General features: G+C 49.1%; 1 protein-coding gene across 1 annotated transcript; it reads left to right on the forward strand.

Annotated features, from left to right (window-relative positions):
* The first annotated feature begins 8,938 nt into the window (after nt 1-8,938).
* ZBTB7A (zinc finger and BTB domain containing 7A) lies at nt 8,939-115,164 on the forward strand. Its single transcript, XM_056844544.1, has 3 exons — nt 8,939-9,033; nt 98,499-99,700; nt 114,496-115,164. Exons 2-3 carry the CDS (start codon nt 98,514-98,516, stop codon nt 114,950-114,952), a joined length of 1,644 nt encoding a protein of 547 aa, XP_056700522.1. The 5' UTR covers nt 8,939-9,033; nt 98,499-98,513; the 3' UTR covers nt 114,953-115,164.
* Nucleotides 115,165-143,849: the final 28,685 nt, after the last annotated feature.

A 143,849-nucleotide genomic window follows, 5' to 3' on the forward strand; every position in this document is an offset into this window, starting at 1 on the left:
TACTGATAGTTGTAAAATGTCCATGTGAGCTTTCGTAAACGGCTTTCTCTGCTCCGATTTTCTAAATAAGTAAATAAATCTTTCCCCCCCATAAGCCAGCATGTCGCCTTGTGGCGGAGAATTCTGTAAGCTAATCCTGGTACTGTATGAAAACTGGCTTTCTTTTCCCTGCCTAAATCTACTGCTTATCAATTTAATTGGGTGCATCCAAATTCTAGTATTATGGTGTGTGTGTTGGGGGGGGGAGGGGTCCTCTCCATGCACCATGCTTAATTTTACAGCCTTCAGTCATGTCCCCCCCCCCCACCCTGTTGTAGAATCATGGAACCACAGCATTGGAAGGGGCCATACAGGCCATCTAGTCCAACCCCCTGCTTAATGCAGGATCAGCCTAGAGCATCCCTGGCAAGTGTTTGTCCAGCCTCTGCTTAAAGAGTGCCAGTGAGGGGGAGCTCACTACCTCCCTAGGAAGCTGATTCCACTGTCGAACAACTCTTACTGTAAACATTTTTTCCTAATATCCAGCCAGTACCTTTCCTCCCGCAATTTAAACCCATTATTGCGACTCCTGTCTTCTGCTGCGAACAGGAACAGCTCCCTGCCCTCCTCTACGTGGCAGCCCTTCAAATACTTCAAGAGAGCAATCATGTCCCCCCTCAACCTCCTCTTCTTCAGACTGAACATTCCCAGGTCCCTCAGCCTTTCCTCGTAGGGCTTGGTCTCCAGGCCCCGACCATCTTCATTGCTCTGCTCCGTTCTGTAAACATCTTTTTTGAAGTGAAACCTCCAGAATAGCACACAGTACGCCAGATGCGGCCTGACCAACGCAGTGTACAGCAGAACTATGATATCTTGCGATTTGGATGTTATGCTTCTGTTGATGCACTACAAGATCGCTTTATCCTTTTTTGTCGCTGCATCACACATTTTGTTGCTGTCTTTTTTCCCTAAACGTAAAAAAACCAGCTTGCTGGGGGTAAAGGGAAGATGACTGGGGAAGGCACTGGCAAACCACCCCGTAAACAAAGTCTGCCTAGGAAATGTCGGGATGTGACGTCATCCCATGGGTCAGGAATGACCCGGTGCTTGCACAGGGGACCTTTACTTAAAAAACCCAAACTCCTTAGCTTTTCCTGACTGGACGTTATTCCAATTCCTTGATCATCTTGGCTGTCCTTTTCTGAAGTTCTCCAGTATTCTTTTTGAGGTAGGGTTGTCCGGAACCATGCAAAGTATCACCAATTAACTGATAAAGACAGGCAAGGTATGGAAACAAGGAGATACACAAAAGGGAAGAGATTAGAGGAGATGCAGGCTACAGTAGAAAGGCCTTCAGAGTGGGTAAGAATTATATGCATTTTTATTTTTTATAACAATACTGGAAACAACACTGCTGTCAATATCACAAGGGAGATCTTTCCAAAGGAAGGGAGTTGGGAGACAGGGTCAGAAAGAGGGAATGAAAGAGGTTTTCACTTTTTGCAACGGCAAAGGATCCACAGGATGGAACAGAAGGTAAAAGAAGAAAGATCAAGGTGGAGGTAGGGTTGCCAGGTCCCTCTTTGCCATCTGCGGGAGGTTTTTGGGGCAGAGCCCAAGGAGGGCGGGGTTTGGGGAGGGGAGGGACTTCAATGCCATAGAGTCCAATTGCCAAAGCAGCTATTTTCTCCAGGTGAACTGATCTCTATCGGCTGGAGATCAGTTGTAATAGCAGGAGATCTCCAGCTGGTACCTGGAGGTTGGCAACCCTAACAAGGAGTGATAGGATGCAAACACTTGCATATTCAAAGGAGGAGCCTAAAATTGGCACATTGTAGAAAAGGAAGCCATTGGGTGAGGCAAAAAGAAGAGATGCAATGGGGATGAAAAAGGAACAGCAGAATGTACAAGGCGAGCAGCGGAGTGGAGGGAAAGAAACGGGTGGAAGAGAGGAAATGGAGCAGAACAAAAAAGCATTAAGAGGAAGGTCAGAATAAAAATTAAATAGGAACTTGTGCTTCCAGATTGATAGCTAGGGTGCCAACTCCAGGCTGGGAAATACCTGAAGATTTTTGGGGCAGAGCCTGAGGAGGGTGGGGTTTGGGGAGGGGAGGGACTTCAATGCCATAGAGTCCAATTTTTTCCAGGTAAACTGATCTCTATTGGCTGGAGATCAGTTGTAATAGCGGGAGATCTCCAGCTAGTACCTGGAGGTTGGCAACCCATGGGCACCATGTTTGGGAATCTGTTAATTGGAAATACCTCATTCAATCTCTCTAGCTCTCTCTCTGCATCCTATATCGATCTCCTTGTATGTGGAATTGCCCTGTTTTAGCCTTTTGATGAACCTGTGACAAAGTTTAGGCTGAGAAATGCTAACCATTGACCATCATGGCTAGGGTTGCCAGGTCCTTTTTCGCCATTGGCAGGGGCGGAGCATGAGGAGGGACTTCAATGCCATAGACAAACAGACAGCAAGCTGAAGAAGGAACAGATTTGATACTTGCGCAAGATCGACCCCACGTCCTTGCTTCCTTACACCATTATCTCACGAGCCACTCAGGATTTTCCTGGTTTATACTTATATGGGAACTTTTGGGCGTTTGCAAATAGTGGCTTGTTACATTACACAACGCAGATCACTGCGTTAGAACTTCATTACGCTTGGAACTTTGTGCATCTTTTTTGTGCATCTTCTACTGAATAGCATACACTCCTTTGTTTAGGATTGCTTCCTTGTTTAGTTTTTTTGTTTAGGTTTTGTGTTGTTTCCAATTAGGAATTATAGTTTATTGGCATGAATGTAATGCGAACTTATATATATTAAAAATAAGCTATTCTAAATAAGCTAACATTTTTATGATATTGTTTACTATAATAGAGCCTCGTGCTGTGTGTTCTCTATGTGTGTGTGTGTGTGTGTGTGTTAAGTGCCGTCAAGCCGCTTCCGACTCATGGCGACCCTAAGTCCTCCAAAATGTCCTATCTTTGACAGCCCTGCTCAGATCCTGCAAACTGAAGGCCGTGGCTTCCTTTATTGAGTCAATCCATCTTTTATTGGGTCTTCCTCTTTTCCTGCTGCCCTCAACTTTTCCTAGCATGACTGTCTTTTCCAGGGACTCTTGTCTTCTTCTGGATGCACACCTTAACGTGGTGGTGTTCTCTATAGCCTTTACTAGTTCAGCATAGGTATCCTTGTTTATTAGTACCTGGAAGTTGGCAACCCTAATCATGGCCAAAGACTTGAATCCACGCCTTTCTGGAACTCATCCAAACCTCGAAGCAAGTTATGGTTCAGTCCCAGAAAAACTAAACGAATTAGTTGTGATTAACTGAAAAAAGGGAACTAAGAGTTCAGAGCCTTTGAAACCAGCAAGTTTAAACACCCCTAACTCCATGGAGTTTCTCATGAGTAACGTCAGCTCGAATGAGTGTCAACCCTCCATCCACCCCAATACAAAGGCTCTCTGAATATACAGAGTTGATTAATATACAGTCAATTAAAAGGTAGACGATTAACCAATTAAAAATTCTTGGTGAGTGACAGCCTTTCTCCTTTATAGGTGTTTGGGCTTCTTTTTAAACTGATGAATTGAGGGCGCTCCATTTGCTACATTCACAGAGGGCATGAAAACCAACACAGCCGTAAACAGATAAATGAACGGGAATAACAACAGATGAATGAACATAAAAACGAATTGTGAATCTCTGTTACTTATGCTATAGAAATGAAGATACAGCAGTGAGGGAATAAATACATTGCTTTTTTAATAGAGTGGGCCAAGAGATACTTCTTCCTATTCCTCGGAGGGAGGGGTATTTAATATATCTGGAAGTTCCCAGTTCAAATCCCGCTTCTGCCATAAACTAGCAGACTGGCCTTAGATGGAATAAAATGGCCATCGTCTCCCCAATTTGCATTACTTGGAGGATGACTTGCCTTCATTTTTTTCATTTGTTTATTTGGAACATTAAAAAAAAATTATTTACTTCTTTACGTCTTTTCTCATCCACCTTTCTCATTGAAATTCAAGGCAGATTATGGAGTTGTTGTTTTTTTTTTAAATGCCAAATACAGTGTAATGCAATGAGTGAACCCTGCCTGTAAAACCGGAGTACGCAAACTAAAAAATAATTTCCATTTTAATATTTTCACATTTGAATTGTTTTACCTTGATGAGTTAATCCATCAAATTTTAATCAATGCCACTGTGATTATCTTGCTTACATTTTTTTAAAACCCCACTTCCTCCCAAGGAGCTTAGGGTTCTTCCTTTTTTCATTTGATCCTCACAACAACCCTTTGAGGTAGGTAGGGCTGAGAGATTAAATGAATCGTTAGCCCAGGGTCACCCACTGAGCTTCATGGCTGTGTGGGGGGGGGTAAGAGCCTATGTGTAGGGTAGCTAGGGTTGCCAACCTCCAGGTGGTGGCTGGAGATCTCTGCTATTACAACAGAGATTGGTTCCCCTGGAGAAAATGGCCGCTATGGTGGACTCTATGGCATTATACCCCGTTGAAGTTCCTCCCCTCCCCAAATGCCGCCCTCCTCAGGCTCCACCCCCTCCCAAATTTCCAGGTATTTCCCAGCCTAGAACTGGTAGCCCTAAGGGTAGCCAAATCTGGCTTGGGAAATTCCTGGAGATTTGCAGACAATACCTGGGAAGGATGGAGTTTGAGGAGGGCAGAAAATAGGGTTGCCAACCTCTAGGTAGTAGCTGGAAATCTCCTGCTATTACAACTGATCTCCAGCCAATAGAGATCAGTTCCCCTGGAAAAAATGGCTGCTTGGGCCATTGGACTCTATAGCATTGAAGTCCCTCCCCCAAACCCTGCCCTCCTCAGGCTCCGCCCCAAAAACCTCCCACCGGTGGTGAAGAGGGACCTGGCAACCCTAGCCAAGAACACAGGAGGGATGGGATGTCATAGAGTCCGCACTCCAAAACTGCCAATTCTTCCAGACAATAATCTCTATAGTTTAGGGATCAGCTGGAATTCTGGGAGAACTTCAGGAATCAGACCCTCACCTTGAGGCAGGTAAAAACCCCACCCAGGTGTCATTTGTAAAATTTCAGATGTCAACTTTCTAGAAATTTTGGCAATCCTACTGGAACTGGAGGGGGAAATTATTATTTTTAAAAATTGAGCTATATGCAATAGTTTCTGATCTACCATAAACTTATATTACTGTTTTCTCAGAAAAAAATGCATAATTTTTAACTTGGCATATAAAATTTTTCTGTTTGGATATTTATGAAATTGAGATGTATAAATGCCTTTGTTTTCTATAAGCAAAACTGAACATATCAAATACGCATGGGAGAGACCCTGTGCTATCTTAGCACACTTATCTTAGCTTTTCCCATCCAAGAGGTAGGAAAAAATAAAAGTTGAAAACAGGCACAAAACAAAAGTAAGCATGTTACTAGACCAGAAACTCTCTCATGCAGTCACAACTGGACTAGCAACATATTTGGATATCAAAATAAACTTTATAAGACTGAAAACATTTATACACAATATAGCATATTAATTGTCACCAACATTAATTATATTTAAAAAATAGACCTCTCTTTGAAAATGTTGTTTAGGTCTGCAGTATATACAAAAATGATCACTGTCTAACGCTTACACAAAAATCTTCATGCTACACATTTTAATAATTCCTTATCTTAAAAACATCCCACTTATTCCAAAAGATAAATGTGTGTTTTTTTACAGAGCTCCCCCCAAATTTTTAATTTTACTGTTGGAAGAATTGGGTAAGGGAATCTAGAGGTGGGGAGTGTATAATTTTCCATTTTTCTCTTTACATTTCTGCATTGGCTCTCGTTTTGATACTCTAACCATTATGCAAACACTAGCTGTTGAAATATTGGTCATTTTTGGTAGCTTGTTTTTGCAAAAACAAATTACGCCAAAGCCACCTCTTGAATTTTTTAATTCTTTTAGAACAATTACTAAAATGCCGCCAGTCAAACACAGATAAAACTGTAACCCACAGGGGAGATTAAAACCACAGTTTTAAATGCCTGTGAAAATTTTAGACGTTTTAGCCTGGTGCCAAAAAGTTTGATAGATTTTGCACTCGCCAAAGAGGCATTCCGCAGTTGAGGTGCCACCACACAAACCACACGGACATGAAGCTGACCTCCAAAGGGAGAGGGGACTTGAAACACGACCTGAGGGAAAGATCTGGAGTCTTGGGCAGCCTTGTATTGTACCAGGCAGTCCTTTAGGTTGTCCAGTCCCAGTAGGGTTGCCAATCTCCAGGTGGTAGCTGGAGATCACCAGCTATTACAACTGATCTCTAGGTGACAGGAATCAGGTCCCCTGGAGAAAACAGCTGCTTTGGAAGGTGTACTCTATGGCATGATACCGCATTGAAATTCCTCCCCTCCACAAACCCCAGCCTCCTCAGGCTCCACCACCCCCAAATCTCCAGGTATTTCCCAACCCCAGGCTGACAACCCTAAGTTCCATGCTACGTCACAGTATTGTTACAAGGACTGCAACAAGATAACCGCTGTATAATTGCCGACAGTTGTTTCTGTACAGTGCCTTGCATTAAAACCATTAAAAGTCCACACGCACACTTATAGCTACACCAGAATAAAAAGCAAAAGTAACCAGACTTAACCCAGCAATAACAGCCGATCATTAAACCATAACTGCAGGAGCATCATTCAGTTTTTCACCTGTAATCAGAGCCACCCCAGAAGGGCTCAGGGGTCACTAGGGGTGTGGGGGGAGGTAGTTGTGAATTTCCTGCATTGTGCAGGGGTTGGACTAGATGACCCTGGTGGTCCCTTCCAACTCTATGATTCTATGATTCTAGGAAGAAAACAATTTTGGCTTAACTAGGAAGAGCTTCCCCATTTATTATTCAGGTGAGCTGGTTTTGTGTAACTATAAAGAATAAAGATCTCACATTCAAAGGCTTGCCATGTCTCAATCGTCGTCGTTCCCCACCCCCTTTATGGAGATAATAATACTGGCCTACCTTACAGTGCTGTCTTGAAGATAACAGAGAGCTGATGTAAATGGTGAAGAGTCTGAGCTACGAATCGCAGACACCTGAGTTCATCATCATCATCATTCCTTTATTGGCATAAAAGCATAATACAAAAAGGGTACAAAAGGAATGGAGATCTTTAAAAGTTAAAAAACAGTTACATCAAATAACGCTGTTTGTTGATACTGCCATCTAATTAACTGTTTGGCGGGCTTTTAAAACAAACTTTAAAAACAGTGTCACCGTCTCCAATATATGGGGCAAACGATTGTTCAATAAATAGGAAACGTTAAAAGAATCTGAGACTTTCTGTCTATTAACCAACAGGGGACCCCGAGTTCAAATCCTGCCACGGCCACATACTCTTAGCCTCAATATTGCTCCCTCACCCGGCAATGTGGGAATTAATAATACTAATAATATAGTAGTCAAGTCAAGTTTATTAATACGGTCTATTTGACCAGCCAGAAGTTAGTTTATCATATTGTCCAACTTGATAAAACTGTAAAAACTGTTACAAATTATAAAAATCGATTAAAAAAAATTGGTATTAATAAGATATACAAAATTAGTGCATGACACAAAAGGGGCATGCCAATTTAAGATTACTAAAAGTATAAAAGTATAAAAGAGCTTAACAGTTTTTTTCCACCCTATTTTTGCGTATTTTAATTGCAATGGCGCAGAATTTAGCAGTGGGGAGCAAAAGATGAGGAATCTCCCCCGTCAGAAGCTTCTTAGACAGGAACTCAGCCCACTTATCTGGGAATCCACCATTCAGGAGATCAATAGTAATAATATAGTAAAGGTAACAACCAAAATAAGAAGAGGCTAGATGGCCATCTGTCAGCAATGCTGATTCTATAACCTTAGGCAGATGATGAGAGGGAGGGCTCTTGGCCATCTTCTGGGCATGTAGTAGGGGTCACTGGGGGTTTGGGGGGGAGGTATTTGTGAATTTCCTGCAATGTGCAGGGAGTTGGACTAGATGACCCTGGTGGTCCCTTCCAACTTTGATTCTAATGCGATGTGGAGAGATCTCTGAGCACTCAAAAAGGCCACATAGAAATCAAAAGTGTCTGTTTGCAATCTAACCATGAAAGGCATACAGCTGAGGACCGAAATTGCTTTCTCTTTGCTCTGGCGAAGTTGTTCTGTAACTTCCTTAATTTGCTAAATAATCTGAATTTCTGCTTCCTCCCCCCACCCCCCTCATCAAGTTTCTAAAAGCTTGGGATCCACCTGCGATCCTCTCTCTTTTCTGTTTCCTCTACCCCATGTGGCCGGGCTGCTTCGATTTCCTTCGCCTCGCGTGTGAGCGCCTGTGTGTTTTAGTTGGAAACCATAATCAAGGAACAGCTCCGTGCTGATCTGCGTGTTCTGGGTTAGATAACATGGACCGCAGCCATGGCTTGGGGAGGGCCAGGAGGCCGCCTGGGAGCAGGGTCCCTTCTTGCCGAGGTGGGGTCAGGGAGGGGGGGAGGCCAGGCAGGGCTTTGCAAAAAAAGAAGAAAATGTAATCAAGCGTGCCCTTGCAACAGTCAAGGCGAAGGGTGAAACGTGGCAGGGGAGGTGGAGAGGGGGGGTCGCCTTGATTTGCTGTCAGTCCGTTCCCCCCTCTCTTCCCCCTCCCTCTTCCCCCTCCCTCTTCCTTTGCAAAAAAAAAATAGTTATAAAAATCCGCCCCGACAACAGGACTTGCCAAGCCAGTTTGCAAAGGCTTGGAGCGGCGAGCAGCCCCGTGTCAATTTCCCTTGTCAATTGCAGGTTTTCCCCGGAGAGATGCTGCGGCTGCACCTTTAAGAGAAGGGAGGGGAAGCCCATTATAGCCTTAGAAAAACCAGGAAGGGAGTTTACACAGCATCATACGGGGCTTTGCATCTACTGTTACAGTAGGGGCAGGAACAGCAGAGAGAGAGAGAGGAGAGAGGGAGGGAGGACTTGGAAGAGCAGCTCAGGAATTGACTCCAAACTCCAGGCGGCCCCCCTCCTCCTCTTCCTCCTCCTCCTCCTGGCCCCACACCCTCAGGACCAACAAGGTAAGAACTCTGGATAAGGGGGATCTTTCTTTCGGGGGGTGCTTATCAAGAGATCTGCCCCTTCTGTTAGGGGGGAAAAAAAAGGGAAAGTCTTTTCCTTGATCTCTTTCTCCCCCTTCTCCCCCAAATCATCTTTCCCACCCTGTTCCTGTGACTTTAATCATAACTTTTTGTAAAAATATAGCAATCTGGGGGATTCCGGGTTGCATGGGTGATTGGGGCACAGATAGGTGCGCGGGGGGGTTAGAGAAGGTTGACGTTTGGGTTTATATGAGGGGTGGGGGCAGAGTGAAGGTGAAAGTGGTTGAGTTAGAAGGTGTGGGGGGTTGTTTGCAATGCAGACTGTGAAATGCAAAAAGGGGGGGATAGCAATTAATCTGGCGGCCTGTCCTTTTGCATTAGGGAGCTCCGCGGCTGGTGCATGGGGTAGGGGGCTGTAATTAAGTTGGGGGTGGGGGAGAAGCTGGAAATAACTTTCCTCCCCCTCCCCCTCCTTCCTGCCCAGCCTTTCTGTGCTGCGTGCATACGTTGTACTTGCTGAGGCTGGGGCTTTCAGGGAGGGTAAGGAGGGGGGCAGGATATGTTTTTTTAAGGGAGGGGGCTTGAAAGCCAAGGGGGGGGAAAGAAAAAAAGTTGCCGGGGTTCCCGGGAGTTGTAGTCTTCCCACCCTACCCTTGCCTGCAGGTGCAATGGGCACCGGCACTACGTCTCCCCAAATGCACTGCGGTGGAGCCGGAGCCGTTCTTCCGCGGGAGGCGTGTTGACAGGCGGCCGCGGCGGCCAATGGGAAGTCAGCCTGCGTCGTCGTTCCCCTCTGGCCTCCGCCTTGGCCAATGGCGGACCGAGGGGAGCTTTGGTGTGTGTGGGGGAGGGGAGAGCGTCCAAGTGCTCGAGCGGGGCCAGCCTCAACCCCTCCCCGAGGAAGAGGTGGGGTCCTTGGGCACGGCGGCTAGGAAAGGCCGGGGATGCAAGGCCTAGTATAAGGCCCGGGCGGGGCTCAGCCCCACTTCATCTTTCTTCCAGGCTGCACTGTTGGGTGCTGTGAGGGACGGCTGCTGAGGAAGGGGGTTCTCCTCGCCTTCCTGGGGGGGAAATTGTGAGGGCAAGCTGCTTCAGTAAGGGAGAATCTGAAGTTTGGCAATGGGGACATTAAGGGGAAGCCCTGAAGGGGGGGTAATATGTTTAGAGGGCTAGGGAAGGGATAGTTAATAGGCGGTGGGGCTTGGAATGGGGGACAGGTGAGGGGCAGAGGAGGAGGAGATTTGAGAGCTGCTTATGGTCCCAGTAAACAGCTGTGAGCAAGGAGGGTCCTGGATTCAAAACCTGCTTTTGCCACCAATAGGGTTGCCAACCTCCAGGTACTAGCTGGAGATCTCCTGCTATTACAGCTGATCTCCAGCCGATAAGAGATCGGTTCCCCTGGAGAAGAGGGCCGCTTTGGCAATTGGACTCTATGGCATTGGAGTCCCTCCCCAAACCCCACCCTCCTCAGGCTGCACCCCCAAAACCTCCCACCGATGGTAAAGAGGGACCTGGCAACCCTAGCCGGCAACTTTTTAATTGAGCCGACGATCCCTGGCAGGTCTCTTTCACACAGCCCAAATAATCCACTTTCAATGCGTTTTGAAGGTGGGTTTTACTGTGCGAACTGGCAAAATCCACTTGCAAACGATCGTCGAGGTGCGCTGAAAGTGCATTATTTGGGCTCTGTGAAAGTGCAAAAGTCAGCTCTTGTCTGTTTGTTTCCAAGCTGTCACGAATGAATGACCTGTAGTGACAGGTGGACTGGCTTAAATGAGGAGGGAAAAAATTAATGTGAGCTAGTAACTTTTAAGTGACTCATGGCTGAGGCCCCGGTTCAAGTCTTTTCCTCTGCTGTGAATTGGCTTTGGCGTGCCAGTGAACTGTTGGGAAGGAATCCAAAAAGCCGCAGTAGCATAGTGCTTTTCTTTGGAATAGCTTTAAAAAAAAAAATCCCAAAGAAGTGAACAAACTTTTGTCTGGCAAAACTTTGTCAGTATGGCTGTTAAGTTTTGCTCTAGTGAGTGTGGTTGCAATCATTAAGTTGCAACAAATTCCATTTTGTAAAAGATAGAAATTTCAGAAGTTGCTAATCCCCAAGTCCGCGGTGTACATAGCTGAACTTACCTCCAAGTCTTGACTTCTCTGGGGATTGTAGTTTTCTTTCATTTCGACCATGACTGACATGGCGGTGCGTGGGCCGACGAGCCAGTAACTTTGGGCGTTGTTTGCAAGGCCTGCATAGGTTATCGCTGGCTGACCAGAGAACATGTGAGTTTGTGGTCTAAATTTCACCTTGGTTATGACCTCGCAAGGTGTCCTCAGGCCAGACGTGCTCTTTCACAATCAGCCCCCCCCCCCAATCTGCACTATGCCATGCGCAGTTGCTTTAAGCAGTAGTGAGCTGCTCTTTCACACTCAGCCCCCGGATCTGCACTGTGCCATGCGCAGTTGCTTTAAGCAGTAGTGAGCTGGTTGATGGGAATAGCTCCGCACACTCGAACGATTCTGGTTAAATTGCTGTAATGTGGGGCGAAGGAAAAGGGGGGGCTGAGTTGGGAGAGGCATGTGGAAGTGGACTGTAGAGGTTGTGGAACTGGCTAGTATGCGGGGCCCTAAAGAGAAGGGAATTGGGGTTAATGGGTTCAGGGTAAGCGGTGGTGCAAAGGTGATTGGAAAATGGAAGGTCCTCTTTACCTAGGTTGTTGAAAGATGGGATGGAGAGGATTTGGCATAAAGCTGCTGAGGGTGTGAAGCAAATTGAGGCAACTATCGTAAGGGAAAAGGGGCCATCTCGAAAACAAGAATGGCAGGGCAGTGATGAAGGCTCAAGAAAGCTGCTGTGGAATTAGATTAAATTAGATTGGCAAGAAGCTGCTCCCTTCTTGTCTGCGATGAGGATGAATCCCCTCTTGGTAGGGACCTTCTGGAAACGGGGCTGTCAGTGTACCAGCAGTGTTTAAAGCGCTGTAGGGTAGTTAGTTTTTGCAGGCTAACCTAGGCGATCTTATGGTCTCTTGCTTTCAGCGCAGTGCTAAGAGACCAGATGTACTCTGGGTCTGGTGCCCAAGCTTGTTTTCCCATCTTAGTTTGAGAAACACGCCTTCCTGACAATGTGGGGAGCTACTATTGGTTACAGTAGAACCTTTTGCCAAGTGGTAGCTTCCTAATGCTGCAGTGACAGCTCTAAATGGGTGTAGAATTGTTGGCCTGTTGATTTGGGGTGGGTGGGTAATAATATATGCTGATCACTCACAGCAAGGGACAGTTAGATGTCCCTCCTTGAACTCTGGGGGTTGATCTTGAAAGGTGTCCGCAAAAATAAACGGCCATAAATGTTGATGCGGGCCGTTGATCAGAGGAGGTACAAGTCATACGCTGCGTGGTATAGTGGTTAAGAGCGGTGGTTTGGAGCAGTGGACTCAGATCTGGAGAACCGGGTTTGATTCCCCGCTCCTCCACATGAATGGCAGAGGCTAATCTGGTGAACTGGATTTGTTTCCCAAATCTTGCACACAAAGCCAGCTGGGTGACCTTGGACTAGTCACAGCTCTCTCAGTCCCACCTACCTCACAGGGTGTCTCTTTTGGGGAAGGGAAGGTGATTGTAAGCTGGTGTGAGTCTCCCTTAAGTGGTAGAGGAAGTCGGCATATAAAAACCTACTCTTCTTCTCCTTCATTGTTTTCCTTTTATATAACAAATAAAGACATTTTGGGAGAGCTACGTGGAAACAGGGCGCATGGAGGAGACTTACGGGGGAACCTGAGCGGGGCAAACGATGCCCTCGTTGCCGCATGTAGAGAAAGCGGCAGCTCAGGTAAAAAGGGGCAGGTGAGCCGAGGAGAGCTTGAGATGTGCCGGGTCTTGTTTTTTTGCCTTTTGCGAGGGAAGGGACTTGGGCGGGGTCCTATTTCACATTAAGCCCTGGAGAACTGGGAGATTGAGAAAGACGGCACAGGTTGCCCACTTTGTGGATTTAACAAAACAGCAACTCTGGCAGAGAGTGAGGGTGGGGAGCATGCAAATTTGTACTGGCTCGGCCTCCCCTCCCTGCTTTTCTTTGGCACCGAGGCCAGGCGTGGAGGAGGCTTCTCAAAGACTGATTGTTAATACTCCCCCAACCTCCACCCTCCCATTTTTCGTGTGTCTACCATCTATGCTGAACCCGTAGGACTGAATCACAAGAGTTGGTTGCTGGGGCCTGTTTGGGGGCCCGCGGAGCCAGGTCACTTGGGAAGAGGGCGTTGGGAGTCTCCACCGACGGTTTTCTTCCTAATTGGGCTCAAACTGGGAAGTCGGGATCTTGAGGGCTGGAATGCTGTCGTCTCTGGCCTCCGCCATCTACTTCGACCGGAAACTCGAGAATCCAGCCCTTGGCCTCTCTGTAAATAGTGCAGTCGGCCGGTGTAGCGGCGAGTCCGCTGTCTGCTTCCCATGAACACATGAAGCTGCCTTCTACTGAATCAGACCCTTGGTCCATCAAAGTCAGTATTGTCTGAGTAGACCAGCAGTGGCTCTCCAGGGTCTCAGGCAGAGGTCTTTCATATGACCTACTTGCCTAGTCCCTTTAACTGGAGATGCTGGGGGTTGAACCTGGGACCTTCTGCATGCAAAGCAGAGGCTCTACCACTGAGCCACAGCCCCTCCCCACCCCTTGAACCTTGAGAGCAATGGCTGGTCACACGTTGGCCACTTGATAGGTGGGCTTGTGTGGCAAGTGGGGGATCTGGGTTCTAGAGAAGAAGAGGCTCTATGAACAGCACGCGTCAACCGAGTCAAATGGGGCTGGCTCTTGTAAGCGGTCGTGGCCTTGCAAAAGTAAACTAAGAATAGTTAGAGCTGGGTGTTGCAGTGTTTAGGAGTGTTGGACTCTATCTGGAGATCCGGGTTTGATTCCCCCACTCCTCCACATGAGTGGCGGCTCTAATGTGGTGAACCTGATTGGTTTCCCCACTCCTCCACATGAAGCCTGCTGGGTGACCTTGGGAACTCTCTCAGCCCCACCTACCTTAGGGAAGGGCCGTAGCTCAGTGGTATAGCATCTGCTTGGTATGCAGAAAGTCCCAGGCTCAATCCCCGGCATCTCCAGTTAAAGGGACTAGGCAAGTAGGTGATGGGAAAGACCCCTGCCTGAGACCCTGGAGAGCCACTGCCGGTCTGAGTAGACAATACTGACTTTGATGGACCTTGATGGTCTGATTCAGTATAAGGCAGCTTCATGTGTGTTCATGTGAGAGCCATACATCTCGCAGTTCATTATATGGAGGGGCCATGGCTCAGTGGTAGAGCAAATGTTGGCATGCAGAAGGTCCCAGGTTCAATCCCCTCCATCTCCAGATAAAGGGACTAGGCAAGTATGTGATGGAAAGACCCCTACCTGAGACCCTGGAGAGCCGCTGCCGGTCTGAGAAGAGAATACTGACTTTGATGGACCAAGGGTCTGATTCAGTATAAGGCAGCTTCATGTGTTCATGTGTACCTCACAAGGTGTCTGTTGTGGGGAGAGAAAGCCGGTTTGAGTCTCCTTAAAAAGGCAGAGAAAATTGAGGTATAAAAACCAACTCTTCTTCTTCTGTGTGTGGTGTGAACAGAGGGAGAGGTGGAAGTCCATACCAAATCCACCTTGTAGAATTGAGATTCCTGAGGTCAGGGGTGAACTGGCCATTTATTTTACAGGGAAATTTCCCGGTGGGCCATTGGCGGCCATGACTGAGCTGCGCCAAGCAGCCTCTGGTGTTTGCTGTGCTCCGACCCAGGGTATGGCAACAACGGCAATCAGTGTCGGACTGTCCAGATCTTAGCTGAGCGGCCATCACTGCAGAAGCCACTTAACCTCAACCTGCTCTGGTGTGCTGTTCAAACGTCCCATTCCATTCCCGCTGAGAACCTGGTATATCTAGTCTGCCCTTTCTCTGAGTTCAAGGTGACACACATGGTTTCCCCCTCCGTTCATCCTCTCGACATCCTTGTGAGCCAGCGTGGTGTATTGGTTATGTGCGGTGGACACTAATCTGGAGAACCAGGTTTGATTCCCCCCTCCTCCGTATGAGCGGCTAGTCGCAGCTCTTTTAGAGCTCTCTCAGCCCCATCTACCTCACAGGGTGTCTGTTGAGGGGAAAGGAAGGTGATTGTAAGCCAGTTTGATTCTTTAAGTGGTAGAGAAAGTCGGCATATAAAAACCAACTCTTCCTCTTCTTCCCCACTCCTACACATGAGTGGCAGACTCTAAACTGATGAACCGGCTTGGTTTCCCCTCTCCTCCACATGAAGCCAGTTGGGTGACCTTGGGCTAGTCACAGTTCTCTCCAAACATGGCCCCACCTACCTCACAGGGTGTCTGCTGTGGGGAAGGGAAGGATATTGTTAAGCCAGTTCGATTCTCCTTAAAAGGTAGAGAAAGTTGGCATATAAAAACCAACTCTTCTTTTTCTTGTGAAGTCGTTGGGGCTGGGAGGGCAGAACTGGCCAAAGCTCACCCAATGAGCTTCATCGCAGAACAGGAATTAGAACCTGGGTCTCTCTGTTCCCAACCAGAGACCCTAACCACTACACCACATGAGCTGTGTCTTAAAGAAACAAGCTGGAAGGTCACATCTGAAAGTCTGAGAAGCTGTTTTTTTGCTGGCTGGCTATGCGCCCCACTCAGCATCAAATTCTATAGTTCCTTGCCTGCTTCGGGGTTGGTCTGTGCACAGAAAAGTCATAAACTGGGCCACAGTTTGTTGTGGCTTAGACAGGCGGTGTGAGTTTACACTATAACTTTTGTGTACATGGTATACATAGCATGGGACGGTGGTGCTGGAAGACTTAATGCATGGGGCCGTCAACGATGACCTAAGTCAGAAGGCCCTTCCCCAAACAGTGTGGATGCCTGGTGAAGCTACTCGGTAGAAATCGTCAACCTTGTGGAAGCAGATGGCGGTGGTGGTCATTTCCTAACACAGGAGCTAGGAGACGTCCTGCGAAGCTAGCAAGGGGAAAGGTGTCAACGTAAGAGAGAGTGCTGCTTCAACATAGATCGGTCTGCGGCGTCTGTCGGGGAATTTTGTACAGTTGCCCACTGAGCCATCAAAGGAGAAGACATCCATGCAGGCTAAGGCGCAAGTTAATAGCTAAGGAAATTGGTTTCAGGCCTTGCCTCGACCTTGGAAAACAAATGTTTAATCATGAGGGAGTTGGTTGGTCGGAGCTGTCTTTTCTTCATCTGTTCTGTAGTGAAGAGTTGGGCTGGCCATTGTTGATGATTATAAGGAGAGGAGATGTAGTTTATTGGTGGAGCAAGTGCTCTGCAGGCAGAAGGTCCCAGGTACAGTCCCTGCCATCTCCAGTTGAAAGATCTCAGAGAGCAGAAGAAGAAGAGTTGGTTTTTATATGCCAACTTTCTCTACCACTTAAGGGAGAATCAAACCGGCATACAATCGCCTTCCCCTCCCCACAACAGACACCCTGTGAGGTAGATGGGGCTCAGAGAGTTCTAAGAGCTTTGACTAGCCCAAGGTCACCCAGCTGCCTTCGTGTGGAGGAGTGGGGAATCAAACCCAGTTCTCCAGATTAGCGTCCGCCGCTCATGTGGAGGAGTGGGAAATCAAACCCGGTTCTCAAGATTAAAGTCCACCGCTCTTAACCACTACACCACGCTGGCTCTCGTGGTGTTGGACTAGGCCACCTTCTCTTCCAGAGACCGTACTAAGCTTGACGGACCATTGATCTGGGCCGGGGTAAAGCAGCTTCACGTGTCCATAAGATACGGTGGTGGTGGTAAGTGCCATTTACGGCGACCCCATAGTGTTTTCAAGGCAAGAGTCGTTTGGGGGTGGTTCGCCATCACCTGCCTCTGCGTGGGCTGAGAGAGTTCGGAGAGAACTGGCCTTAAAGTGTTCTGCAGGGCCTGCAAAACAGAGCTGTTCCACCAGGCTCCATCCCCTAAATATCCAGGAGTTACCCAACCTTGATCTTCCAACCCTACCCCCTCACTCTCCCATGGCGACGTTGAGCCAGTCTTTGTCTTGTGCACATGAAGCTGCCTTATACTGAATCAGACCCTTGGTCCATCAGTCAGTATTGTGTACTCAGACTGGCGGCAGCTCTCCAGGGTCTCAGGCTGAGGTCTTCCACACCACCTAGTCCCTTTAACCGGAGATGCCGGGGATTGAACCTGGGACCTTCTGCATGCCAAGTAGATGCTCTACAAACTGAGCCACAGCTCTTCCCCTATAGTTCGGGAAGCCATATTAATTGCGCTGGCTTAGAGAAGGCGACATTTTCCAGCCTCCCAAATCAAGCTTCTCCGCCAGACCTCTTCCGTCGAAACCTGTCTAAGGATGGCACCCTTGATCTTGCGCATGGCTGTATTTCTGGAAGGTGGAATAGTGCAGCGCTGTATGTGGCTTTTTTTGTGCCAGTCGCACCTATGTTGGGTGTGGCTTTAAACAATCCACATGGCTCCTCTGAGCCGCTGTTCTTGTTGTTATAACCAAAGCTGTGCCAGAGAGGAACTGAAGTCAAGACCTGCTGACAACAGCCAGGTGTGGAGATGTGAACGGTGGTGGAGGTATGTGTAAAAGCTAGAAGTGGCGAGCCAGCGTGGTGTAGTGTTTAAGACCGTGTTTAGAGCGGTGGGCTCTAATCTGGAGAACCGGGTTTGTTTCCCCACTCCTCCACATGAAGCCAGCTGGGTGACCTTGGGCTCTCTCAGCCTCACCTACCTCACAGGGTGTCTGTTGTGGGGAGGGGAAGAGAAGGCGATTGTAAGCCGGTTTGATTCTCCCTTAAGTGGTAGAGAAAGTCGGCATATAAAAACCAACTCTTATCCCGGGAGAGCTGGTTTGTGACCAAATCAGTTGCTTAGCTCCTGTTCTGAATCTATCAAGCTGCCTTCTACTGAAACAACCCACTGGTTTGTGTATCTCAGTGTTGTCTGTTTTTGATGGGCTTTCGAGAGAGAAAGAGAGACAGAGGTCTTTATTGACTTCTGCCACCTGAAACGGTTTAATGCGAAGCCGGGGACTGAACTAGAAGGGTTCTGTATGCGAAGCCGTGCCCTCCGTGGCTGCCCCTTCCATCAATGGTGTGCCATGAAGTCACAACTCTTAGCTCCTTCCATTCCTCCCCCCCCTCAAAGCACACTCGAGGAAAACGTTTTAGCTAGCTCATCCTCTGAAATGTGCCCAGATGCTACCTAAAGATCCGCATGTCCCACCACTGTCTAAATTTATGCTTTTTAAGCTCCAGCATCTCAAACTCGCAGGAAAACCCACCTGTTCCTCGTATCAGCAGTCCCTTCCAGAATCTAGATGGTTCTTGCACTAGAAAAAAATAATACCAGTGATCTCTCTAGATTTGGTTGGTCTGTATTTGTGCAGGCTCTACAACTAATAGTTCCTGTCCCAATGTCACTCTTGCCGGTTACCAGAGTATGTCCCAGTGACGATAGTACCTGGCACTGCTTAGATTCACCACAGATCTTTCTGTAGCATTTTAATGATTTCATCAGGGATGCCATGTGAGTGAAGCCCTATCACAGTAGGTTGAGTTCCTGGGTCAGGCCCAGTCCACCCATTGGTCAGGTTCAGATGTAAGAAAAACTCATTGTTTGTTGCTTAGGGAACAAAATGTTGAAAGCCCTCATGCTTGCACCTTAAGAACACAAGAAAGGGCATGCTGGATCAGACCAAGGCCCATCAGGTCCAGCAGTCTGTTCACACGGTGGTCAACCAGGTGCCTCTAGGAAGCCCGCTAACAAGACTGCAGCAGCATTCTCCTGCCTGTGTTCCAAAGCACCTAATATAATAGGCCTGCTCTTCTGAACCTGGAGAGAACAGATATGCATCATGACCACTATCCATTTTGACTAGTAGCCATGGATAGCCCTCTCCTCCATGAACATGTCCACTCCCCTCTTAAAGCCTTCCAAGTTGGCAGCCATCACCACATCCTGGGGCTGGCAGTTCCACAGTTTAACTATGTGTAGTGTGAAGAAATACTTCCTTTTATCTGTTTTGAATCCCTCATCCTCCAGCTTCAGCAGATGACCCCGCGTTCTCGTATTATGAGAGAGAGAGAGGAGGTGAAGATTCTGGGAGCACCTTTTCTTTGGTGGTTCTTGAAGCCTTTTGAGATGAAAAGCAACTGTTGTGACCGGGTGCACTATGGGATGTTCGAACCGTGCTGCTTGGAATGGGAACAAAATCAGAGCATTTGGGAAGGGACATGGCATGTTTGGCGGGACCGCCTGGCCACGGAGAACAAAAGAGGAGTCCCACTGGATTGAGTCCACTTAGTCCTATGTTGTGGGAAGGGCTGTGGCTCAGTGGTAGAGCATCTATTTGGCATGCAAAAGGTCCCAGGTCCAATCCCTGGCATCTCCAGTTAAAGGATCTGGTAGTAGGTGATGTGAAAGCCCTCTGCCTGGGACCCTGGAGAGCCACTGGCTGGAGGGCTGAGTAGACAGTATTAAAGAACATAAGAAAGGCCATGCTGGATCAGACCAAGGTCCATCAAGTCCAGCAGTCTGTTCACACAGTGGCCAACCAGGTGCCTCCAGGAAGCCCACAAACAAGTATTGAGTTGAATGGACTAAGGATCTGATTAAGTAGAAGGCCGCTCCACACATCTGCATTCCTGAAAGACTTGCAGGTTGTGAGGTTTGAATGGGATGAAACGACAAACTGGTTTGTTGTCTTGCTTGGCTTGGAATCCTGGTTTGTAGGCAAGAAAACTTGACGGTTGGCTGCTTCATCCAAGTTGAATGTCCCAACAAACTCCAGCTGGTTGCAAGCTGAGAAGTCTTCTTGAGTAATCTTCGGTCCCTGAGATTTGGTTTGTTCCTGTGATGACAGAGCATGTCATTATCTTTTGAATGGAGCCTGTCTCTCCAGTCGATGTGGTGGTGTGGGCCCAAAATTGGGTGAGCATTGTCAGTCCCAGGTGGATTTTATAATGTGAGCCAATATGGGGAGGGGCTGTGGATCAGCTTGTTAGAACATTTGTTTGGCATGCAGAAGGTCCCAGGTTCAATCCACAGCATCTCCAGTTAAGGGGACTAGGCAAGTAGGTGATGTGAAAGACCCCTGCCTGAGACCCTGGAGAGCCACTGCCAGTCTGAGTAGACAATACTGACTTTGATGGACCAAGGGTCTGATTCAGTATAAGGCGCTCCATGTGTTCATGTGTTCACTATGATGAAGAAGAAGAATTGGTTTTTATATACCGACTTTCTGTTAAAAGATACAAATGGGTTTGTCTCTTATAGGACTGCCCTGTATGCTCTGGCAGCAAAGAAAATAAGGGCCAATATGGCTGCTAAGGAAGTAGATTCTTCAAGTTGATTTTAATGGTCGCTAGGCCCCATTGTCCAATTGGGACACCACCACAATTTTTAGCTATTATTTTGTTGTTTTGTATGCATTGTTTTAGCAAAGTTTTATTATGTATATTTATTATTAATCCAGTATGTTATTAATCTAATATTTTATTATGTTTTTGTGGTATCCTTGATATGTTTGTAATGGCCTATGGCTGAATGCAAATAAAACCATTCATATACCGACTTTCTCTACCACTTGAGGAAGAATCAAACCGGCTTACAATCACCTTCCCTTCCCCACAACAGACACCCTGTGAGGTAGGTGGGGCTGAGAGAGAGCTAAGAGAATTGTGACTAACCCAAGGTCACCCAGCTGGCTTCATGTGTAGGAGCGGGGAAACAAATCCAGCTCACCAGATTAGCCTCCGCCCCTCATGTGCAGGAGTGGGGAATCAAACCTAGTTCTCCAGATCAGGCTCCACCGCTCCAAACCACCGCTCTTAACCATCACACCATGCTGTTGTGATTAGAGCATCCGACTGTTGATCTGGGAGACCCAGGTATGGTTCCCCTTTCTGCCATGGAAGTTTGCTGGGTGATGTTGGTATGGTCACTCACTCTCAGCTCAACCTACCACCTCACAGGATTTTTGAGGATACAATGGGGGATAGGTGAATGAAGCTTTGGGTCCCCATTGGGGAGAAAAGTGAGGTATAAATGAAGTAAATACATATAATCACAGGTGGATTTTCTGATGATCCAAGCCATCTGAGATATGCTGGTGAATGGTCATCTTTGGAGAGCCAGCGTGGTGCAGTGGTTAAGAGCAGTGGTTTGGAGCGGTGGAGTCTGATCTGGAGAACCGGGTTTGATTCCTCACTCTTCCACATGAGCGGCGGACGCTAATCTGGTGAACTGGATTTGTTTCCCTGTTCCTACACAAGAAGCCAGCTGGGTGACCTTGGGCTAGTCGCAGTTCTCTTAGAGCTTTCTGAGCCCCACCTGCCTCACAGGGTGTCTGTTGCGGGGAGGGGAAGGTGATTATAAGCCAGTTTGATTCTCCCTTAAGTGGCAGAGAAAGTCGGCATATAAAAACCAACTCATCTTCTTTGTCAGTGTACACTGGTGTATAACTGAAAAGCGGAAAAATAGATTTTTGGGGGACATTCACGAAGTTCATATGGGGCTATCAAATTCCACTGGTGAATGCCAACGTTCGCCAAGTTTTGAACTTGTACGGTAGTGTAATGCATAGTGACACTTTTGAAGAACAAGACCACTGGTGGTAGATACTTATTGATAGATCCTGTGTGGATGGATGATTTAGGGAGAGGCGGTTGGCCTCTACCTGTAGAGAACCGCTGTTAGATAAAGTGGGGTAGATAGGAACCAGCGTGGTGTAGTGGTTAGGAGCGGTGGACTGTAATCTGGAGAACCGGGTTCGATTCCCCACTCCTCCACAAAAGTGGTGGACTCTGATCTGGAGAGCCAGGTTGGTTTCTCCACTCCTCCACATGAAGCCTGCTGGGTGGCTTTGGGCTAGTCACAGTTCTCTCCCAACTCTCTCAGCCCCACCTACCTCACAAGGTGTCTGTTGTGTCTACCTTAAAAGGTAGAGTTTCTGTTGGATGATTGCAATCCAGAAGAGTCCATCAGTCATATCTCTTGAATGTATGTATGGTGGTTTGAAATGTTCCTTCTCCACTGAGGAATCATGGCTGTAAAATCAGTTTTATAGTTCTGCAGGGAGTTTCAAAATGTTATTAATGTCATTGAAATAAACTATGAGGTGACTTGGTCATTTTTTTTCACCTTAGTGGGCCATTTGATAAGGAATCAAATCAGGAAAGGATAAACTCGATGTTTGACCCTTGGGGAGAGAGTACAGGAAAGATACCTTTGCTCAGTCAGTATATTCCATTCCAGACATAAACTTAACTCAAAAGGTATGATGTTGTTGTATCTGTGCTCCAGCCAGCCCTCTACTAATCTGATTAAATCCCCAACAATTGAGCTAACCAACAATGTGGAATTTCTACCATTTTGGATTTCCTATCTGATGAAGGGAGCAATAACTCTTAAAAGCTTATACCCCAAAAAATCTTGTTGGAAGCTTGCTGGCTGACCTTGGGTCAGTCACACACTCCCAACGCTGACCCTGGTGAGGGGTCTGGAGACCAAGTCCTATGAGGAAAGGTTGAAGGAGCTGGGTATGTTTAGCCTGAAGAGGAGAAGACTGAGAGGGGATATGATAACCATCTTCAAGTACTTGAAGGGCTGTCATATGGAGGATGGTGCCGAGTTGTTTTCTGTTGCCCCAGAAGGTCGGACCAGAACTAGCGGGTTGAAATTAAATCAAAAGAGTTTCCTTCTAGACATTAGGAAGAATTTTCTAACAGTTAGAGCGGTTCCTCAGTGGAACTGGCTTCCTCGGGAGGTGGTAAGCTCTCCTTCCCTGGAGGTTTTTAAGCAGAGGCTAGATGGTCAGCAATACTGATTCTATGACCTTAAGCAGATGAAGAGAGGGAGGGCATCTTGGCCATCTTCTGGGCACGGAGTAGGGGTCACTGGGGGTGTTGGGGGGAGGTAGTTGTGGGCTTCCTGCATTGTGCAGGGGGTTGGACTAGATGACCCTGGTGGTCCCTTCCAACTGTATGATTCCATTTGGACGGGAAATCTCCAAGGAATACCAGGGGCGTGACGGGGAAGCAGGGGACGGGGAACCACCTCGCAACGCCTCTCGCCTTGAAAACCCTGCTGGGGTCTCCAGAAGTCAGCTGTGACTTGACGGCCAAAAAAGAAAGTGTTACTGGACTGGAATCTAACTGGATTCCCTATTGTTCCTGTCGTGAGTGGGTTTGCGATTGTTTCCACAACTAATTTTCTGACCGTTTTTTTTGAAAAAGCTGAGAAGGATCACTCGTGTTTTTCTCAGTGACGAATAGCCTAGAATGCAGTTTTGTCGACTTAATTTCTTGCCTTGGGGCTGCTTGAGCATCGTCAAGTTCACATAAAAGTTGCGTCCAGCTCTTTGCTTGCTGCCCCGACTACTGACCATTCTCTGAAACTGTGTACACACAGTCCGAGTACGGGGAGGGGCTGTGGCTCAGAGGTAGAGCATCTGCTTGGCATGCAGAAGGTCCCAGGTTCAATCCCTGGCCTCTCCAGTTAAATGGACTAGGCCAGGGGTCGTCAAACTCATTAGTCAAAAGAGCCAAAGATCAACAGTACAACGATTGAGATTTCTTTTGAGAGCCAGATTTCTTAAACTTAAACTATATAGGTAGGTACACTGTTTATTAACTTAATAAACTTTAAAGTTTTAAGTCTTAATTAAACTATAGGTACACTGAATAAAACTTGATATCATACTTAATAGTGATCTTATTTATTGATAAAAATTTAATTGTAAGTCCCTGCCATTTCCCCCTCCCCATCCGGAGTCCTTGTCTGGAGGCCTGGTCTACCGCCATAAAAGCCTATTGGTAGACCTGGCCTCCGGTGGAGTCCCATTGGGAGGCCAGGTCTACCCATTGGCTTTCTTGGCAGTAGACCTGGCCTGCAGAGGCCCATAGAAGCCAATTGGTAGACCTGGCCTCTGAAGGGGGACTTTTCCCCTCCTCGGAGTCCAGGTCTACCGCCAAGAAAGCCAGTGGGTAGACATGACCTCCCAGTGGGACTCAGCTGGAGGCCAGGTCTACCAAAGGAAGCCCGCCCCGGCCAACAGCTGATAGGCGGGGTCTCTCTCGCTCGCTCTCTCTCTCTCTCGCTCTCGCTCTCGCTCTCGCTCTCGCTCTCGCTCTCTCTCTCGCTCTCTCTCTCTCTCTCTCTCTCGCTCTCTCTCTCTCTCTCTCTCTCTCTCTCTCTCTCTCTCTCGTTTTGAGTCTCCACTGGAGAGAATGGTGGGGTATGTTATGTTGTGGGGAGGGGAAGGTGATTGTAAGCTGGTTTGATTCTCCCTTAAGTGGTAGAGAAAGTCGGCATAGAAAAACCCACTCTTCTTCTAGTACCTCTGATTCTTTGCTTTGATTCTTTACATATCCCACCCCAACCTCTGCAGTTTCTCTAGCAGCTTTGGAGAAGCCCCCTTTTTTGTTTCTGGGGAAGTCAGCCTAGGAGGTATCCCGGAAACAGTTTTCAAGGGGGATTTCTGCGAAGGGGGTGCATGAAGGGGCAGTGGGGCAGATTTAGATAGGCCTGTTCTCCCTCCCTGGAGCCAGCGTGGTGCTGTGGTTGAGAGTGGTGGTTTGGACTGGTGGTCTCTGATCTGGAGGATTGGGTTTTATTTCCCCACTCCACCACACGAAGCCTGCTGGGTGACCTTGGGCTAGTCACAGTTCCATTAAGAGCTCTCTCAGCCCCACCTACATCACAGGGGGTCTGTTGTGGGGAGGGGAAGGGAAGGCAATTGTAAGCCTGTTTGATTCTTTCTTAAGTGGCAGAGAAAGTCGGCATATAAAAGCCAACTCTTCTTCTTTCTGTGATTGGCCAGAGTGCTGACCCCCCTTCACAGGATGGTTTGCCAATCAAGCTGGGTACACACGTGCAGGAGGATGAGGTGGCAGAATGGACTACACCACTTCATGCTGCAGGAGGGTAGATCCCAGCTTTGCTATGTCCCTTTATATCAGGGGTGTCAAACATAAGGCCCGAGGGTTCTTATCCGGCCTGCGAGCCAGCCAAAGCAGCCACCCCCCCTTCTCAATCTGGGCTGGCGAGGCATGGCCCGGCCCGACCAAGTGACATATATGTCTTATCCGGCCCTCATAACAATTGAGTTTGACATCCCTGCTTTATATGGAAAAACCTCCATGCAATAGAAAACTAGAACTGCAAGGAGAAAGTTTTGACACCCAGATTCTTGTTGGGTTGGTTTTCTGTTAGCAGGGAGTTTTTTTTTAACAGGATCCACCCCAAAACAAGATCATCACCTGCAATCTGGAATGGTGCAGTCCATTCTATGACCTTGGATGACTGTCACCACCTCCTTCTTGCATGTGTGACCTTGACCAGGGGTCCCCAACGTAGTGCCCGTGGGTGCCATGGCGCCAAGTGACACCTTTCCTGGTGTCAAGTGTTTTTAGAAAGTGGGTGAGGCCAGGTGGACTTTTGCCCTGCAGGGTTTCTGATTGGAAATCTGTTGAAGAGTTAGAGTTATGCATGACCTTATCGCCCTGATTTTGTGTGGTTGGCTCTGCCTCCGACAGCAGCCGTTTTGTGGCTGCGCCCACCACCCTATATCGGAATTTAAAAGGTATACCGTACGAGATAGCAATGCACAATCACCATGTAATAAAGAAGCACATGTAAGTTAATTAACTTGCCAATTTAACCAGCTTTTTACTGTAAGCGATACTATCTGCAAAAGTTATCCATGTATCGTCCAAATTGCTTGTTGTGTATCCCGAAAATCCAGAGTACTGAGTACAAAGCATTGTATAATCTTTACAGTCTTATCCTGAATGTGCATAATCGTTGTGATTCTCAAAGTTCGAAATAATACGGCTTATAAATAACGCATCATAAACATATAACAATCTTGTCCTAAATACAGCTGTGTGCATATTGTTGGTATTTTACAATAACCTATCTAACAGAAAAACAGAGCTCTGTTTTTGAAACCCTTGCAAGAAATCAAATAAATGTAGATACCACTTTGAGAAATCATTAGCGAAACGAGTTACCAAAGCCGGGCGCTTCGTCACGCAGCTGTATTTAGGACAAGATTGTTATATGTATATGATGTATTATTTATAAGCCGTATTATTTCGAACTTTGAGAATCTCAACAATTATGCACATTCAGAATAAGACTGTTAAGTTTATACGATTCTTTGTGTTCTGTACTCTGGATTTTTGGGATACGCAACAATTAATTTGGATGATACGTTGATAACTTTTGCAGATAGTATCGCTTTCAGCAGTGGTTCCCAAACTTTTCGGGCCACCCCCCCCTTGGTTCCACAAACTCAACCCCAGCTCCCCCTACCCTACCCTATAAAAAGCTTTGTTCAAAAGAGGGGGTTGCATGATGCACTAAAGAAGATAATAACAATAAAATTTCAAAACTAGCAATTAATTGCACATGTATTCAGAATCAAATTAAAACCTTTCAGTTGACATTTGTTCAACAAAGCTGATGAACTTGATCCAGTGGTACCAGCTCTTCAAGGTCTGGGGGGGGGGGAATTCTGATAGTTTCCACCCAATTTGCCAGCATGGGGCCATAGCTTGATCTGTTGTAAATTAGTGAACAACACAGTTGAACAGGCCCACCTCTAGCACCCCTTGCTGCCCCCTTGCTTCCTAGTGCCCCCCTAGGTAATCCCACCGCCCCCCAGGGGGTGGTACTGCCCACTTTGGGAACCACTGGCTTACAGTAAAAAGCTTGTTAAGTTGGCAAGTTAAGTAACTGACATGTGCTTCTTTATTACACGGTGACTGTGCATTGCTGTCTCGTATGGTTTTCTCCTACCATGTAACTCTCTTTGCGTGTTACCAGAATTTAAAAGGTGCCCGCAGGCGCAAAAAGGTCAGGGACCCCCGAACTAGGCGGTTTGTAGTGCTTGTGCCTGGAGTTACGTGCTAACCTGGGAAGTACTCTCTTGTGATGCCAGCATAGGTGAGAGTGAAGTCCGGCTCTCTTCGATCTCCATGCACAGGTATCCTCGCTGCCCTTTTGGTCTGCTTCCCTTCCCCCTTCCAGGTGTTGAGAAGGGCTTACGCAAAGTAAGAATGCAGGGTGCAGAAACAAGGTCAGGCAGAAGAGCTGTCTTGGAGTTTCTCAGCATCCATCAGCGATCCTATTAAATGCATCTTCCGCAAATGCTTCATCGACCCAGAAGGATTCGGTGACATTTCTTAAGTTTGGCACAAAACTGTCCGTGGCTGTTGGGTTAAGTGCAGCCTCTGCTTTTAGCAGGAGTATACCTCTATACTTTCATGCCATAGTATTCCCTATTATTATGTATGGGTGAGAAAGCTGTCCCCACCCCCACCCCAAATATCACAGGAAGCTGCATTCAGACCACAGGTCTGTCAAGTTGAGGATGCTTCCTTCCTAACACCCTGAAAGGGTCTTGGGCTGAAAGAGGCCTTTGTTGCCACCCACGATCCTTCTCCTGGGGGTCGATCCGGGGACCATCTCCATGCAAAGCTGGTGCTATGGCCACAGAGCGCCTCCCCCACCTCTTTCCTCACACCAGATCCGCAATATGGTGGCCAGGTTGTGTATGGGGTTTTACCACAGTAAGTGCACATCTGTGGGTTTTAGATGAAATCAAGCCTGAACTGACCCTAGAAGCTAAAATGACTAATCTGAGGCTGTCATCCTTTGAGAAGACAAGAGTCACTGGAAAAGACAATCATGCTAGAAAAAGTTGAAGGCAGCAGGAAAAGAGGAAGGCTCAACAAGAGATGGATTGACTCTACAAAGGAAGCCACGGCCCTCAATTTGCAAGATCTGAGCAAAGCTGTTAAGGATAGGACACTTTGGAGGTCATTGATTCATAGGGTCGCCATGAGTTGGAAACGACTTGACAGCACTTAACACACACAACACACACAAGTGCACATCCCCTTTCGTAGATGCCCTGTTTCTGGTTTCCCTCTTTCCGAGGAAATTAAGAGTGCTGATGCTGAACCCTCAGCCGATTGTTATGATCTTGAGATAGAGGAGCATCTATATCAGAGAGAGGGCCGTTTCTGCGGCTGCGCGACGTTCCCGGGACACTTTTCTTGGTCGTCTTTGAAGTGATGGGCAAAATCTGTCTTATTGGTTCAAGCATTTGGCGATAGATTTTCTTCACTGCCCTTCCTTCTTGTCTTTTGAACTGGATGGAAAGGGCTGATGTTTTAATAATGGCTCTTGGTGCTCTTGTGGTTATATTTCATTCATTTTGTTTAGTTCTGGGTTACCAGTGTGTTGTCGCGGTTAGAGCAGGGGGTGTCAAACTCATTTGTTACAATGGTGGATATGACATAAATGTCACTTGGTCGGGCCAGGCCTCGCCATCCCAGATTGAGAGCTGGGAGGGTGGCTGCCACTGTTGGCTCGCAGGCCGTATAAGAGCTCCCAGGCCTTAATGTTTGACACCCCTGGGTTAGAATCTCGGACTAGGATCTGGAGGCCCGGGTTCAAATCCTTTCTCTGCCATGGAAGCTCACTGGGTGAACTTGGGCTTGTCTGTCATAAGAACATAAGAAAGGCCATGCTAGATCAGACCAAGGCCCATCAAGTCCAGCATTCTGTTCACACAGGGGCCAACCAGGTGCCTCTAGGAAGTCCCCAAACAAGACGACTGCAGCAGGACCATCCTGCCTGTGTTCCACAGCACCTAAAATAATAGGCCTGCTCCTCTGATACTGGAGAGAATAGGGATGCATCGTGACTAGTAGCCATTTTGACTAGTAGCTATGGATAGCCCTCTCCTCCATGAACATGCCCACTCCTGTCTTAAAGCCTTCCAAGTTGGCAGCCATCACCACATCCTGGGGCAGGGAGTTCCACAATTTAACTAGGGCACTTTCACACAGCCCAAACAGTGCACTTTCAATCCACTTTCAATGCACTTTGAAGGTGGATTTTACTGTGTGAACTGGCAAAATTCACTTGCAAACTATCGTCAAGGTGCACTGAAAGTGGATTGAAAGTGCTTTATTTGGGCTCTCATTCTCTCATACACTCAGCCTAACCTACCTTACAGGGTGGTTGTTGTAAGGGTAAAATGGAAGAGGGGAGAATGATCTTATAAGCCACTTTGGGTTCCTACTAGGGAGAAAAGGATGGTGTAAGCATCTCAATAACTGCCCATTGGCAAACAGTAGTTTCAAATTTCTTTGGCATGTGAGTGGCACAGAATCTCTCCACACGTGTGTGTTGCCCACTGCGGTGCATGTAAAGATATTTGTGGATTGGGGTATTAATGCAGCACCAGCATTAAAAGGGGGTTAGGACGGGCTGCCTAAAATTGGCCAGCTAGGGAAGGAAGTTTTTGAGAACCTCCCGTGAGTGCCATCTAAACTATCGGGCATCGCCATATCTTGTGGCAGTGACTTCCGCATGTTAATTATGCAGTATGTGTCAAAAAATACTTTGTTTCTTCCAACCTTGCTGCCGTCGAATGATGTCAAACAAAAAAACTTTTTAAATGATCAAATTGGAGAGGGATCAATGAAATCAGGAAAACAATACAAGACCATCTCTGTGTCCGCCTGGACTAGTAGGTTAGGCAAAAGTTTTCCCCTCGCAATAGAGTGATTGAAAGCTGCAAGGAATAGTATTCGGAAAGCAAGCTTAAACAATTACGAAATAATATCTTAAATGAGGATTGGTCCTTAGGACGCAAATTGTAAATGTTCACCTCTGTTCACCTCTGTTCCATCTTTTAATGGAACTTGTTCGTTGTCAGACTATTTTAGCTGGTTAGAAGTCCATAAATTTAGACAAGATTTTTATTGGCACGGTGTAATGCCTTCGACTCAGCCAAGACACAAGGGACGCAATAAAATTATTGCAGAAGAACATAAATGCCCATTTTGTCCGGATCATGTTAACTCCCTAGCCCACATTGTTTTGCATGTTCACAAATAATATTGCATGAAATAAATATCTCACTCCCTGGATAAAACAGCTGACACTTTCTGCGTAGCGGATACTGTGTTATCTGCTGTCAAGTAGATTGGTAAATTGTGTGAGAGATGTGGCAACTTTTCTCTTTATAGTGTCAAGAAGAAATGAATCTTCGTTTCCCCCTTTTTAAAAAGTGTGAAATGGCAGATGAATCGCCTAATGGCTGTTAAATCCAGGGGAAGGTTAATACAAGACCTTTGTTCTCAGATTTGGGAAGAGAGGGCAGAAGTTCCAGAAAAAACAACGGCTGTGCTTCAAGTACAGCCACATAATTAATCACTGCCACAAGATGTGGGGATATCCAGTAGTTTAGATGGCAGTCACACTCTACATCAGGGGTGTCGGACTCAATTGTTAAGAGGGTTGGACATGACATGACATAAATGTCACTTGGTCAGGCCACACCTCGCCAGCCTAGATCGAGAGTGGGGGTGTGTGCCTCGGCTGACACGTGGGCCAGATAATTGCTCTCAAGGGGCTGCATCCGGCCCGTGGGCCTTATGTTTGACACCCCTGCTCTAGAGCTTCCTTCCCTGGCTGCCTATGCCCACTGTTATAGATTACATTTTAGGCAGGATTAAACAATTGCATGGAAGATAGATTCATCAGAATCTATTAGCCATTTATTGATTAGGAGCACATATATGGGTGGGGTGACCCGATTCCTCCTCCAAAACACAATCTGTGAGGCAGTGTCCAGAACTCTTAACCGTTGCACCACACTGCTTCTCACCAGTTCATTGGCCGTGATGGCTAAAATGGAACCTCCACAGACAGAGGCAGAATACCAGGTTCTGGAATGAAGCAGGAAAGGGCGGTGGCTTGTCAGCCTTTCAAGAGACATCTGGTTGGTCGGAAATGGAATGCTGGACTAGACTTCCTCAAACAGGGCCATCTTTCAACTACTATCAGTAGGGTTGCCAACCTCCAGGTAGTGGCTGGACATCTGCTATTACTGCTGATCTCCAGGCAGCAGAGATCAGTTCACCTGGAGAAAATGGCCGCTTTGGATGGTGGACTCTATGGCATTATACCCCACTGAAGTCCCCTTCCCAACCCCTGCCCTCCTCAGGCTCCACCCCCCCAAATATCCAGATATTTCCCAACCCGGAGCTGGCAACCCTATCAGCCATGCTGGCTCGACAGAGCCTCTGTGTTCAGCGGCATTCTTCCTGTAAATGCCTGTCGCCAGCAGACTGCTGCTGAGTGGAGAGCTACTGGGAGGGGCCATGGCTCAGTGGTAGAGCATCTGCTTGGCATGCAGAAGGTCCCAGGTTCAATACCTAGCATCTCCCGTTAAAGGGACTAGGCGAGTAGGTGATGTGAAAGGCGTCAGCCTGAGACCCTGGAGAGCTGCTGCCGGTCTGAGTAGACAACACTGACTATGATGGACCAAGGGTCTGATTCAGTAGAAGGCAGCTTCATGTGTTCATGTGTACTGCCTCTGTGCCCTGCTTGTGGGTTATCTGGCTGGCATTAGGCAGATTCTGGATTTGCCCCAGCGAGGAAGTTGCAGTTCGCAGAAGGAAACGAGCGAATTTCTCACGGTGTCTTCCACTCTTCTGTTAACAAGGATCCAACCCAAAGGTCTGGAAACCGGGTTAGTCTGTTCTGCCGCCCCTGTTTCCCTGGATTGAGTCTCCTGCCCCAAAAAACAGAGAGCGAGAGAGAACACTGTGTGTTTTTTCGACTCGCCCCTCTTTGGTGAAGCTCCATTTCCTGATTGTGTCTTCCAGGAAGGGGGGGGGGGCGACAGCAGACTTTTAATAATAGGGCCGAGTTCCTAGGAATTTCCTAGGGCCTCACTCTCTCCTGGCTTACAGCTTGACGCCCCGCCTCAAGTAGGGAGTGAGTAGACACAACTCGTCCCCACTTTGTTCTAGACGCGCACTGCGAATTGCGCAGGGGTTATTTTGGCTCACTGCTCGTGTGCCAGTAGAACTCACGCTTCCTTCCTTGTTTGGGAGGGGGGGAGAGATCATCAACGAAGGAATAAGGTCGAGCAGGGCTGACGAGAAGCAGACCTCTTAAAATAAGGACGGGAGGGTGGGCCTGTCTAGATAGCTAAGCTGAACCTTCCAGTCAGAGGCAATCTACCAGATGCTAGGGCTGAAAAACCGGGGAGGGCAGCTGCTTTCCTTCCCTCCTTGTGGCCTTTCCTGGAAGAATGTGGCTGGCTGGGAAGGCAAATCCTGGACTTCAGTAGGCCTTTTTGGTCTGATCTGGCAAGATCGTATACCTTTATAACAAGATGGTTGTAATCCTATTTTATCCTCACACTCACAGTGTGAGGTAGGTAGGTTGTGAGAGGGTGACCGGCTTTTTTTGAGCTTCGCGGCAGAGAGAGGCTTCAAACCCAGATGTCTGGGGAGGGGCTGTGGCTCAACGGTGGAGCATGTGCTTGGAATGCCAGAGCTCCCAGTTTTAATCCCCAGCATCTCCAGTAAAGGACCAGGAAGCAGGTGATGTGAAAGACCTCTTCGTGAGACCCGGGAGAGCTTCTGCCAGTCTGAGTAGACAATACTGGTGCTGATGGATCGAGGGTCTGATTCAGTATGAGGCAGCTAGCTCCATGCGTTCGTGTGTCCGCAGTCCTTGTCTGACGCTCAAACCACTGCTAGAAACTAACAGATTATCCTTGCCTCAGTGGTCCCATCCGTATAATGGGGGCAAAAGTACCTGTTTCAGAGTAACTGCATGAGATGTATAAATGATCTGTTCTGCATCCAGTTTGCTTTGAAGGAACCTTGTAGGAAATGGTAGATCTGTTCCTTTTTTTTTTTTCTTTTAAAAAATCCTGTTTTCACTGTCCTTTGGCAACCACATCAGATTAGGTTTTTTTGTGTTGATGTAAAAGCAGCTTGAATGGCGTAGACTCCTTTGAAATGTGGTGTTGGAGGAGAGTGTTATGGATACCGTGGACTGCCAAAAAACCAAATCAGTGGGTTCCAGATCAAATCAAGCCTGAACTGATCCTAGAAGCTAAAATGACTAAACTGAGGATGTCGTATTTTGGTCACATTATGAGAAGGCAAGAGTCACTGGAAAAGACGATCATGCTAGGAAAAGTTGAGGGCAGCAGGAAAAGAGGAAGACCCAACAAGAGATGGATTGACTCAATAAAAGAAGCCACAGCCCTCAATTTGCAAGACCTGAGCAAGGCTGTCAAAGAGGACATTGATTCATAGGGTCGCCATGAGTAGGAAGCGACTTAACACACACACAAAAGCAACTAAATCTAATCAAGCGCTCTGCCTCCAGCGGAGGAAAGCCAGCTACTTCTAAGCTGCCAAATACAATGTGAGCTGACCTTGGTTGCAAAACCTGGGCTCGGCTTTGGTCATTTAGATGAGCCTGAGAATTGGGGCAGTGTCCTGGCTGGCGCATCAGATTATGACTGTGGGAGACCTGGGTCGAAATTCACGTTCAGCCACGATCAGCTGCCTTTATATCCCACGATTCCTCTTAGAAATGCAGGGCGGCATACAGGGATATTCCTCCTCCCAACAACCCTGTGAGGGAGGTTACACCAAAAGAGAGCAGAACAGGTACAAAGTCACCAAATGAGCTTCATGGCACTGCGGGGAAGATGAGTTGGTTTTTATATGTCAACTTTCTCCACCACTTAAGGAAGAATCAAACCGGCTTACAATCACCTTCCCTTCCCTTCAACAGACACCCGGTGGGGTAGGTGGGGCTGAGAGAACGTGACTAGCCCAAGTTCACCCAGCTGGCTTCGTGTGTAGGAGCGGGGAAACAAATCCAATTCACCAGATAAGCCTCTGCCGCTCATGTGGAGGAGTGGGGAATCAAACCCGGTTCTCCAGATCGGAGTCCACCTCTCCAAACCACCGCTCTTAACCACTACACCACTCTGGCTCTCTGGTACAAAGTTACCAAATAAGCTTCATGGCACTGGGGTGGGTGGGTGATTGAACCTAGATATTTCTATTCCAAGTCTCTAACCACTAGACCTCGCTGGCGCTTGTTGGGTAAACTTGGTGGAAAGTGCCCTTAAGTCACGGCTGACTTGTGGCGACCCCGTAGGGTTTTCAGGGCAAGAGACGTTCAGAGGTGGTTGGCCATTGCCTGTCTCCGCGTGGGCTGAGAGAGTTCAGAGAGAACCGTGACTGCCCCGAGGTCACCCAGCAGCCTTCATGGGGACGAGCAGGGAATAGAACCAAGTTCTATTTGGATAACTGTTGTCAATTAATCTATAGATTGTCCATAGATTGTCTAGAACCAACCACTCTTAACCTCACGCTGGCTCTCTGGGTAACCTTAGACCAATCTTTGTGTGTAATCGACATGGTTTTGTAGTCCTCATAATGAGCCTGCAAACACACAGAGTGGCGTGCTATGTCTAAGGTTTTGGGAGGGAGACCTGCGTTCAGATCCCACATTCACCTGCAATGGGTGATATCAGAGTTTCCCATAGCCTAAATTGGAATGCCCATCAAAAAGCAGTGTCCAACAAAATTAAACCCGGTGCTGGAGCTACTGTCAATTTTTTCCATACCAAAGGCAGCAAATATATCCCAGGGGCTATTCAGAGTTTCAAATCATTCAAAATAATTAAAAATCATTCCAATTGTACTTTTTGGTATTGCCATTTGGATAACTGTTGTCAATTAATCTATAGATTGTCCATTGCTTCAGTTTTTATGAAAACTCTTAAATGCCCTTCGATGTGTTGCTGGCGTTACCCTTCGCTCTGAGTTTGGCCAAATGTCGCTGGAAGCCAGGGCATGGTTGGCCGCCTTTAAGCTACAACTTAAGCTGCGCTTTAGCACTGAGGGGCTCCTACCTTCTCTGAAGCACTGCCCTTTTAAATCCTCATGGCAAAAAATCTTAGATGAGAAGTTGTCATTGTTGGGCTTCTCGCAGGATATGTTATTAGATCTTGGGAAAACTTAAGCTTTCACCAAAATTAAAAAGCGCATGAAAGAGCTTGATTATAACAGCACTACTTTTTGTGCTCGCCGTGTTTGTTCATCTCAGTTTTTCGGAATACCACCACCATGCGGTTTGCCCACTTATACTTACTATTTGACAACTCCTTGTCTTTCTAGAGCCTTCTGTTTAGCTAGATTGACTGCTAACCCCTCTGTGGTTATGCAGGGCAGGAATTTGAATATACCATACCCAGACAGGACCTGTCCTTGCCCTTCTGGCTCTATTGATTCATTAGCTCATGCCCTCTTGGAATGCCGCTTTTATGAGGAACTCCAATCACGTTATATCTCTCCCCTTTTAACATATAAATCGAATGCCTCTGTCTCTGGCATAATGCCTTTTTTGTTGGGTGGCAAGATTTATTTCAGCCCTTCTATCCCTCAAACATTAGATTTACGCTGCTCCAGATCAATGGATCAAGGCGCTTCTAAGAGATAAAGGAAAGGATATCAGAGTTTGCTGCTGTTGGAGGAAGCGTTCGTTGAAAAAGAGGCTCCTGAACAGAATAAAGGGGATTCTTGGTCTAGGAAAAACCCTAAAGGTTGCAGGGATCCAGCCGTGCTAAATTCTGCAACGCTGGCTCGTACCCTTATAATGCCACCATGTACCCCGTTGATCCCAAGGGCTAGGAACCAGAAATCCCACCTACACATCTCACCACCCTGGCCCCGTTCCAAAGCGCCAGTGGAAATTTACCGACTTGATCTTCCCCCTTGCTACATACCAGACTCCCTTCTTTGCGGCATGTTGCCAAGTCAGGCGGGTGACGCCAAACAATTTGCTGGGGAGGGGGTTAGACCAATAGCTGTCGATTGGAATGTGTTTGTTTTGTGTTAAACGTGTTGAAAAGGCATCTCCCAAAGATGCCTGAAGGTATATTTTTAGGGCAGCAAATGATTTCTTTCCCCTCTTTGGGAACCATTTTGAATAAGGTTGGAATGGGGAGGGGCTGTGGCTCAGTGGTAGAGCATCTGTTTGGCACGCAGAAGGTCCCAGGTTCAATCCCCGGCATCTCCAGTTAAAGGGACTAGGCAGGTAGGTGATGTGAAAGACCTCAGCCTGAGACCCTTGAGAGCCGCTGCCGGTCTGAGTAAATATTAGCTTTGATGGACCAAGGGTCTGATTCAGTATAAGGCAGCTGAAGTATAAGGGCAACAAAGATGGTGAGGGGTGTGGAGCTCAAGTCCTATGAAGAAAGGTTGAAGGAGCTGGGTATGTTTAGCCTGAAGAGAAGACTGAGAGGGGACATGATAACCATCTTCAAGAACTTGAAGGGCTTCACGTAGAGCAGGGTGCTGAGTTGTTTTCTGTGGCCCCAGAAGGTCGGACCAGAACCAATGGGTTAAAATTAAATCAAAAGAGTTTCTGTCTAGACATTAGGAAGAATTTTCTAACAGTTAGAGTGTTTCCCCAGTGGAACAGACCTCCTCAGGAGGTGGTGGGCTCTCCTTCCCTGGAGGTTTTTAAGCAGAGGCCAAATGGCCATCTGTCAGCAATGCTGATTCTATGACCTTAGGCAGATCAAGAGAGGGAGGGCATCTTGGCCATCTGGGCATGGAGTAGGGGTCACCGGGTGTGTGTGTGGGGGAGGTAGTTGTGAATTTCCTGCATTGTGCAGGGGGTTGGACTAGATGACCCTGGTGGTCTCTTCCAACTCTATGATTCTTGAAGCACAATGTTTTATAGCCTGGCCTATACCCAAAATACCTGTCTTCTTTTGTAAATTTTAAAATTTAAATATTTCAATCTCACGTCGCAACCATAAAACCATTTATTTCCACTTTTCCTCCATGGCTCAGTTCAGACCCAGTGGGTTGGATCCCAACCATCTTCTATGTGGGTCTTCCTCCCACTTTAACAGAAGAGCCACTGAACTTAGAGGCTCTTTCAACTGGAGCTAGATTTGAGTCCCAGTAGTGTCTTAGAGACCGTCAAAATTTTGGGGGCATAAGCTTTCGAGAGTCAAACTCCCTTCTTCAGATTTGATGAAAGGAACCTTGGCTCCCGAAAGCTTATGCCCTGAAAATCTGGTGGTCTCTAAGATGCTGCTGGACTCGAAGCTAGCTGTTCTGCTGTAGACCAGAATGGCTATCCTCTGATACTATCCTTAGACTCCAAACTTGAGCCATAATTAAAGCTGAGGTATAAATATTTTAATGAGCCCCGTGGCGCAGAGTGGTAAGCCGCAGTGCTGCAGTCCAAGCTCTGCTTATGACCTGAGTTAGATCCCAACGGAAGTCGGTTCCAGATGGCCGGCTCGAGGTTGACTCAGCCTTCCATCCTTCCGAGGTCGGTAAAATGAGTCCCCAGCTTGCTGGGGGTAAAGGGAAGACGACTGGAGAAGGCACCGGCCAACCACCCCGTAAACAAAGTCTGTCTAGTAAACGTTGGGTTGTGACGTCACCCCATGGGTCAGGAATGACCCGATGCTTGCACAGGGGACCTTTACCTTATAAATATTTTAATGAATGAATTAAAAAGCTTTGCTCTGTGGAGTGCCAAACCATGGTTTGTACTAATAATTTAGTATACAAATTCCAGTTTAAGCTTCCAGGCAGACAACCGGTAAACTGTGGTTTAGTTATGCTTTCTTTTTCCATCTTTTGTTGTTGTTGTTGTTGTTCTCATGTCACATCTGATTTTGGGAGACCCCTGGCAGGGTTTTCAATGCTAGAGCTGTTCAGAAGTGGTTTGGGGAGGGGCTGTGGCTCAGTGGTAGAGCATCTGCTTGGCATGCAGAAGGTCCCAGGTTCAATCCCCAGGATTTCCAGTTAAAGGGACCAGGCAAGTAGGTGATGTGAAAGACCTCTGCCTGAGACCCTGGAGAGCCGCTGCCGGTCTGAGTAGACAATACTGACTTTGATGGACCGAGGGTCTGATTCAGTAGAAGGCAGCTTCATGCATTCATGTGCTATTGCCTGCCTCTGCGTTATGACACTGATATTCCTTGGAGGTCCTCCACCCAAATACTTGCCAGTGTTGACCCTGCTTAGCATCTGAGATCTAATGAGCTCAGGCTATCCTGGGTTATCCGAGTAAGGGCTTCCATCCTCTTAGTGTTCAGATTTGGAGGTTCACTTCATCATAGCGCAGCAGCCCTGAACTGGTCAGGTTTATGACTTGTCAATTCAGACACTGGGCCAGATCACAAGTAGAGTGAACCATTTAGTTGGATCAACCAAATCAAGTCCACTAGGGGTGGCGCTTTCCTCTGGCGCATGGAATGTTTCTCTGTTGCAAGAGGGTTGTGCCACCACTAGCAAAGAGGATCGACATGATCCAACCCCATGGTGTTCAAAACCACTTTGAAGAGGAAGAGTTGGTTTTTACACCCCACTTTTCTCTACCTTTAAGGAGTCTCAAAGTGGCTTACAATCCCTTCCCCTCCCCACAACAGACACCCTGTGAGGTAGGTGGGGCTGAGAGAGCTCTAACAGAGCTGTAACTTGCCCAAGGTCCCCCAGCTGGCTTCGTGTGTAGGAGTGGGGAAACAAATCCAGTTCACCAGATTAGCCTCCGCCGCTCATGTGGAGGAGTGAGGAATGAAACCCGGTTCTCCAGACTCCACCGCTCCAAACCACCGCTGTTAACCACTACACCACACTGGCTCTCAGAAGCCATAGTTAGTCAATTCAGGCATGTTCCAAACCATTGTTGAGAGTCCTTGTCCAGCCGTCACCGTGATTTCTGCATCGAGCCCTTTCCGTTCTGCCGCTTTTGATTTTCCCAGGAAGTTTCAAGGTGAATATCTCCGAGCTTGAACTGTTAAAAAAAGGCAATGTCCTTGTTTTTGCTGTTGGAGGTATGCCTTGTTCAATTTTTTATTTGTGAAATGCTCACGTTCTTATCCTTCAGGTCGTGCTCTGAGTCTCTGGAAGTGAAATATTAAGTGGGGAGTGGATGCACCTCATCTAGTTCATGCCCATGAAGGCGCTTGAGCTTTAAGGCAATGTGCATCCTGCCATTTTTGCACATGGCAACTTTGTGTAATATGGGATCCAAAGCCAGATTAATGGCACAGGACTGGGTGGGGGAACCTCATGAGGAACAACTGAAGAAAAAGAGGAGCAAAGAAACTCAGCCTAAAAAGTCAGGGGAAACCAAAGGGGTTGAGCTAAACACTAATATAACCTTGCAATAAATGTAATTATTTAACACAGGCTAACTATTTTAACATAAAGCCACACAAAATAAAAGGCTTTTATATGTTTTATATTTCTATGGTGGCTGGGTGAATCTGGAGATTCACCTGGGAATCTCTGGGGAGCAGGGAGAATGTTGCCACCCATTTGAGTGGTGGCTGTCAGATCTCCCTCCTTTAGAGGGTTCCTGCTTCCTGAACAGCTCATTGGCAGCATTCGGGGATGGTACAGAGGGGTGGAGGGCTGAGAATGCTGGTCCACCCAGCCCTGCTTTGGGCTTCTCGTGAGAGGTCAGGGATTCCCCGTATGTATTCTCAGGTTGGGGAAGGCCTTAAAAATAGCCAGGATAAATGACAAGGTGGGGGGGGGGACCTAGATGGCTTCTGTCCACAGGCTGTGCAGGAGAAGGAGGGCTGGCAAAAGGGGAAAGAACTAGGTGTCTGAGGAAACCCCTGCCCTTCTTCAGATTGAGGCTGGTGGTTCCCATGAGGTGACCTAAACTAGGCATTCTTCAAACAGGCTGGCCGTCCCCATGAGGTGACCTAAACGAAACATTCTTCAGGCTGAGGCTGGCCGTCCCCATGAGGTGACCTAAACTAGGCATTCTTTAGACTGAGGCTGGCCGTCCCCATGAGGTGACCTAAACTAAGCATTCTTCAGGCTGAGGCTGGCCGTCCCCATGAGGTGACCTAAACTAAGCATTCTTTAGACTGAGGCTGGCTGTCCCCATGAAGTGACCTAAACTAAGCATTCTTCAGACTGAGGCTGGCGGTCCCCATGAGGTGACCTAAACTAGGCATTCTTTAAGTTTAGACTGAGGCTGGTGGTCCCCATGAAGTGACCTAAACTAAGCATTCTTCAGACTGAGGCTGGTGGTCCCCATGAGGTGACCTAAACGAAACATTCTTCAGACTGAGGCTGGTGGTCCCCATGAGGTGACCTAAAGTAAGCATTCTTCAGATTGAGGTTGGTGGTTCCCATGAGGTGACCAAAACTAGGCATCCTTCAGACTGAGGCTGGTGGTCCCCATGAGGTGACCTAAACAAAACTTTCTTCAGACTGAGGCTGGCGGTCCCCATGAAGTGACCTAAACTAAGCATTCTTCAGACTGAAGGTGACAGTTCCCATGAGATGACCTATACTGGGTGTTCTTCAGACTGAAGCTGGTGGTCCCCATGAAGTGACCTAAACTAGGCTGATGGAGGGGCTAGGCAGAAAAATTCTCTGCACCCCAATGCTTTTCTCCAAAAATGTACACGCCCAGCTTTAGCAATCTGATTACCGTTACCTGCTCTTACCTTATTTGTTTTATTTAAACGATTCTGGTCTCCTTTCAGCCACCGCCTCCAGGGCAGCAACCTCCATCGGCTAAGTCTGCCAAGCTCGCCTGAGAGTAAGCACCCTTGAGCTCAGTGGGGCTTACTTCTGAGTAAATAGCGCACTGGGTCAGGCTGTCAGGGAAATCTCCTGGTTTGGACCTTGCCTCATCGTTTGTTTGCCTTGTGCCATTCTTTCGGCCTCAGTTCACCCATCATGCAATATGGGCACTGCTTGCTTTTGGGGTGGTTGGGAACAATTCTGGGTTCATGTGCACAAAGCGGCGATTTTTGTTTGTTTTTGCATGTTCAAAGTGCTATATAAATTCTACACGTTATATCTAGATAACCAAACGACCTTTTTAAAAAAACGGTTGGATTTCGGACTGGGTTCATTCTCAGTGAGTTGGCGAATCTGGTCTTTACCAGTTTGGATAGCAGGGGACTGGAATAAATCCTGAAGGGTGAAGAGTGTTGGATTTAACGCTGGGCCTAGTTTGATTGGCAGGGGGCTCTGTGCTCCTGTGGAGTCAGCCCCTCCCTTCAGGTGGCAGTTAGTTTTAACGGACGCTTTCAACTGTCATTCACTCAAGATTCACTCAGCACTCAGAAGTTTTCAGTCAGAAGTCACTCTAAGTATAACTCCGTGTTCGCGCTCTGCCTCACACTCAAGAAGTAACTTTGGGGGTTACCGCACTTGAATTCCCAGCGATGTATTAAGAGTTTGAAAACGTTTTTAAAAATACTGTTCGCACTTTGTTTGGCCCCTTTAGTTGTGAAGACGTTTTCCAACCATTTATAAGCCGTAGTATCCAATAACTCTTTTAAAGCGATGTTTTTTATAATATTTTCAAACTCTTAATACATAGCTGGGAATACAAAGTGCGGTAACCCCCAATGTTTCAGTAAATATAAGAAAAGTAGTACAAACCTCTTAAGGAGAAAATGTTGTTTATTTACAGAACCTTATAATCTTTTATTAAATACAGTTTCCTTTATTCTAAATACGTGTGCTGTTAATATTCCTCCACATAGCTTTTGGCTGTTTTTAACTCTGCTGATTTACAAAGGTGGTATATCCTGCAATGAGTGAGTGCCAGGATATAGCCCCACATAAGGGACTGGATTAACTTCCATTTTCCCCCCTACAAAGAGGGATCTTAGAAGAGGCATTCCCCCCAGGGCAAGAGCCAGAGTGGTGTGGTTACAAACAAAAAACCAAAAAAAAAAAAAACCTTCACGTGGAAATAGGGATATGCTTGCAACACCCCCAGATCTCATACCACAGAGCGCATTGCCCCACAGACGCACGAACACTTATACTCTTGCATGTTGCTAAAGGCTCTTCTCACCTGTTCCACCAGTCTCTTCACAAATCCGTCCTCTGCTGAGAGGGCGTTCTTTTAGTTGGCAGGGACCTCCCCCTGGTCCAATGGCCTGTCATCAGCAGTTCAAAGTATGCCTTGCCAGCCGAGGCATGCGTCAGACTGCACCTGCCATCTTAATGTGCATGTGCGATTCTGCGCAGGTGCACTGAGAGTCCGCGAGACGCCTCTTCCTCATCTTAACATGCAGAGAAACCTGGGGGAGGGAGCTCAGATTGTGCCGAATGGCAGCCAGACCAACGCACAGGGGTTACATTTTTTGCCAAGCATGCCCAAAAGACACTGCCTTTGTTGCCGTGAATGAATAGAAGGTGCATGAAGCAGTTGCCTTGCTGAAGCCCATCAGGTCTGAGATGGGTCGGTGCCCGGTTAGACCCACTGGGGAGAGAATTTTTTTAAGGACAGTGATCTTAATGGTCCTTTATATGGACCAACGTATTTCCTATTACTATGCATGGGTGTGAAAGCTGGACAGAGAAGAAAGCTGATAGGAAGAAAATAGATTCCTTTGAAATGTGGTGTTGGAGGAGTATTACGGATACCGTGGACTGCCAAAAAAACAAATCAGTGGGTTCTAAATCAAGCCTGAACTGACCCTAGAAGCTAAAATGACTAAACTGAGGCTATCGTATTTTGGTCACATCATGAGATGACAAGAGTCACTGGAAAAGACGATCATGCTAGGAAAAGTTGAGGGAAGCAGGAAAAGAGGAAGACCCAACAAGAGATGGATTGACTCAATAAAGGAAGCCACAGCCCTCAATTTGCAAGACCTGATCAAGGCTGTCAGAGGGGACATTTTGGAGGACATTGATTCATAGGGTCATTATGAGTCGGAAGCGACTTGACAGCACTTAACACGCATACACATATGGATAATTTAGGATGATTTTGTGGCGTTTTTACTTGTAAGCCTCCTCGAGTAGGAGAAACGGCGAACAAATTTCCTCAATAAATGGACAAGAGATCTGGACATTGGGAGCAAGTTAAAGCGGTTCCTCGGTGGAACAGGCTTCCTCAGGAGGTGGAGGGCTCTTCTTCAGTTTTTAAGCAAAGGCTAGATGGCCATCTGTCATCAATGCTGATTCTGTGAACTTAGGCAGATAATGAGGGGGAGTGCAGGGATGAGTCAATTCTCAGCTCTCATGGCCCTTTCTTACATGCCCAGGGTGCGATGCTTTGAATCATAGTTAAATTGTGGAACTCCCTGCCCCAGGATGTGGTGATGTCTGCCAACTTGGAAGGCTTTAAGAGGGGAGTGGACATATTCATGGAGGGCTAACCATGACTACTAGTCAAAATGTGGGGGGGGAACTCAACCAAATATGTAGAGAGAGTATCAAAGGTTGAGCTACAGACTATACTCTATAACAAAATAATTACATGTATTGCAAGGTGTCTACCATAAAATTGTTAAAAAAAAAACAGGGCCTGTAATACAGGCTGCATATATAAATATCAGTTATAAAATTCACAGTTGATATACAATCCATGTAAATGACCAATGCTTGACCGGACGTGTTTCTGCCTGAATAGCCTTCCTCAGTATTTTATGACCACTGAGAAAGGCCAATTCAGGCCGAAACGCTTCTGGTCTATCATTGGTCCTTGACATTGATTGTATATCAACTGTGTATAAGATTTTCATAACTGATTTGAGGGTGGAGCCTGGGGTTTTGGAAGGGGGGAAACTTCAGCAGGTTATAATGCTATAGAGTACATTCTCCAGAGCAGCCATTAGGGGAACCCATTTCTGTAGTGTGGAGATCAGCTGTAATTCCGGGAGATCGCCAGGGCCTACCAGGAATGTTGGCAACCCAATTTGCCCGACATCCCTTAGATAACCAGTTCCAAGAACCACTAAAAACTAGAAACGCTTCCAGGAGGGGGAGTAGGGTTGCCAACCTCCAGGTACTAGATGGAGATCTCCTGCTATTACAACTGATCTCCAGCAGATAGAGATAAGTTCGCCTGGGGAAAGTGGCCACTTTGGCAACTGGACTCTATGGCATCGAAGTCCCTCCCCTCCCCAAACCCTGCCCTCCTCAGGCTCCGCTCCAAAAACCTCCCACCGGTGTAGGGTTGCCAACTTCCAGGTAATAGCTGGAGATCTCCTGCTATTACAAGTGATCTCCAGCAGACAGAGATCAGTTCGCCTGGAGAAAATGGCCACTTTGGGCAATTGGACTCCATAGCATTCAAGTCCCTCCCCAAACTCTGCCCTCCTCAGGCTTTGCCCCCAAAACCTCCCGCCAGTAGTGAAGAGGGACCTGGTAGCCCTACACTGGTGGGTGGCAAAGAGGATCCTGGCAACCCTAAGACAGGGGAGGTGGGCAAGACAGAGAAGAAATCCTCTTCACAGGTCTAGGCCCCTCTGAAGACTCCCCAGTTGTGGGGCAGTAGCTGGCCATGATTAATGGCTTAGGGCTCCCCCCCCCGCCTATTGCAGATGAACAAGTGAAGCTGCCTTCTACTGAATCAGACCCTTGGTCCATCAAAGTCAGTACTGTCTACTCAGACCGGCAGCAGCTCTCCAGGGTCTCAGGCAGAGGTCTTTCACATCACCTACCTGCCTAGTCCCTTTAACTGGAGATGCCAGGGATTGAACCTGGGACCTTCTCCATGCCAAGCAGATGCTCAACCACTGAGCTACAGACCTTCAAGGTGCCTTGGAGTTATTGGTTTCCAGGAGGCTTAAAAGAGTTCCTCCCTACTCTGTGTGCAATTGCAAATCTCCAAGGGAGGAAAGGAAGTCAAATTCCCATTTTTAGAGTAGCATGTGAACCAGGAAGCAGCTCGGCATGATGGGAAAACAGATGCCACAGAAGGGCTCTTGCCAAACGTCAGCCTTGGGCGGCATACGTCCGCGTGCAGGCAGATGGAGATGCATTCCTGGGAGATTAAATGCGGTCCCGGATGACATGGTAGAGAAAATTGGCCAGCAGTCATCTGGGTGGAGGAACCTGTTTTAAGGCAACCCCCCCTTGCGACATCTCGCAGCTTGCCCTGCTTTTGAAACGGCCGTGGCAAAAGTGCCTGGCGACGGTTTGGCTTTGGCGGAAGAGCCTCCCCTTCCCATGCCCTTGGAGTGGGTTAGCTAGCTCTGCCGGATTTTGCTTGGCACTGGGCTGTGCCCGCCTCTCTGTGAGCTAATCCAGGCCCAGGGAGCCTCTGTGGCTTCGGTTGTTGTGACTGTTGAGTTGCCAGGCCAGTCTCCTGCCTCCGTTGTCAACTGACAGCTGATGGATCTGGAGAATGGGTTAGAGCTGGGGGAGATGAGAGCCGTCATGGTGTAGTGGTTAAGAACAGTGAACTCTAATCTGGAGAGCTGGGTGTAAGCCCTTGGCCCAATTGAACCAAAAACCACATCAGAGACAGTCAGGTCCAAAGAAGCTGGTTTTACTGGTCAAAATAGGTTAACAGAGCATAAAGAAAAGGGTGACAGCAATGAAGCTCGCTGGCTTGAACTTGGTAATATAAAAGCACAGAAAAGGCAAGAGATTACAAATCACAAACAAAGCTGAGTTCCCAGAGCTTCAGACGGAGTTCAGTAGGCACAACAGTCCTTGAGTTTGGTCGGTGGGAAAGCGAAAGTAAACATCAACTGAGATACAGGCCTGACATTCTGCCCCCCTTAAGGCCCCCTCCCATCTTGCAAGGGGGATGGCTTATCCGGGTAGGCGGTGTGAAAGGCATTCACTAAGTGTGGGGCGGAGACATCCTGTGCACGCACCCACTCATCGTAGGCAGGGGGGAAGTGTTTCCAGCGAATTAAGTACTGCAGGGATCCATGCCGTATACGTGAATCTAGGATCTTTGACACTTCAAAATGCTCCCCCCCCCCACCATCACAGGCTGCTCGGGAGACGGTTCTGGGTGCCATTCCGAGGAGGCGACATGAGGTTAAAGGAGGCTGACATGGAAGACTGGGTGGATACGTCTCAAGGTTTTGGGGAGAGTCAGTTCCACAGTGACAGGGTTAACGATCCGGGCAATGGGATATGGTCCAATGTACTTGGCACTGAGTTTGTGGCAAGGTCGAGTGGATCGCAGGTTTTTAGTGGAAAGATACACTAATTCACCAACCTGGAAATCCTTGCTGGGGGAACGATGCTTATCTGCCTGCACCTTGTATTTGCGCTTGGCTCTATCTAGGTAGCTCACCAGCCAGGGCCATGTGGTGCGGAGGGCATGTGTCCAAGAGGCTACATCGGGATCCCCTCCCCCTCTGGTACTTCTATAGGGGCGATAGGACTGAAGTCCTGACCGTACACAGCATAGAAAGGGCTGAACCCTGTAGATTGATGGACAGCATTATTGTACGCATATTCTGCAAAAGGCAATAGTTCTACCCAGTCATCTTGGTGGTAATTGACATAACAACGTAAATAACATTCCAGTACAGCATTGACACGTTCAGTTTGTCCATCTGTTTGGGGATGGTAAGCACTTGACAACCCCTGCTCCACCCCCACCAACTTGAGGAAAGCCTTCCAAAATCTAGCCACGAAACTACTTCCGCGGTCGCAGATTATCTTGCGTGGGAACGAATGAAGACAGAAAACATGTGACACGAAGAGGCGGGCCAACTTGGGGGCGGAGGGAATACCCGCACACAGAACCAAATGTACCTGTTTGGAAAATAAGTCAGTAACAACCCATAGTACAGTTTTGCCCCCGCTAAGGGGGAGATCCCTCATGAAATCCATGGCAATTACTTCCCAGGGCTTGCTGGGAATTTCCAGTGGTTTCAGCAGTCCTGGGGGTTTGCCTTGAGATCGTTTGACTGTGGCACAGATAGGGCAGCTGTGAATGAAGGAGTCCACATCAGAACGCATTCCCCCCCCCCACCAAAACTGCGCAACAAGTGAAGGGTTTTCAGGAACCCAAAGTGTCCCGCAGTTTTAGCTCCATGGGCCAACTGCAGGACTTCTCTTCAAAGTATCCTAGGCACGTATAGTTTTGAGTCTTTGTACCAACAACCACCTTGCTCAAGTACACCTTGGGGCAGGGTTTGGGCAGTGCGTTCGGCTAAGCACTGAGCCCGAAGGGAGTCCAGGAAGGAGTTGGAGATGATCACCCCCTCCTTTCGCGGGAGAGGATGAACCAGGAGCTGGTGGTGTTGGAGGGGGGGAGAAACTGGTTGCTGAGGGTGCCGGATACAGTTGGCGCAAGGGGGGCTGGCGAGGGAGCCTTCTGGTTAGGGCTGGACACCTTGTCGACCACTGCGCGATTCCCATGCTGGGGTCGGGTTTGGGACCGGGTCTGCATGGCCAGCAGGGGCAGGGCTCCTCTTTGTGCCAGGGTGAATAAAGAATCTGTCGGCCGATCATGTTTTACTGGGTATTGAGGCAACCTGGATAGGGCATCTGCAAGCACGTTCTGTTTCCCGGGCACATGTTTAAGAACAAAACTGAATTGAGCAAAGAAGTCCGCCCAACACTGTTGTTTTGCGGACAATTTATGGGTCCCCGTGAGGGCAGCTAGATTTTTGTGATCGGTCCAGACTTCGAAGGGGACCCTGGACCCCTCCAGGAATTGTCTCCACAGAGTAAGGTCATGGTGGACGGCTGATGCCTCCTTTTCCCAAATGGGCCAGTTTAATTGAGCATGCGCAAACTTTTTCGAGAAGTAGGCACAGGGGTGAAGGAGACCGTCCAGTCCTCTCTGGAGAAGAGCCCCCCCCCCCATGGCTACGTCGGACGCATCGACTTGCACAACAAACATTTGGTTCAGATTTGGGTGCTGCAGCACAGGTTCAGAAGTGAAAAGCCGTTTGTGGGCTACAAAGGCGGATTGGCATTGAGCAGTCCCCAGTATTTTGGCAGAGGGCAATGTTGCAGAAACCCCTTTACCTTTTGTTTTCAGGAGGTCAGTGATTGGCAGCACCACTTGAGCGAAATTGGGAATGAAACCACGATAGAAATTGGCAAAGCCCAGAAATTGCTGCACTTGCTTGCGGGTGGAGGGTGGAGTCCAGTCAAGTACTGATTGGACCTTAGCGGGGTCCATGCTAAGACCACGATGAGATTATGTACCCCAAGAAAGTTATTTTCTCTTGGTGAAATTCGCATTTGGACAGTTTTGCATAGAGCTGGTGGTTACGCAGACGTTGCAAAACTTCTCTGACCAGAGCAACATGTTCCTCCATGGTTTTTGAATAAATAAGAATGTCATCCAAATAAACTACCACGCCGCAGTATAGCAAATCATGGAGGATTTCGTTAATGAGTTGCATGAAGACCCCCGGGACCCCTTTTAATCCGAAAGGCATCACAAGAAATTCATACATTCCAAAACAGCTAGAGAAGGCGGTGAGGGGTTCGTCCCCCTCACGGATACGGACGCGATAATAAGCTTCCACTAAGTCCAATTTGGAAAAAACGCGTCCCTCCTGTAATTGTCCCAAAATATCCGAAATCAATGGTATGGGGTAAGCGTTGGCTTGGGTAACTGCATTAAGCTTTCGGAAGTCAATGCATAAACGCAGGTCACCCTACTTTTTTCGGACAAAGAACGCCGGGGCAGAGTTGGGAGCGTTCGATTGCCGAATGAACCCTCGAGCAAGATTTTTATCCAAAAAGTCACGTAACACAGCGCGTTCGAAAACGCTCATGGGGTAAATCTTGCTCTTAGTCAGTGTGCAGTCTTTTACCACCTCAATTGCACAGTCTGTGGTACGGTGGGGGGGTAAGGCATCGCATTCTTTAATATCGAAGACATCTGCAAAGTCCCTGTATGCTTCGGGCAAAGGCGTTGGCGAGGAGGCATCGGAGGTTAACGCTGGAGCGGCTGGAGGCACCACTGCAACTTCCTGTCGGTGCTTTCGCAATTGGGATTGGTAAAGGTAATAGTGTCCGTTTCCCAGTCTATACAGGGACTATGACCTTTAAGCCAATTAATCCCTAGGACAACTTCGAACCGGATGGGGGCTATGGTAAAGTTTATTTGTTCCCAATGAGAACCAATACCCATCGCTACTCCCCGTGTGCGATGATCGACTGGTCCCCCCTTAAAATGGTTCCCATCCATCTGGGCGAATTGGACGGGAGCTGGTAAAGCTTCGGACTTGACTTTGAGAGCTGCAAACGTGGCCTCACTAATTAAGGTGCGGCCGCAGCCAGAGTCAATAAGTGCCTTGACAGGTAATTGGGGACCCCCTTTATAGTGTTGCAACACTGCGTCTACATAAACAGTGGTTTCCACTTCACTCACCTTGACGGGAGCTTTGGGTTTAGCAGGAGATTCTGCAGGGGTCTGTGGAGACTCTCCACTCACCACAGACCGAATCCGTTTTTTGACAGATCAAGAGGGGTTTCCAGGTTTAGAGCTGCAGCATTCCATTGGTTATCCTCGTCAGAAGAAGGAGAGTTGTCCCCCATTGGGGCACTTGTAATCCGAGACCCTGCGGGGTCGTTTGGTGCAGAAAGGTTAGCCGATTCCTCAACGTGAAGTGCAGAGGGTGTGGGTCGTCCCGGCGCTGCGCTGCGGGTGGCCGCGGTTCCTCTGCGTTGAGGTCTCCCTCGAGCTCGGGGTGGTATGCTGGGGCGAGTGGCTTCAGGCCAATCCACAATCTTGCTTGCCAGTCTCTGGAATTCATCCGCAAATTCCCAGACTGGAGAGGAGCCCTGTCTGAGTTGTAATAGTTCTGCCTTGGCTCGTTCTCCCATAAAGGGGTCCTCAAACCATCTCCGCAAGGCAAGCATGAAATTGTTGAGGGAGCGGATAGATCGGGATCTAGTGTCAAATTGGAGGACCATCCAGTCAGCTGCCTTCCCCGTCAATAAAGAGGCTATGAAACGGACTCGGCTGTCCTCAGTGGGAAAGTATTGCCCCTGTTCCCTCATATAACTTGATGAAGAAAACAGGGTTTCGAGTGAACCATCATATGCTTCCATAGACCGGGTATAGGTTGACCCGGTAGCATGGGTGCTCCGGGAATTGGTGCAGCCGGGGCTCCCGGAACTAGGGGGAGAGCAGGTGGTTGAGCGGGTACACCCGGCTGGGGGTGCACTGGTGCTGCGGGTTGTTGAGCGGGGATACCCGGCTGAACAGGGAGAACGGGCTGCGCTGGAGTCGTCAGCGCCTGCTGCAAGCGCTCGTTTTCCTGAAACAAGCGTTCCATTTGATCCTGGAGATGGTCTACAAGATCGTATAACTCCCGGTTTTGAGCTCGCAATAGGTGCACCTCTTCCTCAGGTCCACCTGTACGATGTGCTCGACTGGTCCGCAAACCCGAGGCCCAATGAGAGCCGTCTCCATACAAGTCCTCCTCGTCAGACTCGTCGGAGCCCCGAAGCCGTTCTGCGAGACGACGCGCGCATTGGGTGGTGCGAGACGGAGCAAAAGCCGGAGAAAACGCTGGCCCCCACGAGGTATCCTTGGGGCGCATACCTGCCCGCGCCCGTTCTGCAGCCAACTGCTGCTCCCTTTCCCGCTCGGCCTGAGCTTTGGCCGCCGCCTCAGCCGCCGCAGCTGCCTCTCTGTCCGCGAGAGCTTGGCTGGCCTCGAGCTTCAGGGCAACAGCCGTGGTAACAAGTGGTAGAAGTTCCTTTTCCAATAGGGCGAGGAGCGGTTTAGACTCCCCGCCCAGTAGCGGTTGAACCTGGACCGCTATCGCGGGTGCCCCAGCTCCGAAAGTTGGGGTTAACAATTGTGATAGGTCGGCTACTGTGGTATCCTTAGGTAATCCCACAAACAGTAGCGCCGTTTGAACTGCGATCTGTTGAGCCTCTGCTTGACACTCAGCCGCATTCGGTACCAATGAAACACGTTCCGATCCCGCCATGGCTCGGGATACGGCTGGGCGGATTGGGGCCACGGACAAATCAGGAGAGGTCTCACGAACAATAAGCCTGTCTAACAAGTCCGTTAGTAGTTGTAAATCCTCAGCCGCCAACCGAACATCCTCCACCAACTGATCAAGGGCTTGGAGGTCTAAGCAGGCGTTGGCATCCTCAACGTCGGACATCCAGGGGGCTGTCGCCAGAGAACGCCACTGGGCTTGTATTAATCCATGTAGGCGACTGACTTCCGTGCTAGTCCTCCGTAGCTCAGCTACAACGTCCCGTACGAGGTCGGGATCGTCTTCCAGGGTTCTCAGTCGAAACCCGCTACCCGGGGATCAGTTCCGGCGGGCCTGGGGCGAACCACACGGGGCTCCAGCCACGAGTCACTCGGAGAGCACTTTCCTCGCTCCCATCCGAGTGGCAGGCGAACCCTCCGGGGCTCCAGCCTGGCAGAAGATGAAGGATTGATTGATTTGCTGTCACAATGTAAGCCCTTGGCCCAATTGAACCAAAAACCACATCAGAGACAGTCAGGTCCAAAGAAGCTGGTTTTACTGGTCAAAATAGGTTAACAGAGCATAAAGAAAAGGGTGACAGCAATGAAGCTCGCTGGCTTGAACTTGGTAATATAAAAGCACAGAAAAGGCAAGAGATTACAAATCACAAACAAAGCTGAGTTCCCAGAGCTTCAAACGGAGTTCAGTAGGCACAACAGTCCTTGAGTTTGGTCAGTGGGAAAGCGAAAGTAAACATCAACTGAGATACAGGCCTGACACAGATTAGAGCGGCGGACTCTAATCTGGAGAGCCGGGTTTGATTCCCTGCTGCTCCACATGAGCGGCGGACTTTAATCTGGAGAGCTGGATTTGATTCCCCGCTCCTCTACATGAGCGGCAGACTCTAATCTGGAGAACTGGGTTTTATCCCCCAGTCCTCCACATGAGCGGCGGACTCTAATCTGGAGAGCCGGGTTTGGTTTGCCATTGCTTGCTTGCGCATCACACTGCTGGTATTCTTTGGAGGTTTCCCACCCAAATACTAGCCAGGGCTGACCTTGCTTAGCTTCTGAGATCTGACGAGATTAGGCTAGCCTGGGCCATCCAGGTCAGGGCATGCAGAACTACATGGGTGCAAGTTGTCTGATTTGCCTACGGTTGATGTAAAATTTAGGAAGGGGGGCTTATGTTTAACCAAGATGACTGCTGACATGGGCCTCATTTTATTTTAGTGTTGGCAGCATCAGGGCTGGGAGATGGGGCGTCTAGAGGCAAAGCTGTCAGGCCTAGCCTGGGCTGTGTGCAAAGAATGCCAGGCATGGTCTGACAAAGGATGTTGTGCTTTCTCCAGGTGCTGGCCAAGGTCGGCTCTAACAACTGCCAACTGCCAACTATGTATTTTGACTCTGAACTTCGTGGGAATCTTACCTCGGTGGGAGGGGGGTTACCATGGCATCCTGACTTGTTCTGTGCTCTTTCCTATATACCCCTGCACCATGCTTTTAGTTCTTATTAGTGCCAACTTGATTCTTAGCTGCTGTAAACCTGTGGATTTTCCAATAAATCAACTCTCTTTTGGACTACTTGTCTGTGGATGTTGTTTATGGGATTGTCACGGGACAAGTGCTCTCATTTTGGCACTAATCTCCCTTACCATTTTTAACTGAATTTTACTCCCTGGCTGGAGCCCTGGAGGGATCGCCGGGATCTCGGGTTGGAGCATAGGACGTGCTCCCCGAGTGGACTGTCTATGGCTGGAGCCCTAAGGGGATCGCCGGGACCTCGGGCGGAGCAGAGGACGTGCTCCCCGAACGCATAGATCGCTGCTGAAGCCCTGGAGGGTTCGCCTGGACACTCATCGCCTTGGCTTGAGGTACAAGGCGAGGATTCCGATTTGTTGCAGGACGTTTTGGAAGAAACGCTGTGAACGGACGCTGAAGCCTCCCGGCTAATTGGGGTTGTAGGTGACCAGTGGCGGTGCCTGGCTACGGCGGCCCCCTAGGAGACTCTGGACGCTGATCGACATGCCCAGGACGACCTCCTGCAACTGGATGTGCTGCTGGAAGAGGTCCGGCTGGCGCAAGAGGACTTGGTGACATTGACTCATTTGTCGGCGGAACTTACGCTCCATGAGACACGACCTGCGCCAGCGGCCCCGATCCGGGAACCGGGCGATTGTTTGACCATGGCGGAAGCTTTGGGGGGAACAGTCCCGCAATCCGTCCCGGATCCCGCCCTGTGCCAACGGGAGGCACGGAATGTGGCAGCCCGGATGGTCATGGTTCTTCTGGACTTGCCACTGGATATGGCGACGGCGGCCAACGTCGAGAAACTGCTGACCTCCGAGTTCGACCGGGCCTCGACAGATCTGGCCCCCCCGGGTCCAACCACTGTTGGGCCAACCTAAGGAAATCGAGCTGCTCTTGCAGCAAGAGGCCTTACCGATTGTGACTGCAGCTGCTGCCATCCAACTCAAAAAGGATCAGGCTCTTGCTGACCAGAAGCAGGCGGAGGAACAACTGTTGGCCGACGCGGCTGCTGCTCGGGCGCAGACAACGGCAGAAACCGAAGGTGGGCAGGAGACTGGAATGGTCTTTTCCCTCGTTTTTCCCGGATCGTGGCCTGCCTCGGGAGGTGGCGCGCAAGCAGCGACTAGCCTTCGCCCCCGAAGTGCTGGAATACTCAGATTAAGAGGACCTTTATGCAGAGGAACGCGACTGGAATACCAATTTCCGAACCAGCCAAGCCCGACGTATTGGGGGATCCAAGGAGGAGATCCATATTCTACGGTTTCAAAACCGGGACTTGACGGATCGTATGGCCCGTATGCAGGATCAAATGGACTTACTGGTGCGTGAATACGACCGTCTACAACGAACTCAGACAACTCCGGCGCAACCACCGCAAGCACCTCCGGCGCAGCTGCTGCAAGTGCCTCCGGCACCCCCGCCGAAAGTGACGCCAGCGCTACCAGCCCAGCCGCCGCCGCCGCCGCCGGCCCAACCACTCCCTGGGCAACCACCGGCACCACCTCCGGCGGCCCCGATTGTGCAGTGGAACCAGCCCCATCTACAAGTGACTTATGACAGTTCTGTGGATACGTTGTCCTGTTTTCTACACCAGGTGGACAGCTATATGAGGGAACAGGGGCACCACTTTCCCACGGAAAATAGCAGAGTACGGTTCGTTTTCTCACTCTTAGTGGGAAAGGCGATGGGCATAGGCCACCATTGGGATGGTCCTCCAGTTTGACACCCGGGCCCGATCCATCCGCTCGCTTAACGAATTTATGCGAGCATTAAGACAAAGGTTTGAAGACCCGTTCCAAGGGGAGAAGGCCAAAGCTGCCCTCCTACAGCTTCGGCAAGGGTCCTCTACAGTCAGAGACTTCGCTGATGAGTTTCAGAGACTTGCAAGTAAGATTGTGGATTGGACTGAGGCTACTCGAGTGCATTATTTCCGAGAAGCCTTACACCCCGAAATTTTGAACTGGGCTTATATGCAATGGGATCCAGCCACCCTGGAGGAATGGATCCTATTGGCGGAAGAAGTAGAAAGCCGCCACCAGTTCATAACTCTGGCCCGCCGTCGGGCCAAGGAGGGGGGAAGCCAAAAAACCCCTCCACGGGCCGCCGTACCTGCCCCGCGGAGGCCAGCTCAACCCATGCAGGACCAAGTGTCGTGCTTTCCAAGGGGAGCCTGCCTCGTTTGCGGTGCCATGGGTCATTTTGCTGCGGCCTGCCCATTTCGTTCGGAGCAGCCAACTCCCCGCTCGGAGGGGACACCTCGCGGAAGGGGACGTGCTCGGAGGGGAAGCGCTGCCATGGATCGCAGTGCCACACCAGGACGGAAAGCGCCCCCAGCCCTCCACATCGAGGAACCAGCACACGAGCCTTCGCCAGCGGACCCGTCGGGGTCCCGGATTACAATTGCCCCAACGGGATGGTTCTGCTTCGTCGGATGAGGACCGCCACTGGAATTCTGCCTTAAACCCCTGGATCTACCAAAAAATGGACTGGGTCTGCGGTGAGTGGAGCAGCCCCGCAGACCTCCGCAGACATTTCTGCCAAACCCAAGGCTCCTGTAATGGTGAGTGAAGTGGGAGAGACTGTATATGTAGACGTGGTATTACAACATTATAGAAAGGGACCCCAGTTACAAGTTAAAGCTCTTATAGACTCGGGATGTGCCCGCTCTTTGATCAATGAAGCCACTTTCAAGGCACTCAAGGTAAAATCAGTACTTCTACCAACCCCTGTTCATTTCGCCCAGATGGATGGCAGTGACTTTAAAGGTGGGCCGGTTGACCGTCGCACTTGGGGAGTGGCGATGGGCATAGGCCACCATTGGGAACAAATCGACTTCACTATAGCTCCCAATATACAATACGCTGTGGTATTGGAAATTAATTGGCTAAGGGGACACAACCCCTCCATTGACTGGGAGGCCGAGACTTTATCATTTTCCAGCCCAAGTTGCGAACGGCATCGGTACAAGGTGGCTGTTAAAACCATACCCCCAACAACCCCTGCCTTGGCTTCAGACGCCCATGGGTCATCCCAACTACCTGCTGAATACCAGGACTTTTTGGATGTCTTTAATGTACAAGAGTATGATGTGCAACCCCCCGCCGCAGAACAGACTGTGCTATTGAGGTGGTGGGGGAGGGGAAACTGCCAAAAAGCAGGATTTATCCCATGAGCGCTTCTGAAAGAACAGTGCTTCGTGACTTCTTAGACAAGAATTTGGCTCGAGGTTTTATCCGACCCTCTACCGCCCCGAATTCAGCCCCCGCTTTCTTCGTGTGCAAGAAGACTGGTGACTTGCGATTGTGCATTGACTTTCGAAAACTCAATGCAGTCACCCAAACCAATGCCTACCCCATTCCTTTGATCTCAGATCTTTTGGGGCACTTAAAAGAGGGACGCATTTTCACCAAGTTAGACTTGGTCGAAGCCTATTATAGAATCAGAAACCGAGAAGGAGACGAGCCCCTAACAGCCTTTACCAGTTGCTTTGGTATGTTTGAATTTTTGGTAATGCCTTTTGGATTAAAGGGGGCTCCGGGGGTCTTCATGCAGCTCATTAACGAGATATTACATGACTTGTTCTATAAAGGAGTGGTGGTTTATTTAGATGACATTCTTATTTACTCTAAAACCATAGATGAACACGTCGCCCTGGTTAGGGAGGTGTTACAACGTCTTAGACGCAATCAACTCTATGCTAAGGTGTCCAAGTGTGAATTTCACCAAAAACAATTGACTTTTCTGGGCTATATAATTTCACACCAAGGACTCACAATGGATCCGGAGAAGATACAGGCAGTAACCACTTGGGAACCACCCTCCACCCGTAAACAGGTTCAAAGATTTCTCGGGTTCGCAAATTTCTACAGGGGGTTCATTCCCAACTTTGCTCAAATTGCACTGCCCATCACAGACCTCCTTAAGACTAAAGGTAAGGGAAACGCAGCCACCCTGCCTTCGGCTAAAGTAAATTGGACACCCCAGTGCCAAACTGCTTTTGACAGTCTGAAACGACTGTATATCTCCGAACCGGTTTTGAAGCACCCTGATTCGGAACAAATGTTTATAGTCCAGGTAGATGCTTCAGACGTTGCAATGGGGGGTGCATTACTGCAGCAAGGGAGAGACAATCAACTCCATCCGTGTGCGTACTTCTCAAAGAAGTTCACGCAGTCTCAGTTCAATTGGCCGATTTGGGAAAAGGAGGCGGCCGTGGTCAAGCATGCCCTCACTGTGTGGAGACAATTTTTGGAGGGTTCTAAAGTCCCTTTTGAGGTATGGAGCGATCACAGAAACCTGGAAGCTTGACGGGGGCTCACCAACTGTCCGCAAAACAGGTACGATGGGCGGACTTCTTTGCCCAATTTCGCTTTGTATTGAAATATGTGCCGGGGAAGCAAAACTTGCTGGCTGATGGTTTGTCTAGACTGCCCCACTATCCTACCAAGATTGAACGTCCCACCGAGTCCCTCTTCACTCCTGCTCAGAGGGGTTTACTGCCCACCCTGGCAGTGCAAACCCGGTTGCAGACCCGGCTCCCGACGCAAACTTCTCAGGGGGGGGAAAGCCCAAAGCCCGACCACGTTGGCCAGCCCGTCCACCCCACTTCCCGTGCCTCCTTCACTGACTCTGGCTCCACCTCCCATTCAATCCCAAAATGCCAGTCCCGAAGGGCAGGGGCCCGTCCGCCCAGGCGAACCGACAGCCCAAACCCCCCCGACGCCTACTCCTTCTCCTGCAACAAAGCCTGCTAGCGTGATGCTCACAACGCCGGACATGGAGGGGCTAACCGATTCCTTCAGGGAATCTTTCAGTTGCGGTTGCCAAGCCAAACTCTCTGCGAAAACCCTCCCAATGTCACTGATTGAACACGGGGGTTATTGGTATAAAGATTCTAAGTTGTATGTCCCCAAGGTACTGCGGAGGGAGGTTTTGCATTTGGTGCATGGGGCCAAAACCGCAGGACACTTCGGTTTTCTTAAGACTTTACATTTGTTTAGGAGACAATTCTGGTGGGCGGGCATGCGATCTGATGTTGATTCATTCATTCGCAGTTGTCCAGTATGTGCTGCTGCCAAGAGACCCCAGGGTAAACCGCCTGGACTATTGCAACTTTTAGAGACCCCCACTAGGCCCTGGGAAGTAATTGCCATGGATTTTATGACTGATCTATCCCTCAGCGAAGGGAAAACTGTACTTTGGGTAATCACGGACCTGTTCTCGAAACAGGTGCATCTGGTGCCTTGCGCAGGTATCCCTTCCGCCCCAAAACTGGCCCGCCTCTTCATGTCACACGTCTTCCGTTTGCACGGATTTCCGAGTAAGGTGGTCAGCGACCGCGGAAGTACATTTGTAGCTAAGTTCTGGAAAGCTTTCCTAAAATTAGTAGGGGTGGAAGAAGGACTGTCAGCCGCCTTCCATTCCCAAACAGACGGCCAAACTGAACGGGTGAACGCTGTGTTAGAATGCTACTTGCGCTGTTACGTTAATTACCACCAAGATGATTGGGTTGAGCTGTTGCCCTTTGCTGAATACGCTTACAATAACACTGTACACCAATCCACTGGGTTTAGCCCGTTTCAAGCTGTGTATGGACACGATTTTCAGCCCCCTTGGCCATGTTGACATTTCTGGGGAGGTAAGAGGTGGAGATGTGGCTGCTTGGGTACACACGATTTAAATGACCTGGCCATGGTTAATAAAAAATCTGGAACGGGCCTAAAGCAAGTATAAAGCTCAAGCTGACAAACACTGGTTGCCGGGTAAGGACTATGGGGTAGGAGATACGGTTTATCTCTCCACCAAAAACCTATGGTCAACCCGCCTGTGCGGCAAACTCAGTGCCAAGTATGTGGGTCCGTTTCCCATTGCCCGCATCATCAACCCAGTCACTGTAGAACTCTCGCTCCCAAAGTCATTAAGGTGAATCCATCCCTTGTTTCATGTCTGTTGAAGCCGCATGTTTCCTCACCGGAATGGCATCCCGAACCACCGCCCGAGGTGCCTACACTGGTGGGGGGGGGGAGGAGCATTTTGAAGTTGCTAAGATCTTGGACTCGCGTATCCGTCATGGTTCCCTCCAATATCTAGTTCGTTGGAAGCACTTCAGTTCTGCTCAGGACGAGTGGGTGCGCTCACGGAATATTTCCGCCCCTCGCCTGATCCGTGAATTCCGTGATGCCTACCCACATAAACCAGCGCCTGGAAAGTGAAAGGGGGGCCTTTGGGGGGGCAGAATGTCAGGCCTAGCCTGGGCTGTGTGCAGAGAATGCCAGGCATGGTCTGACAAAGGATGTTGTGCTTTCTCCAGGTGCTGGCCAAGGTCGGCTCTAACAACTGCCAACTATGTATTTTGACTCTGAACTTCGTGGGAATCTTACCTCGGTGGGAGGGGGGTTACCGTGGCATCCTGACTTGTTCTGTGCTCTTTCCTATATACCCCTGCACCATGCTTTTAGTTCTCATTAGTGCCAACTTGATTCTTAGCTGCTGTAAACCTGTGGATTTTCCAATAAATCAACTCTCTTTTGGACTACTTGTCTGTGGATGTTGTTTATGGGATTGTCACGGGACAAGTGCTCACATTGGATCTGAGCTCACCCCACGCGGCTCAGTCTGCTGATGGCTCCAACTAAGTTTGTAGCTGCAATACCGTCCTCTGCCCATGTGTGGTGGCTGCGTTGTGGAGTAAGTGGTGATGAAATCCTATGTTTAGAGTCTGTGGTGGAGATGCCTTAAGCACAATATGCCGATACCTCTGTAGAACACAGCAGTGGCTTTCTAAGTTGTTAAATACCCTGTTCTCTTTTGCATCCTCATACAAATCATAGGCAAAGTTCACATCTTTTAAAATATTCCAAAGGGGAAACGAGAGAGAGAAAGGTAATTTATGCAAGGGAGTTTTATCTGAGGTTCGTGGCTCGCTGGACCCTCACTTTCCTGTTGGGAATCTATGCGCTAGCAGTCTCCAAGCTCAAATCAAGTCCCTGCCCCTTGAAATGCTGCTTTGTAATCGGTTTACTATGTAGTGAGATAAAAGCCCCACCCCAAAACCCAATTGCTGCGTAAAAAAGCATTTTAAGAACAAAAAACAGAGTTACCTGAAAGAAGGAGGGGGGGAGAAATCCAAGCCTCATTTCTAAAATCTTTTCTTCTCAAAAAGAACTCTGAGGAAGCAGGAAGCATTTGAATCCTCGCCTCTTTACACCCTGCTTTGTAATTGGCTGTGTGCTTTCTATGATAGAAACCAAGCTTGGGTGTCCCGCTCTTTGCATTATGCCTAGGGATTTTACCTGGACTGAGCTCAGGGAAAGGAAAGAATCGGGTTAACAGAGGTACGGGAATGTCCGGGAATTGTGAGGTCTGGCAGCGAGGTCATCTCTAATGGTCGGAAAACTCATACATAACTCCAAGGAACAACCGAGACAGACTGGGGATGAACGTGAGTGAAAGTACCCATGCATACACAACCATAGTTAGTCCTGCTTTCTTTGTGGGGAGAGCAGGCATCGATTCGGGGAATCTTTTTGTTCTTTTGGTCAGTAGCTGAAGCCAGATGGCGCTTCCTCACCCTGTAATAGCCGCGGGTCAGCCACGGTCCAAGACTAGGTGTTAAAACGTCTCCGGAGGACAGAACAGAGCCATATTGTGGTATTGGCCAAAACCACAGAGTATGTCATGTTGCAGAAATCTGACACTGAAGAGAAATCATGCAGATGGAACTTAAATCCCTCCTGCCCGATGCTTCTACCCATCTTTAATTTTTGTTCCCATTAATTCTACTTCCCCAGTTAATAATTAACCCTCCCCTGCTTTCCACCAACTATCCTCCCATCCTGGTCGAAAGTAGGGTTGCCAGGTCCCTCTTCGCCACCGGCGGGAGGTTTTTCGGGCGGAGATCAGTTGGAATAGCGGGAGATGTCCAGCTAGTATCTGGCGGTTGGCCACCCTAGACAAAAGACAGCCCCCCCCCCATGGTCTTGTCGTTTCTGCAGCCCTGATAGTGTAAGTCTCCCTGAGTGTGATCCCAACGGAAGTTGGTTTCAGGTAGGAGGCTCAAGGTTGACTCAGCCTTCCATCCTTCCCAGGTCGGTAAAATGAGTACCCGGCTTGCTGGGGGTAAAGGGAAGATGACTGGGGAAGGCACTGGCAAACCACCCCATAAACAAAGTCTGCCTAGTAAACGTAGAGATGTGACCGACATCACCCCATGGGTCAGGAATGACCCGGTGCTTGCACAGGGGACCTTTACCTTTTACCTTCCCCCACCCAGCTGTTGGCACAAACAGTAATGCTGTTGTTCGGTCGAGAGGCTGGCTTCCCACACTCAACCCAGTAGAAAAGATCTGGTTCCGCTGCAGGACCAGCTACCATGTAACCTGAAGTGGGGCAGCTGCTAGGGCCCAGGGTTTCTAGTGGGGTCCAATCCATGCACACTCTGGAGGCTCACCCTTACCCCCACCTGCTTGCAAAGTAGGGTTGCCAGCTCCAGGTTGGGAAATACCTGGATATTTGGGGGGCGGAGCCTGAGGAGAGGGGAGGGACATCAATGGCATAGAGTCCAATTGCCAAAGTTTTCTGGAACAAGGGTTTTGATGGGCACCAGGGTGCCAGTTCTGACCAGGATGTTGCCGAGCTTCATAACTGGGTTATATTTCTGATGGTGCTTGGATTTTGGTGCAAGGACAGTGTCGGAGACGGTGGCCTCGGTCAAGCCGGCAGGCTCCTAATGAGGCACATTCTTTTCTCCCTCTCTCATAAGACCAGAACGTGGGGGTCATCTGCAAAAGCTGGTGGGTGAGAGATTCAAAACAAATTAAAGGACATTTTTCTTCACATGACATACCGTATTTTTCGCTCTATAACACGCACTTTTTTCCTCCTCAAAAGTGAGGGAAAATGTCAGTGCGTGTTATAGAGCGAATGCAGCGGCAGCAGGGTGTGGAGCCGGGCCACCCTGGGAGCCGGCTGGGATGCCGCCAGCCAGCTGGGGGCGGGAGGCCCCTCCCAGCCGCCCAGCGCAGCGCAGAGCAAATTAAAGACCCACCGCCCCCCTTCCCGGGACTCCTGGGAAGGGGGGCGGTGGGTCTTTAAACTCCTCTGCGCTTCCCCCCCTTCCTGGTCCGATGCTCCCCTCACCCAACAGCTGAGCTGGGGGGGGGAAGTGCTCTGCGCTCTTTCCCCCCCTTCCCATCCCGATGCTCCTGCCCAACAGCTGAGCTGGGGGGAAAAGTGCTCCGCGCTGCCTGGGCAGGCAGCGCAGAACACTTTAAAGACCCACTGCCCCCCTTCTCGGGAGTCCTGGGAAGGGGGGCGGTGGGTCTTTAAACTGCTCTGCGCTGCCTGCCCAGGCAGCGCGGAGCACTTTCCCCCCCTTCCCGGTCCGATGCTCAGCTGTTGGGCGGGACCCGCCCAACAGCTGAGCTGGGGGGGGAGTGCTCTGCACTGCCTGGGCAGGCAGCGCAGAGCACTTTAAAGACCCACCGCCCCCCTTCCCTATGGCCAGCTGGGAGGCGGGCAGGCGGCACAGAGCCGGCTGGGTGCGTGCGCGGATGGCTCAAGCCAGCGTTCCCCGCCCTGACGCCCAACTGGGAGGTGGGCGGGGCCACACAGAGCCGGCTGGGCACGTGCGCCGGCTCGCGCCGTCCCGATGCGCCCGCGCCGGCCGGCTCTGTGCAGCCCGCCCGCCTCCCAGCTGGCCATAGGGAAGGGGAACGCCAGCTCGCGCCATCCGCACGCACCCAGCCAGCATTCGCTTCATAAGACAAGTTTTTAGAGGAGGAAAACAAGATTTTTTCTTGTTTTCCTCTTCTAAAAACTAGGTGCGTCTTATGGAGCGGTGCGTCCTATGGAGCGAAAAATATGGTAGTTAAATTGTGGAACTCCCTGCCCCAGGATGTGGTGATGGCGGCCTACTTGGAAAGCTTTAAGAGGGGAGGGGACATGTTCAGGGAGGAGAGAGCTATTCATGGCTACTAATCATGATGCATACCTGTTCTCTCCAGGATCAGAGGACTTTTCTTATCTTCTTTTGTAAAAATGGATACTAGTGCATATCTATTTTCTCTTTTTTTTTTTAATCAATATTTTTATTGACTTTTAACAATAAATGGGGGTACAAAAAGAAAAAAGGAATAGGGGGATAAAACGAGCAAAAAACAAACAAGCAATGAATTATTCAGTTAGTATTTAACAGTATAGCGCTTTGCGCTACCCTCTAGAATTTTTTTTTAAATACAGTTGTTTTCTAATAAAGTGGATATAAACTCCATCTTAAATCTATTGTAATTCTTGACGTCTTGTTATCATTTTTTAGTTGCCAATTTTCATGAATCCCTTGACATAACGTAAATTTGAGATTTTTACAGTATAGTTGTTCCCATTCATCAACCGTTATGATCTCATTCAAGTTCTCCATCCATTTGATTTGGCACGCCATCACTTGCTCATCTTCTGTATCATATATCACCAATAGTTTGTAGATTTTGCCTAGTAGGTGTTGCGTTGATTTGCATAGCAACTGTTCAAATTCTGTTTTTATTTTCAGAACCCCCCGCATTAGACAATTTTCCTGGAACCTTGAAACTAATTGGTGATAAGTTAGCCATGGCAGCTGTGGGTGACTATCTCGTATCTCCTCTAGTGTTTTCAATGATCCATCTATTTTCACCAAGTCCTGGTATTGTATTGTTCCATAGTTTTTTCTGTCCATTACTGAACCGAAGATGTTAAAAGGTGCCATCAACAAGGATCCATTGGAACTTAGTCTTGGTTTGAGTTTTTGCCACACTGTTACCATGTTTTCTATGACTGGGTGACCTGCAAGTTCTTCTAATCTTTTTTTCCAGTTCTGCCCCCATAGCAGATAGTGAGCTCCACATTGTAAATTTGCCAGTTCCAATTTAAGATTTCTTTCATTGGTCTGCATAATCCAGTCTTTAAGCCAAACCAGCATGGCTGCTCGATGGTAATTTGTTAGGTTTGGGAGCGACAATCCCCCTCTTTTCTTTTCAACTGTCATTATTTTGAATTTTATCCGTGGACGTTTTTTGTCCCATACAAATTGGTTGATTTTTCGTTGCCACGATGTTAAAGTTTTGTCCGGAATTTTAATAGGTATCATTTGAAACAGGAAGTTTAACCTTGGGAGAACATTCATTTTGACTATAGCTATTTTTCCCAGCCAAGAAGTTTTTAATTTATTCCAAATTTGAAGGTCACGTTCAATTTTGCTCCACACTGCTTGATAGTTAAATGCAAACAACTCTTGATTCTCTTTTGGGAAGAGTATTCCTAAATATTTGACTGGTTTAGATGATATCATACATCCCGAAATAGCAATTATCTTTGACTCTTCTTCTTTAGTAGTATGTTCCAAAAATATTTTTGTCTTAGTTTTATTTTGTAACCCGCCAGTTCACCGTACAATCGGATGTCGTCCATAAGTTCTTTAATACCAGTTTCTGGATGTGCAATTGTTAACAAGACGTCATCTGCATATGCTCTTATTTTAAATTCCTCTCCTTGCGTTTGTAAGCCAACTATTTTCTGATTCGTCCTGATTTTATTTGCTAATATTTCCAGCGTTAAATTAAATAGCAATGGAGATAGAGGACATCCTTGTCTAGTCCCTTTCTCTATTTTTATAGCTTTTGTTAATGTTCCATTTATTAGTAGCTTAGCGTGTTGATCTGTATATATACTAGCAATCCAATGGAAGAGGTTACCTTCTTTACTAATACTATAAATCACTTGCTGTATAAAATTCCACGAGATATTATCATATCTATTTTCTCCAGGATCAGAGGAGCATGCCTATTAGCATTACTTTTCTTATGTTCTTATGTAAAAATGGATACTAGTCCCGATGCATACCTATTTTCTCCAGGATCAGAGGAGCAGGCCTATTGTATTAGGTGCTGTGGAACACCGGCAGGATGGTGCTGCTGCAGTCGTCTTGCTTGTGGGATTCCTGGAGGCACCTGGTTGGCCGCTGTGTGAACAGACTGCTGGACTTGATGGACCTTGGTCTGATCCAGCAGGCCTTTCTTATGTTCTTATGAGGCCTAGAGAAATTAGAGGAGAACAAAAGGCAGGCTCCATTCGGCTCTCCTCGTCTTCTGTCTTGTCTTCCTCCTCCCACCCTCCAAACCTGGTTTCTGCGCCCGGCTGCGCTTAGAAAGCTCTCTGCAAAGCCCCGGGAGGAACCACAGGCAGAAGAAACTTGCTTGGACCTGCCTGTGCTGTTGCAAAGAGCTGCATTGGCAGAGATGACTTATACTCCAAATAGGCATTTTATCGTGGTGTGGAGCTGGAGGAGGAGACCACCTGCACAGCCTTTTTGTAAATAAAAAGCAAACAGAAGCAGGTTACCCGTGGGACTGATGGGTTTGGGGCCTGTGTTATTCGGACGAGTTGGATGACACGCCCGTTTCTGCAGCCAGGGGAGCAGAGTTTGGGGGCTTGGCATCAGTAACTGGGGTTGTCTTGAATTACAGCAGTATTGTAATAATAATAAGAGTTGGTTTTTATATGCCAATTTTCTCTACCTTTTAAGGCATGGGTGGGGAACCTTTTTTCCGCCAAGGGCTATTTGGATATTTATAACATCATTTGCGGGCCATACAAAATTATCAACTTAAAAATTAGCCGACCAAGCCCCAAGCATGCAGCTGCCCCAGATGACCCCCCATCCCCCGCGTGGGCAAGCAGGCAGGCATCCAATTGGTGGCGCACTCGCCACCTGGTGGCACAGGAGGTCTGTTGCACCAGCCGGGTGTAGCTGTCCAGCCACACGCCGAAGTTGTTCCTGCTCCGCATGGTCAGGGCCGGATTGTACAGCCGGCTCCTGCTACCTCCACCTGCAGGGGTGAAATGAGGACCCACTGGCTAAGAAAAAAAAAACCCACGCATTCTGGCCCTGCCCCCTTTAACCCCTCCATTGTTGTCACTTGCTCCTCCAGCCCTCTTGCAGTACAGAGGGAATACATTTCTCCACGGCCTGGGTGGGAAAGGGTTGACACAGTTTCTTGGGTGGTCCTAGCAGCTCCATAGCTAACAACTCTTCTGCAAGGGGGGGAAAAGGTTCCCTTTCTCAGCAAAACAAACTCACATCCACCTTGAATAGAGGCTATTCCTGTCCGTGAGAGGGGGCAGATCACCAGTCTTAGATCCTTCTGAGCTAGAGATCTGCCAGGACCCACGAAGGGCCAAACCAAATGATTTTGCAGGCCTTAAACGGCCCCCAGGCCTGATGTTCCCCGCCCCTGTTTTAAGGAGAATCAAACCAGCTTACAATCCCTTCCTCTCCCCACAACAGACACCTTGTGAGGTAAGTGAGGCTGAGAGAGCTCTAAGAGAACTGTGACTGGCCCAAGGTCACCAAGCTGTCTTCATGTGTAGGAGTGGGGAAACCAATCCAGTTCACCAGATTCTATGTGGAGGAGTGGGGAATCAAACCCAGTTCTCCAGATTATAGTCCACCACTCCAAACCACCGCTCTTAACCACTACACCACGCTGGCTCTCTCCTGCAGGTTGGCTAGTAGGTCCGTTCTGAAGGTCTGCCGTTCAGTGCGGTCCTGAGGACAGGCACAGCTCTGCTTGTTTCCACAGACAAATGGAAGGCCTGCAAGAGGAGCAGGCTTACATTAAGAAGACCAGGGCTTGGATCTGTTAATAGGGTTGCCAACCTCCATGTAGGACCTTGAGATATCCCAGATTTACAACTGACCTCCATTCAGTTCCCCTGGAGGAAATGGCAGTTCTGGAGGGCAGACCTGAGGGTATTATATCCCACTGAGGTCCCTCCCCAAACCTCACCTTCCCAAGACTCCACTTCAAATCTTCAGGAATTTCTTAACCCACAGTTGGCAGGTTTTGGGTCCACTACTGTTTTCCTGCCCTTGCAGAGTGGTTGTGAGAATAAAACAGGGGCAGCAAGAAAACCTCCTGGAGTATCTTGGAGCAAGGGCTGGGGGGAGGAGAGCTCTTAATCAGAAACAAACCATACGAGAGGGTGTGCCTTGCAGCTGACCCTGCACTGGTAGCAGTGGTATTTTCCAAATGTTCCACCTGGCCTTTAAACGGCAAAAACATTGTGCTTCAGCTACCAAAATTTCCTCTTCCTCCTTCGTAGCTCCACCCCTGTCCTGAATGGTGTAGTGGTTAAGAGCAGCAGACTCTAATCTGGAGAACCGGGTTGAAGCCATCTGGGTGACCTTGGGCTAGTCACAGTTCTCTCAGAACTCTCTCAGCCCCATCTAATTCACAAGGTGTCTGTTGTGGGCAGAGGGAGGGAGGGCAACTGTAAGCTGGTTTGAGATCCTTAAGGTAAAGGTCCCCTGTGCAAGCACCGGGTCATTCCTGACCCATGGGGTGACATCACATCCCGACGTTTACTAGGCAGACTTTGTTTACGGGGTGGTTTGCCAGTGCCTTCCCCAGTCATCTTCCCTTTACCCCCAGCAAGCTGGGTACTCATTTTACCAACCTCGGAAGGATGGAAGGCTGAGGCAACCTTGAGCAGGCTACCTGAAATCGACTTCCGTTGGGATCAAACTCAGGTCGTGAGCAGAGCTCGGACTGCAGTACTGCAGCTTACCACTCTGCTCCATGGGGCTCCTGTGAGACTCCTTAAAGGTAGAGAAAATCAGGGTATAAAAACCAACTACTTCTCCTCCTCCTCCTCTTTCTTCTTCTTGCCATCCCTGCATCCCACCGTTGCTACCAAGTTAAGAGGATTTTACCTAGGAAGTCTCAGCTGAGCTTCCTGACTACTGCTCTGGGTGAGTGTGATCCCCAGAAACAGGCTCACAATTAGTAACATAACAAATTGATAGCATGGCAGCATAGTAGGTGTTTAAAACGATGCTAGTCTAATTGGGTTATGCGCAATTTCTGCTTTACCCAGGGGACTATCACTACAAATCATATATATATCACACACCATATTTCAAGTGTAGTTTTACTGATCACTTCTTTTCTCCCTCCAAAAATAAAAAAAAAACCTTTTAATTCACACTGTTATTGTCTGGGGATAGGGCGAATGAGACTTTAGAGAACAAATAAAGTCAGCATGGCAAGCTTCTAAACCTCATGACCACAACAATAAGCTCGAAGCAGTTCTTACTGAAATCTCAGGAATCGGAGGGAGGTGTGTGTGTGTGTGTGTGTGTGTCAAAAAACCTCTCTGGTGCTGAATGAGGTGGAACTTCACCCTCTTATGCCCCTCCCCATGGCTAACAGAACCAATAAGCATTTTACAAAATACGTGGGGCATATGTGCATGTGAGAGAGAGAGCATGCAAATGTTCTTAATTTGCATTAATTTATCTGAGTTTTGGTGGTTCTTAATGCAGTGCCTACTTAGCTTTTCTTAAGCACACAATTGTCCCTTGTCAGGAGGGACGCACACATGAGAACTAGCACCTTGAGCTGTATGGGTCATTTATGAGAAGATTTTTAATGGGAGTTTTAATGGTGGAGGCATATGATCCTGATCCGGGCGCTTGGCTGTTTGGGGCGAGTGGTTGGCCCTGCCACCGTCTCCTGTTGATGCATTCCACAGACTCTGCAGTTTGGCAACCCCAAATTTCTTCTTGGTTTTTTTTTCCCCTGGGTGAGTCTGAGGTGGGTGGGGAGCAGGTCTATCCTGTCTGAGTCTTGCTTGGTCATCAGGAGCACGGCAGGTGCCGGGCTGTGTGCTAACAACATCCTCATTTTGGGAGGGGGTGCAGGCAGGAACAAGATGCAAAATCATCTTCTAGTAAGTGAAGAGAAGAGGGGAAATAACATCGGGAGTTATTAAGAAAAGGATTGGGCAGGGGAGTCCAGTCTTGTGATACTCTTGGATGGATGGAAGGTGCACCCACATTTGGACTATTGTGAGAGCCAGCGTGGTGTAGTGGTTAAGAACAGTGGTTTGGAGCAGTGGATTCTGATCTGGAGAACCGGGTTTGATTCCCCACTCTTCCACATGAGCGGCGGACGCTAATCTGGTGAACTGGATTTGTTTCCCCACTCCTACACATGAAGCCAGCTGGGTGACCTTGGGCTAGTCACAGCTCTCTTAGAGCTCTCTCGGCCCCACCTACCTCACAGGGTGTCTGTTGTGGGGAGGGGAAGGAAAGGGGATTGTAAGCCGGTTTGATTCTTCCTTAAGTGGTAGCAAAAGTCGGCATATAAAAACCAACTCTTCTTCATTCTTCTGGTTGCCACGCCTTGGAGAAGGCGTGGTATGATCTTAGGGTTAATGTGCCTTCCCTACATAAGAACATAAGAAAGGCCCTGCTGGATCAGACCAAGGCCCATCAAGTCCAGCAGTCTGTTCACACAGTAGCCAACCAGGTGCCTCTAGGAAGCCACTAACAAGACCAGTGCAGCAGCACCATCCTGCCTGTGTTCCACCGCACCCAAAATAATAGGCATGCTTCTCTGATACTAGAGAGAATAGGTATGCAGCATGACTAATATCCATTCTAATTAACAGCCATGAATACCCCTCTCCTCCATGAATATGTCCACTCCCCTCTTAAAGCCCTCCAAGCTGGCAGCCATCACCACATCCTGGGGCAGGGAGTTCCACAATTTAACTATGCATTGTGTGAAAAAATATTTCCTTTTATCTGTTTTGAATCTCTCACCCTCCAGCTTCAGCAGATGATCCCGCCTTCTAATGTTATGGGAGAGGGAGAAAAACTTCTCCCTGTCCACTCTCTCCAAACCATGCATAATTTTATAGACCTCTATCATGTCTCCCCTCAGCCGCCTTCTTTCCAAGCTAAACAGCCCTAAGCGTCTTAATCGCTCCCCATAGGACAGTTGCTCTAGTTCCCTAATCATTTTGGTTGCTCTTTTCTGCAAGACCATAAGGGAGGGGGCGTAATCGGTAAAAGGTAAAGGTAGTCCTCTATGCAAGCACTGGGTCATTACTGACCCATGGGGTGACGTCACATCCCAACTTTTACTAGGCAGAGCATGTTTACGGGGTGGTTTTCCATTGCCTTCCCCAGTCGTCTACACTTTACCCCCAGCAAGCAACCTCCAAAGGATGGAAGGCTGAGTCAACTTTGAGCTGGCTACCTGACACCGATTTCTGTCTAGATCGAACTTAGGTCTTGAGCAGAGCTTTGATTGCAGTTTACCACTCTTCACCATGGGGGGTAATGTGTGTCTATAAAAATATACAGTAATACTAGATCTTGGGAGCTCCCAAGGAAGTTGATGGACCGTAGACTCATAAAAAGCAAAAGAGAAATACTGCTTCTCATGATGCATAATTAACATAAGGAGCTCTCTGTCACATTGTTTAGTGATAGCCACTAGCTTTATAAGGGGGTTAGCAGAATTTATTCCCTGACCTGGATGGCCCAGGCTAGCCAGCTCTTGGAAGCTAAGCAAGGTCAACCCTGGTTAGTACCTGGGTGGGAGACCACTAAGGAAGTCCAGAGTTGCTACACAGAGGCAGGCAATGGCAACCCACCTCTCTTTGTCCCTTGTCTCGAAAACCCTATGGGGTCGCCATGAGTTGGCTGCCACACGACGGCACTTTCTATCACCAGTAAAATCCTTGGAGGAAAAACAGTCTTATCAGTGGTTGCCTGCCATGATGGTTGAGTTGAACCTATAAATTCAGAGGTAGTGTACCTCTGAATAATAGTCCTTGGGGTACCACTGGCTGGGGGAGCTGTGACCTTTGTGCCCTGCATGTGGGCTTTTCAGAGGTATCCGGCTGGCCGCTGCAGGAAACAATATTGGACCAGATGGACTTTTCCAGCAGGGCCAGCTTGATGCAGAAATTGGAGTATCTGACTAAGATCTTGGAGATTCAGGTTTGATTCCCCATGGGCGTTTGCTGGGTGACCTTAGGCCAGTCGCACACTCTCATTCTGATCTACCTCACGGGGTTGTTGTGAGGATAAAATGGAGGAAAGGAGAATGATGCAAGGCACTTTGAGTCCCTGCTGGGGACAAAGGTGGGATATAAATTAAGCGGATAAAATGTTGTCCTTGAGTGATTCTGTGCATATTTCCATTATCTATTATTTGAAAGAACTTGCTTTGGAGGTGCTGCGAAATTCAGGGTGCCGAAAAAAGTGTGCGGGTTCTCTGTGTCTGCTATTGCGCTGCACTGTGCGAAATTTGGTATTAAGTCTGCATGCAGCGTTCTGAGAATATCTGCTTCCATTTACAAAAAAGGGTTTCTAGTCTTCATGGAAGTACTAATAGTCTTGAATGCATGTACTTACTTGTTAGTGCAAACTCAGAAGCAGTGGGTGGGCATTGCACCCACCCCAACCTGTAGCTAACTGATGCAAAATGAGTTGTGTCAAATAATTGCATAATGCTAGTCAGAATGTTTTGGCTTTCTAAAAGTAGAATTGTTGGCTAGGGCAGAGTTTTTACAAGCCTAGTTGAAGCTTACAGGGAAGGCTGGAAACCTGTGACATCCAGGTCTGTCCCCCCCCCCCCAGTTTATTTCTGCACGGGGTGAACATATTAAAAATATTTCTTTGCTACATCCTATGACTACTGCATAGGGTTGTAAGTTCCCCACTTACCTTTGGTGGGAGGTTTCTGTTGCAGGGTGTGTGTGTGTGCCAACATACCACTTCCGGCAGCCCACTCACCCTGTGGAGGGCGAGGGGAGGTTCCCACTGGTGTGCGCGGGCATGATTGCCTGCCGACCCTCAGCTGGTCGGCGGTCAGAGGGGCACTTTACTGGGGTTTGCCCGCCACCAGCGGGCTGTCAGGCCTCACTGTTATGTCTCCTCACAGATGCCTCACAGATGCCTCTCTCAAGGATTGTTTATCTAACGGTTGCATTCCTTTCCAGCCTTTGATGCCCGTGGGAGCCTGGCCCCGTAGCCGGGGTTGCCGTGCCAACCAATACTATCTACTATGACCTGTATGACTATTAGTCCTCCATATATTCTGCTGTATATCCTTGCCCCCCCCCATTCCTGCCTTCTGCAAGCTCTGAATAACTATGTTTTCCAATAAACTCAATAAACTTTCCTTGGATTACCTGTCTGTGGAGGTTGCTTTAGGAAGTGCTTACATTAAGGCACGGGACAAGTGCTTACATTAAGGCAGGAATCACTTCTTCTTTCTCCTGCCTGGCTAGAGCCCTGGAGGGTTCGCCTACGTCTCGAGTACGGGCTCCTCGCTTGGAATCCTGAAGGATTTATGCCACTGGGCCCTCCGACTGGGAACGTCTAATATTCCTGACAACCCTACGCTAATATTCCTGACAACCCGACTGGGAACGTCTAATATTCCTGACAACCCTACGCTCATCGAAGCAGTGTGGACTGATGCCGAAGTCAACTGCCTAGTGGAACTTGTTCGAGTTCAGTGGCGCTGCCTCGCTGAAGTGAGGCCCTGGACGTCCGAGGACACAGATCGCAGCGCCCATCGCGAACTCCTGGCCCTGGATGGGCTATTGGACGAGGTGCGTGCAGCACAAGAGGACTTGGCAACCTTGACTCGTTTGTTAGTGAGGTTGACGTTGCAAGAGACACAACAAGACTCGGTAGCGGTTCCTATCCACCCCGACTCACCCCACACCATGGGCACAGACGGGGGGAACCCCGCTGTCACTCGTTCCGGATCCTAAAGCATGCTTAGTGGAGGCACAACGGGTCGCTATCCAGACGGCGTTGCTATTCGTGGAACTACCCCGGACCACAACCTCGGTGGCCGATTTGATGCGACTGTTAACCCCGACGTTTGGGGATGGGGCAGCTGCACTAGCTGTCCAAGTACAACCGTTGCTTGGTGGGAACTCTACCCCACTCCTCGCTCTCCTAGAGCAGGAAGCCCTGCCGATTATCACTGCGGCCGCCGCCTTGAAGCTCAAAGCCGACCAGGCACTCGCAGACCAAAAGAAGGCCGAGGAACAGTTACGAGTGGCGGATGCGGCGGCGGCCAAGGCTCAGGCCGACAAAGAACAGCAATTAGCCATCGATTGAGCGCGAGCGGCCGCGGCCGTATGTCCTAAAGACACTGTTGGATTTGGATTCTCATTCAGATCCACATTTTCCCCAACTTTTGCCCCTTCTCGCACCACACAACGCGCATGGCGCCTTGCAGAACATCTGCCAGAATTGGACTACTCTGACGAAGAAGACTTATACGGTGACGGATCTCACTGGGCTACTGATCTTCGAGTCAGTCAGTCCCAACGCACGGGGGGAGCTGGGGACGAAATGCGCCTCTTGAGGGACCAAAATCGGGACTTGAATGATCGTGTGGCCCATCTGCAGGGTCAAATGGAACGGTTGCTTCGTGAAAACGACCGTTTGCAACAAGCTCTAACAGCCCAGCCGGCCCAACCAGCGCCAGCCCAGCCGGGAGTACCGGCCCCTGGCGCTCCTGGTTTACCGGCTCCCGGGGCACCTGCGTTGCCGGCCCCTGGAGCACTGTTTCCGCCACCTCCAGGGCAGCCGCCTGCACCACTGCCTATACAATGGAAGCAGCCTCGGTTGAGGGTGACCTACGACGGCTCGGTCAAATCCCAACCCTGTTTCCTGCATCGTTGTGAGCTCTGGACCCAAAGAACTAGAAATCACCACAGAGACAATTAGATTCCAAGCAGATGGCTTTTACTGGTCAAATAGGCAATACAGTGCATTGAGGATAAGATGACAGCTATGAGTGTCTTGCTCGTTAGTTGGAAATATAAAGCATAGAAACGGCGGGAGATTACAAAGCATAAACAGAGCACTATTTCCCAGGAGTAGCGTTCCCAGGCTTTGGTATGTGGAGCCGTCCTTGAAGTCTGGACGGTTCAGCAAAGGAACAGAGGAAACATCTAAACCGAGATAACAGCCTGACATCCTGCTCCCCTTAAGGCCCCCTCCCATCCAGCAAGGGGGCTGGTCTGTCTGGGTAGGTATTGTGAAAGGCGTTGACGAGTTTGGGGGCGGAGACATCTCGTGCGCGAACCCATTCGTCATAGGCAGGGGGGAAGTGTTTCCAGCAGATCAAGTATTGCAAGATCCCATGGTGAATGCAGGAATCTAGGATTTTGGAGACTTCGAAATGTCCTTTCCCCCCCCCCACCATTATGGGCTGTTCAGGAGGCAGTTTCGGATGCCACTGCGGGGAAGCAACATGGGGCTTTAGGAGGCTGATGTGGAAAACGGGGTGCACACGCCTTAGGGTTTTGGGGAGAGACAGTTCCACTGTGACAGGATTTATGATGCGAATGATGGGAAATGGGCCAATGTACTTAGCGTTGAGCTTATGGCACGGACGGGTGGAACGCAGGTTCTTGGTGGAAAGGTATACCAGGTTACCCACTTGCAGGTCCCCACCGGGGGACCGATGCTTATCAGCCTGTGCCTTGTATTTGCGCTTGGCTCGGTCAAGGTTGCTAACCAGCTAGGGCCATGTGGTACGGAGGGTGTGTGTCCAAGAGGCAATGTCGGCATCCCCCTCCCCTTCCAAACCTTCTATTGGGGTGATAGGACCGAAGTCCTGTCCATACACTGCATAGAACGGGCTGAAACCTGTGGACTGATGTACAGCATTATTGTACGCATATTCCGCAAAAGGCAACAGTTCTACCCAGTCATCTTGGTGGTAGTTGACATAACAGCGCAAATAACATTCAAGTACAGCATTAACACATTCGGTTTGACCATCCGTTTGGGGATGGTATGCACTAGACAACCCCTGCTCCACCCCCACCAATTTGAGAAAAGCTTTCCAAAACTTAGCAACGAAACTACTTCTGCGGTCGCAGATTATTTTGCGCGGAAACGAATGTAGTCTAAAGACATGTGACACGAAGAGGCAGGCTAACTTCTGAGCGGAGGGGATCCCCGCACATGGAACCAAATGTATTTGCTTAGAAAATAAGTCAGTGATAACCCATAATACAGTTTTCCCCCCGCTGAGAGGGAGATCCGTCATAAAATCCATAGCAATCACTTCCCAGGGTTTGCTGGGTATTTCAAGTGGTTGCAGTAGTCCTGGGGGCTTGCCTTGAGATCGTTTGACTGTGGCGCAAACGGGACAGCTGCGAATAAAAGAGTCAATATCAGAACGCATTCCCCCCCACCAAAATTGTCTGCGCAACAGGTGAAGGGTCTTTAGGAACCCAAAGTGTCCAGCCGTCTTTACTCCATGAGCCAAGTGTAAGACGTCTTTTCGGAGCGCCTTGGGCACATACAATTTCGAGTCTTTGTACCAAGAGCCTCCCTGTTCGATTACACCAGGAGGCAGGGTTTGATCAGAGTGTTCTATAAGACATTGTTCCCGAAGGGAATTTAAGAAAGATTCGGAGACGGGGACCCCCCCCCCTGTTTGTAGTGGCAGTAGGAGCAGCTATGGAGGTCGGCGAGGGGGAAGCGCTTACGTGCGGCGGTGCGCAGACTGCAGGCGGCTGGGCAGCCGGTTGGGTTGGAGGAGCTGGAGCGCCGGTCATCGTGGGTTTCCGTTGCGGGGACCACTGGGCAGTCGGTAGTGTTGGAGGAGTTTGCACGCCGGTGATTGTGTGCTTTCGTTGGGGCAGCGTTTGGGATCGAGTTTGTACAGCCAGTACGGGCAGGGCTTCTCTTTGTGCAGGCGTAAATAAAGAGTTTGTTGGCCGATCGAGTTTCGCCGGGTATTGAGGTAACCGGGAGAGAGCGTCTGCGAGAACGTTTTGTTTTCCTGGGACATGCTTCAGGACAAAACGAAACTGAGCAAAGAATTCCGCCCAACGCTGTTGTTTCGCGGATAACTTATGGGTTCCAGTGAGGGCGGCTAGATTCTTGTGATCGGTCCAAACTTCGAAGGGGACTTTAGACCCTTCCAGGAATTGTCGCCATAGAGTAAGTGCATGGTGAACAGCTGAGGCTTCTTTCTCCCAAATAGGCCAGTTCAATTGGGAGTGCGCAAATTTCTTTGAGAAGTAAGCGCAGGGGTGAAGGAGACCATCTGGTCCTTTTTGGAGTAGGGCCCCTCCCATAGCCACGTCGGAGGCATCGACTTGTACAATGAACATTCGATTAGGGTCTGGGTGCCGTAGCACAGGTTCCGATGTGAAAAGGCGTTTGAGGGCTACAAAGGCGGTCTGGCATTGGTCAGTCCACAGTATTTTAGCGGAGGGTAATGTGGCAGAGTTTTCTTTACCTTTGGTTTTCAGAAGGTCGGTGATGGGCAGTGCTATTTGGGCGAAGTTAGGGATAAATCCGCGGTAGAAATTAGCAAAGCCCAGAAACTGCTGTACTTGCTTGGAGGGAGGTGTCCAATCGAGGACGGAACGGACCTTGGCCGGGTCCATACTAAGGCCATGGTGAAAGATTATATATCCCAAGAAAGTTATTTTGCTCTGGTGAAATTCGCATTTAGCCAGTTTTGCAAAGAGTTGGTGGTTGCATAGGCGGTGTAAAACTTCTCGGACCAAAGCGACGTGCTCGTCCATGGTTTTTGAATAAATAAGAATGTCATCTAAATAAACTACCACCCCGCGGTACAGTAAATCATGAAGGATTTCGTTGATGAGTTGCATGAAGACCCCCGGGGCCCCTTTTAACCCGAAAGGCATCACAAGAAATTCGAACATCCCAAAACAGCTAGAGAAGGCAGTGAGGGATTCGTCCCCCTCGCGGATACGGACGCGGTAGTAGGCTTCTACTAGGTCCAATTTAGAGAAAATACGTCCCTCTTGCAGTTGTCCCAAAATATCTGATATTAGCGGTATAGGATAGGCGTTGGGTTGAGTAACTGCATTGAGTTTTCGGAAGTCAATGCAGAGGCGTAGGTCGCCCTCCTTTTTTCGGACGAAAAACGCGGGGGCTGAGTTGGGAGCATTCGAGGGGCGAATGAACCCTCTGGCAAGGTTTTTGTCTAAAAAGTCCCGTAGTACAGTGCGCTCGGAAGTGCTCATAGGGTAAATTTTACTCTTGGTTAATGTGCAGTCCTTCACCACTTCAATTGCACAGTCAGTGGCCCGGTGGGGGGGGTAAGGCATCACATTCTTTAATGTTAAAGACATCTGCAAAGTCCTGGTATACAGCAGGGAGGGATGGTGGTGATGGGACATCGGAGATTAATGCCGAAGCGGGTGGAGACAGCAGCGCAACTTGCTGTCGATGTTGGTCGCATTTGGGGTTGGCAAAGGAGATGGTGTTCGTTTCCCAGTCTATACTGGGACTATGACCTTTAATCCAGTTAATTCCCAGGACCACTTCAAATCGGATAGGGGCTATGGTAAAGTCGATTTGTTCCCAGTGGGAGCCAATTCCCATCGCCACCCCTATAGTGCGATGATCAACTGGGCCCCCCTTGAAATGGCTCCCGTCCATTTGGGCAAATTGGACGGGGGCTGGTAAAGCCTCGGACTCGACTTTGAGTGCTGCAAACGTGGCTTCGTTTATGAGAGTGCGACTGCAACCGGAGTCAATGAGTGCCTTAACGGGTAGTTGGGGACCACCTTCATGGTGTTGTAAAATTGCGTCCACATAAACGGTGGTTTCTACTTCCTTTACTTTAGTGGGAGCATTCGGTTTAGCAGGAGAATCTGCAGAGGTCTGTGGAGACGCTCCACTCACCACAGACCGGAGCCGTTTTTTGACAAATCAAGGGGGGATTCCAGATTTAAAGCCGGAGAATTCCATGGGTTCTCTTCATCAGAAGAGGGAAAGTTGTCCCCCAATGGGGCACTTGTAATCCGGGACCCGGCGGGGTCATTCGATGTAGGCAGGATGGCTGAGTCTCCAGCGTGAAGTGCAGAGGGTGTGGGTCTTCCCGGCGCTGCGCTGCGGGTGGCCGCGGTGCCTCTGCATTGTGGTCGTCCTCTGGCTCGGGTTGTCGTGCTGGGACGAAAGGGTTCAGGGCAGTATGGGCAGACTGCTGCAAAGTGGCCCAGTTCCCCACAAATGAGGCAGGCACCTCTTTGAAATCGGGTTTCGCGATCCTGGGGTGGAAGCGCAGGTTTCCGTGGATTGGGGGGGGTGCCTTGGGCTGGGGCTTTTGGACGCTTTTCTCCTTGTGTTTTTGGCGGACAAGGAAAATAAAGCGCCGGCGGCTTTCCACCTCTTCAGCTAATAGAATCCAATCCTCAAGAGTTTCGGGATCACCCCGCATGTACGACCAGTTCAGAACGTCAGGGTGTAAGGCTTCCCTGAAATGGTGAATTAGGGTGGCTTCGGGCCAGCCCACAATTTTGCTTGCCAGTCTTTGAAATTCATCGGCAAATTCTCGAACTGGAGTAGAGCCCTGTCTTAGTTGTAAAAGCTCCGCTTTGGCTCGTTCCCCCAGAAAGGGGTCCTCAAACCTCCTACGTAAGGCAGTCATGAAATTGTTGAAGGAACGGATAGAGCGGGATCGGGTGTCGAATTGGAGGACCATCCAGTCGGCTGCTTTACCTGTCAAAAGGGAAGCCACATAGCGAACCCGGCTGTCCTCTGTAGGGAAGAGCTGTCCTTGTTCTCGCATATAGCTGTCCACCTGATGCAAGAAACAGGGTAGGGTTTCGAGAGATCCATCGTACGTAGTTTTCAATTTGAGTTGTTTCCAAGGACCGGGCATAGGTTGACCCGGTTGCACGGGTGCCCTGGGTGCAGGTAAAACGGGGCCTCCGGGAGGCGGAGGTTGCGCAGGCACATTAGCGGGTGGCTGGACTGGCACCCCCTGATCCGGTATTGCGGGTCCCTGTGGGACGGGCTGTGCCTGGGCTGCCAGGGCTTGCTGTAACTGCCTGTTGTCCTGAAGCACACGTTCCATTAGCTCCTGGAGTTGATCAACACGGTCAGATAGCTCTCGATTTTGAGCTCGTAACAGGTGAACGTCCTCTCCTGGGCCACCCGTACGATGAGGTTTACTTGTCCTAAAGCTCGTGGCCCATTGAGAACTGTCCCCATATAAGTCCTCTTCCTCAGACTCCCCGGAGTCTTGGCGTCGGTCTGCGAGGCGGCGTGCGCGTTGGGTCGTGTGCGACAGGGCAAATACCGGGGGAAAAGACAGACCCAACGGAGGACCGCTCCTTACAGTGTCCTTGGGGCGACCGCCTGTCCGCGCCCGATCCGCAGCCAACTGTAACTCTTTATCCCTTGCGGCTTGAGCCTCGGCTGCCGTCTTAGCCGCTTCAGCAGCTTCTTTATCCGCGAGAACTTTTTCGTTTTCAAGTCTCAGGGCTGCAGCTGCGGTAACGTGCGGTAAAAGTTCCGTTTCCAGGAGTGTGAGTATGGGGCCCGGTTACCCGCCTAGCAATGGTTGCATTCGGATCGCAATCGCGGGTGCATCGGCCCCAAACGTCGAGGCCAAACGTTGAGCCAAGGTGGCTACCGTGGTATCCTTTGTACAATCCGCAAAGAGGAGAGCCGTATGGATAGCGACCCGCTTGGCTTCAGCTTGACAGCTAGCTGCATCGGGTATCAAGGAAAAACCTGCCGGTGCGGCTCCTGCCATGGTACCTTTTCCCAAGGCAACAGGACGCGTTAGAGCCATGGATGGGAGAGTCTCACGGGCAATAAGCTTGTCCAATAATCCGGTTAGTACTTGTAAGTCCTCAGTTGCCAGCCGGGCATCATCCAGCAACTGATCAAAATCCTGGAGGTCTAAACAAGTATTAGTATCCTCCGACGTTAACATCCAGAGAACTCTCACTAGAGATTGCCACCGTGTCTGTACCAGTCCCCCCAAGCGGCAAACCTCTAAATTAGTCCTAAAGAGTTCAGCGACTATGTCCTGTAGAAGGGTAGGATCCTCAAATGAGGACTCCAGGGTTCCAAGAAGTAGTAGTCACGGTTCACTCGGAGAGCGACCTCCTAGCTCCCATCCGAGTGGCAGGCGAACCCTCCAGGGCTCCAGCCTGACTAGGAAATTGTTGAGGAAGAGTTGTAGAGATAGCTGTCATAATGTGAGCTCTTGACCCAAAGAACCAGAAATCACCACAGAGACAATTAGATTCCAAGCAGATGGCTTTTACTGGTCAAATAGGCAATACAGTGCATTGAGGATAAGATGACAGCTATGAGTGTCTTGCTCGTTAGTTGGAAATATAAAGCATAGAAACGGCGGGAGATTACAAAGCATAAACAGAGCACTATTTCCCAGGAGTAGCGTTCCCAGGCTTTGGTATGTGGAGCCGTCCTTGAAGTCTGGACGGTTCAGCAAAGGAACAGAGGAAACATCTAAACCGAGATAACAGCCTGACAATCGTGTAGACAGTTACATGAGGGAACAAGGACAGTACTTCCCCACTGAAGACAGCCGTGTTCGATTCGTTGCCTCTTTGCTGACAGGGAAAGCGGCCGATTGGATGGTCCTCCAGTTTGACACTTGGGCCCGATCCATTCGCTCTCTCAACAATTTCATGTTTGCCCTGCAGAGGCGGTTCGAGGATCCCTTCTTGGGAGAAAGGGCCAAAGCCGAGCTCCTGCAACTCCGGCAAGGCTCTACTCCTGTTCGAGAATTCACAGATGAATTCCAACCCGAATACATTACTTCCGAGAAGCTCTACACCCTGACATTTTGAACTGGGCGTACATGCAACGGGACGCCGACACCCTGGAAAATTGGATTTTACTGGCAGAGGAGGTGGAAAGCCGCCATCAGTTTATATCCCTGGTCCGACGCCGGACCAGAGAGGGGAGCAGTCGTCAAAAATCTCCTCCTAAAGTGGCAGCCCCCACCCCGCGGAGACCAACGCGGCCCGCGCAGGACTGCGAATCCCGGTTCCAAAGAGGAGCCTGTCTCGTTTGCTGCAATATGGGCCACTTTGCGGCGACCTGTCCACGCCGTCCGGACCTCGCACTCCCTCCCTGACCAGATGGACCCCCCGGACCCGGGGGCGATCGCAACGCAGAGGCACCGCGGCCACCCATAGCACTGCCCCGGGACGACACGCATCCTCTGCACTTCACGTCAGAGAAACTCCCAATGACCCTACGTCTACCAACCCACCAGGGTCTCAGATTACAAGTGCCCCACTGGGGGACAGTTCTCCTTCTTCAGATGAGGATCACCCCTGGAACCCCCCGGCGCTCAATTTGGAATCTCCTCTCGATCTGTCAAAAAATGGGCAGCTTCTCCTGCGAAACCCAAGGCTCCTGTTATGGTGAGTGAAGTCGAAAATACCGTATATGTGGACGTGGTGTTACAACATTACAAAAAGGGCCTCCAAATACATGTCAAAGCACTCATAGACTCTGGCTGTGGGCGCTCCCTAATCAATGAGGCCACTTTCAAAGCGCTCGGAGTCAAATCCGAGACACTGCCCGATCCCATCCAATTTGCTCAAATGGATAGTAGTAGCTTTTGAGGGGGCCCAGTCGACCGTCGCACCTGTAGGGTGGCGATGGGTATTGGCACTCATTGGGAACAAATTGACTTTACCATAGCCCCTATCCGGTACGAAGTCATCTTGGGAATAAACTGGCTCAAGGGGCACGACCCTTCTATAGACTGGAAAGCCGATACTATCACGTTCTCTGATCCTGGCTGCGCCCCACACCGCCACGAAGTCGCTGTTGTCCTTCCGACAGCCTCGGCATTAGTCTTTGACACCCCCCCTCCTTCTTCGCTACCCGTTGAATATCAGGACTTTGCGGATGTTTTTGATGTGAACGAATGTGATGCACTACCCCCCCCCCACTGCAGAACGGACTGCGCCATTGAGGTGGTGGGGGATAGTAAGCTCCCCAAGAATAAAATTTACCCCATGAGCACTACTGAACATACCGTGTTGCGAGACTTTTTAGACAAGAATGTTGCACGAGGGTTTATACAGTCCTCTTCCGTCCCTAACTCAGCCCCCGCTTTCTTTGTTCATAAGAAAACGGGTGATTTACGCTTATGCATTGATTTTCGGAAACTCAATGCAGTTACTCAGACCAATGCCTACCCCATTCCTTTAATTTCGGACATCCTAGGGCAACTAAAGGAGGGGCGCATTTTCACCAAACTGGACTTAGTCGAAGCTTATTATCGAGTCAGAATTCGTGATGGAGACGAACCCCTCAGCCTTTTCCAGCTGTTTCGGTATGTTTGAATTTCTTGTGATGCCATTCGGATTACAGGGGGCCCTGGGGGTCTTCATGCAGTTTATTAATGAGATCTTACATGACTTGTTATACCGAGGCGTGGTAGTGTATCTAGATGATATCCTTATCTATTCCAACTCTATGGACGAGCATGTTGCTTTGGTGAGGGAAGTGTTACAACGCCTCAGAGACAACCAGCTCTATGCTAAAGCTTCCAAATGTGAATTTCACCAAGAACAATTGGCATTTTTGGGTTACATTATTTCGCACCAAGGTCTCACCATGGACCCTGCCAAAGTACAGTCAGTAATAGATTGGGATCCGCCCTCAACCCGCAAACAAGTGCAGCAATTCCTAGGCTTTGCCAACTTTTATCGAGGGTTCAGTCCCAATTTCGCCCAAGTAGCACTCCCAATCACTGAAGACTACTTAAGACTAAGGGAAAAGGGACTTCGGCCATGTTACCCACAGCAAAAATTCTATGGACTCCCAAATGCCAAGCCGCTTTCGAAACCCTTAAACAACTGTTCACCTCTGAACCTGTGCTAAAACATCCTGATCCTGAACACATGTTCATAGTACAAGTGGATGCTTCCGATGTAGCTATGGGAGGTGCTCTCTTACAACAGGGTAAAGATGGTTTTGTGAGGGTTCCCAACCCCCCTGTGCAGTTTCCATAAAATCACTTGCTCAGACGATCATTCAGAAACAAGGAAGTTTATTAGAAGCTACAGGAGACTAGGCCCTTACAGGATCAAAGTTGCAAGTGCTTGCTGTTTCCCAAAGACAGAAATATAATCCATTCTACACAGCAGACGCCCGTTACATGTTTTGAGAACCATGAGATAATCGTGCCTAGCACAGGAACATCAAAAGGTCTCAAGAAGCTCGTTACTACAATCTACAATCTACAATCGCCAAGGCCAGAGAAAGCAGGGGGGAGCTGTAGCAAGCGAAGGAAGCGGGGAGGGACATTCCAGCCTGGGGCCTGCTGGAGCTGACAGTTTTAACAGCCTGAACCAAAGTTAGCAAAAGGGCCGCTCGGCTGCTTTTACGAGCCAAAGCGGAAACACACAGGAAAGAAGCATACAGAACCTCACATTCTGCCCCCCTTAAGGCCCCCCTCCCCCAAACTCAGCTGGACGGGGCTTGTCAGGGTAGGCAGAGTGGAACTCCTGTACCAGGCGTGGGGCAGCAACATGGGGAGCTGCTACCCATTCATCCTGGGCGGGACTGAGATGTTTCCAGCGAATCAAATAAAACAGCTTCCCCTTTTTCAGTTTAGAATCCAACACTTTAGAAACCTCAAGATATGTCTCCCCCCCTACAACCGTGGGAATCTCGGGTTTGGGAGGAGGATGGAACTGAGGGGCCGCCACGTATGGTTTGAGCAAACTGATATGGAACACCGGATGCACCCCTCGAAGAGACTTGGGGAGTTCCAATTCTACAGTGACGTCGTTGATGACCCGAGTAATGGGGAAAGGATCCACATACTTGTCACTGAGCTTTTTACAAGGCCGAAGTGACCGTAGGTTTTTGGTGGAGAGATAAACCTGCTCCTCCACCCTGAGTTCCCACTCCGGGGATCGATGTTTATCGGTCTGGTCCTTGTATTTGCGCTTGGCCCGTTCCAGATTTTTCTGAAGCCAAGGCCAGGTAGTCTGCACCACTTGTGCCCAATCTTGGACCTCCTGTATTCCTTCGAGTTCAGGAGGGATGGCAGGGGAACCAAAAGGACCGAATTCCCTACCATACACCACCTGAAACGGACTGAAACCTGTGTAGGAATGGGGGGCATTATTATAGGCATATTCAGCAAAAGGCAACAGGTCTACCCAATTGTCCTGGTGGTAGTTAACATAACACCTCAGGTAACATTCCACCACAGCATTTACACGTTCGGTTTGGCCATCAGTCTGAGGGTGGTAGGCTGAAGAAAGACCTTGTTCTTCCACCCCCATTACCTTCAAGAAAGCCCTCCAGAATTTGGCAACAAACTGAGCCCCTCTGTCGGAGAGGACCTTCCTCGGAACCGAATGATGTTTTACCACGTGATTCACAAACAACCTTGCCAGTTTTTGAGCCGAGGGTAGTCCTGCACAAGGAACAAAGTGAACCTGTTTCAAAAATAAGTCCGTTATCACCCACAGTACAGTTTTACCCCGGCTTGGGGGTAGGTCAGTAATGAAGTCCATAGCAATAACTTCCCAAGGCATGGTTGGGGTCTCCAAAGGTTTCAGGAGACCAGGGGACTTTCCCATTCGTCTCTTGGCGGTGGCACAAATGGGGCAGCTGCACACGAACAGTTCCACATCAGCTCTCATGCCTGGCCACCAAAATTGACGCCGCAATAAATGCAGAGACTTTACGAACCCAAAATGTCCTGCTAGTTTGGCCCCATGAACCATCCCCAAAACCTCTTTTCTAAGCGTTTCAGGAACATAGAGTCTATTCCCTTGGAACCAGAAGGGACCCTGTCGGTTAAGGTTTGCGGGGAGGCTCTGCAGCTCCTCCTCCTGCTTTGAGGCTTCTAGAAGCCTTTGTTGGAAAGCCTCCGGTACTCCTTTTAGGGGAGTTAACTCTTGGGTCCGGGCCTGGGATCGGGTGGTTACAGCCAGTCCGGTGATTTCCCCCCTCTGTTCCGGGGTAAACAGGGATTCAATTGGGCGATTAAAGTCATTGCGGTACTGGGGGAGTCTGGACAGGGCATCAGCCAACGAATTATCCTTCCCAGGCACATGTTTAAGGACAAATCGGAACTTGGCAAAGAACTGTGCCCAACGAATTTGCTTCGACATGAGCTTTCTAGTCCCCTTTAAGGCCTCCAGATTTTTGTGATCGCTCCAGACCTCAAGGGAACCTCCGCTCCTTCCAAGAAATGTCTCCAAATGGTGAGGGCATGTTTTACTGCTGCCGCTTCCTTCTCCCAAATGGCCCAATTGATTTCAGATTGGGAGAATTTATTGGAAAAATAAGCACATGGTTTCAGCTGGCCGTTTTCGTCCCGCTGCAGAAGCCCCCCCCCCCCCATGGCAACGTCTGAAGCATCCACTTGAACGATAAAAGGCTTTTCACAGTCTGGGTGAGCGAGAACGGGTTCAGACGTGAACAACCGCTTGAGCGTCTCAAATGCCTGCTGGCAGTCCGAAGTCCACTGCAATTTAGCAGAAGGCAAAGTGGCAGCCGCCCCTTTCCCCTTCGTGCGCAAGAGCAAAGTGAGAGGGAGCGCTACGCTACTTTGGGATAAAGTTCCGATAAAAGTTTGCAAAACCTAAAAACTATTGCAGATGTCTACGCGTAGTAGGGGGGTCCCACTCTATAACCGCCCGAACCTTGTCGGGGTTCATTTCCAAACCCTGGTGAGAGATCACATACCCTAGAAAGGTGATGGAGGGTCGATGAAAGTCACATTTAGAAACCTTAGCAAACAGTTTGTGATTGCGCAACCGCTGCAGTACATCTCGGACCAATTGTACGTGCTCTTCCAAGGTTTTTGAATAAATGAGGATATCGTCCAAGTAAACCACCACTCCGCGGAATAACAAATCATGTAACACTTCATTAATTAATTGCATGAACACACTCGGAGCCCCAGAAAGTCCGAACGGCATCACCAAATACTCAAACATTCCAAAACAACTAGAGAAGGCTGTTTTCGGTTCGTCCCCTTCTCGTATGCGAATGCGGTGGCAGGCTTCTACCAAATCCAGTTTAGTGAAAATCCGGCCCTCCTTCAATTGTGCGAGCAGGTCTGGAATGAGAGGGAGGGGGTATGCATTAGACTGAGTGACTGCATTCAGTCTACGGAAATCGATACACAGTCTCAAGTCACCCGTCTTTTTCTTGACAAAGAAGGCGGGAGCCAAGTACGGCGCCTTCGAGGGACAGATAAAACCCCGCGCCAAATTAGTGTCCAAATAGTCTCGTAACACGGCCTTTTCATTGGGACTCATGGGATAAATTTTTCCTTTGGACAACTTGCCATCCCCCACCACTTCGATAGCGCAGTCAGTTTCCCGGTGAGGAGGCAATTCATCACATTCCCGCACATCAAACACGTCAGCATACTGAGAGTACTCGCTGGGGAGCTGGGGTCGGAAAGCCTCGGCCTGAGGGGCTCCCACAAGAGCGGCCGCTTGGGTTTTGAGCACTCAATCCTTATCATGGTGCTCACACAGGGTATGGGGGAAAGTGAGAGTCCGTTCAACCCAGTCTATGGAGGAGTTATGTCCCAGCAACCAGTTCATTCCCAACACAACGGAGGCCTGGATGGGAGCGATGGTGAAATAGAGCTGCTCCCAATGTTCTCCCACACCCATCACCACTGCAGTCGTGCGGTGGGTAACTGGACCCCCTTTAAAGTCACTACCATCCATTTGGGAAAAGCGGATGGGTTCGGGTAATCGCTTTCTTTTAACCCGCAGTTGCTGGGCGACTTTCTCACTTATCAGGGTACGAGCACAGCCCGAGTCAACCAGGGCTGTGAGTTCAAACAACGGTCCCCCTCTTGGCAAGGTGAGAATAACTTTTACATATACATTGTCTTCCTGATCGCTTACCCTTAAAGGAGCTCCCTGCACAACGTTCGGAGCGGTCTGCTGAGGAGCCCCCTTTACAGCAGACCGACGGTGTTTTTTGCCGGCATGTCCCATTCCTCCTCCTCGCTGGAGGAGGCAGACGCAGCATTTGTAATCCGCGACTCCGGTGAGTCGAAGGTTTCATTTGTAATCCGGGACCCCGATGGGTCAGCAGCTTTCGAAGCTCCAGGGTCGGTCCGTGCGTACAAAGCCGTAGGCGTGCTTTGTCGGCCAGGTGCGCCGCTCCGGCGGCGAGGTTGTCCCTCAGGAGGGGCCTTTTCGGGTTCGGTCGCTGCCGGCCGAGGTGGTCCCGGACGTCCGATCCGGGAAGGGCACTGAGACGCAAAGTGTCCCTTACCTCCGCAAACGAGACAGGCCCCGCTCTCAAAGCGTTTGCGGCGTTCGGTCACTGACGGCCCTCCCCCCGGGGGGAAACGAGAGTCTTTTGGACCGCCGGGTCTGTCTCCATGGACTTTGGTCTCTCGGCTGGTACGTTGCCTGGATAGGAGCAGCAGCTGCTTCCGATTTTCAATGTCGGCGGCATGCCGGACCCATCCTTCCACATCTGGAGGGTTACCTTGCATAAAAGCCCAGTATTGCAATTCTGGGTTCAACCCTTTGCGGAAATATTGCACTCTGGTAGCCTCACTCCAGTCCAAAATCTTACTCGAGAGCGACTGAAATGCACTTGCATACTGCACCACCGACTTAGTCCCTTGGCGCAATTGTAGCAAGGTTGTTTTGGCTCTCTCACCCAAGTGTGGATCCTCAAAACGATGCTGAAGGGCTATCATGAAGTCATTGAGACTTCGCAAGACAGGGGAGCGGAGCTCATACTGCAGGACCATCCAGGCGGCTGCCTCACCCTGCAGTAGAGAGGCCACATATTGGACCCTGGACTCTTCCGAGGTGAAGGTCCTGGCCTGCTCCCGCATAAAAATATCTACTTGCACCATAAAAAATGTCAACTGGTCACTCGACCCATCATACGTGATTTTCAAGTCTCGGCGGACCGGCGGAGTGGGGCGGACGGGCGGTGCGGGAGCCACAGGTTGCACTGGCTGCTGTCCTCCACCCGCCGGGACTTCCGGCGGCTGCGGTGGATTTGCGCAGGTCATCTAGTGCTTGAGCCATGTCCCCTATCACCGCGGTCATGGCATCCATTCGTTCAAGCATGTCCTGCCGTTCCACCTGCCACTGTTGACGTTCCTCTTCCATCTGGTGCAGCAGGAGGGCTTCCTTACGGGCTGGATCGTCCTCGAACCCAACCCCGGGAACTGCGGTCCTCCGGGCCCGCGCTTCACTCTTCGGAAGCGACCAACCTCGGGGGGACTCCAGCCAGGTGTTTAACCGGGTGGATTTAGGCTTCGTACCCGGACCCGATCCTGAGTCGGTTCCACTGAGCGTCTTCCCAGTCGACTTCCCTTCCGAGGGGGCCGGATCGGGTTTCTTTGGTACGGTGTCATCCTCCTCTTTCTTGTCATCCCCGTTGCCTGCCATAGCTGTCCAAATGTGGTACAGGAGCAGGAATCGAGGCAAAGACACTTGCAACTTAATGTGAGGGTTCCTAACCCCCCTGTGCAGTTTCCATAAAATCACTTGCTCAGACGATCATTCAGAAACAAGGAAGTTTATTAGAAGCTACAGGAGACTAGGCCCTTACAGGATCAAAGTTGCAAGTGCTTGCTATTTCCCAAAGACAGCAATATAATCCATTCTACACAGCAGACGCCCGTTACATGTTTTGAGAACCATGAGATAATCGTGCCTAGCACAGGAACATCAAAAGGTCTCAAGAAGCTCATTACTAAAATCTACAATCTACAAACGCCAAGGCCAGAGAAAGCAGGGGGGAGCTGTAGCAAGCGAGGGAAGCGGGGAGGGACATTCCAGCCTGGGGCCTGCTGGAGCTGACAGTTTTAACAGCCTGAACCAAAGTTAGCAAAAGGGCCGCTCAGCTGCTTTTATGAGCCAAAGCGGAAACACACAGGAAAGAAGCATACAGAACCTCACAGGTTTATTGCACCCCTGCGTTTATTTCTCCAAAATGTTTGCGCACTCTCAGCTGAACTGGCCCATTTGGGAAAAAGAGGCAGCCGCTGTCTACCATGCCCTCACTACTTGGAGGCAATTCCTCGAAGGTTCCAAGGTTCCCTTTGAAGTTTGGACAGATCACAAAAATCTGGAGGCTCTCACTGGAACCCGTAAACTGTCCGCGAAGCAGCTACGCTGGGCTGACTTCTTTGCTCAATTCCGTTTTGTGCTCAAGCATGTTCCGGGGTAACAAAATGTGCTGGCAGATGCCCTATCCCGGCTTCCCCAATACCCTACCAAAGTAGACCGCCCCACTGAATCGCTCTTTTCCCCTGTGCACAGGGGAGTACTCCCTACTCTGGCGGTCCAAACCAGGTCTCAAACCCGACTACAATCCCGCTCTGAGCCAGTCGGAATGAACGCTCGAGGGGGGGGACTTCTACCTGAGACTCAGGTCTGACTCCCTCTCCTGCTCCATCTGCTCCTCCGACGCCCAAGCCCCAGGTTGAGCCGGTTGTGCAACCCCCCTCCTCGCCTCCGCTCCCCCCTCCAGCTCAGCAACCTAACCATGTCCCACCCACCTCACAGGGTGAAATGGATCTACCTGCCTCTTTCCTAGACTCTTCGTTCCCAATGCCAAGCGGAACTCTCAGCTCAGACACTTCCCACTTCTCTACTAGAACGGGGTGGTTATTGGTACAAGGACTCCAAATTATATGTACCTAAGGGGTTGCGAAAGGGAGTCCTGCAACTAGCCCATGGACCCAAAACCGCAGGGCACTTTGGGTTTTTGAAAACGCTTCACTTATTACGCAGGCAGTTTTGGTGGGGGGGGCATGCGTGCCGACGTGGACTCGTTCATCCGCAGTTGCCCAATATGTGCCACTGTTAAATGGGCCCAAGGAAAACCCACGGGACTATTGCAACCGTTAGAAATCCCCTCCAAGCCTTGGGAGGTAATCGCTATGGATTTTATGACTGATCTCCCTCTCAGCGAGGGGAAAACCGTTTTGTGGGTTATTACCAACCTGTTCTCGAAACAGGTGCACCTCGTCCCGTACACAGGTATTCCTTCCGCCCCAAAACTGGCCCGCCTCTTTATGTCACATGTCTTCCGACTGCATTCCTTTCCGCGCAAGATTGTGAGCGACCGCGGAAGTAGCTATGTGGCAAAGTTTTGGAAAGCTTTCCTTAAACTGGTGGGGGTGGAACAGGGTCTGTCTAGTGCTTTCCATGCTCAAACGGATGGGCAAACTGAACGTGTTAATGCTGTACTAGAATGTTATCTTTGTTGCTACGTCAATTACCACCAGGATGATTGGGTTGAGTTATTACCTTTTGCTGAGTATGCCTATAACAACGCTGTACATCAATCCACAGGTTTTAGCCCATTTCAAGCTGTCTATGGCCAGGACTTCAGTCCCGTTGGCCATGTTGATGTTTCGGGGGAGGAGGGTGACGAGGGCGTGGCGGCTTGGGTGCATACGATTCAGACCACCTGGCCCTGGCTGGTGAAAAACCTTGAGTGTTCTAAACGTAAATACAAAGCTCAGGCTGACAAACACCGGTCTCCCAGCCAGAACTTTAACATGGGTGATTTGGTCTACCTGTCTACCAAGAATCTCCGGTCCACCCGTCCATGCGGAAAACTCAGTGCCAAATACGTGGGCCCCTACCCCATTTCTCGGATCATTAACCCTGTGACCGTAGAACTCTCCCTGCCAAAAACACTGAGGCACATACATCCCGTTTTTCATGTAAGTCTCCTGAAACCCCATGTGCCCTCCCCAGAATGGCATCCCAACCCTCTCCCGGAACAGCCAGTGATGGTGGGGGGGAGCATTTCGAAGTTGCAAAGATCCTGGACTCGCGTATCCATCACGGTTCCCTCCAATATCTCGTTCGTTGGAAACACTTTACCCCCGCCCAAGATGAGTGGGTTCACGCACACAATGTGTGCGCCTTCCATACTGCCTACCCCCACAAGCCAGCCCCCTTGCGAGACGGGAGGGGGCCCTGAGGGAAGCAGGATGTCAGGCCTCGCTGTTATGTCTCCTTGCAGATGCCTCTCTCAAGGATTGTTTATCTAATGGTTGCATTCCTTTCCAGCCTTTGATGCCCGTAGAGCCTGGCCCCGTAGCCGGGGTTGCTGTGCCAATCGATACTATCTACTATGACCTGTATGACCATTAGTCCTCCATATATTCTGCTGTATATCCTTGCCCCCCATTCCTGCCTTTACTTCTGCAAGCTCTGAATACCTGTATGCTTTCCAATAAACTCAACTTTCCTTGGATTACCTGTCTGTGGAGGTTGCTTTAGGAAGTACTACGGGACAAGTGCTTACACGGGCACCTGGCAACCCTACTACTACGGGACCAAACTGATTTCTCAGAGGTCTTTTATGCATGCCTGTTTCAATTGCCGCCACCCCTCTAATGATTTCAGGTCCTTGTGTTGATTATGTATGCATATCCGACAGCCAGATGTCACTTTGCTCTCCCCCTGAGTTTCCCCACATTTTGCCACGTTTTCAGAGACCTGTTTTATGTCGCATTTGAAAACATGGGCAAAATGCGGGGAAACTCAGGGGGAGAGCAAAGTGACCTCTGGCGGTCGGAAACGGCATGCATAATCAACACGAGGACCTGAAGACATTGGAGGGGTGACAGCGAGTGAAACAGCCATGCATAAAAGACCTTAGACCAGGGATGGGGAACGTCAGGCCCGGGGGCCATTTAAGGCCCGCGAAATCATTTGGTCTGGCCCTTCATGGGTCCTGTGTCAGGTCTGTGTCTCAGTTAGTTTCGTTTTCCCACCAAATGGCCTTCAAGGTTTGTTTTGCTTGTGTAGACTCTTTGAAGCCGACAGTAACCCGTGTGAATCATGGTGCCCTTGGACTGTTTGTAATCTGTAATCTCTTGAAACTGTGCTGTGCGGTGGAATGCTTTTTTCTATGCTTTTATATTATCAAGTGTAAGACAATTTGCTCCATTGCTGTTTTAGCTTCTCTGTGCTCTGCTAACCTTTCTTACTAGTAAAGCCAGCTTCTGTGGACAATTTCGTCTCCTGTTGTGGTTTGTGGTTCTGGTTAGGCCAAGTGCTGACATTAAAACAGCAATCATCTTTCACCTGTCAGGCTGGAGCCCAGGAGGGTTCGCCTGCCACTCGGATGGGAGCAAGGGCAGTGCTCTCCGAGTGATCTACCCGTGGCTGGAGCCCCGTGTGGTTCGCCCCTGGCCCGGTGGACCTGATCCCCGGGTAGCGGGTTCTGCTAGGAGCCCTGGAAGGCTTCCATCTGTGGTCCCTTCCGTTGGGAACGCCGACTGACGACCCCGAGCTTGTACAGGACGTTATAGCTGAGCTACATCGAACCGATACAGAAGTCAACCGCTTGACTGGACTGGTCTGAGCTCAGTGGTGTTCCCTATCCGCAACGGTCCCCTGGACGTCTGACATTGCGGATACCAGCGCCTGCCAAGACCTCCAGACCCTTGATCGGTTGGTGGATGATGCTCGATTGGCAGCTGAGGATTTACAATTGTTGACTAGCTTGTTGGCTGGACTCACTACTTGTGAAACGCAACTGACTTCGACCGTGGCCCCGATCCGTTCGGTCGACATGGCGACTCCGGACGCACCACCCCCCGAGCTTTGCCAAACGGAGGCGGATGCGGTAGCCACACGGGTGGCTGCCCTTTTCCAGGGCCACACTGCGGCCACTATTTCAGTGGCGGAACTCACGATGCATCTCACCCCTGATTTCGGTGCAAATGCTGCGGCCTTGGCGGTACAGATCCAACCGCTGTTGGACCTGCAAGATCAGCGCGCAGAGCTCCTCTACGTTTTGGCACAGGAGGCCCTTCCCCTTGTTACCACGGCACTGACCGCCAAACTGGCAGCTGACCAGGCCCTGGCAGAGCGCAAGAAAGCAGAGGAGCAAGCGCGAGCGACAGCTGAAGCCGAGGCAAAAGCTCGGGCAGAGCAGAGGGAGAGGGAGCGCTTAGCCCTTGAATGCGCGCGGACCGGCGCACGCCCTCGACAGCCCGGGGGCTATGAATTACCTCCGTTCTCCCCGTCTTTTGTTCCATCCCGTAGCGTTCAACAGTCCCGCAGGTTGGCGGGGGATTTGCCCGAGATACCAGGCAACTCCGACGATGAGGACTTATATGCTGGAGAATCTCTCTAGGCCGCTAATCTACGGGCCAGCCAGTCTCGCCGGACTGGCGGCGCTGACGACCAAGTATTTTTGCTACGTAACCAAAATATGGATCTTTTGGAACAGATAGCATGCTTACAAGATCAACTGACCTTAGTACTCAGGGACAATGACCAGTTGCAACGGGCTCAAACTGCGCCCGTTACTCCTGCACACGTGATACCGCAGCAGCCGCTGCAACAACCAGCTGTCCCACTGGTTCCTCCTGGCGGGGGCCCCGTCACGCCTGGAGAACCTGTAATTCCAGGCGGAGGTCCCGCAGCCCCTGGAGGGGGTCCCGTCGCATCTGGTGGGGGACCTGTAGTCCCGGGCGGAGGTCCCGCAGCTCCTGGCCCCGCAGCACCTGTTGCACCTGCCTTACCGGGAATTCCAGCCCCTGGATACCCGCCTGTGCACCCAATTCCATGGAGACCGCCAAAACTGAGGATTACTTACGACGGCTCTGTTGAGACCTTACCCCGTTTTTTGCATCATGTGGATAGTTATATGAGGGAACAACAGCAATTCTTCCCAACCGAAGATAGCCGCGTCCGCTTCGTTGCCTCTCTATTCACGGAAAAAGCAGCTGACTGGATGATTCTACAGTTTGATACACGGTCCCTCTCCATTCACTCCCTCGACAATTTTATGTTCGCCTTGCGACGGCGGTTTGAAGATCCCTTCATGGGAGAGAGAGCCAAAGCGGAACTTTTACAACTCAGGCAAGGCTCCTCTCCGGTTCGGGAGTTTGCAGATGAATTCCAAAGACTTGCGAGTAAGGTGGTGGACTGGCCTGAAGCTACCCTTATCCACTACTTTCGCGAAGCCTTGCACCCAGACATTTTAAACTGGTCTTATATGCGAGGCGACCCAGATATCCTTGAGGACTGGATTTTGCTGGCTGAAGAAGTTGAAAGCCGCCGGCGGTTTGTTTCGCTAGTCCGAAATAGAGCTAAGAAGGGCGGACAAAAACCGCCCACCAAACCTTTGACTCCCAACCCGCGGAGACCAACCCGGCTCCCTCTGGATCGCGAGTCCCGTTTCCAGAGAGGGGCTTGTCTCATTTGCGGAGGAATGGGGCACTTTGCAGCGGCTTGACCTCAACGCCCAGAGACCACTCGCCCAAGGAGCTCAAGGACGACCTCAACGCAGAGGCACCGCGGCCACCCGCAGCGCAGCGCCGGGACGACCCACACCCTCTGCACTACACGTCGAGGAATTGTCCAACCTCCCTGCACCAATCGACCCCGTAGGGTCCCGGATTACAAGTGCCCCAGTGGGGGACAGCTCTCCCTCGTCCGACGAGGATAATTAATGGAAATCCCCAGCTCTGAATCTGGAATCCCCTCTTGATCTGTCAAAAAACGGATACGGTCTGTGGTGAGTGGAGCGTCCCACAGACCCCTGCAGAATCTCTTGCTAAACCCAAGGCTCCTGTCATGGTGAGTGAAGTTGAAAACACTATTTATGTGGACGTAGTGTTACAACACTATAAAGGGGGTCCCCAACTGCATGTCAAGGTGCTTATAGACTCTGGCTGCGGGCGCACTTTAATCAATGAGGCCACGTTTGCAGCCCTAAAAGTCAAGTCCGAGGCCCTACCAGCTCCCGTCCAATTCGCCCAAATGGATGGTAGCCATTTCAAAGGGTGACCAGTCGATCATCGCACACAGGGAGTGGCGATGGGTATCGGTTCCCATTGGGAGCAAATAGACTTTACCATAGCTCCCATCCGGTACGAAGTTGTTTTGGGAATTAATTGGCTTAAGGGTCATAGTCCCTATATAGACTGGGAGGCTGACACAATTACATTTACCAATCCTAAATGCGAACAGCACCGACTTGAAGTAGCTGTTGTACCTCCAGCCGCCCTTAACCTCCAATACCTCATTGCCGACACCATTACCCGAGATTTACCGAGACTTTGAAGATGTTTTTGATATAAAAGAATGCGATGCTTTGCCCCCCCCACCGTACCACAGACTGTGCAATTGAAGTAGTTAAAGACTGCACACTGACTAAGAGCAAGATTTACCCTATGAGCATTTCTGAACGTACTGTGTTACGAGACTTTTTGGATAAAAATCTTGCTCAAGGGTTCATTCGACAATCGAACGCTCCCAACTCATCCCCTGCTTTCTTTGTCCGTAAAAAGGAGGGTGACTTACGTTTATGCATTGACTTCCGAAAGCTCAACGCGGTTACCCAAGCCAACACCTACCCCATACCATTGATTTCGGACATTTTGGGACAATTACAAGAGGGGCGCATTTTCACCAAATTAGACTTGGTTGAAGCTTATTACTGGGTCCAGATTCGTGAGGGGGACGAACCCCTCACAGCCTTCTCTAGCTGTTTCGGGATGTATGAATTTCTTGTGATGCCTTTCGGGTTGAAAGGGGCCCCGGGGGTCTTCATGCAACTCATCAATGAAATCCTCCATGATTTACTATACCGCGGCGTGGTAGTTTATCTTGATGACATCCTCATTTATTCGAAATCCATGGATGAGCACATTGCTCTGGTCAGGGAAGTGTTGCAACGTCTACGTAAGCACCAGCTCTATGCAAAGCTGTCTAAGTGTGAATTCCACCAGGAAAAGGTAACACTCTTGGGGTACGTAGTCTCCCATCAAGGCCTCAGCATGGACCCTGCTAAAGTCCAATCGGTACTTGACTGGACTCCTCCCACCACCCGTAAACAAGTACAACAGTTTTTGGGCTTTGCTAATTTCTACCGCGGTTTCATTCCCAACTTTGCTCAAGTGGCGTTACCAATAACCGATCTTCTGAAAACAAAAGGTAAAGGGGTCTCTGCTACATTGCCTACCGCCAAAATACATTGGACTAATCAATGTCAAACTGCTTTTGAAACCCTCAAACAGCTTTTCACTTCTGAACCTGTGCTGCAACATCCTGACCCAAACCAAATGTTTATTGTGCAAGTCGATGCATCCAATGTAGCCATGGGGGGGGGGGCTCGTCTCCATGGAGGTCCAGACGGTCTTCTTCGCCCCTGTGCTTATTTTTCTAAGAAATTTGTGCACGCCCAACTGAACTGGCCCATTTGGGAGAAGGAGGCATCAGCCGTCCATCATGCTCTTACTTTGTGGAGGCAATTTTTGGAGGGGTCCGGGGTCCCCTTTGAAGTCTGGACTGATCACAAAAATCTAGCTGCCCTCACGGGGACCCATAAATTGTCCGCGAAACAGCAGCGTTGGGCGGACTTCTTTGCTCAATTCCGATTTGTTCTTAAACATGTGCCCAGGAAGCAAAACGTGCTTGCTGATGCTCTTTCCAGGTTGCCCCAATACCCGGTCAAAATAGATCATCCTACGAGCTCTTTGTTCACCCCGGCACACAGGGAGGCTCTGCCCGTGCTAGCCGTACAGACTCAGTCCCAAACTCTGCCCCAGTCCCAGTCCCAAGCAGTGAACAGCAGCGTGTCGGGCACTCATGAGCCGGCTTCCTCACCAGACCCACTCGCGCCGCCTGTCATTGGCGCCCCGCAGCAACCAGTTCCCCCCCCACTCCGTCACCATTGCCTCCTGATTCATCCTCCTCTGCAGGAGGGGGGGAGTGATCCTGTCCAATTCCTTCCTGGACTCCCTGCGTACTCAGTGCTTGGCCGAATGCACTGCTCAAGCTCTACCCCAAGGCTTGCTTGAACAAGGTGGTTGTTGGTACAAAGACTCAAAATTGTATGTGCCTAAAGTACTCCGGAGAGAAGTCCTGCAATTGGCCCATGGAGCTAAAACTGCAGGGCACTTTGGTTTCCTGAAAACCCTTCACTTGTTGCACAGACAATTTTGGTGGGTGGGCATGCGTTCTGATGTGGATTCCTTCATTCGCAGCTGTCCTATTTGTGCCACTGTCAAACAATCCCAAGGCAAGCCCCCAGGACTGCTACAGCCACTAGAAATTCCAAGCAGACCTTGGGAAATAATTGCCATGGATTTCATGACCGATCTCCCACTGAGGGAAAAACTGTATTGTGGGTTGTTACTGATTTATTTTCCAAACAGGTCCATTTGATTCCGTGTGCGAGTATCCCCTCCGCCCCCAAGTTGGCCCGCCTTTTTGTGTCACATGTTTTCCGTTTGCATTCCTTCCCGTGTAAGATAATTTACGACCGCGGAAGTACCTACGTGGCTAAGTTTTGGAAAGCTTTTCTCAAGTTGGTGGGGGTGGAGCTGGGTTTATCCAGCGCTTAACACCCCCAAACGGATGGGCAAACTGAACGAGTCAATGCTGTACTGGAATGTTATTTACGCTGTTATGTCAATTACCATCAAGATGATTGGGTGGAGCTGTTACCCTTTGCAGAATATGCTTACAATAATGCTGTACATCAATCTACAGGTTTTAGCCCTTTCTACGCTGTGTATGGTCAGGATTTTGGTCCTATTGCTCGTGCAAATGTAACCGAGGGGGAGGGAGATTCCGATGTAGCCTCTTGGACTCAGACTCTCCACACCACCTGGCCCTGGCTGGTGAAAAATCTGGACAGAGCTAAACGCAAATATAAAGCTCAGGCAGATAAGCATCGCTCACCCAGCAAAGACTTTCAGATTGGTGACTTAGTGTACCTTTCCACCAAGAACCTGCGGTCCACCCGCCCTTGCCATAAGCTCAGCGCCAAGTACGTGGGACCATATCCCTTTGCCCGGATAATCACTGTGGAACTGACTCTCCCTTGAGACATATCCACCCTGTCTTCCATGTCAGCCTCCTCAAGCCGCATGTCGCTTCCTCGGAGTGGCACCCGGAACCGCCCCCTGAGCAACCTGTGATGGTGGGGGGGGGAGCATTTTGAAGTGTCAAAAATCCTGGACTCCCGTATACGTCATGGTTCCCTGCAATATATGGTTCGGTGGAAACATTTCCCCCCCGCCTACGATGAATGGGTGTGTGCCCGAGATGTCTCCGCCCCCCACTTAGTACACGCCTTCCACACCACCTACCCCGACAAGCCCTCCCCCTTGCAAGATGGGAGGGGGCCTTAAGGGGAGCAGAATGTCAGGTCTGTGTCTCAGTTTCGTTTTCCCACCAAATGGCCTTCAAGGTTTGTTTTGCTTTTGTAGACTCTTTGAAACCGACAGTAACCCGTGTGAATCACGGTGCGCTTGGACTGTTTGTAATCTGTAATATCTTGAAACTGTGCTGTGCGGTGGAATGCTTTTTTCTATGCTTTTATATTATCAAGTGTAAGACAATTTCCTCCATTGCTGTTTTAGCTTCTCTGTGCTCTGCTAACCTTTCTTACCAGTAAAGCCAGCTTCTGTGGACAATTTCGTCTCCTGTTGTGGTTTGTGGTTCTGGTTAGGCCAAGTGCTGACATCCTGGCAGATCTCTAGCTCAGAAGGATCTAAGTGGCAATAATGGAGGGGTTAAAGGGGGTAGGGCCAGAATGCACTGGGGGAGGGGGAGTTCTTAGCCACTGTATCCTCATTTCATCCCTGCAGGCGGAGGTAGCAGGAGCCAGCTATAGAATCTGGCCCCGACCATGCAGAGCAGGAGCAACTCCAGCGTGCGGCTGGATGGCTACTCCCGGCTGGTGTAACAAACCATCCTGTGCCACCAGGTGGGCGAGTGCGCCACCTGTTGGATGCCTGCCTGCTTGCCTGCACTGGGGGGGGGGTCATCTGGGCAGCTGCCTGCTTGGGGCTTGGTCGGCTTATTTTTAAGTTGATAATTTTGTATGGCCCACAAATGATGTTATAAATATCTAAATGGCCCTTGGTGGAAAAAAGGTTCCCCACCCCTGCCTTAGACTTTGTTTGTTGGGTTGAAATCTTTTTCACTACAGTCATACGGTCCAGGAACTTGCTCTCAGTTTTTCAAGTGAAAGCTGAGTTTCTTGGGAGGTCAGATGCCAGTACATGCCTGTGGAACCTGCAGAGACAGCAGGAGCAACCTATAGGTAACATTCGCCTGGTCATCTGTAATGAGGATGTGGACAGAATTGAGCTGGTGCGGAGGAGAGCGACAAGGATGATCAGGGCTCTGGACACCAAGCCCTGTGAGGAAAGGCTGAGGGAGTTGGGAATGTTTAGTCTGGAGAAGAGGAGGTTGAGGGGAGACATGATTGCTCTCTTTAAGCATTTGAAGGGCTGTCACTTAGAGGAGGGCAGGGAGCTATTCCTGTTGGCAGCAGAGGATAGGACTCGCAGTAATGGGTTTAAATTGCAGGTGGAAAGGTACAGGCTGGATATTAGGGGAAAATTTACTGTAAGAGTTGTTTGACAGTGTAAACAGCTACCTAGGGAGGTGATGAGCTCCCCCTCACTGGCAGTCTTTAAGCAGAGGCTGGAGAAGCACTTGTCAGGGATGCTCTAGGCTGACCCTGCATTAAGCAGGGGGTTGGACTAGATGGCCTGTATGGCCCCTTCCAACTCTATGATTCTATGAGTACCAAATGTCTCTAGGTGACCAGGAAAACTGGGGAAATTTGCTTCCTTGATGTTTCAAACTCTTGGTGTATAATCAGCAAAGGCACCAGTGGGCCAGTGAATCTTTTGGCAGGTTTGTTGAGACTGTGCAAAGGGGGGATTGTCTGAAATGGGGAGGCTCCTATCCACTGATCATGTTTCCTGTCTCTCTGCAGCCCTCTGGTGTCGGCATGGAGGGTGGTGTGGATGGCCCCATCGGGATTCCTTTTCCCGACCACAGCAGCGACATCTTGAGCAGCCTGAACGAGCAGAGGAACAACGGCCTGCTCTGCGATGTGGTGATTCTGGTGGACGGGCAGGAGTTCCCCACCCACCGCTCTGTCTTGGCGGCCTGCAGCCAGTACTTTAAGAAGCTCTTCACCTCAGGGCTAGTGGTAGACCAGCAGAACGTGTACGAGATAGACTTTGTGAGTGCCGATGCCCTGTCGGCACTGCTGGAGTTTGCCTACACCGCCACCCTTACCGTCAGCACTTCGAACGTCAGCGAGATCCTCAACGCTGCCAAGCTGCTAGAGATCCAGGCGGTAAGGGAAGTTTGCACAGATCTCCTGGACAGGAAGATTCTGGCCAAAAATGACCAGATGGATACAGTAGATCAAATTGATCAAAGGAACCATCTCAGAGCGAAAGAGTACCTGGAATTCTTCCAGAGCAACCCCATCAACGGCCAACAGGGCAGCTTTCCATGGACCAACCAAGACTTGAGAGACCTTCAGCGGCTCAACTTCCGTGGCCAAGAGGAGGAAGAGGAGCCGGATTGCAACGGCGTGGACTTCTACTCACAGGCTGCACTCAACGAAAGACCAAAGGCGAATGACTGTGACCCCGACAGCAACCACGCCATGTGGTTGGACCAGGAGGAGGAAGACGCCCAGGGATCCGTGTTCCCACCCTCCCAGAATGGACAATTTGGCGGGCGCAACCTGCCGACAGCTGCAGGGGAGGATGAGACATCGGCAGCAGCTCAGCTGGACCACGAGGGGGGCTCCCCTGCCTTTGTTCCTGGGGGAGGGGAGGGGGAGGATGCAGACGGCAGGGAAGTGGACGGCCTGGCTGCCAGCGCCCTCCTGCAACAGATGATCAATTCCGTGGGGCGGTCGCAGCTGGCCGACGAGGACCGCAAGGATGACGACGGGGTCATGGATTATTACTTGAAATATTTTAGCACTTCCCAAGAGGGCGAGGTCTATCCGTCCTGGTCCCAGAAGGTGGAGAAGAAGATCCGAGCAAAAGCATTCCAGAAGTGCCCCATTTGCGAGAAGGTGATCCAAGGAGCCGGCAAACTCCCACGCCACATCCGAACCCACACAGGCGAGAAGCCCTATGAATGTAACATTTGCAAAGTTCGGTTTACAAGGTAAAGTAGGCACTACCTCTAGGATTTGGGGGCTCATTCCTTCCCCCCTTTTTTATTATTTCATGGGGGGTGGGAGGTACAAAAGTAAGGGAAAAGGGATGGGAACAGTTTGGCAACACAAATAAAGAATAAAGCCGATTACATTGTCATACATATTTTTCATGGTTATAAAGTCAAAATAGCTTTCCTAGCTTGTAAATATAGTTAATAAATGTTTCATAACCTAATAATCATTATGTCCAGCTACCATCTAGTATTCTACCACTCATTCTTAAACCTTAACATATTGATAAAATAATTTCCAGTTTTCATAAAATAACTCATAATTCTGATAATTGTTTACCAAGTTGGTCATTTTGGCCATAGTTGCGTATTCCAAAAGCTTTTCTATCCATTCTATATCTGGAAGCAGTGCCTGTTTCCATTTCCTTGCTAAAACAGTTCTCACTGCAGTTGCGGCGTACTTAAACAGATCTTTAGATCACGCAGGTAATTCTGGTGGAGTAATGCCCAACAATATGTTCTTTGGATCTACAGTGAAATTTAATTGGAACATTTTTTGGAGTTCATGATGGATATCCCTCCAATTTGGTTGTAATTACAGACAGGTCTACCAAACATGAAAATTCCTTGTAGAAATGTAGAGACTTTTGGGGATAAGGTCAGATTGGCGGCGTGAAGTTGTACCTTACAAACTTGACCTTAGGAAGCAACTTCTAATGGGAGAGTTTTGCTGGGAATCTGAAACCTTGTATTTGAGGTTAGGTCTCCCTCCAGGCAAGACTGTTATCTGGGCCAAGTTTTGGTTTAGGAAGCAGCAGAAACTTCTGAAAGCTGTAAGTGTAGTGGGGGCCTGGCATACAGTGATGTCCCACTTTTGGATTTGTAGGCATACTGGTGCCCTTAATATTCTGTTCTTCCTCCAAAGAAGGTCCTTTATAGGTTTCACAAGTGTCTCCCAACCTGTGTCAGTCCTACTTAATCCCCAGAGTTGGGATTCTGTTTCTTGGGCCTCGTGTATATTGGTCCAGAGCACCTCCAGCCTCCTGTCTCAGTCTTGCAGTGCTTCCTTCTATTTCTTTACAGAATTCTATCAGCAAACTGAGTTCTAAACTTTTTTTTAAAGTAAAGGTAGTCCCCTGTGCAAGCATTGGTTGATTACTGACCCATGAGGTGACATCACATCACATTACTAGGCAGACTGTATTTACGGGATGGTTTGCCATTGCCTTCCTCAGTTGTTTACACTGTACCCCAGCAAGCCAGGGACTTGTTTTACCAACCTCGGAAGGATGGAAGGCTGAGTCAGCCTTGAGCCAGCGACCTGAAACTGACTTCTGTCGGGATCGAACTCAGGTCGTGAGCAGAGCTTTTGACTGCAGTACTGCACCTTACCACTGAGCCACGGGGCTCCTGGTCTAAATAACTGGCAAATGTACATTGCCATGTGTTTTGATATAAACAATAATAATAAATTAAAATGTATTAATGGAAATATGTTAGCTGCACACACACACGCACACACACAACATTAAATGAAAACGTTTCTCATGAGTCACCCTTCAAACAGAATCTGGGATCAAAGAGAGTTTCCAAAAAGTTAAACAAGATTTTTTTGACCTATTGACAGAATTTGGATGGTGTGGTGCCTCGGAGGATCAATTTGGCCATGGAATTCTAAGGGATGGTGGGTGCTACAGCAGAAAAATCTCTGCCACATGTTGTGGCCACTTTATACCAACTCAAACCATTGCTCTAGATCAAGCTATGGCACCATGCTGGCAGATTTGGTGGAAACTATCAGAATTTTTTTCCAGACTTTGAAGAGCTGGTACTGCTGGATCAAGTTCGTCAGTTTTGTTGAATAAATTTGAACTAAAAAGTTTTAATTTGATTTTGAATAGATGTACAATTAATTGTTACTTTTTGAAATTTTATTGTTATTATCTTTTTTCGTGCATCATGCAAACCCCTATTTTGAATGCTTTTATAGGGTATGGGGTGCTGGGGTTGAGTTTGTGGAACCAAGGGGGCGGTGGCCCGAAAAGTTTGGGAACCACTGATCTAGATAGTGTAGTGTTGCATACTCTGACTAGAAATGGCTCTCCAATAATGTCTTTAGTAGAAAGAGATCTTTTCTAGTCCTCCATCAAGTTTCCGTTAAATGGAGATGCTGTGGATTAAACTTAAAGATAAAAGTAGTCCCCTATGCAAGCACCGGGTCATTCCTGACCCATGGGGTGACATCACATCCCGACGTTTACTAGGCAGACAATTTTTACGGGGTGGTTTGCCATTGTCTTCCCCAGTCATCTACACTTTACCCCCAGCAAGCTGGGTACTCCTTTCATTGACCTTGGAAGGATGGAAGGCTGAGTCAACCTTGAGCTGGCTACCTGGACTCGACTTCCATTGGGATTGAACTCAGGTCATGCGCAGAGCTTTTGACTGCAGTACTGTAGCTTGCCACTCTGCACCACAGGGCTCCTGGATTAAATTTGGGGCCCTCTAAATAGACAGCTGTGTGCTGCAGTACCACTGGACGAGAAAGGGAGGGATATATGCTAGGTCCAGAGGACCCTGAGCTTCGTTGGGCTTCAAATTTACCATCTGAAACCAACCCAAACTTGCTTCTGAGAATTCTCTTCCTAATCCTGCACTGGGAATGTTGATTCTCTGGCTATGTGATTATTCGGCAAACATTCGGTATTTTGCGAATATTCAGTCACTGGGAGTTTGAAAGGGAATAACTGCCTTGTCAACATCTCATTTTAAATTATCTGTACAACAGGGCTGTAGAGCCAGTATAATATACAGGAAATTGTTTTTCTGCTGAGGGCTTTTGTATTTGATGAATTTTTCACCTGTCCTCCTTTTCAATGCACTTGGTGAAATCGGACTGTTTTCAGATGGGGGTGATGTGTTTTAGTTATGGTTTCTTTGATTTAGAAACGGCTTTGAGTATTTTTTTTTTAATACAAAAGCAGTCTAAAAATGTACTAAAGATATGTCATGGGATACAGCAGCTAGAGACTGCTATTGGGGAGACCCAGGTTCAAATCACCACTCAGCACCGAAGCTTTTGTCAGGGAGGGCTGTAAATTGAGATCGGGCTAGCCTGAGCCATCCAGGGCAGGGCAGGAACACGAGTACCTTTAGGTTTTTTATTAGTGAGATTTATAGGTTCCTGAGGATGCAGAAGTTGCATGTGGGGGGTATAATTTTCCTGCATGGTGTGTCTAATCAAGTTGCACGTTGCCATGTTCTTCTGCATCAGACATGTTGAAGGAAAGGGTGTGTCTTTTCATAAGTTGCTCCTCTTCCGTGATGGAAGAACTTTCACGGTTCAGGATGGAGGTTTCAGCCAGGTGTCTCTGTGGCTTACCAGGAGTTTTTAGGGGCTGGCTGAGAAAGATATCAAGCTACCCGGCCTGCTTTGCCCCACCTCCCACTTCTGGCATGTGGGGCATGCATTCAAGTAAAAATAACAAACACCCCTCCCTAATAATCATTTGTTTGGTGCAACCCCCAGAAGGATGGCAAAGGGATGTTTTCTTTTATCCACACCGGCTGGGCTCATATAGGCCTCTCTTTGAAGAAGGCTTCAAGCACAAGGAGGTCTGAACTTGCTGCAGCCAGGGCGGGAATTCCTGTGGGGGCCAAAAGATGATAACGTAGCTCAGAATTCTTGCATATAGGGTTAGCCGAAAGGCTGTATTCTGCCCGCTTTTGCAATCTTGATAGCCTGGTTCAAGAAATTCCAGAGAAATTCCAAGAAATTCCAGTGTGGTGTAGTGGTTAAGAGTTGTGGTTTGGAGCGGCAGAGGCTAATCTAGTGAACTGGATTTGTTTCCCCACTCCTCCACACAAAGCCAGCTGGGGGACCTTGGGCAAGTTACAGCTCTGTTAGAGCTCTCTCAGCCCCACCTACCTTACAGGGTGTCTGTTGTGGGGAGGGGAAGGGAAGATGATTGTAAGCTGGTTTGAGTCTCCCTTAAGTGGTAGAGAAAGTCGGCATATAAAAACCAACTCTTCTTCTTCTCCTTCTCGGAGAATATTATGGGGGAGGGGGGTTCTGATTCATGCACACATTTTGGTGTTTTCCTGTGGCTGTCCTGCTGGTTCTCTCTCTCTCTGCCAGCGCTCCTAGAAGGAAGGGCCCCTTTGCATCCAAGCCTACTCAAGGGTTGCCAGGTCCCTCTTCGCCACTGGTGGGAGGTCCTTGGGGCGGAGCCTGAGGAGGGGAGGGTTTGAGGAGGGGAGGGACTTCAATGCCATAGAGTCCAATTGCCAAAGCGGCCATTTTCTCCAGGGGAACTGATCTCTGTCAGCTGGCTATCTCCAGCTAGTACCTGGAGGTTGGCAACCCTAGTTATTACTCATAGAACCTCCATGTTCAGAGGTAATGTACCTCTGAATGCTATTCCTGAGGGGACAAAAGGAGGGAGGATTTGGCCTCTGTGTCCTACTCAGATGCCTTCAATGGACTTCTGGATGCATGCTTGGGAAACAGGATGCTGGACTATAGACCACTGGTCTAACTTGTCACACAGTTCCTTGGCTGTGGTATGCTGCTCCCTGGCTATGGGTTTTACCATGCCTACACCGGTTCTTAACACAATGAGATCCAGTTTGTAGTCCTCTAGAAATAGAATGCGATAACAGCTTTTCTTGGATTGCATCACTTAAAACTGGAGGTGGTAAAATCACATCATTTAAAAAAAATAGACTACTGCAAAGTATTCCATGTAGGGCTATCCTTGAAGATATATTGGAATGATCAGCTACTGCTAACCATACATCTTTAGCTGTTTTCTAGCAGCTTTTGGTACTTCTGGACCCAGTTCGAAGTACTGGTTTTGAAGTTTTTGAGCCCTTCTTGGCCTCGCACACCTTACAGGCAGTGGGCCCACTACTAATCAAGCCCTGCATTGGTATGAATAGTTAAGGTTGTAGCTGCCAGAAGGCAGAGGCTTTGCAGCGATGGCTCCAAAGTTATGAAATGCACTCCCCCCCCCAAGACAGGAGTTGTACACTATCAAAAGACCATATGTTTTTTTGGAATTTGGTATAGTTGTCTTAGGGTTGCCAGGTCCCCCCTCTCCTCTGGCGGGAGGCTGTTTGGCTGATACCGGGAATGAGCGCCCGTGTGCACGCCGACGCATGGGCATCACTTCCGGTTTAGAACCGGAAGTGCCACTTCGCAAGGGGCCTTATACCTCTTAGTTTGAAGGGTAAAGCGGACCTTTACCACTCAAACTAAGAGTTTGAGTGATATAAGGTCCCTCGTGAGGCGGCACTTCCTGTTCTAAACCGGAAGTGGTGTGCGCGCGGTATGTACGCGCGTGTGCACATTTGCCCGCCAACCCTCAGGTGGTCGGCGGGCAGAGGGGTAAATTGCCGGGGGTTTGCCCGCCACCAGCGGGCACCTGGCAACGCTAAGTTGGCTGGATATTTGGAATTTGTTGTGAGAACTTGGATTACTTTTCCCAGAACTTAATTGTGCATTGGTCTGCTTCTGACGGTTATCCGGAAGTCTTTACACATCACGTACCTCATAGCCAATGTTCTTGATAAACAGAAGAATCCACCTTGTTCTATGAATGACAGCTGTGGAGTCCGCAGCAAAAATTGCACAATTTGGGGGCTGAGAATTGGTGTCGTCCTGCATCCTCCTAGTGTCTGAGGATCTTGGGATTATAATGCCATTGTCAATTTCCCTGAGGGGTTTCTAAACACCATTTTCCCATCCAAATAAAGTTCAAAGTGGCTTCTAAAGATAAAAAGCCGAGAGAAAACTAAGGATTAATCCAGGTAAAAATATATATGCTCTGACCTGGATGGCCAAGGCCAACCTGATCTCATCAGATCTTGGAAACTAAGCAGGGTTGGAACTGGTCAGTACTTGGATGGGAGACCACCAAGACAGTGGCAAACCACCTTTGAACATCTCTTGCCTTGAAAACTCTGTGGGATTGCCATAAATTGGCTGTGACTTGACAACACTTTTCACCATAACAATATACACACAAGATTGGGAGGGGGAATAATCCTTGGTTCAGATTTTTGGTTTTTGTAATCCATTTATTTCATAATATAAAATATGTGCGACTACATAGTACATAACCTATATTGTAATGTCCATGAGGTACAATTTAACCATCTAAAAAAGGTTCAATATCTCTTTTTGGATTAAATCTTTAGATTTATTTCTATTCAAAAAAGTAATGTAGGCCAGATTTGTTCAAATTTTATTTGTGCATTTCTGTCCCCACCTCAGAACTTCGTATATGCAGATATTTTCCCCATTAATGTAAGCACTTGTCCCAACGACAACCAAAAGCCACACCAGGAGACTTAATAGTCCAAAAGAGTTGGTTTAATGGTATCACAGGCAAGCAGAGCTTAGAAGTCCAAAGACAGCAATGGGGGAAAATGGCATGCACTTGATAATATAGGAACATTGAAAAAAGCGTTCAGCATTACAGTCTCATGAGATTACTTCAAACAGTCTAGAGGCATCCCAGCTCCCACGGGCACCAGCTAGCTTCAAAGGGAACAGGAATGCAGTTTAGGGAAAACAGTCCTTGAACAATCCTTGGAGGAAAGTCTGTGAGAAAACGAAACTATTTGAGACACAGCAAGTAGGCCTGACATTCTGCCCTCCTTAGGGCCCCCTCCCGTCCTGCACGGGGGATGGCTTATGGGGGTAGGCGGTGTGGAAGGCGCGCACTAGGTGCGGGCTGGAGACATCCCGTGCACGAACCCATTCATCATAGGCAGGGGGGAAGTGTTTCCAACGAACCAAGTATTGCAGAGAGCCGTGACGCATACGAGAGTCCAGGATCTTTGACACTTCAAAATGCTCCTCCCCCCCCCACCACCATCACCGGCTGTTCAGGAGGCGGTTCCGGGTGCCAATATGAGGCGGCAACATGAGGCTTGAGAAGGCTGACATGGAAGACAGGATGGATGCGCCTCAAGGTTTTAGGGAGGGTCAGCTCCACAGTGACTGGGTTAATCAGCCGAGCAATGGGATACGGCCCCACGTACTTGGCACTGAGCTTATCACACGGCCGGGTGGACCGTAGATTCTTGGTGGATAGGTACACTAAGTCACCAATCTGGAAGTCTTTGCTGGGAGAGCGATGTTTATCTGCTTGAGCTTTATATTTGCGTTTGGCCCTTTCTAAATTTTTTACCAGCCATGGCCAGGTAGTATGGATAGCTCGAGCCCAAGAGGCTACATCATCACTTCCCTCCTCCCCCGCAACATCAACATGACCAATAGGACTGAAATCTTGACCATACACAGCATAAAACGGACTAAAACCTGTAGATTGGTGCACAGCATTATTGTAGGCATACTCAGAAAAAGGCAATAGTTCAACCCAATCATCTTGGTGATAGTTGACATAACAACACAAATAACATTCTAGTACAGCATTTACACGTTCAGTTTGCCCATCTGTTTGGGGGTGAAAGGCACTAGACAAACCCTGTTCCACCCCCACCAACTTGAGAAAGGCTTTCCAAAACTTAGCTACGTAGGTCCCCCCGGCGGTCGCTTATTATCTTACGCGGAAAGGAATGCAAACGGACAACATGTGACATAAAGAGGTGGGCCAACTTCGGGGCTGAGGGTATGCCTGCACATGGAACTAGATGCACCTGTTTGGAAAACAAGTCAGTAATAACCCACAGAACAGTTTTTCCTTCGCTGAGCAGGAGATCAGTCATAAAATCCATAGCAATTACTTCCCAGGGCTTGGTGGGAACCTCCAGCGGTTGCAGGGGGTTTGCCTTGGGATCGTTTGACAGTGGCACAGATGGGGCAGCTGCAAACGAAGGAATCCACGTCAGTACGCATGCCTGCCCACCAAAATTGTCTGCGCAACAAGTGAAGGGTTTTTAAGAATCCGAAGTGTCCTGCCGTTTTGGCTCCATGGGCCATTTGCAGGACCTCTTTCCGAAGTGTTTTAGGCACGTATAATTTCAAGTCTTTGTACCAACCACCACCCCGTTCTAGCAGGCCCGAGGGCAGTGCCTGAGTAGTGCGTTCGGCTAGGCACTGTGTACGAAGAGAGTCCAGGAAGGAGCCGGACAGGATCACACACACCCTGTAGAGGGGGGTGAAGCAGGAGCCGCCGGCAGTGGCGATGGGGTGGTGGGGAGGGATGGTGGGTCCGATGAGGGAGTTGGTTCCCTCTTGACAGATGCTCTGCTGTCCGTTGCTTGGGGCTGGGACTGGATCAGAGTTTGGGACCGAGTCTTCACAGCTAGAACTGGTAGGGCTCCCCTTTGCGCTGGGGTTAATAAGGAGACCATAGGACGGTCAAGTTTCACCGGATACTGGGGAAGCCTGGAAAGAGCATCAGCTAGCACGTTTTGCTTTCCAGGCATATGCTTGAGCACAAAACGGAATTGAGCAAAGAAGTCAGCCCAACGTTGTTGTTTTGCGGACAGTTTGTGGGCCCCGGTGAGGGCCTCTAGATTTTTGTGATTGGTCCAGACTTCAAAAGGGGCCCTGGAACCTTCCAGGAACTGCCTCCACGTAGTGAGGGCATGATGGGCGGCTGCAGCTTCCTTTTCCCAAATTGGCCAGTTTAGTTGAGAGTGCGCAATTTTTTTTGAAAAATAAGCACAGGGGCGAAGAAGACCGTCTGGTCCTCTTTGCAAAAGAGCCTCCCCCCCATAGCTACGTCAGACGCATCTACTTGCACAATAAACATTTGGTTTGGATCGGGATGCTGCAGCACAGGTTCAGAAGTGAAAAGCTGCTTGAGAGTTGCAAAGGCAGTTTGACATTGATCTGTCCAATGCACCTTGGCAGTGGGCAACGTGGCAGAGACCCCTTTACCCTTAGTCTTAAGGAGGTCGGTGAGTGGCAGTGCCACTTGAGCAAAGTTGGGAATGAAACCACGGTAAAAATTGGCGAAGCCGAGAAACTGCTGCACCTGCCTGCGGGTGGAGGGAGGAGCCCAATCAAGTACAGCTTGTATCTTAGCAAGGTCCATGGTGAGGCCCTGATGTGAAACTATGTATCCCAAGAAGGTTAATTGATCTTGGTGGAACTCACACTTAGACAACTTAGCGTAGAGCTGATTGTTTCTGAGACATTGTAACACTTCTCTGACCAGAGTAATATGTTCATCCATTGAATTAGAGTAAATAAGGATATCATCAAGATAAACCACCACGCCCCGATATAATAATACATGGAGGACCTCGTTAATGAGTTGCATGAAGACCCCTGGGGCCCCTTTTAACCCAAAAGGCATCACCAGAAATTCATACATTCCGAAGCAGCTAGAAAAGGCTGTGAGGGGTTCATCCCCGTCACGAATCCGGACCCGGTAATAAGCTTCAACCAAGTCCAGTTTGGTGAAAATGCGCCCCTCCCTTAGTTGTCCCAAGATGTCCGAGATCAGCAGGATGGGGGTAGGCATTGGCTTGGGTGACTGCGTTGAGTTTTCGAAAGTCAATGCACAAGCGCAAGTCACCCGTCTTCTTACGGACAAAGAAAGCAGGGGCTGAGTTGGGAGCAGTTGACGGACGAATGAACCCCCGAGCAAGATTTTTGTCTAAAAAGTCGTAGCATGGCGCGTTCGGAAATGCTCATAGGGTAAATCTTGCTTTTAGTCAGTTTGCAGTCTCCCACCACTTCAATTGCACAGTCCTTAGTACGGTGGGGGGGTAATGCATCGCATTCTTTTACATCAAAAACATCCTCAAAGTCTCGGTATACCTCAGGTAATCGGGTCAACGGTAGAGCATCGGAGGTTAAGGCTGAGGCGGGTGGAGGAGCAACCGCGACCTCATGTCGATGTTGGTCACACTTAGGGTTGGAAAAGGCAATAGTGTCAGCCTCTCAGTCTATGGAAGGACTGTGCCCTTTGAGCCAGTTAATTCCCAAAATGACCTCGTAACGGACTGGAGCAATGGTAAAGTCTATCTGCTCCCAATGGGAACCGATGCCCATCGCTACTCCCCGTGTGCGACGGTCGACCGGCCCCCTTTAAAGTGGCTACCGTCCATTTGGGCAAATTGGACGGGAGCCGGTAGGTTTTCGGATTTGACTTGTAGAGCTGCAAACGTGGCGTCATTGATTAAAGAGCGCCCGCAGCCGGAATCTATGAGTGCTTTGACATGTAACTGGGGGCCCTTTTTATAGTGTTGTAACACTACATCCACATACACAGTATTTTCGACTTCACTCACCATGACAGGAGCCTTGGGTTTTGCAGGAGTTTCCGCAGGGGTCTGTGGGGACACTCCACTCACCACAGACTGTGTCCGTTTTTTGACAGGTCAAGAGGAGATTCCAGATTTAGAGCTGGGGAATTCCATTGATGATCTTCGTCGGAAGAAGGAGAGCTGTCCCCCACTGGGGCACTTGTAATCTGGGACCCTACTGGGTCAATGGGTGCAGGGAGACTAGACGGTTCTCCGATGTGAAGTGCAGAGGGTGTGGGTCATCCAGGCGCTGCGCTGCAGGTGGCCGCGGTGCCTCTGAGTTGAGGTCGTCCCCGAGATCGAGGCGGTACGCTTGGTCGAGTGGGTTCTGGACGTTGAGGGCAAGCCGCTGCAAAGTGGCCCATAACACCGCAAACGAGACAGGCTCCTCTCTGGAATCGGGACTCGCGATCCAGAGGGAGTCGGGTTGGTCTCCGTGGGTTGTGAGTCAAAGGTTTTGGGGGAGGTTTTTGACTGCCCCTCTCTTTGGCCCGATTTCGAACCAGGGAAATGTACTGTCGGCTACTTTCTACTTCTTCGGCCAGTAGAATCCAATCCTCCAGGGTACCTGGGTCGCCTCGCATATAAGACCAGTTCAAAATGTCCGGGTGCAAAGCTTCTCGGAAGTAGTGGTTAAGGGTAGCTTCAGGCCAGTCCACTACTTTACTCGCGAGTCGTTGGAATTCATCTGCGAATTCCCGAACTGGAGAGGAGCCTTGCCTGAGTTGCAAAAGTTCCGCGTTGGCTCTCCCATGAAGGGATCCTCAAAGCGTCTTCTCAAGGCAAACATGAAATTGTTGAGGGATCGAATGGAGCGGGATCGAACTGGAGAATCATCCAATCGGCCGCTTTTTCCGTTAGCAGGGAGGCAACGAAACGAACGCGGCTATCTTCGGTAATGAAGAATTGTCTTTGCTCCCTCATATGATGTAAAAAACGGGGCAAAGTTTCAACTGAGCCGTCATAAGTAATCTTCAACCGGTTGCCTCCATGGCATTGGGGGTGCGGGTGGGTATCCGGGAACTGGGGCTCCCGGTAAGTACCGCACGGTAGTACCGGTAAGGCAGGTGCAACAGGCACTCCGCCGGGCGCCGCGGGGCCCCCGCCAGGAACTATGGGTCCTCTGCCCGGAGCAACAGGAGCTGCGGGGCCTCCGCCAGGAGGAATCACCGGCGCAGCTGGTTGCTGCGGCGGTTGTTGTGGCGGTTGCTGCGGTGGCTGCTCCGGTGTCACGGGAGTTGGGGCAACGGGCGCAGTTTGAGCCCGTTGTAATTGGTCGTTGTCTCTGAGTACCAGGGTCAGTTGGTCCTGTAAGCGCGCCACCTGCTCCATAAGGTCCAGATTTTGGTTTCGCAGCAAAAACACCCCGTCGCCGGTGCCGCCAGCCCGGCGGGACTGGCTGACCCATAAATTAGCGGCCCAGAGAGACTCCCCACCGTATAAGTCCTCTTCGTTGGACTCCTCTGGTATCTCGGGCAAAGTTCCCACCAACCTGCGGGAGCGTTGAATACTACACGAAGGGACAAAAGACGGGGAGAACGGGGGTAACTCACAGCCCCCGGGTTGTCGGGGGTGCGCGCCGCCCCGCGCCCGTTCAGCAGCTAAGCGTTCCCTCTCCCCCTGTTCAGCCTGAGCTTTAGCCACGACGTCAGCCGCTGCCCGTGCCTGCCCCTCTGCTCTTCTGCGCTCGGCCAGGGCCTGGTCGGCTTCTAACTGAGCGGTCAGTGCCGTGGTAATGAGTGGAAGGGCCTCCTGTTCCAAAGTGTAAAGGAGTTCAGCGGGATCTGCCAGATCCAACATCAGCTGAATCTGTACCGCCAAGGCCGCCGCATCAGCACCGAAGTCGGGGGTCAGATGTTTTGTGAGTTCAGCCACCGAAATAGTGGCTGCAGTATGGCCCTGAAAAAGGGCAGCCACCCGTGTGGCCACCGCTTTCGCCTCCACTTGGCAGAGCTCGGGTGGTGGTGTGACCGGGGTCGCCATGTCTGAAGACCTGGCAGGACGGATCGGGACCGTAGTCAGAGTCTGCGTTTCACTGGCAGTTAGTCCGGCCAACAGGCTAGTCAACAATTGTAAATCCTCTGCCACCAAGCAAGCATCTTCCAGCAACCAGTCAAGGGTGTGGAGGTCTTGGCAGGCGCTGGTATCCACGATGTCAGACATCCAGGGGACCGTCGCGGCTAGAGAACGCCACTGAGTACGAACAAGTCTAGTCAGGCGATTAACTTCCGCATCAGTTCGATGTAGCTCAGCTATAACGTCCCGTACGAGCTCGGGGTCGTCAGTCGCTGGTCCTAAAGGAAGGGACCAAGGATGGAAGCCTTCCAGGGCTCCTAGTAGGAACCCACCACCTGGGGAGCAGATCCGCTCTCACCCGGGTCCGGGCGAACTGCGCGGGGCTCCAGCCATGGGTAGGTCACTTGGAGAGCACCGTCCTAGCTCCGATCCGAGTGGCAGGCAAACCCTCCGGGGCTCTAGCCTGACAGACAAGAGATGTGTGATTGCTGTCTTAATGTAAGCACTTGTCCCAACGACAACCAAAAACCACACCAGGAGACTTAGTAGTCCAAAAGAGTTGGTTTAATGGTATCACAGGCAAGCAGAGCTTAGAAGTCCAAAGACAGCAATGGGGGGAAATGGCATGCACTTGATAATATAGGAACATTGAAAAAAGCGTTCAGCATTACAGTCTCATGAGATTACTTCAAACAGTCTAGAGGCATCCCAGCTCCCACGGGCACCAGCTAGCTTCAAAGGGAACAGGAATGCAGTTTAGGGAAAACAGTCCTTGAACAATCCTTGGAGGAAAGTCTGTGAGAAAACGAAACTATTTGAGACACAGCAAGTAGGCCTGACATTTAACATAATATGCGTGTGTTCATAGGCGACCCTATGAACCAATGTTTTCCAAAATGCCCAGTCATTAACAGGCTGTGGCTTCCTTCATAGAGACAATCCATCTCGTGTTGGGTCTTCCTCTTTTCCTGCTGCCTTCCACTCTTCCTACATGTTTGTCTTTTCCAGTGACTCTTGTCTTCTCATAATGTGACCAAAGTACGACAGCCTCAGTTTAGTCATTTTAGCTTCTAGGAAGAGTTCAGGCTAGTTTTTGTGTGTGTGTGTGTGTGTCGTCAAGTCACAGCTGACTTATGGCAACCCCGTAGGGATTTCAAGGCAAGAGACCTTCAGAGGTGGTTTGACATTGCCTGCCTCTGCGTGGGCTGAGAGAGTTCTGAGAGAACTGTGACTGGCCCAAGGTCACCCAGCAGACTTCATGTGGAGGAGTGGGAAATCAAACCCAATTCTCCAGATTAGAGTCCACTGCTCTTAACCACCACCCCACGCTGGCTCTGATTTGTATACCATAGTGTTTTTGTTTTTTGTTGGGGGGTTTTTGGCCATTTTTCAAAATCTAGTGCTTCTGTCTCCATGCCAAAGCTATTAACATTCTGGCTGGAGCTAATACATTTCCAATGAAACACATCTTGTCAACAGAGATCCCTCTGGCATAATATTCAAATAATATTCAAAAGAGCTATGTAAGGAGCTTTTCATATTTCTATATGCAGAATGTCTCTCACTAACTTAAACACCTTATTGCAATGAACTTTTATAATTGGGTATTGCCACCAGATATGAATGAATGAACCCATATGTCTTTTACATCTCCAGCATATATTTGACGCAGAAGATGTTATTTTCCTTAAGCTATCTGATATCAAATACCACCGACATATGAGTTTAATAAAATGTTCCCTTATTGCTACATTTGCTAAAACTAGAATCCTGGAAGCGCTCAACAGGTTAAGCAAAAAAAAGGCATCAGAAAAGACCTCTCTGACATTCACCCAACAAACCCCTGAAAGCACCTCAGGTGATAAATGCAATACAAAGGGGGAGGGAGCTCAGAAAGAAGAAGAGTTGGTTTTTATATGCTGACTTTCTCTATTTAAGGAAGAATCAAACTGGCTTACAATCACCTTCCCCTCCCCACAACAGACATCCTGTGAGGTAGATGGGGCTGAGAGAGTTCTAAGAGAGCTGTGACTTGCCCAAGGTCACCCAGCTGGCTTCATGTGCAGGAGTGGGGAAACCAACCCGGTTCACCAGATTAGCATCCGCCACTCATGTGGAGGAGTAGGGAATCGAACCCGGTTTTCCAGATCAGAGTCCACTGCTTCAAACCACTGCTCTTAACCACTACACCATGCTGGTAAAGAAGGGTGAAGAAGGCAGACAGAGAGTCAAAAGTATCAGAAATATGAGAAGTACAGATACTGGAAAGATACAGCTGGAATCAGGCCATTGGCCAGGCAGGCCAAAGGCCTTTTCTGACTTTGCAGTTTTGTAGTCGGGTCAGAATGAGTAAAATAAGCTGCCTAGATATCACCTCTGAATATCGCTCACCTTGAAAACTCTATGAGGTCACCATAAGTCAGCTGCGACTTAACGGCACTTTCTACCACCACCAGATGCATGGAGCAGGGTCCTTGTGCAGTTCATTGCTAATTCGCTTCCATCGATCTTTCCCTTCCCCTTTTTCCTTTTCTTCCCTACAGGCAGGACAAGCTAAAGGTCCACATGAGGAAACATACTGGCGAGAAGCCCTACCTGTGCCAGCAGTGCGGGGCGGCTTTTGCCCACAACTACGACCTGAAGAACCACATGCGCGTCCACACGGGTCTGCGCCCCTACCAGTGCGACAGCTGTTTCAAGACTTTCGTCCGCTCCGACCACTTGCACCGGCACCTTAAAAAAGATGGCTGCAACGGCATCCCTTCCAGAAGGGGCCGCAAACCCCGGGTGAGAGATGTGGGTGGCATGCCCACCCCGGCCACCAACCCCGACGATGGAAGCTTCGCGGGCGGCGATGAGGCACAAGAATCGCAGGATGCCAGCCCGCCGCAGGACTGCCCGGGACAGCACCTTGAAGATAGCTCGAACGCCGAAGCGGCGTCAGGAAGTTTGAATGTAGTAGGGGGTTCATCTGAGGGTAACGCGCAAGAACTCTCCTAAACCAAAAAAAAAAAAAAATTATAATAACCAACCAACCCGTGTCACAAAATCTAGTTATACCTTTCCTCCAATGCTCCTTGAAAGTTATGGTTTCCTTGCCCTTTTGTGGGAAAAAAAATAGCCTTATAGATTGATGCTATATCTCTGTTTTGTGATCTTCCCGTAATAACCAATTATTCTAACCTTTTAGAGCCACAGATTAATTTTTAAGCTTTTTTTCGCCCTTTGAGAAGAGATATTTGGAGGCGGGGGGTTAAGATGTCTATAAAGTATGAAATGAAGCTTCCAGAGTTTAGTTTGTTAAAGTAACACACACACATATAGATATAATATATTGGAGATTTTATCTATTTTAGCTAGTAGAATGTTCTCGAGGATGGAAAAGCAGGGAGGACAATGTGCCAGAAGTCCTTGGAAATACTTTTTCCCCTCTTGGCAAATGCATCATCTCTCCCCTCCCACCCCCTTCCCCAACTTCTCCCCTACACCCCACCCCCCAAGCCCAAAGTGCTCATTTCCTGAGAATGTCCTTGGAGAACAGAGTTGCCACCTCCTTTGATCAGGTGGATATCGGGAGGCTTTGGATCTCTTTGGATTTCCAAGTTATCATCATCCCGTCGCCCCTCCATTAGCTGTTTGCATGCAAATTGCTTTTCTCTATGTTGAGGCATTGCGAGTTATAGAAGAGGGGGGAATCGGTGCCTCCCACAATTTCAAAATTCGGCTGAAGTGCAGCCTTCCTATTATAGTTGAGCCTAGATGATTGGGCGCAGTCAGCCGTGGATCTCCACGTTAACGGTAAGCCGTTCTTGTGTCAGGGAGTTCTGTTATTTTTATTTTTATTTATTTTATTCCATTTGTACCCCACCCTTTCCCATCCCAAGATGGGCTCAGGACGCCTTCCAACAATACATGCCGTACAATATACGTTAAAACTTAAGTTACTATGCAAATTTAGAACACGTTCAATACAGATTAAAACGGCCGTCCAATTTATACCTACTACTACAATAAAAGTCAATCCCAAAGGTGAGGAAGCCAGTCATAATTGTAGGCAGAGGGCCAAAAGATAGTACAGAGAGGAACGAGTGAGGAGGACAATGGGAAAGGGAGGCCAACTGATCGAGGAAACCATTGCTGCCGCAACCATATGCCTGGCGGAACATCCACGCCTTACAGGCCCTGTGGCTCTGGGTTAAGTCCCGCAGGGCCCGGATCTCTCTGTGGACTCCCAACCATTTTTCCTGCCATCATCTGTGCTCTCATGGGGTCTCTTTCAAAGGATGCTCGGGTGCCCCTGTTGGAGGACACGCCTTTTCACTGAGGCGCGAGGGATGGCAGGTGACCATTTGGATACAAGCCCAATGCGCAGTTGGTGGGATGCAGTGCCAACCTGTTTTTGGCAGCACTCTGGCCTCCCAAACACTTCCTCAGATTTTCAGCTTTTATTGTATGTAATTGCTCATTGCTGCCTGACACACAAAGGACCATAGGAACTGTAGTTCTGTGGAAACTGTGGAGACCTCTCCCCCAGCTATGATTCCAGGGTTTCTTGAGAGGCGAAGCTTAAAACTGGCTAACATTTGTAGGATTAGATGCATCCTGTCTAGGTTTAGCTTACTTGGAAATGACCCCTCGAAATCAGTGCAACTTACATACAAATAAACTTGGCTAGGATTGTGCTGTTAGTGTGTTCCAGGCCTTATTGGTGGATACACAGCTTAAACAGCTTAATTTGGCGGACGCTTGCTAAAATTGGGAGGGGGGTGTTCTTCCCAACTCCTGTCCAGCATGCTAGTTTGAGGACTGTAGAACTTCGACTCAGTAAGGCTTAGTCAATTAGTTAATGCTACTTTCAAACATAACACTTTATCCTAGGATGGCCTTTTGCCCATCCATGGTGAATAACCCCCTGCCTCTGTCCCAATCCCCTGCCCTTGACAAGTTGAGGAGCAGAACTGGCGGAGGATGGCCACCATAGTAACACTCTAGGAATTTTACTGTGTCTCTGTGGTCTTTACCATAGAGATTAGGGGGAAATACTAGTGCATCGGCCAGAAGTGACATCACATCCTGCCCGAATTCCACCCTTCCCAGGCACAGCTTTCAAAATCTCCAGGCATTTGCTGAGGCAATGCTGGTAACCCTAATTCATCCCTAAGCAACATAACTGTAGTCCCATCCCATGGCTAGACCTTTCTGTACAATAGGGTTACCTGGTCCCCCCTCGGCTCCAGCAGGAGGTTTTTGGGGCGGAGCTGAGGCAAGGATCTCATGCGCATGGCTGCGCCAATGCGATTGCATCACTTCCGGTTTACACAGGGAAGTGCCGCATCGCAACGGGCCTTTTCCCACTCAAATTGAGTGGTGAAAGGCCTGTTGCGATGCGGCACTTCTGGGTGTAATCACCCAGGGATGGGTTCACGTTGGCGCAGTTGTGCGCACACAATCCCTGCTTCCAAGTTGGGCACTGGATTGGCAGCCAGTTGGCCACCAATTTAAGCAACCTGGCAACCCTACTTTGTAAGTGATTCCAGAAAGGTGCACTGTTTAAACAATTCTCTACAAACTCACAAAGACATTCCACTCTTGATCAGGTTTAAAGACATAGTCAAGGTTTTTCAGCTTCTCCAGTGTTGGGGGGGATAGAGAGAAACTATAAATTTCACAGGTGTTTTGATCCTACAGTTTTCCTCCTGGGATGGGCCAGCCTTTACCTTACCTTGCTTCAAAACTCCTAAGACGCATCTCATCTCAAACGGTCAGCATATATCACCTTTTCTTGCTCAGCCAAATTTCTGGCCTGCAGCCTGCTTCTGTCAGGTGCCTGCTTCTGTCAGGTTGAGTGTGGGAAAATGCAAGGTTTAAACCTAACGCCAAGAAAATAAATCTTTGGGAATGATTCGGGGAGAACTTGACCCTTATAGTGAGCACTTCGGGCTGGGGAGACTTGTATTTCACCAAATGAACCCCTGAATGATAATATGTCTTATTATCTGGGGAGGGCCAAGGTGTATGAGCTTGCCCAAGAAAATTGCAACTGGAGATGCCAACCGGGATGTGACTTGGTGGTGGAGCACAGGAAAGGGGGTGGGGCTTTGACCTTCAATCCGCAACCTTTTGGTGAAGTACAACAATTCTCTAAACTTTCCCTCTTCCCCTTTTCCCCCTCCCCCACTGCCCTTTTTCGGTACCAAATATGTGGGGTTTGGCCCTCATATCAAAGATGCCAGACTCTTAGCACAAATCAAGCTCGTCCGAATGGACCCATTAAAGCTAAAGGCAAGGCCCAGGGATCTCGACGTCACGCATCCCTTCCCCAGTTTTTGAGACTTGAGTTGCACTAAGGCGTGCCAATTTGGACCATGCAAGGTGTGTGGTACAAAGCTGGCTTTGACAGACTGATTCCCTCCCCTTCCCCTATCTAGAAGGAGCAGGATTTAGGTAACACAACAGCTACATCAGGTTTATAAATGGCACATCTCCCTCTTAAGCTAAAGAACCAAGGCACCTTTTAGCCATTTCAGAGTTTTATAAATGCACAGCATAAAAAGTCAGAGAAATTTTAGTCCTTTTTATTTAAAAGAAGAAGAAGCACTTTTAAGATTTTTTAAAAATTTAATATTGAAAAGGTGAACCGTTTGGCGAATGTAACTGAACAGGGAGTATTGTGTGTGTTTTGAGGAAAGTGTGAGAGGGGGAGAAAGAATCAGAGTTGGGTGGGATGTTTATTTAATATAGAAAAAGCAATAAAAAATCACAAAAAAAGATTAGAAACAAAGAAGTCTTAGCACTTTGCAATGGAACGGGTACTTTGAAATCACTTTATCTTAATTTAAAAATATATATAAAAAAGCAGCAAAATATGTTTACACGTTGAAACCATCTTCTACGGAGAGAAATTTATTGTTGTTTATTGTTTTTATTAAAATAATTCCTAAAATTGAATTTATTTTTGTAAGAGAAAAAAATGTATATATATATCTATATATTGAGAGCGAGAACGAAAGAGAGAGGGACTTTAAATGGAATCCACTGTTTTTGGTTTAGCAGATTTGTTTGGATACAAAACTGGGAGGATTGCAGTTAATTAGATTCTGTGACACAGCAAAATTTTAAACAACCCTCAGAAGTGATTTGCACTTCAAAAAACATAAATATAAAAAAATGGAAGCTTGAATTTTTAGGCAGGAATCATGGGTTATTTTGTGTATGGTTTTTCCCCCTCCTTTTTTAAAAAAAATGTCTTATAGCCAGTGCTGGCCTGTATGTTTCCTAATTTGGACTCCCCATCATTCATCCTGAATCTCAGTCCCGGGACCTTCTTAAAGTAGGGCAAACTTTAAAAACTTGGCATCTTGTCATTCCTCTCCCAAGACAGGTTTTCTACCACCTTGGGCCCTGGGTTTTTGGTTGAGGCTGATGAGTGCTGACTGAAAATGCCTTCCAGAATGTTTTCAACCTGTGGCTATTCACCTTTATTTTCCTGGATATCTAAGAGTACCATCTAAGAAGAATGTTACAAATTCCCTCCTGAGTCACTCAAAGTTGAAAGTGTTGAGGAAGAGCTTGGATCTGGTTTCAATTGAGGCAAGCTCTCTCAAAATACAGACCAGCTTTAGATCACATTTGCAGCACAAAAAGAGAGAGCTGAGTTTATCATCCTTTCTCGTTAAGCCCCTGTGGGCTAACGGGCCAAATAGTCACCCCCAAAATCCAATTTTGGTTTTGAGGCTGAGATGGCCAAGACAATGTTCCATCATGGAACAAAGTCTAGAAATAATTTCTGACGCCCAGGAAGAAAAAACAAAACACACAAACTACAAACTACAAAAAAAAGACCCCAGTCATGGAGAACAGCCTCCACCCTACTATATATATAATTGGCTTATAACTAGCTCTCTCACGCATCTATTAAACGAGAGAAACCAAAAAAATGGTGTTTGAGAGCCAGAAACCAGGAAAGACTTTGGAATAAGAGCATGGGGACATTTGACAACCAACATGTTCCATGTTTTGCTGTTGAACCAATGAGTAAGAGCTGCCAGCAGCGATAGTTCTGGCATACGCAAGATCAGGTAGAAAATCCGTTTTGGAGAGATAACAATGAGGTTTCTGGAACAGCCGAGTGCCGTCACCATGATGGGGTCCACTGATCTTGTGATGCCTGAACTGCAGCAAATCTTAAGGGTGTGTTTCTAGCAACCCCGCTTCTCTTTTCCCCATCCAATGCCTTTTTTCCAATTCAGTGATTTCGTCAACAAAACGTCTAAATTCCTCTGCCCGTTCGCTTCTTCCTCCCTCTCGACCAATCTAGCTCATACAAAGGAATCAGAAGAAGGTCCCGGGTACTTAGACGGACATGTCAATTCGGTCCTACACCACCCCCAACCTCACCTTCAACGGAGATCCTTGGCTTAGCACTGACTAAACTATCTCATATGCAAAACTAGCGTGGACTTTGTAAATAGATAGCTACATGAAGTTCTGCATTGTAATCAGAAGTTGTGGTATCTCTTCCAGTTTGTTTTACGCCTCTGTCTCCATGGCTGTTTCACATTTTGTGTTTTCCCCTCCCTGTTTCCTTTCAAAGCCACCTAGAATCCATTAAGAAACAAAATGTTCCCTCTCCCACCCAGTATGGGCAGTCCAAGAGATTTCCCTCCCCCCAAAGAGATTGGGATATTACCCTTGCCCCGAGGAACCCAACCCTCTGCATGTTTTCTGTGTCAAGTCTAACTTACCCTTTCTGAAGGGGCTGTCTTCTGTCATGGATTGGTGCGATGATCAAGAAACGGTGGAAGACAGGGGAAGGAGGAGCAATGTTCCTTTCTGATTGGAAATCTACATCGCGGAGAAGAAGTCAATTCTTGGCTTCCCAGTCAAGTCAAGGAGGGTCCCCTATTCATTCCGAGTCGGTGCGAGACTTCCTGTTTCCAAACAAACCACTCAAAAAAACAACAACCCTGGACTCTGTTGGCCATTTGTAGGTTCGGACAAACCGCAATCTGGTTCCAAGCACCCGTATTCCACTTTTCTCATCTTCCATCTCCCAGTTTTTCCTTGTTTTTCAGACTCAGCAGAGGCTGGTTAATTAGCTGGTACCATTTGGACCATCTACAGTACAGCTTTAAATTGGTTTAGCTGTCATGCCCTTGCCCCAGGGAACTATGGGAAGTGTTTGTAGTTCTGCCAAGGGAAGGCTGGGGGGGGGGATCTCTAACTGAGAATTCTGCATCCCTCTCCAAAGTACAACTCCCAGGTTTCTGTGGAGGAAGCCATGACAGTTAAATGGGTAATCAACTGGTTTCGTAGTGTAGATCTGTCCCTTTTCGCCCATATTATTTTCTTCTAAACCGAGATACCGCACCTTGTTCATAATGGGGTTTTCTTTTCCCCCTGTTAGTGGTCGAGGGGGTGGGGGTGGGTGGAATCCAAAGAAACTCTTGGGGTGGGGCTAAAATTTGAATATATGTGCTGGCAACACTTTAACACAAACCTTGGTGTGTTTGCACTAAAAAGAGAGATTAAAAAAAATTACCTTCTCCGTTTCTGCCTTAACCTTCTAACACCCCTTTGTGTGAGCAGCAACACCACAAAAGATAGCTCTGCATGCAAGCCCTCTTCTTCAAATTACATCCTGTACATAAAGAATTTTGATTTTTTAAAAATTCTTATTTTATTTTTTACAAAAAAGCAGGTTGTGATAAGGTGTTGCCAAAGAAACTGCTGATTTTGCCGCATTTCAGGAATAAGACGAAAAAGCTTTTGAATAACAACCACACACAAAAATACAGATACAAAAATGTTTCCTTTACTGCTTGGTTTTTTTTTCTTTTGCTTTGTTTTTAAATTTCTTGGCCCCATGCCAACCGCCAATGTAGTTTCATTGTATGCTTGTGAGGGTATGTGTGTCTTCTATGTCGGTTTCTTTTATATATATATATATAGGGAGGTGGGTTTCTGATCTGCCATTATTGCTACTTTGACTTCCACCAATCAGAATGGTGGAAGAACGGGATTGGGGGGTCAAGGATCACTCAGTTGGCTTGCATTTCACTGAAAAACAAAGAGTTCCACCAAAGAGAATTAGCCCAATATGCTTGTAGGGTTTTGATCTGAGACGCGAAAGAGCTTTCTCAACTTTGTGCCGGAAGTGAACCAATCATGGCAGAGGTGCCATTTTGCAGTTGCCCTCCCTCACACCTTAGTCTAGAAGGAAACATGCCTCGGACACACAAACTCTATTCTTGCCTTTGTTCCTGTGAAAATGTCATGACCTCTGATCCTACTGTGCGCACCTCCTCTCCCCTGTGGCTCCCTTGACAGTTTTTTGTACCAGTAGACAGCGTTGGGGGTCTCCCAAGGCAGTATTGCTTTTATGTATTTATCCCCGCTCTCCCCCCACCCGGGAAAAAAGAAGAAAGCAAACGGTGAATGTAAATGATGGAGGGGTGGCTGTGTCCTAAACAACTGCCGGGAGGGCGCTTCAACACCAAGATGGTGAGATGTGATGAATTTTTAGCGTGTTCTGCTGTAAACTCTGTAGTGTACCCTTCTTTTCACCATAGAACTCTCTGCATTAGGATCTCTCTTTGCCTAGGAGGCTCAGAGTGGCCTCTCTTTGCCTAGGAGTGCCCCAATGTGGAAGTGCTGGTTAGCCAGCTGAGGAGCACAAACCATCAAGGGATGGATTTTTCCATCTCCTGTGCATCCCAGAGGAAGGAGCTGGTGTGAGTGTTTGAATGATCCCTGTCTTGTCATGCTGTAATCCCAATTTGTCAGGTTCTCCTCTCCCACCCGTGGATTTTTAGTTGGGCCAACCCCATTCCTGCTTTCCTGCTTTTTTTCAAAAATGCTGGCTCCTCTTACAAGACCCTTCTTCTAAGCAAAATTGGTCTTTACAAGGCCCTTCTCTCCTGAAGACCCTGCAGTGCTGAGAAGTTTTGGAGAAAGGCCTAATCGAGCTAGGCTTCCACCTATGGGGCGTGGAGTGGAGCCAGTTCTCAAAGAGGGGCAGATGGGTTGCTAACTCTCCGTCTCTTGTCCCTGGTCTTGGGCTTCAGAAGAGAGACCTTGATTTCACGAAGCCTCATCAGTATCACGTAAAAAAAACAAAAACAAAACCCTCCTCCAAAAAAGCCTTAAGCATAACAGAAGGAGGATGCAGCATCTTGAAAAACCAATAGACTGTCCTCTTTTGCACTAACGCTGACCCATTTGATCCGATGGGAATCTTGTTCTGTTGCACTTTTTTTAGGGGTCGGGGGGAGCTTTCTCGGGTGTGCCGGAGAGCGTTTGCACAGGGACTCTTGGGTTTCCAATTGATGTTCAGAAAAGGGATTTTCGCTGCAAGTTAGAAAAGGGCTTCCTTTTTTATCCCCATGTTCTCTCCATACTTTCTTCTCCTTCAGCCCCCAAACATTTCATAAATAGTTCTAGGTAATAGCCTTAGAGACTTGCTGAGTTGACTCATTCAAAGATGGAGAGGAAATTGACATGGAGTTGTGTGTGTGTGTGTTAGGGGGTGGGGTATCCCTGGCTTCGTGTTTAGATTTAGTGAAATCTCCATATCTTCCTTCAAACACATCCTTATCTTTTTATTCCTCGGTGTGAATTAGGCTCTGTTTTATTATTTCTGTCATGATGGGAAGTAGCTGTGTCTGTTTCCCCCAAATCCCCATTCTCTTTGACTCTCTTGCTCAAGCGGCCCAGTTCTACTATTTGAAATGAAACTATAGATCTATTTATATTTTCAGTATAAGATTAAGAAGAACACTTATAATTTTTTTATTATTATTTAAAAGTCGTCAGCATGAGATTAGCATCCTTAGGTGGGTACCCATTGAGGTTCCTTTTTAACGGATGGTGAACGTTTGTGAGATGCTATGCTGAAGCTATGTTTAAGATATATATATATATATATATATATATATATATATATATACACACACACACACACACACACACACACACACTATATATATATATATGTATATGTGTATGTGTATATGTGTATATGTATGTGTGTGTGTGTGTGTATATATATATATACATACACACACACACACACACATATACATATACACATATATACATACATACATACATATATATATATATATATATATATATATATATATATATATAGTGTGTGTGTGTGTGTGTATATATATATATATATATATATATTAAAATATATGAGTATATATGTGCATACAAAGAGAGTTTAAACTTAATCTGGGAAGGGAAGTCTTAAAATTGTCTTGGCCCTCCTTCCAGGGGGAAAAAAAATTGAGATGCAAAGAAGAGAGGTTATTACAGATGGGGCCACTTTTCTTACACCTTTATCCATAGTATATCATTATTGTTATATATAAAGAGAATAATCTATCCAGAGCACTTGAAAATTCATCTCTTTTTTCTTTGAAACAAAAATCCCATAAATGACTAATTTATGTGTTGTCAAGGCAGGCGTCGCGCAGAAAAGACATTCCATAGGTTGTATGTTTTGATAATTTTCTTAGAAAAAAATTGGGAGATGAGTACCAAACAAATATATATATATATTATTAAATGCACTTTTGCGGGAACCGGGGGGGGGGGCTTAAAATAAAATAAGAGTATATTATATATATATATATATATATATATAATTAGAAAGATACCACAGTTCTTTCATTATTGTATATATAAGACCCACTTTTTAAAAAGTGACGTAATCTACTGCTGATAGCGCTTTGTTTTGTATTCACTTTTCTTTCTTTTTTTTAAAGAAAGCTCCAAAGAAAAAGTTAAAAAAAAATAACAGTTTGGTAGTCTGAACGGAAGATGTATATAGAGATGGAAACTCCTTAAAATCGCTCATGAATTTTTAGCTGTGCCCTAATCGATATCTGACTTGGTTCCTCCAACCGTCGGAACCTCTTTCACCTGTAGCTTTCAAAAGGCCCTTGGTTGGTTGTTAAGTTGTATGGGGCTGGAGGGAGTGACTGCTTCCAAGAGACACAAGGAGTTCCCTTGCGGGCACGGGGTTAGATTCTGGCCGATTCCTTTAGAAGTGACCGACCACCTCCAATTGGCAGAGGTCAACTTGAAGTCTCTTCCCCTGTGAAACAAGACTTGTCTTGCTTCAGCCAAACTCCCTTCCACAGATACGTGGTTGGCATCTCGCTCAGACCTACCTACTTTTGAAACAAAAAAAAGTAGCTTGGCTCAATTCTCACATTCAGTTATTACCAGATACTGGGAAAGAACATAAAAACAATAAACATAAAACCCCATCCAGGAGTTGTTCAATGTGACGGAAGGCTTAAACTAGCCTTTGAGGGAGGACCTGGCAAGCAGCGAGAAGCAGTCCTGGGCCCGCTTATTTGAGAGTAAGCCCTACTGAACTCAGTAGGACTTACTTCTGCTTCAATGTGCATAGAATTGAGCATTGGTAGCCTTAATCCCACTGACTTCACTCTGCCTTGAAGCTGCTACCTACTCTGTGACATCCATCGCAACTTGGTGCGTGTAAAAATCCCTAGCCATTCGTCCCATTGTAGGATTTTTGCGGGTATTTGGAGAGTAGCCTACCATAATGTCGTTGTTTTTTCCCATTGCCTACCACTGATGTCTTGAGAGTTGGAAGAGAACATGGAATGTGTGTCATCCATGACTCTTGTGTGCATAGAAGTCTTCCATGGGTGGGGGGATGACCCGTTCCCCCCACCTTGAGCCCCGTCAAAGCACCTCTTCCATTTCTTTCCCACAGCAGCCCCCCCACACACATACACACCATGCCTTTCGTCTTGGCAGGACAATGGGAGATGATTTGAACCACAGATCTGTTCCAATGCAGTGGCCAAGTACAAGAATTTTCTGTTTCCGCTTAGGTTCCCCCTCCTCATGGTTAAATCAGGGAGGGGGGAGGGGAATAAGGGTTTCCAGGTAGGGTCCATCTCGGCCACATGTCCTAGTTGAGTCTAGCCCGCCTCGACTTGACACCCCTTCAACTCTGGGAAGGGTTTTTTTTTTTCTTTAACTTGGGAAAAATTTCCAAAATCCTAGCTCCTAACCAAGCCATTAGGTTCTTCCCACGTTGCTCGTGGAAGCTTGGGAAGGATGAAAGGAAGGAAGCCATTTTCTCTGGAGTCCGCCGTGCCTCACAGACAGTTCTTCAGCTAACTCTGGCCTGCAGTGCCACATTTTGCCAGTGAGTCAGGGTAAACATAACGGAGGTGCTGTTTGCTTGGGGTTCTTCTCCTCCCCGGTTTGGATCCAGTTCAAAGTGATATGGGCCTATGGAACAGGGTGACGTTGGTGCTGTCCCAGCTAAGATGGATCCTTGACAAAGGAAGATGGCCGGAACTCCCATTGCAGATACAAACCAAAGAAAAGAAGCCAACAGAGCTCTCGTCTGTGTTTCTGGACAATATGGGATATCGCAATAGAGAGACACAACTTCTTTAGGAAGTTAAAATGCCAATAGATGGAATGTTAAAGATACAGGCGGGTTTGTTTTGCGGGTTTGCTCTCGTGAATGGTGGTGAGCCCTTTTAAACAGGTGCAAAACCAGTTTGAGGAGTTGTAATGTAGATGTGCCCTGTGGCACTTCTCGAGGTTCCTTAGAGAATGCTGAGGTTGCGTTTGAAAAGGTAGGGGAGAAGGTAGTCTTGGTTCTTCGTTTCCACCCAAAGAAACCTATCATCCAGTATCAGCTGGCTGTACACTGAATGTCCAGCATAACCTTCCCTTTTCTGTCCCATCCTTTGTTGGAGTGGGGGAAAGGCCCAGCTCAAAAGCTTGGAACCAGGAACCTGCATGGTTGAGATGGCTTCTCTTCATCCCTCTTTCAAAGCTTCCTTCGTATCAAGACATCTTTTTGGAGTGAGATTCTTCTCAGTCACTTCTTCGGGCCTTGTTTCTGCTGAATTTTTTTTCCTGTTCCTCTCTTCCAGATCATTTTTTTTCTTTCTCTGTCTCTCTTTTTCTAGCTAGCACCAGGTATTTCTTGACTGCTATCGAAATCCCCTCAAGGGGTACCAATTCAGGAAAGGGTTGAGGATTTGTTTGGAGGCCTTAGGGGTTTTTATCAGATGAAATTTATAACTTTTTTTTTTTCGATGGACACCTGGGGCACTTAAGTTCAGGCTTGCGGGTGAGACAAATGTGTTCTCTTTCCCAGGATATTTTGTGTTCGTTTAAAGAAAAACAAGAATTTACAAAAAGAAAAAGAGAAAAAATAATGAAAAGTTACATTTGATTTTTCTTCTATTGTTCAGGATTGGTTGTTGACTAAAATCAAATCAATTGTATGTTCCTTTCCATATATTGTACTGTAATAGATAAACTATTCATTTTTTGCACTAATAGATTTTTTTTTCTCTCGGATCTTGGTTTCGTGTCCATTTACTTGTCCTCTCCCCGTTTGCTTGAACAGTGGCTTGGTTGTCTTGTCTAACCATTGGGTACCATTCTCTTCTGTTTATGATGGAAGTTCTGGTGGGGCAGGAAGCCCCTGGCATTAGACCGGGGGGGGGGGCTCCAATCTTATTGAGGCGGTGGGTACTTTTGGAATTCTGAGGATGCCTGGAATCTCTATGGTTTTTATCATAGAGATCTGGGGGATTACTACTGCAGCATTGTCATAGTGAACACGTGAAGCTGCCTTATACTGAATCAGACCCTCCTGGTTCATCAAAGTCAGCATTGTCTACTCAGACCAGCAGTGGCCCTCTGGGGTCTCAGGTAGAGGTAGGGTTGCCAGCTCCGGGTTGGAAATACCTGGAGATTTTGGGGGTGAAGCCTGAAGAGGGAGGGCTTTGGAGAAGGGAGGGACTTCAATGCCATAGAGTCCAATGGCCAAAGTGGCCCTTTTCTCCAGGGGGACTGATCTCTGTCGCCCGGAGATCAGTTGCAATAGCGGGAGATCTCCAGCTACCATCTGGAGGTTGGCAACCTTAGGTAGAGGTTTTTCACATCCCCTACTTGCCTAGTCCCTTTCGCTGGAGATGGCGGGGATTGAACCTGGGCCTTCTGCATGCCAAGCAGATGCTCTACAAACTGAGCCACAGCCTACATGGCGTCCCTTCCGGTTACGCAACTGGAAGGGATCTTGCAGCATCATGTGATGCTGTGCAATGCCTAGCTCTGCCCCCCAAAGCTCCCAATATTTGCCAGCCTTCTGGTGACAACCCTAGTGCTACTTAGGGTTGCTAGGCCTGAAGCTAGCAAATCTAGGAGATTTGGGGGTGGGAAATGGGAGTGTTGTGCAAAGCAGTGAGTCCCTTCCGGGGAAAGACCTGAAAGGGACATCACAACGTCGGGTGGCACCCTAGGAATTCTCCTGATCGTTATGATAAAGACCATAGAGACTAGGGAAATTCCCAGTATGACTTGATGTGGTCAAGTCATCTCACCATCATTCCATTGAGGGCGTACAGATGGGAGCTTGCCTGCCATCAGCAGGCAACTAGCAAGCCTAGCACCATCACAAAATAGCCGCCACGTGGCTAGCACCGATCACAAAATGGCTGCCACGGAGGCCTGGGGTCAATCACAGAATGTGGGGAAGGTTGCAAGCCAAGCTCCCTCCTACAATGGAGACAACTCTGTCTGAACGGGAGATCCCTTAGGGTTGCCAACCTCCAGGTGGTGGCTGGAGATCTCCAATTATTACCACTGATCTCCAGGCCACAGGGATCAGTTCCCCTGGAGAAAATGGCCGCTTTGGCAATTGGCCTCTATGGTATTGAAGTCCCTCCCCAAACCCTGCCCTCCTCAGGCTCCATCCCCAAAATCCCCCGCTGGTGGCGAAGAGGGACCTGGCAAGTTGCCATAGAGTCCAATTGCCAAAGCAGCTATTTCCCCAACCTAGAGCTGGAAACCCTATGCTCCCTGCAGACACAAAGATAACAGCTCCTGGGTTTTTGTGAAGCACTTCCGAATCTAGGGTTGGCAACCTCCAGGTACTAGCTGGAGATCTGCTATTACAACTGCTCTCCAGCTGATAGAGATCAGGTCCCCTGGAGAAAATGGCCGCCTTGGCAATTGGACTCTGTGGCACTGAAGTCCCCCCCTCCCCAAACCCCGCCCTCCTCAGGCCCTGCCCCAAAAACCTCCCATCAGTGGGGAAGAGGGACCTGGCAACCCTACCTAGCAGGGTCATAAACAAGTGGGCATTCCCCCGCAATAATGCCTGATTGCTAACTTTGAATGGTGTATGGTTGCCAGCTCCGGTTTGGGAAATACCTGGAGGTTTTCGGGGCGGAGGCCGAGGAGGGCGGGATTTGGGGAGGGGAGGGACTTCAATGCCATAGAGCTGAATAGCCAAAACAGCCATTTGCTCCAGGGAACCTGATCTCTATCAGCTGGAGATCAGTTGTAATAGCGGGGGTTCTCCAGCTAGTACCTGGAGTTTGGCATTCCCTATCCCCTTGCAGTTGATCAGTGGGGTGGGGTGGGGATCGGCTTGCCAGGTGCCTGCTTATGGCGGACAAATCCCTGGCAATTATGGCTGCTACCTGCCAATGCTCAGCTGGTTGGCAGATGGAAGCAGGCTGGCCAAACAAGGGGGATAGCAACTCTTATAGCCACATGATGATGTGGGACCCAGAAGTGCTACCATCGTGCTGGGGCAACTCTAGCTCTGACCCTGAAACTCTATGTTTCCCACTCCTCCCCCCCCCCATCTCCCAGTGGTTTCTGGGGGCATGACTGTCAACCCTAGGTGGGCATAGTGATGCTGCAACATCATTTCCAGCCAAAAAGGCTGGACCTGACATCACTGTGTCATTTGATGCTCTAGGAATCCTCTTGATCTCTATGCTAATAACAATAGAGATTGGGGAGATTCCTAGAGCACCATGGAGATGTCCCTTCCAGGGGGAAAGGTTTAGCTAGAAATGACATTGTGCAATGCCATTCCTGTGTGTCTCCAACCCCCCAATCCTACTGGTTGCCAGGCACGGGCTAGCAACGCTGCTACACCATGCTTCCAAGGGTACTGCCCCCAGCTCCGCCCCAACTCCGCCATCAGATTACCTCGTGCGGTTCACCAGCCCCAGCGCAAAAAACAAGCACCAGTCCCTCTGGTCTCCTCCATTTCTCTTCCACCCTCGCTCTGTTCTGCTTTTGGAACAGTCAGATTCCAAATTGGGGGGGGGGGGCAAGGCAGCGCTTTCCTCAAAGCTTCCCTCTATTTTCTATAGGTGTGGAACCCATTGCCCTGTAATGATAGACAGGATGGGGGGGGGGCAGGGAATCCATGTGCCCAGAGAAGTGTTTAGCTGAAAGTGGGAATGGTGGGGGGGGGATAGAAGGCCCCTGGATTGCGCCCTGGCCATGATCCGGCCACATTGCATCGTGAGAGACAGGAGGGCTCCTAGCTTGCGTGCCAGCCCCGATCCAGCCAGTGTGCATGGCGGGGGGGGGGAGAGGAAAGAAGGCCCCTGGATTGCGCGCCAGCCATGATCCGGCCACAGTGCATCGAGAGAGAGGAGGGAGATGAGAGCAGGCTGGCCGCCCCTCTTCAGAAGAGTGATGGGGGGGAGTTTCGCCTTGGGTTTTCCGCTCTCAGGATGCACATTTTTCCCATCCGATTTCTTAAAAATCCCCCCTCCCCTCTGGGGCAGAGGGGCCAACAGCCCCTTCCCTTGAACATCCCCCCCCACGGGTCCAGCTGCCCTAGACCGAGCTGCCACCACCACCACCCCAGCACGCGAGGAGCACATGGCGTGGCCCCGCCAGTCTCCCCCTGGAACCGTCCGTCCGACGTCCCCCTGGGCTTGGAGGTGTGGGCCCAGCTCCAAGGCCCAACCCGGGCGAGGGGCGGGGAAGGCGTGCCGCGTGCCCGCCCGCCAGCCTCCGGGACGGAGGGAGAGAAGTGCCAGGACTCTAGGCAGGCAGGCAGCAAAAGGGGCGGTATTCTTGTCCGAGCAAGAAACTCCCCCAGCCAATCACCGTTCTTGGGGGAGGAGAAAGGAGACGTCCCGGGGAGCGAAGCAAACATTTTTTCATGGGCATCCGCGCAACAAAACACGCGTTCACAGGAAAGGTCGTCTCAAAAGTGGTTTGGATTGCCTCTCTTTTAACCCGGCTTATTTTGCTCAGTGGGGGAAAACACGGATCTGCAGTGAATAACCAAAATTTTACTCCAACGCAAATCAGCGTCGAAACAGTAGCAAATCTCCATGAAGAATACCCCTGAGGCAAACAGCTGCTCCACAGTGACTCCTAGGGACTGAAAGAGGGAGATGCCATGCTAACCATGTTCTTTCTATTCTGCCCTCTGAGACTGCCATGTTTTTGTTTCGATCAGGGTCAGCCAGCGACCCTGGGGCCAAAGGCTTTATGGAGATGGTGTGGAGATTGTCACGTGCTGCAGCCTTGCCACACCTTTCTCCTAATTTGCTCAGGTTCGCCATCTTTCCATTTATGCATGCAGGAAAGTGAAGCTACCTCACCCATATCGGTCCAGACAGCCAGGTGCCATCTCCGCTGATTGGTAGGAGCTCTCCAGAGTCTCCGGCAGAAAAAGGCCTTTCCCTACACCTGAGATTCTTTGCTTTGTTGACGCCAAGCCTTGTTCGTGATGTCACCAAACCATAGATATCCAGAGCTAAGCCTGAAAGGGTGTGTGTGTAAATGCTAGCTTTTGATTTCAAACATATATAGTCCTGCCCCCCAATTGGGAGGTGGAGCCAGAATGGCAAAGCAGAAGTGAGTGGAGCCAAAGGCCTTTTATGCACGGGTCAAGCCCTGAGTACTTCGGGCTTTTGTTTTCATTATGCATGTATTTTCTGACCTTTAGAAGTTGCCTCGCTCTCCCCTTGCATTTTCCCTGTTTTGGGGATGCTGTTTTACCCCGAGTTTAAAGTCTGCCTCAATCCCAAATCGAAAGCTGGTCCTGTGCATACCTGTCAATTTGGGGTTTTCTCTCCATGCCAGCTCTCGCTTCTCCCTCCCACTTGTCTTCCCCTCCCATCCAGCCCCTCCCTTTGAAGCTGGAATACTACCAGGCTGCTTATTTGGTCAGTTTCACAGTGAGTGTGGTCAGTTTCAGACCTCAGCCTGATCAAACGGGGGTTTTTTTGGTGTGCTACTACCGTATATACTCGCGTATAAGCCGAGTTTTTCAGCCCAAAAAAAGGGCTGAAAAAGCCGAACTCGGCTTATACGCGGATCAATACGGTAGGGGGGGAGGGGGGAACTTACCGCCATCACCGCCGCCATCGCCCCTGCACCTTTCCCCGGCCGGCAGTAGTCTTTCTGGGCCGGCAGGAGGCCCCTGCTGGCCGCGCCGCTGCCGCCCACGCGCCCGGGCGCCTTCCTCCGGCCAGCATTGGCCTTCCTGGGCTGGCAGCGGCCTGGAGGGGCCTCCTGCCGGCCCAGGAAGACGGCGCCGCCGCCGCCTCCACTTCGCCACCTCTCCGGGTGAGTAGGGGGTTCAGGGGCTCTTCCCCCTCCCCCCCTTGGATGGCACTGGGGTCGGGGTGGGTTGGGGTGGGTCGGGAGGGCCCAGGAGGCCGGCGGGAGGGCGATCTGGGGCAGGGGCCCTGTGCTCTAAAATGGCGGCTGCCATTTTAGAGTGCAGCATTGCCGGTAAAGGGAATTTCTTATTGACTCTCGGCTTATACGCGGGTCAATAAGAAATTCCCTTTTCTGGCCTCAAATTTGGGGGGTCAGCTTATACTCGGATCGGCTTATACCCGAGTATATACGATAGCCAGAATGCTGAAATAATCACAAAGGACCTTTGCAGCTGCTTATTTGGTCAGTTTCACAGCGAGTGTGTCAGTTTCAGGCTTTTGGCCGTGAGAAAACAGAAAACGCTTACCCAGTCTAGATGATGTGGAGACACACAAACAGACAACCCCCAAACACACACATACACAGCTCGTGGATGCACAGAAGAAGAGAAGAACGTTGTCAAAAGGGCCGCATGGGGGGTGGGAATTCAAACAACAGAAAGTGACCGGGAAAAGAAAACAGAGGAAAACAGAAGACAAAGTCAGGGGTGAGGGAGGGTTTGCGGTGAATTGCAGCTACTTGGTTCAGTTAAAATGAAAGAATCCTGCCACATGGCTGGTGGGGGGCTGGTGACGTATTTTAAAAAAATATACAGCCAATCACAAAGCGATATTTGAAGAGGGAGGGGAATAACACATATGTCATTAGTTATGAAGCTCCACATTTTCCCTTGTGATGCATAAATTTAACCCCAGGTACTTTGGGAATTTCTTCGGAGGAAAAAGCCCCTGTGCATAGTGATTTGAAAATTCAAGTTCAAGTACTGTACATCAAGCCAGCAGCAATGGAAACTACCCAGGCATAAAAGGCCAAAGTTTACGAGAGGAATTGGATTTTATCAGCCATCTGAAGCCAAGTAGTGGTTTCCTGACTGTGTACGCCTTTATTGCTTGAACCATTAAATTGTTGGCTGGTTGGAGATGCTAAACTGTGCTGCCTCTTCATATATAATTGCATCTCAGGGGACACCATTCACTGAGAAACAGCTCTGGGCAAACTTCACTGGAACAAACCAGAGCTTCATGGGAATTCTTCTTGCATTGAAGAGCTTCCTAGCTGATTGGTTCCTGCTCTGGATGTGAACCACCCATCTCCCACCCTTAATGGCACCCAAAAATATGCTGCCTCTTTTTTTTAAGCAGTGGGGTAAGTTAGCAAGGACCTTTTCCTCTTCTTGGGTGGACTCCCTTTTGACATGTTTCCAGAAAAATCTCTTCTGGCCGCTGAAGATGTCTATTGACCAGCACCCAAGACACCGCGAACACACTTTCCACTTCCCCCCACCAGTCCCCAAAGGAGGTTTGCAACCCATTTCTAAAATATTCTCATGTTTGTGAGGGGACGTGTGAAGGATCTGAACATGTATGATGGTTTTTGGTAAAGCAAACGGCCCTCCCTCTTCACAACAGACAAGATGGACGACTCACCGGAACGCCTGTCTGCAATGTAAGTTACCAAGCTGGTCACAAGCTGTGGGTGAAGACACTGTTGTGAGATGTGATCGACGTCTGTCATTCCAGTTTCCAGAATGGTCTATGTGAAGTATCTGAGGTTGTGTACTGGCTAGTGTCAGTTCTATCAACAACCTTCTGTTATCTCGGCAAATTGTGAAGTCGGTCTTTGGGCGGTAGGAAAAAGGGATGTCACCGCTCTTAAAAGCTTGCCTATGTCTTGATGCTTGGGTGGGGGTTACTTCTATTCCCTGATAATGTATTAAGGGCTGGGGGGCACAGCATGGCCCATATTCCCCCGATTTGCCATAAAGGAGCTTTCCTGGCTCTTTCCCTAATAAGCTGCTTGTCTCCGGTAGGGAGAAGTAAGTGTGCCTTGATGCTGGATCAAAAACACAAAAGGCTGTGTCTAATCCGCCTTTTGCACGGATTACAACCCAAGAAGTTCGGCTAATGCTGGGGCTCACGGCCGGCTGAGGAGCCAAGTTGGAAACGCCGCTTAGCCGGGGGACAAGCTGTCACTCAGCAGGGACCGCCAAACAGATGGTAACAAATTTAGAGTTGGGAGGGGCATGGGGACAAGAGGCAGGCTGTTATCTTGGCTGGGGTGGTGGAAATGGTGGAAGCACCAGAGGTAGAACTGGAGTGGGATGGGACTTCCATGTACAGAGATATGAATACCAGTTGCTAGTAGCAAATGATGCCAGCCCTTCTGTTCATGAAACTTAAAACTTCCCCAGGGCAGCAGTGGTAGAGCATCTGCTTGGAATGCAGAAGGTCCCAGGTTCAATCCCAGCATCTCCAGGTCAAAGGACTAGGCAAGTAGGTGATGTGAAAGACCTTTGCCTGAGACCCTGGAGAGCCACTGCCAGTCTGAGTAGACAATACTGACTTTGATGGACCAAGGTGGAGGAGGAGGAGGAAGAAGATGATGATGATGATGATGATTTTATATGCCGACTTTCTCTTTCAATCTCCTTCCCCTCCCCACAACAGACACCCTGTGAAGTAGGTGGGGCCGAGAGAGCTCTAAGAGAGCTGTGACTAGCCCAAGGTTCCCCAGCTGGCTTCATGTGTAGGAGTGGGGAAACCAACCCAGTTCTCCAGATCAGAGTCCACCGCTCCAAACCATTTTGCCCTGTATCACCTACTATGATTTGCAGCTGCCACCACCCATTGTGTGTGTAAAGTGCCGTTAAGTCTCAGCTGACTTATGGCAACACCAGCAAGGGGCTTTGAAGGCAAGTTATTAAGCAGAGGTGGTTTGCCATCGCCTTCCTCTGCTTACCCTTCCTTGGAGGTCTTGCTTGCAAGTCCCAACCCTGCTTTGCTTCTGAGATCTGACGAGATCGGGCTATACCATGCTGCCTTCCATGCTACTATGCTACCTTCCCTCCCTCCATGCTGGAGAGCGGTGGTTTGGAGCTGTGGAGTCTGATCTGGAGAACGGAGTTTGATTCCCCACTCCTCCACATGAGCGGCGGAGGCTAATCTGATGAACTGGATTTGTTTCCCCCACTCCTGCACACGAAGCCAGCTGAGTGACCTTGGGCAAGTTACAGCTCTCTCAGGCCCACCTACCTCACAGGGTGTCTGTTGTGGGGAGGGGAAGGGAAAGGTGATTGTAAGCTGGTTTGAGTCTCCCTTAAGCGGTAGGGAAAGTCGGCATGTAAAAACCATCTCTTCTTCTTCTTCCCTGCCACCTGAAGAGTTGGTATTTATGTGTCGATCTTCTCTACCTTTCTAAAGGAGAATAGGTGAGATAGGTGAAACTGAGAGAGTTCCCAGAGAAGTGTGACTAGCCCAAGGTCTCCAGAACGTTTCATATGTAGGAGTGGGGAAACCAACCTGGTTCCCCAGATTAGAGTCCACCACTCATGTGGAGGAACGGGGAATCGAACCTGGTTCTCCAGATTAGAGCCCACACCTATTAACCACTACACCACACTGGCTCTTTTTTGGGGGGGACAAAATCTCCTATCCCAGATCTTTTGACACTGTAACTAGATCCAATCTCACCCCTCCCTAGGGTTGCCAGCTAGGGGTTGGGAAATACCTGGAGATTTTTGGGGTGGAGCCTGAGGAGGGCGGGGTTTGGAGAGGGGAGGGACTTCAACGCCATAGAGTCCAATGGCCAAAGTGGCCATTTTCTCCAGGAGAACTGATCCCGATCGGCTGGAAATCTGTTGTAATAGCAGGAGTTCTCCAGCTGGTACCTGGAGGTTGGAAACCCTAGCCTGGAGTTCCACTGGAATTATGATTGAACTGCAGACTAGTTAGAATGATGGAAATGGCAAGATCAGAGTGCAAACTTTATGGTATACCAAGGTGAAACCCCTTCCCAGATTCTAGGGTGGCCAACCTCCAGGTGGTGGCTGGAGATCTCCCGCTATTACAACTGATTGCCAGGTGACAGAGATCAGTTCATGGCTGCTTTGGAAGGTGGGCTCTATGGCATTATACCCCACTGAAGTCCCTCCCCTCCCCAAACCCCACCCTTCTCAGGCTCCACCCCCAAAATCGTCAGGTATTTCCCATTCTGAAGCCAGCAACCCAACTCCAGGCCCCAGCTACTGCCTGTGGTGGGATAAAGAATTTAAGGTTTAAGGATAGGGTTGCCAGGCCCTTCTTCGCCACTGGTGGGAGATTTTGGGGGCGGGGCCTGAGGTGGGGCGGGGTTTGGGGAGGGGAGGGGAGGGACTTCAATGCCGTAGAGTCTAATGGCCAAAGCGGCCAGTGAACTGACCTCTATCGGCTGGAGATCAGTTGTAATAGCAGGAGACCTCCAGCTGGTACCTGGCAGTTGGCAGCCCTAGTGAAGGAGTCAGAGCTTAGCTGGGAGTACATCACTCTGCCATCCACCTGGGAACTCTTCCGGCCTGACTGACCCTTCCCCGGTTTGGGAGCATTACCTTTGCCCCTGCCTTCCTGCCTCGCCTTCCTTTGGGCGCAAAGGCCGACACCACCGTTAACCGATTAGCTTGTGTCATAAGCCTCCTATTTTTCAAGGCCGCGATCAGATTTAGGGGGGCTTAGATGGGGAGATTACAGGGCAAAGCCATCTCCTTTAAGGCCACTTAGCGCCCTAGATCTGCGATTTTCATTAAGGGCATCGAAAACAATTAGCGGTCAAACAATTAGGCCAAACCTTGCTTGTGTAGTATTTCTTCCTTCAGTTCCCCTCCCTCCATATAAAGGCAATCAAGCAAATGGAATGACAAAATCCCCTCCTCTCAGCTCTTCCATGGAAGACAGGTGATCAAAAGCCCCTAAATGTGCTCCATCGTAGCTAGGGTTGCCAACTTTCCCGCTATTACAACTGATCTCCAGAGATAAGGGCACCTGGAGAAAATGGCCACTTTGGTATTGGACTCTATGGCATTGAAGTCCCTCCCCTCCCCAAACCCCACCCTCCTCAGGCTCCGCTCCAAAAACCTCCTGCTGGTGGCGAAGAGGGACCTGGCAACCCTAATCATAGCCCAACGGACTTTTAAAAAGAGCACGGAATAGGGGTTAGGGTGTTGGACTAAGAACCAAGAGAGCTAGGTTCAAATCCTCGCTGTGCTGTGAAGCTCACTGAATAGGGTTGCCAACCACCAGGTGGTGGCTGTAGATCTCCCGCTATTACAACTGATCTGCAGCCAATAGAAATCCGTTCCCCTGGAGAAAATGGCCGCTTTGGCAATTGGACAATATGGCACTGAAGTCCCTCCCCTCTCCAAACACTGCCCTCCTCAGACTCCATCCCCAAAATCTCCAGATATTTCCCAACCCGGAACTGGCAACCCTATCGCTGGGTGACCTTGACCCAGTCACCCACTCTCGGTCTCACCTACCTCAAAGGGTTGTTGTGGAGATTAAAGCAGAACCATGTATGCCACTTGGATCTCCTTGGAAGACAGGTGGGATAAAAAATGGGCCAGAAAAGTAGAAAAGGTTGCAGCAAAAGCAGGAAACAGGATCTGTACACACTGTTGCTATGAGGCAGCAACGCTTTGAGTTTTCGAACTTGGGAATGTCATTCATTAGCACCCCCTTTAATGAATGCTCTTCCCCCTCCCCTTTATATTTTCCAACACAGCCTCTAGGAAATGAAATGAAAGATTCACTAAAATCACAAGTAGGCCACACAAAACTGCAAATTAAAAGCATCAGCTGGTGAACAGGAAACAGGGCTTTTTGGGGTGGCAGTTCCTCGACTGTAGAATGCATAGGGTTGCCAACCTCCAGGTACTAGCAGGAGATCTCCTGCTATTACAACTGATCCCCAGCCGACAGAAATCAGTTCCCCTGGAGAAAATGGCCACTTAGGCAATTGGACTTTATGGCATTGAAGTCCCTCCCCTCCCCACACCCTGCCCTTTTCAGGCTCCGCCACAAAAACCTATCGCCAGTGGCGAAGAGGGACCTGACAACTCTAAGAATGCACTCCCTGCTTAGTTTCACCTGAGTTTAAAGATCTAAGTGAAAACATTGTTTTTTAAAACAATTATTGGAGGGGGTGGAGATGTCTTTTTCCATGCTCTCCCTTATCTTTCTGTTTTTATATCCTGTCTGAATTGCCCTCCTATTTGGAACAAACATTATTGTTATACATAGCTTAGTATGTGAATGGGATTTTTTTTAAAAAGCATTTGGGTGGATTTTATTGGGCAAATGAGGAGGAGAATGGTCCAGAGACAAGAACAGAATAGTGCATGGATGATTAAACATGGAGCAAAGAAAATAATTCTAAAGCACTTGGCAAACTTCTTTAGAGAAGATATGCCAAAGGCAAGATTCCACCACACACAAGGCCCTGTTTTCCCATTATCTCATATCCTTATAACAGCGGGTTGCCAGGTCCCTCTTTGCCATCGGCGGGAGATTTGGGGGGCGGAGCCAGAGGAGGGCGAGGTTTGGGGAGGGGAGGGACTTCAATGCCATTGAGTCTATCGGCCAAAGCGGCCATTATCTCCAGGGGAACTGATCTCTATCGGCTGGAGATCCACTGTAATAGCAGGAGATCTCCAGCTATCACCTGGAGGTTGGCAACCCTACCTGTAAGGTCATCTGGTAGGGTTGCCAGGTCCCTCTTCGCCACGGGCGGGAGATGTTTGGGGTGGAGCCTGAGGAGGGTGGGGTTTGGGAAGGGGAGGGACTTCAATGCCATAGAGGTCAGTTGCCAAAGTGGCCATTTTCTCCAGATGATCTGATCTCTATTGGCTGGAGATCAGTTGTAAGCAGGAGATCTCCAGCTAGTACCTGGTGGTTAGCAACCCTATCATCTGGCATTGCCCTTACTGAGATGGGAGGCTGAGCTGAGAGAAAAAGTCTCTCTCTCTAAGAGAGAGAGAGAGTTAGTTATTCCAAGCTCATAGAATCATAGGGGATTAACGCATGGGCAGAATGTTCCTGGTTCCCTCCTCTGTCATCTCACAATATTTTAATCCCACAATATTTAAGACTGGATAATCAAACGCATGACGCTAGCCCATCCCACTATAAATCTGAAACAAGTAGCTGCTGGAGGCTCTCCGTGCGTTTGAACCAACCATATAATGTGGGATAGTCCGCAATGTGGGATAGCCGGGGAGTGACATCGCCCAAGGATTGGCTGAGGGGTTATCCAATCAAAGGGTGATTCTCCCCCCTTTTTTTTCTTGGAACACCAGCGTTCCGGTATACCATCTTCTCAACCCTCGCACGGCCAATACGGTGACGGAATGGGGAATGGCGGGAAATGGCGGGAAAAGCGGCAAGTGCTCGCGCATACAAGGGGGCAGGACGGGGGACGGGAAAAGCGGCTAGTGCTCGTGCGGAAAAGGGGGCGGGACAGGGGAGACCAGTAAGGGGCGTGTCCTGAAACGAAACGAGGTTAGTAGCGAGCTAGTCATGTGATTACACGCACGTCGGCGTTCCGGTAATGTGGCGAAATAAAAAAAAGTAGCGGTTTAGCACCGAAAAGATCGCTAAAAACCAGGGATTGCTTAACCCGTTTTTGTTTTTGTTTTGCTTAAATCACGCCTAAGGTGGGTCCGATGCGCTGCCCTTGGACGGTCGTGCGTGTGGACCACGGGAATTCGCTACTTTTACGGCACAAAGGTGAGACAAATTGGCCATGCGTTAAACCCCATAGAGTTGGAAGGGCCACCAGGGTCATCTAGTCCAACCCCCTACACAATGCAGGAAATTCACAACTACGTCCCCCCCACACCCCCAGTGATGCCTACTCCATGACCAGAAAATGCCCAAGATGCCCTCCCTCTGCAAGGTAGGCTGCTGCTACTTTCCTTTTGTTGCAGATACAGAGACCAAAGCAAGATTTGAATCTGGAACATTTTGGCATGCAGTGTTTTAATTTGTCACTTCTTTTGTATCATCACTGTCCAAAATGATACCATTGACTAGGGTTGCCAACTTCCAGGTAGTAGCTGGAGATCTCATGCTATTACAACTGATCTCCAGCCAATAGAGATCAGTTCCCCTGGAGAAAATGGCCACTTTGGCAATTGGACTCTATGGCAACTTGCCAGGTCCCTCTTAGCCACCAGCGGGAGATTTTTGGGACAGAGCCTGAGGAGGGGAGGGTTTGGAAAGGGGGGACTTCAATGGGGCATGGAGATCTCCCAGAATTTGTTCAGAATTACAACTGGTCTCCAGACCTACAGAGATAGTTCCCACTGGAGAAAATAGCTGCTTTGGAGGATGAACTCTCTAGCAGTATACCTTGCTGAAGTCCCTCTCCTCCCCAAACTCTGTCCTCCCCAGGCTCCACCCCCAAATCTCAAGGAATTTCCCAATCTGGAGTTGGCAACCCAAGGAATGTGAATCGGGAAGCTAACAGTTCAAATCTTGCCCCTGCCGTGAACTCGGCAGATGACCTTAGGCAAGGCAACTTTCTCTCTTGGCCTCAGTGTCTTACCAGAGTATGGACATAATACTACTGGTCTATTACACAGCGCTGTTGTATGAACAATGATAAGATAATGTAGGTGAAGGGCTTTGACGTGATAGTCTTGTTACGAGGCATGACATTCAGGTACTTGTCACGAGGCATGACATTCAAGTATAAGGGCAACAAAGATGGTGAGGGGTCTGGAGACCAAGTCCTATGAAGAAAGGTTGAAGGAGCTGGGTATGTTTAGACTGAAGAGGAGAAGACTGAGAGGTGATATGATAACCATCTTCAAGTACTTGAAGGGCTGTCTCATAGAGGAGGGTGCCGAGTTGTTTTCTGTGGCCCCAGAAGGTCAGACCAGAACCAATGGGTTGAAATTAAATCAAAAGAGTTTCCGTCTAGACATTAGGAAGAATTTTCTAACAGTTAGAGCGGTTCCTCAGTGGAACAGGCTTCCTCAGGAGGTGGTAAGCTCGCCTTCCCTGGAGGTTTTTAAGTAGAGGTTAGATGGCCAGATGGCCATCTGTCAGCAGTGCTGATTCTATGACCTTAAGCAGATGATGAGAGGGAGGGCATCTTGGCCATCTTCTGGGCATGGAATAGGGGTCACTGGGGGTGGTGGGGAGGTAGTTGTGAATTTCCTGCATTGTGCAGGAGGTTGGACTAGATGACCCTGGTGGTCCCTTCCAACTCTATGATTCTATATCTGTATTCTTAGTCATAATGCCTGATTTGTGACACAGCCTTTGGACACATGTAAAAACGTAACCTATGAAAGATTTCCCTAAAAAGTGTTCTAGAGGTTTTGCAATACAACGGCACAAAACCTGCTGGGATCCAGTGGCTCAGCTTCGGGAATTCTTAACTGGTTGAATCCCAACGTAGTCGTCAAAGGCATACAGCTGAACTGGTTCTCACTCTTGTTTTCCAATGGGAAAGGATTTTACTGCAGAGATAGAGAGAAGCTATTCTGTAACCATACACAACAATAGCCCATAGTGGCTGGTAAATGAATGCCGGAAGGTCATGTTGTGTGGAACGCTGGTTTTTTTTTTTTTTTTTTAATTTCTACAAGTGGCTCTGGAAGTTTTCCCAGGTCCTTTCCCATCCTCGTTCAGCCAGCCTCTGGCAAGAAGTTATTAACCAGTTAGGATGTTTCTTGCTGTCTCTGATACAACAAGGGTGTGAGGAATTGCTCTGTTCTGTTCTGGTCTGTGTCTGGTCTGTCCGTACAAGCCGACAGGCCAGGTCTCTGTTAGTAGAAGGGTTCAGGCCTTAGTTGGACTGTTTCTCATTTAGACCCTTGCTGGAATGTCCCAGACGTTTTCCTTTCCTCCTTCCCACCTCCCTCTGTCGACCTTGGCTTTCTCAGGCTTGAGTTAACGAGCTCCTCTGCTCCCTTTGATGTGTATTCAGTAGCTTAGCTCAGCGCTGTTATCACTTGGTTCTCAAAACATGCAACTGGCGTCTGTAAATTAGAACTGTTTATATTCTAGCCCTTTTGACTATGTGAGCACTTGAAGCTTTGGACCATGTAGGCCCTGACCTTACCTGATGCCTTCCAATAAACTTACCTGCTTCTGAACGGTCGTCTGAGCGAGTGATTTTTATGGAAATTGCCCAGGGAGGTTGGAGAACCTTACATTAAGCTACAAGTCCCTGCTCCAGTTCCTGCTCCTATACCACCTTTGGACAGCTATGGCAGTCAATGGGGATGACAAGAAGGACGAGGACAGCACTGTGCCAACGAACCCCGATCCTAACCCTTCGGAAGGGAAGTCGACTGGGACGGCGCCCAGTGGAGCCGACTCTGGATCGGGTTTGGGTACGAAGCCCAAGTCTACCCGCTTGAACACCTGGTTGGAGTCTCCGCGAACTTGGTCGCTCTCCAGGGATGAGACGCGGGCTAGGAGGACTGCAGTTCCCGGGGTCGGTTTTGAGGACGATCCGGCCCGAAAGGAAGCTCTCCTGCTACACCAGATGGAAGAGGAACGCCAACAGTGGCAAGTAGAACGGCAGGACATGCTTGAACGCATGGATGCCATGAATGCCGTAATGCTGGACTTGGCCCAGACGTTGGATGACTTGCGGGTGAATCCGCCGCAACAGCAGGCAGCGCTGGCAGTACAGCCTGTGGCAACCCGTACAGCCTGTGGCTCCTGTGCCGCCAGCCCGCCCCGCTCCGCCGGCACGCCGGGACTTAAAAATTACCTATGATGGGTCGAGTGACCAGTTGACATTTTTTATGGTTCAAAGTGGATATTTTTATGCGAGAGCAAGCTAGGACCTTTACCTCTGAGGAGTCTCGGGTCCAGTACGTTGCTTCCTTGCTACAGGGTGAGGCGGCCGCCTGGATGGTACTGCAGTACGAACTCCGCTCCCCTGTCTTGTGAAGTCTTGATGACTTCATGATAGCTCTTCGACATCAGTTTGAAGATCCACACTTGGGGAAGAGAGCCAAGACTACCTTGCTACAATTGCGCCAAGGGACTAAGTCAGTAGTGCAATATGCAAGTGAATTTCAGTCACTCTCCAGCAAGATTCTGGACTGGAGTGAGGCTACCAGGGTGCAATATTTCCATGAGGGTTTGAACCCGGAGTTGCAGCACTGGGCATTTATGCAAGGTAACCCCCCTGATGTAGAAGGCTGGGTCCGGCATGCAGCCGACATCGAGAATCGAAAGCAGCTTCTGCTTTTATCCAGACAATGTACGGGTCGGGAGACCAAACTCCGTGGAGACAGACCAGGCGCACTGAAGGACTCCCGTTTCCCCTCAGGAGGGGGACCGTCGGTAGCTGAACGCCGCAAACTCTTTGAGAGCGGAGCCTGTCTCGTTTGCGGAGGTAAGGGGCATTTTGCTTCTCAATGCCCTTCCAGACCCGGACGCCCAGGACCACCCCGACCAGCAACGGCCGAACCGTAAAAGCCACCCGCTGAGGGACCATCTCACCGCCGCAGCGGTGCACCCGGCAAACAGAGTACTGCTTCGGCCCTTCAAGCGAAGTCCAACCCAGGAGCTTCGAAAGCTACTGGCCCATCGGGGCCACG

Source organism: Euleptes europaea, chromosome 2 (genome assembly GCF_029931775.1).
Source record: "Euleptes europaea isolate rEulEur1 chromosome 2, rEulEur1.hap1, whole genome shotgun sequence".
NCBI classification, from domain to species: domain Eukaryota; kingdom Metazoa; phylum Chordata; class Lepidosauria; order Squamata; family Sphaerodactylidae; genus Euleptes; species Euleptes europaea.

What these genes read in the sequence shown, in the direction of transcription:
- ZBTB7A (XM_056844544.1), top strand. Translation starts at nt 98,514, where the DNA reads ATGGAGGGTGGTGTGGATGGCCCCATCGGGATTCCTTTTCCCGACCAC. An exon ending in TGCAAAGTTCGGTTTACAAG is followed by an intron (nt 99,701 to 114,495) that starts GTAAAGTAGGCA and finishes TCTTCCCTACAG; the next exon opens with GCAGGACAAGCTAAAGGTCC.